The sequence below is a fragment of the Mesoplodon densirostris genome, chromosome 5 (genome assembly GCF_025265405.1).
Source record: "Mesoplodon densirostris isolate mMesDen1 chromosome 5, mMesDen1 primary haplotype, whole genome shotgun sequence".
Lineage (NCBI taxonomy): Eukaryota > Metazoa > Chordata > Mammalia > Artiodactyla > Ziphiidae > Mesoplodon > Mesoplodon densirostris.
Genome location: NC_082665.1, coordinates 9,362,486 through 9,506,664, shown reverse-complemented (window position 1 = coordinate 9,506,664; position 144,179 = coordinate 9,362,486). Strand labels below are relative to the sequence as shown.

The 144,179-nt window shown below is 44.0% G+C and overlaps 1 protein-coding gene and 1 pseudogene across 4 annotated transcripts; one reads left to right on the top strand and one right to left on the bottom strand.

Moving 5' to 3' along the window:
* The first annotated feature begins 32,530 nt into the window (after positions 1 to 32,530).
* On the top strand, positions 32,531 to 32,940 carry LOC132490929 (large ribosomal subunit protein uL14-like; annotated as a pseudogene).
* Positions 32,941 to 58,821: 25,881 nt separating this feature from the next.
* On the bottom strand, positions 58,822 to 143,548 carry SETD4 (SET domain containing 4). Of its 4 annotated transcripts, XM_060099738.1 has the most exons (12): positions 143,127 to 143,548; positions 140,990 to 141,159; positions 137,388 to 137,483; positions 134,680 to 134,717; positions 132,038 to 132,126; positions 129,862 to 130,291; positions 127,302 to 127,476; positions 125,534 to 125,615; positions 124,520 to 124,600; positions 121,903 to 122,026; positions 120,626 to 120,792; positions 58,822 to 58,960 (listed from the first exon to the last, which is right to left on the bottom strand). In XM_060099738.1, the coding sequence occupies exons 2-11, from the start codon at positions 141,060 to 141,062 to the stop codon at positions 120,658 to 120,660; spliced, it is 1,323 nt and encodes a 440-aa protein (XP_059955721.1). In that variant the 5' UTR covers positions 141,063 to 141,159; positions 143,127 to 143,548; the 3' UTR covers positions 58,822 to 58,960; positions 120,626 to 120,657. The 4 variants fall into 4 exon arrangements, with proteins under 4 accessions (XP_059955721.1, XP_059955719.1, XP_059955720.1 ...); XM_060099736.1 differs by lacking the exon at positions 58,822 to 58,960 and having other exon boundaries at positions 120,523 to 120,792; XM_060099737.1 differs by lacking the exon at positions 58,822 to 58,960 and having other exon boundaries at positions 120,523 to 120,792; positions 143,169 to 143,548.
* Between the last annotated feature and the right edge of the window lie 631 nt (positions 143,549 to 144,179).

Sequence of the window (144,179 nt, the reverse complement as noted above, 5' to 3'; positions counted from 1 at the left end):
CAGACAGACACGGCTGACCCAGATGTAGTACTATTCCCTGTCCATAAACAATATGTCCTTACTGCTAAGAGTTTCTGTGAAAGACTCTCCTCCCTGGCTTAAATGCAGTCTTGTCTCCTCCAGCTCAACCTAAGAGGATTGTGCCTGAAAACCATGGAAGCTGGTGACCCAGAAAGCTAGTGGGGACTTGCCAGGGACCAGTGAATCAAAAATATAATCACAGGGACTTCCCTGGTGGCGCAGTGGTTAAGAATCCACCTGCCAATGCAGGGGACATGTGATGGAGCCCTGGTCCGGGAAGATCCCACATACTGCAGAGCAACTAAGCCCACGAGCCACAACTACTGAGCCCGTGAGCCACAACTGCTGAAGCCCACACATCTAGAGCCCGTGCTCCACAACAAGAGGAGCCACCACAATGAGAAGCCCGTGCACCACAACAAAGAGTAGCCCCTGCTCGACACAACTAGAGAAAGCCCGCACGCAGCAACGAACACCCAACACAGCCAAGAATGAATGAACGAACGAATAAATAAATAGGTAAATAAATAAATAAATAAATAAAAAGCCAAGCATTTGAGGCCCTTTAAAAAAAAAAAAACTAAATGAGGCAATTGATAAGCTCACAAGTCTCCCAAGCAATCAGTGGAAAATTTATTTGGAGTTTCCATGATTTGTTTGCCAACTCCCAAGAATACACACACACCACACACACACATGCACTCACACACAGCAGCATCCAGACTTCTACAGCTCCAGATCTTAACCTGGTTAGGTGAGACTTGCTAAGTCCCCTTGCTGAGATGGGACTTGCCTCTAATACGTTTCTTCCCAAGATCCATTTTCTGTGTCACCTCCCTTCCCACATTCTACTCCTCACCACTAAGCTACCAAAAAGTGTGCAGTGGCTACAGCCATGGTGGATAAGCCAGGAGACACATATGTTCCCAGGGGATTTATTTGGCTTCATCAGTGCATTAGAACACACACAAGGGATAAAACTGAGCAAGTGCAAGGGAAAAGTTTCTTTGATCTTCAGTCTGGAAACAAAACATATTGACGTGAAACAATGAAAAGCCAGAAATGGCAAATGAGAAACCACAGCTTGACTCTCAGAATTAAACATCATTATCAAGTTGTTGTAGGTCCCTGATGGCCCCTAAAAGCTCCATTTCAAAACAAACCAAAACTATGGCTGGAGCTGAAGAGGCTCTTATAATAGGTGAGTCCATGGCCTGGGTGCGAGAGTCAATGTCTTACTCAGCTCCCCTCATCCAGAGGCATTAACACCTGCAAGCTTCACCCGAAATAACTCATTGCGGCCACTCTTTTTATCTTGGCAGCCTCTGGGAGACTTTCGCCAAGGTTCTGGGCTCTTTCAGTCAACATGACCAATTCCACATCCTTTTATTAATCACTAACCATTTCCCCTTGTAGTCAGCCCTGAAACCCCTGCTTTGATCTGCCTGACATGTCACATGGTGTGTGCTTCTGAACACGCCTCTCCCATAGCTGACCAAGAACTGGCAGGCCTGGCTGACACACACACAAGCAAGGGAGACATTTCCTGGAGACACTAGAAAAAGGGGAATTCTACCAGGAAATCAATGGCCATAAGCAGAGAATTTATTTTGTTCATTCCTTCTTTATTTATTGATTGACAGCCCTTTGGTATAGGCTGAAAAATCAAATTTCAGTGGCTATCATAAACGCCCTACATCCCATCCAATTAGAGGATCCATAACTTACTTAGTTCAAGAATTGACTGTGATTCTGAAAGTAAATTCTGATGAGCTGAATTAGGTGCTTAACCAAGAAGACTCGCAGACAGGCCTTCTGGCAGCTTCCGTTAACTTTTCCAAAGGCACCAAGGCGTCTGCTGCTCCTAACCAAGTCAGAATGGCTTGTGATGAGATGCCTGTCTTGTAACCAAGACAAAGGACAAGAGCAGATGCCCTTCAGACAGATCCACTTTCTTCCTTGGACCGCTCTCTATATAAACAGCCTTTATGATCTTTCAAATTGGCATAACGATAAACCAGAAGCATTTCCAAAGGCACATGTACAACTCCGTTGTCTCCCTGGAGCCTGACAGCAGATGCTTCCAGGGAAATCTGAGGGTAAGCACTGTACTGAATTTAACAAAAGTAATTGAATTTTTGGAGCCCACCCCAAGGATCAAAAAGAAAATAGCCATTACCAGCAAGCATCCAATCTTACATGAGCTGAAATTAGCCACGTGATTAAAAACATTAAATAACAAATGATTTGCCTTTATTAAATATTTAGATCATTTCTATTTAACAAAAATGTGAACGTTTTTTCTTTGCACAGCTTAAGATGCAGGTAAGCTAAAGCTCATCTTTACTTCCTCTTGGCAACCCCTACACATACAAGCCAGTCTTGCCTATTCCCCTGCAGTAAAAAAATACCAAGTCGACTCTGCTTCTGCTGAAATTGCTGTCTGGTGCAAAGATCAAAGGGGCCTCTTGCCCCTGCAGATTACTTGTCTATAGTTCCCTGGCTTCTCAGTGTGGTCTCAACTGCTCCCACTCATCCGGGGCTGCTCCAGAGTTAGCAGCCACCTAGATCTTCCAGCTATACCACTGGGCTTGTAATGACAGTAATTGCTAGTCTGTCAAGTTACCTCCAACCAAGAAGGAAAATGCCCTCCAGACACACTTCTCAGGCCCACATGAAGAGATAGGAATGAATTCAATAAAAGAAAATTATCCAGTCCTGTTTATACAATGCCACTAAGACCAGGAAGCTTTTTTTTCTTTTTGTTAATAGGGACATTAAACACTGCTGGGCCACAAAGTGGGGCAAAGGTTTTATGTCTGTTGCCTCAAGTGTCCATGTCCTTGACTTGCTTTGACCACCAGAAATCCACCGAGAAGCAATAAGTCCTTGAGCATTTCACATCTCTCCAAGGTATTGTTGGGCTAGGGATGCCTTTGGGAGGATACCTGCGCAGGCGAGGGACCACCTGGGTTCTTATCCAAAGTGGAAGATGTTTCATCTCATTCCTTCTCTACCTTTTCTGTTTAAATTTGATCCTTTTTTGTTATTGTAGAAAGACGGGATTGGCATGGCCAAGACCTAGGATGTAAATGATTGTTTTGGTCTTGTTTCTTACCAATAAAGCCAATTGGATAATTAGTCTGAATAAACATTAACATGAACCTTTCAAATATATTATCCATTAGCATCTATACAACTTCAGAGTTGTATGTATATGCTAGATTATAATGTTATATGATTCCACAGAGACGGGTTTAAAGAAGTGATATCTTAACTAGTAACAAAAAGTATCTCATTCATTAATTTAATCAAGTAATGTGCATCTACTTTAAATTTACGTACGATATGTCCTTGGAAATGGGTGCTGACTAGAGTCTTTTGTCCCTCAGCTCCACTCTCTCCCTTCTTTATTCTCCCATCTGGCCTTGGGGCAGAAAGCCTGAAAACTACATTTCCCAGGTTCCCTGGCCAACCAGCCCCCTGTTGGGTTCTACCAATGGGAGGCACCAGCAGCAAACCGGAAGGTGAGCGGAAGGGAGATGCTATTTTTCCACCTTCTTGCAGTGCTTCTGGCAACGGCGGCGGCAGCAGCAAAGGCAGTGCCGTGGCTTCTGGGTTTCTGCTAAGTCAGCTCAGTTTTAGCAACAACAGTTTCGTGGCCAAGAAAACCAAAGCTGAGAGTCCCGCCATGTTCCTTGTGGCTTCTTCAAGCCTAATACGCTACCATGTGTAAAATAGCTAGCTAGTGGGAACTTGCTGTATAGCACAGGGAGCTCAGCTCGGTGCTCTGTGATGACCTAGATGGATGCGTGGGATGGGGGTGGTGGGTGGGAGGGAGTTCCAAGAGGGAGGGGATACATGTGTATGTATAGCTGACTCACTTCATTGTACAGCAGAAACTAACACAACACTGTAGAGCAACTATACTCCGATAAAAATGATTAATTAATTAATTTCTTTTGAAAAGCCTAAGGGGATACTGGCTTCCCGCAGTTACTAATCTTTAGGTAACCCTGCCTCCTCATTTTTCCTCCTTCATCCCTCTCAAATCATGTACTGCATATTCTCTGTAGGAAGCACACCTCATTTTATTGCACTTTGCAAATATTGCCTGCTTTACAAATTGCAGGTTCACGGCAACCACGTGTTGAGCAAGTCTATCGGTGCCATTTTCCCAATAGCATTTGCTCACTCCACGTCTTTGTGGCACATTTTGGCAGTTCTTGCCATATTTCAAATTTTCCCATTACTATTATATTCGTTATGGTGCTCTGAGATCAGTGATCTTCGATGTTACTCTTATGACTCACTGAAGGCTCAGATGATGATTAGCATTTTTTAGCAATAAAGTATTTTTTAATTAAGGTATATACATTGTTTTGGGGGGTATAATGCTATTGCACACCTAAAAGACTAGAAAATAATGTAAACAAACCTTTTATATATGCACTGGGAAACCAAAAAATTCGTGTGACTCACTTTATTGCAATATTCACTTTATTGCAGTGGTCTGAAACCAAACCCACAATATCTCCAAGATACGCCTGTATCAAATTCCTTCTCTGAGATACCTACAGTGGTTTCTAACAGAAAATTGCACTGATTGGAAACCGATCGGTTCACCTTGTCATACAAAACATTTATCCCCGTAAACTGCATTTGCAATGAAGCAAATTTTAACCAGATGTTTAAAGATGATGCTAAAGTCATTCCATTCAGTCTGCCAAGTCCATGGCAGAATTAGGAATAAAAGTGTAATTATATAAATTCTCCTTCTAAGACTCCATAAAATAGGCAGTGAGTGGTAGAATCCCTTTTCCAAATAGCTTTGGTTTGGATTTTATGCTTGTTGGGTTTGGGTCTGTCCGTGTGGGTCACGTGCTGGCCTGCTGCGGGATCTCAGGATTGTCACTGAGTTTGCATGGCTATTCCCTGACCTAACGAGGCAGATATTGGATGCCAGAGCTTTGATCCACGCACACGCACAGGATATAGACATAAGAGCTCCCCAAACCAGCTGGAAGGAGTCCCCGTGGGAATGCTCCACGACATATTAATCAAAGTCAAATGGCAGAGCAAATTGAACTGGTTCATTAATTATGAAAATTCTCTCACAAAGTGACATCTTGTTAACTATGTGGAAGCTTAGCACATTTTCACAAGGTCCTTGCTGTCTACTCAGATCTAAAATGTCGCATTTAGTAATAAATAGAGGAGGTTTTTTTCCTTGTTGAAGAAAAAAAGCTCTTTTATGCCTAACCCACATCTAAATATATACTTGTGTGTTTCCCTGTGCCCACTATGTTGTGGATAGAGGTAGCGAGCTGATAAAAGAATGTTTACAATACCATAATGTGTTTTACAAAGATGTATAGGAGGAATTAGGAAAATAGATGTTGATTATTTTAAAACCTCTAAATCCATGTCAACTGCCCATACACCTGGGCTTACTGGGAAAATTCAGCTGTCGTACCGAAAGCTGGCCTTATTTCTCTATGAATGCTGGCAAAAATAGTGAGAAGAATCTGTGCCTTCTCTCCACTATCATTCAAAGGAACTTCAGTTCCTTGGGTCTTTCCTCCTTCAATATGTGGGGATGAGCAGTTTAAGTGACTAAATGTTCCCTTTCAATATTCAGACCTTTTACATACATAAACTGAGACAGCCATTAGCCACAGTTTGACTTACCTCCTATAAGTCTCTTACCTCTCTATAAGATGGGTGTCTCATCTACCCAATCTTATGACAAGGCCTGATCACTGGAAATCCTTTCTAGATCAGTTAGGTTACTGATTTGGCTGCTGTAACAATGGCCAAAGTAACAGTGTCTTAAACTGAGAGAAGTTTATTTCTTTCACATAATCGTCTAATCAGAAGTATTTAAAGAGTGCTATGCCACCCCAAATCATCAAAGTCCCATCTCTGACTTCCTCCTCTGTCATTCAAAATACATGGCTTCCATTTTGCCAGTTACTGATACGTGTACACCTAGGCCAGTCCACAGAGGCCAAATAACAACCCCTGTCCACAGCCCCTCAAGGTCAGATCCCATTGGCCAGAACTTAGTTTCGCGGCACTCCTCACGCAAGAGAATATGGGAAAGTCTTTGTCCTGGGCTGCCGATCGCTCCACAGTACTAAAGAAGGAGGGCAGTGACTGGCCACCTCTGCCATGCTCTCCCTTTTGTTAAGGTGCAGTGTGTCCCTAAGTACTGGCACAGGGAAGGCACAAAATAGAAAATTGTTAAATAAACAAATGAGTGGATGAAATCCTTAAGGGAATGCTAATTTAAAAACAGATATGAGGACAGACTGCTAGGATGTCCATGGTTCATTTCTTCATCACTCTCTCAGAAGTGAAATTTAGGTTTAATTAGATAATTAATCCTGCCCAAAATCTTAGCAGAAAAATAGAATTCAACCATTCATCTTCTCAGGTAGGACCTTAAAGAAATCATTCTATACACAGCAAAATATATATATTTTTAAAAGCAACAACACACAGCAAAACTACTCTGTTTGACATCATAATGGTGGATACATGCCATTAAACATTTGCCCAAACCCATAAAATATACAACACCAGGAGTGAACTGTAAGGTAAACTATGGACTTTGGGTGATTTTGATGTGTCAGTGGAGGTTCATTAATTGTAACAAGTGTAGCACTTTGGTGGGAGATGTTGATGGCGGGGGAGTCCATGCATGTGGACGTGAGGGGGTATATGGGAAATCCCTGTACATTCTGCTCAATTTTGCTGTGCAGTAAAACTTCTCTAAAAAAATAAAATCTATTTCTGAAAAAAGCAAAAGAGAAGTCTTTTCAGAGCACACTAATAATGGTTCCATGGTATCTTGCCATGACTGCGAATGACTAGACGGGTTGACCTGCCACCTTACATGACATCCTCTTCTCCCCAGTGATTTCCCAACAATCATGGAAGGTTAGAAATGGCAGGGACCTTCAAATGTCATCGAAGCCATCCATCTGTGTTCAGATCCTGATGTCACCGCAGGACTGGGAGAAAACAACATCAGAACGAAACTTCATGACATGATCTCATTCACATGCAGGGTCTGGATAACATCACTTCCACTTTAAATAAACACTGAAAAGGGAAGATTATCCAGTCAGACGACCTTAGATGCACTATATTTGTGGACTAGGCGACTGTAACCAACAGTCCCAGGAAATCTGGCATTTGTTTGGAAAACACGTCTGGATGTTGAAAGGGCTCTGCATAGCACCTTCAGTGTATGCCCAGAGGTCTTTGAGGAAGCGCACTCATAAAGAGGATGCAACTGTGTGAGGAATTTTGATTGATGCCACTTTCATGCTGCAACTCTTGCTCAAAAGGGAAGTTAGTCCAGTTCCCCTTTGAAACAGCTTCTCAGCAGCAGGTGGCCACCAACCACTCAGAAGGCAGGCATGTGAACGCAGCTGTCTTGAAATTCCACTGTTTTGTAATGATTCTCCCTTAATCCATTAAAAGGGCATGAGAGGGAGGGCAGAGAAGGTCGATTTTTAGTAGACAATAGTCTCTTGGAATTACAAAACTCAATATATCATGGAGACACTGGTTCTTTTCTCCCATTTCAAATAATTGTTATAAAATACTCGAACTAACTAAAAGCTCAGTGTTGGAGACCCCTCTGTAATTAGCATGGTTTGGAGGAGGAGAGTTGAGGAGGAAGTCCATTGAAAATAGTTTGGAGTAATCTATTAGGCAACTCTCTACACTTTTCCACCATAATTTTCATTTTTCCCCTAATGAGTTCTTTTTTTGTCTCAAGTTTTTATATTTAGTCTGGAAACCTTCCAGACTGGAAGTTTTTTTTATAACTTCCTTTTTAATTGAACTATAGTTGATTTATAATATTGTGTTAGTTTCTGGTGTACAGCAAAGTGATTTAGTCATATATATATATATATATATATATATATATATATATATATATATATATATATTCTTTTTCAGATTCTTTTCCATTATAGGTTATTACAAGATACTGAATATAGTTCCCTGTGCTATACAGCAAATCCTTGTTGTTTATTTTATATATAGTGGCATCTGTTAACCCCATACTCCTAACTTACCCCTCCCCCCTTTCCCCTTTGGTAACCATAAGTTTGTTTTCTATGTCCACCAATGAATTCTGAGTCTCCAGAAATTAGAAAGACTATTTCTCAATTTACCTGGGCAGTAATCCATTTTAATGAAACTAAGTCTGGAGACTAAGGGAAACTAGATAATAACAGAAATAACTGTGCTAATTTTAAAAAGAAAAGAAAAAGAGCAAGGTTAATGTTGGTTACGGTAAATATTAATGTAAATATGTGTTATTCAAGGTAGTCACTAAAAGGATGGAAATATTTTCAAATGTGATTCATTCCAATTGAAACAGGAAGGAGAGCAAAAACATCAGCATCTGACAAGGCAGTTAACCTCACTAAGTGCCCCAGTGGGGAGGAAACCGCCCTCCTCCCAGTGGGGGGCTGGACCAGCTCACTCCAACCAGCAGCCTCTGGAGAAAGAGTCATGGAAACACACACACACACACACACACGCACACACACACACGCACACACACACATACACGCACACAGAGAGACTACAGCCAGCCAGAGACTGTGAAAGAGAGAGGGGCTACACCAACCCCTTCAGGACCACAGCAGCCAAAAGATATCCTTCAAGAAGGAAAGGGATCACGAAAAAGAGCTGAAGGTGGAGGTGTTGGGGGCAGTCCTAGGCACTTCTGGTTTTGCGCTGCCCAGCTGGAACAGATTTTTGCTCAAATAAACTTACAATTTTTTAAAAGAAAAAGAAAAATAGTTAATGGATAACTTAGGTCAAAATCTTGTTGGGAGAGGGTTGACCAGTTTTCTGGATTCAGGGGTGCTGAGACAAAAGCCTAAATGTCATCAGCAGGCAATTCAGGTAAGGAAGCCAGAACAGACTTGGAATGAAAGGGAATGGGGCCCCCCAGGAATAACACACTGTAAATGTTCAGGCCTTGGGGATTTGCAACTTGAAGAAAATGGCCAAAAGTTACTTCTGAAAGCTAGGAAAATGTACAGAAAACACAAGCATCTAAAAAAGGAGGGTTATGAAGTGGGAGAAAGGGATGACCTTGGCTTCCATGAGTCTATGCGCCTACTTTTAATTTCCTTCACTAAAAAAAAAAAAGTTTGTGTAATGATACTTTTAAAACCCGTAAGTAGAAAACCTAGCTTGGAAATAATCAGTGTGAGCTGGCAGAGCATAGATACAGTAAGACCCCTACATACGAACCTTCACATTGCAAACTTTCAAAGATGAGAATGTGCGTTCACGTGGCCAATCACGTAAGTCAGTTCACGTGCCTGGCGTACATTGTCACGCATGTGCATCCTCTACAAGCGGTTGTGCTTTTGTGTACTTACTTTTGTAGCTTACTGATGAAGACCTGATGGAATTGGAGGCCCAGAGAAAGGACGAAGAGAGACAAGAGGAAGAAGAAGTAACTGAATAACAGAAGAGATTCACGATGCAGGAAATGGCAAGGGGATTTTCTTTATATGAGGAGGCACTGTTGGGACTTCCCTCGTGGGGCAGTGGTTAAGAATCCACCTGCCAATGTAGGAGACATGGGTTTGATCCCTGGTCTGGGAAGATCCCACATGCTGTGGAGCAACTAAGCCCGTGCGCCACAACTACTGAGCCTGCACTCTAGAGCCTGTGAGCCACAACTACTGAGCCTTTGTGTCACGACTACTGAAGCCTGCGCACCTAGAGCCCGTGCTCCGCAACAAGAGAAGCCACCGCAATGAGAAACCCACTCGCCGCAACTAGAGAAAATCCGCGCACAGCAACAAAGACCCAACGTAGCCAAAAATTAATTAACTAATTAATTAATTTTTTAAAAAGGAGGCACTGTTAGTTGTTGAGGCACAGGACCCAAATGTAGAACGGTACGCAGAGGTTGCAGCAGCCGTTCAGAATGCAATCCAGTGCTACCGTGCCATCTTTGATGAGAAAAAAAGAGCTACTACCCCAACATCACTGGATTGTTTTTTTCAAGAGGGTAGATAGAATTGAATCCAGCAAGGAACCAGAACCTGTGCCATCAACGTCAGGCGAGAGTGAAGTTGCAGCTGGCCCTCCGTCTCCTATTACTGGCAACCCTTCGGCTCTACCGTCTCCCACCTCCTCTCCCTCCTCCAGTCAGTAACTCTTCTTGCCTGTGCACTCGATGCAGCCCCTGGATGCCAGCTGTTGTACTGTACTGCTGTACTTTTCAAGGTACTGTACTGTAAGATTAAAAATGTTTTATTTTTTGTGTTTGTTTTTTATGTATTATTTGTGTGAAAAGTATTATAAACCTATTACAGCGCAGTACTACACAGCCAATTGTGTTAGTTGGGTACCTAGGCTAACTTTGCTGAACTTACAAACAAATTGGACTTAACGAACGTGCTCTCAGAACGGAACTTGTTCGTATGCAGGGGACTTACTGTATTCTCCTATTTATCTAACTTCCCTGTAAGAGAAGCCATGGGCTCCACATTACGGAAGGGTAAACAGGTGCGGTATTTTAATTTTTTCAAGATTTTGATTTAATCTAATCAAGATATTGGGGTTTAGGGGGTGGAGTCAACTACCCTAGGAAGGTGGATCCAGTTACAGACTTGAGGTGCACTCAGATCTAGACTCTTCCTCCTGACTTGACTCAGCTCAGCATCACCATCCGGCCGCACTGGGCACTCCACCAGGAGACCCTGCAGACCCTCAATGAACTCAGTACCTCCCCTTCTCTCACCCTCTTTCCTCTTTCACTTTCATCTCCCTTCTCCTCTCAACCTTCTCTGCCACTGTCTTCTGCATCTCCATTAATGAGGTCACTACCCATCTGATTTCCAATGCTAGGAATATTAAGGCACATCCCTGACTAACTAACTCTGCAACGTCCCTCACCTATAGGATACAATCCAAACTTTCCCATCTCCATTGAGAAGAGCCTTTCATGTCCAGGTCCCCATCTACCTTCCAAACCATCCCTACCCTATGCTCCCAGTTCACCCAGGTGTCCTGCGAGACTCCACGCCTGATCACGTTCCAGTGCCCTTGGACACACTCCCTTCATTGGGGGCGCCCTCCTACTCTCCTTTGCCTCGGGAACTGCTGCTTCACGTCAAGGTTCTGCTGAAGCATCACCTCTTCTGTGAAGACCTCCCTAAGTCCCCAGGCAAAGTCTGTCAGTCTGTCTTTCATCCTCTTGGGTTTATAGAATAGCACATGCCCTGCTGACTGCTAACCATTGTGTTTTTGAGACTCTCTTCCCCAGTGAGCAGTTAGAAGGCATGGAGATCTCTTATTCATCTTTGTGTGTGAGCAGTAAGCACCTTAGTCACCTTACCTAACATTGCAACATACATATACACACATCCTGCTGTGTTTTCACCATAGCACTAATGTATACACACTTTGCCTGTTTATTTATGATCTGGCTCCCTCCACTAGAATAAGAGCTCCATGAAGGCAGGTATTTTGGTCTATTCTGTTCTCCCCTCTACCACCAATTCCCAGAATAATACCTGGCATGTGGTGGATGCTTAAGAAATATTTTGATGAATGTGCATCCAAAATGACTAGAAGAGTGTCTACCCATTCAACGTATTCATTGTTGAATGAATGCAAAAGTCCCACCTGCCTCTTAGAACTTTCCTCGGCTTTCTTCCACCTTTATTCACCTCCTCTGAACTCCTACAATAGCTACAGTGAGGTCCCACTACTCTCAGTACTTTGTTCCATTGATGTATTTTAATCTTGTCTCTCTAAGGAGATTATAAAAATTCCAAGGGCAGGCGCCACATCTTCTAAGAAAGATAATGTTAAATATAACTGGTGCCAGGTGCTTCCAAAGTGATTTATTGTATCACTTAATTGTCTTCCAAACATCTACAAAATTAGTTCACTATTCCAATTTGGCATACAAGGTAACTGAGGTGCCGACGTACCCACATTCTCAAGGCCTTTAAGTAGCAAAATCAGGATTCAAACCAGGTTTGACTCTAACTTCTGTGTTCCTTCCACTAGCCCACATTGCTTCTGAGGTAATGTAGCTCACTGTTCATTTTTCCAAAAATATAGAAAAGCCAAAAACAGAAAAACAATCACCCACAAACTCTTCATCCAAAGACAATCACTATTAACATTTATTCTATGACTTGGTCTTTTTTATTCTACACATTTTTAAATAGTTGTAGTCATACTATATCTAAAAAATGGTTATACCAACTTTCTAATTAAGATTTTAAGTTTGTGTCTCATATTTATAATAAATGTTAGGATATTATCATTATTGTCTGTTTATCCATGAAGCTAAACATTTTTTCAAGGTTTTCTTAATGTGTACTTTTTCCCTTTGTGAATTATTTATTCTTTCCCTACTTACCTAGTCGAGGTCTTAATAATTTTCTTGTACATTTTATAAAGAATACTTTCTGAAAATTGTTGAGACATTAGATTTTTAAAATTTTAACCAAAAAGAATTGTAACTGTGTGAGATGACGGATGTGATGGATATGTGAACAAGCTTATTGTGGTGATTTGTTCACCACATATACATACATCCAATCATTACGCTGTACACCTTAAACTTATACAGTTTATGTAAATCATATCTCAATGAAGCTGGAAAAAAAGAATACTTTCTTACCCATTTTTTCTGAGTTATTTTCTATGCTATTTCTCAATTCTCTTACCCAATAAGTGCCTAGCATTGTTCTGAGTGCAAAATGAACGTGACATAATAGTGCTGATTAATCATTTAAAATTATTCATCCAACCAAGTGATCGTGGTTCACATCATCAGTAATGTCATATTGATATCATGTCTTCCTGATATGAAACAGTAAGAAAAGCACTTCATCTCCATGGTCTTCTTCCCCAAAATCCATAACCCCGGTCTCACCATGAAAAACATCTGACAAACTCAAGTTGAGGGACATTCTAAGAAATACTTGACCAGTTCCTTCAGAAATGTCAAAGTCTTGACAGATGAGGAAAGACTGAGAAATTGCCAGAGACTGGAGAAGATTAAGGAGACACAATGACCAAATGTAACGTGGTATCCTGGATTAGATTCTTTATAGAGAGAGGGCATTAGTGGAAAAGCTAGTGAGATCAGAATACAGCCTGTAGTCTGAGTAACAGTACTGTACCAATGTTAATGTCTTAGTTTTGATAAGATACCTTGTTAGATGAGATGCTGACATTAAGGGAAACAGGGTAGAGAGCATACAGGAAATCTCTGTACTATCTTTCCAACTCTTCTATAAATCTGGTTATTTCAACATAAAAATTTTTTCTTTAAATGATTCACTCTGGATACATAACTAGTATCATTTCACAGAAGAGCATAACTTTACCTGACACAACCTTAGTTCTTTCAACAACCTTAAATGCCAGAATAAAGAACTATTTATTGGCTTCATAATAAATGAGAGGATAGCTGAAACCCAGAAATACAATGTACTGGATGTGAGTTTGCCAAGTTGGAAAAGAGATCAGAAACAAGACTAGCTCAGTTAGACAGGTCAAAAATCACCTTTCTAAGGCGGAAAAAGTGGACCAGACAAACTAAATACAAGGTCCCCTAAAAGCAAAATGGTATATTGGAAACAGCCTGAGCTCTGAAGTTAAATCCTGGCACTGCCATCTCCAGTTGGTTGGGGACCTTAGGAAAGTAAACAACCTTCCAGAGTCTTGGTTTCTTCAAGTTTGAAATTGAAATAGTTATATTTCTTTTATGGGCCTCTAGAGGAGGGATCATCAAACTTTCTTCCTAAGATAAGAAATATGTTAGGTTTTGTGGGTCAGATGGTCTGTGTCACAGCTATTAAACTCTGCCAATGTAGTTTGAAAGTAGCCACAGACAACACTTAAAAGTGTGGCCAGAGCTGTGACAAAGCGAAAGAGAGGCATGGACATATATACACTACCAAACGTAGGGTAGATAGATAGTGGGAAGCAGCCGCAGAGCACAGGGAGATCAGCTCGGTGCTTTGTGACTGCCTGGAGGGGAGGGATGGGGAGGGTGGGAGGGAGGGAGATGCATGAGGGAGGGGATGTGGGAACAGATGTATATGTATGACTGATTCACTTTGTTATAAAGCAGAAACTAATAAAAAAAATAGAAAAAAAAAAAAAAGTGTGGCCAGAGGCTCAAAGAAGAGATTAGCTGGGGAAGAAGAAGAAGACAGAGTAGAAGAGATTGATAACTTCCATATGCCACAGAATTCCCCCATTTCATTGCCAGGATGATGGTGAGGGTAGCATTGTCTACAGAGACCTTCATTTCCAAATGTAAATATTGTTCATGTATTAGCACCCTGGGAATACAGCAGCTATAATGTGTTTGCTGTATTTTTAAATATTCGGTACAATTATAGAGGACAAGAAAAATAAATGGGGTGGCTGAAACCCAAAGGGTACATTACTTAGATGGTAAGTAAGCTAGTGGCTTGTGCAAGGCAGGTGAAATTCATTGATGTGTTCAGTAAACAATGTGTTAGCCATAGGTAGTGAGTAAGCATATAGCATAATCCAGAAGATATGTATATCTTGAAATAGCATAGTCATATAGAATGTATCCAAATATTCCTCTTCTTATAAGCATATCAATCATTTTAGATTAGGGCCCACCCTAGTGACCTCTTTTTTTTTTTTTTTTTGGCCATACCTTGAGGCAAGCGGGATCTTAGCTCCCCAACGAGGGATCGAACCCACACCCCCTGCAGTGGAAGTATGGATGGAGTCTTAACCACTGAACCACCAGGGAAGTCCCGACCTCACTTTAATTTAATTACCTCTGCAAAGGCCCTATCTCCAAACACGGTCACACCATGAGGCACTGATGGTTAGGCTTTCAACATATGAATTCAACTGGGATGGGGGACACAATTCAGTCCATAACACTTGACTTTTCCAACGTCTAGATGCCACCTGCATTCCTTGGCTCATGGTCGCCTCCTTCGTCTTCAAAGCCAGCAGTATAGCATCTTCAAATAGACATCTAGGGCTTCCCTGGTGGCGCAGTGGTTGAGAATCTGCCTGCCAATGAAGGGGACACGGGTTCGAGCCCTGGTCTGGGAAGACCCCACATGCTGCGGAGCAACTAGGCCTGTGAGTCACAACTACTGAGCCTGCGCGTCTGGAGCCCGTGCTCCACAACAAGAGAGGCCGTGACAGTGAGAGGCCCGCGCACCACGATGAAGAGTGACCCCCACTCGCACAACTAGAGAAAGCCCTCGCACAGAAACCAAGACCCAACACAGTAAAAATTAATTAATTAATTAATTAATTATTTTAAGAAATAGACATCTATTCTCTCTGACCTCTGCTTCCATCATCACATCTTCTTCTCTAACTCTGATTCCCCAGCCTCCCACTTTCCTAAAAGGACTCTTGTGATTACATTGGACCCACCAGATAATCCAGGATAACCTCCCCATCGCAAGCCCCTGTATCACATCTGCAAAGTCCCTTTGCCATGTAAAGTTACATATTCACAGCTCTAGGGACTAAGACGTGGGCATCCTTGGGTGCCATTATTCTGCCTAACACAACCAGTCAGCAGGTTGCTTGGGGACCTACAGCTACTGGCTGGACATCTTTCCAATAGAGCAAGGATGTGCTGGTTACAGGCACCTTTCATCTACTGAACACCTTGTTTAACCTCAGCTCTAGTCCTTGTAAGCACACCATGGACAGACAAGGCTGATGCAGCAGACAGTCAGAACGTAGCCCAGGGTTCCAGAATCCTGGAATTATGGTCTTTCCACCCTGCAGGCACTGGATCCTAAGTGCGTTCATCACCCCATCAATTTCTCCTTGCTTTTCACTGCATGTCTTGAATTGGTTGAATAAACCATGTGATTTGAGCATGTTATGTGGTCTGTGAGCCTTTCTGTTCTGTGATAGCCTGCCTGGTAGGGTCTTAGAGGCTGCCACAGCATCAAGGTCATTTTCCATACATCACCAGCTTTCATACAGAAGCAGATTGTTGAGTCAACAGAACACGGTGAAATTTGATGGAGAAGGGTATGTAAGCCTTGGGCTCAGAGAGGGTGGAGTTGGGTGGAATCCAGCAACGAGCAGCCCAGGATCCCACAGAGGCCTCAGCATCAGAGGACTGGGGGTGACCAAGAATCCACCATGGAGGAGGAAGACCCTGACGGCCAACTTCCCCGGGCACGCTGCCCAGACCAGCCCTGTCCAACAGTGCCTGAGGCTCATGCCAGGCCAGATTCCAGGGCATTGTGTCATCTGAGGCAGTTAGACGCTCCAATGGACATTGAATAGTGTGGGAAATCTGACAGTCAGGATACTAACAGGACGGCCAGGAAAGGAACAGCGAACAGAACTCCTGTTTCCTCTTTTGTGTTGTTTCTGAGCCACAACTTCCATAATTTGTGAAATCCAAAGCAGAAAAAGAATGTTAAAAGACTTGTGCATACATAGGTTTAAAACACTTTCTGCCCTTTTCCCAAAATACCAAAATCAGAAGCATTCCAGATTTCAGGAAGGAAATACATATTTAATTTAATTTATTTTTTAAAGGAATGCCATTTGAAAAACATTAAGGGATGCTCTTGTATACCAAAAGCTGACTTTTAGAAATGAATTTATCTTTACTTTAAAAAGGCTTTAAAGAGTAAATATCCTTTTAATTCAATGTCAATCTTTTAAAAATTAAAAAAAAGAGCTCTTCTCAATAGTAATTGCCACATTTCAAACCCCTACATTTTGGATATTTTTGGAAAATGAAAATAAAATGTGTTCTATCTGGTGAAGACACGTGGAGTGTTACAAGGACCAACCCCAAAACTCTGCCCTTTAGACTCCAAATTCTAGATCAGGATGAGCCTTGCGTCTGTCATCTACATTAAGCCGCCACCACAGTGATTGGAATAAAGTGTTTCCTTGAGTGATGGGCATCCTTAATAATTCATAGGTGACCACTCACAGGTCCCTCCAAGTGACAGAAGACCCTCTCAACCCTATAAAGCTGGGTAACTGAGCCCATATAATAGGGTTATGAAAAGCAACCTTTTCTGATAGAAACCTTCAGAGTTAAGTTTGCAGGAAATACATGCTACTGGTGTAAGACCAGGAGAAAAATAGTTTATTTGCAAAACAGGACAATTCAGGTTTCCTACCCCTAATGTTGTCTTATGTGAAGAGATGCTACATGAGAAACACTTTCCAGACTTCAGGTACAATCCTAGTATCAGAATCCCCTGATCCAGTCCCGAGTTTATAACAAAAAAAACTACCAGCATATAACCAATAAAACATATAATGAAAAGGATGGAGAATTCTTCCTGAGAAAGTTTGCATTCTGCTTTCATATCAAGAATACAGGTGTCCTCCCTTTAATTCCAATTACAGATATTTATTCTAAGGAATTAATCAGAGATGTGAAAAATGTATATATAACAATATTTATTTCAGCATCATTTCTGAAGTAAATTTGGAGCAACCTAAGTGTCCACCAATAGGAAAATAATCAAACAAAGTGAAGCACGGGCAAAAGATGGAATAATACATTACCGTTAAAAGTTGGGTTTTTGAAGAGTAATAATACAGGGGTATGTTCATGATATAATGTAATATGAAAAGGAGGATATAAAATTATAAACACCATCTGATTTCAATTGTGTTTCTAAAATGGTAAGGATTATTACTTTCATGATACTTTCCTGTTTTTTCCAAGTTTTCTACACTGGAAATGTATCACTTCCATAATCGGGGGGTTGGGGAGTATATATTATTCAAAGAAATGGATTTATCCCAGAAAACTCTCCCTTTTTAATGCTTCTGGTTTTTTTATTCTACTGTTTAATTCTACTGTTTTTACAATAGCCCAGCACATGGATGTGAAAAGTGGCTACAATGAAGGCTGCAATGACCACAACCCTGTGGGCTGTTTCTCCCCAGGCCTCAGCATCCCCCATCTAAGACTGCGTCTGCACCCCCAGGGGAAACACTACAGACAGTCCGGGGAACCTGCCCAACGATTTCGGTTACCTTGATAATTCAAAGTTTGACCACAAGGCAGCATTAGTAGAGCGGGTCCTGTCTATTCAACAGCAGACCATCCTGCCCCCAATCATCACAGATAAGCAGTTCAACAAATGTACTCTCCTCCTAAACAACACTTACAAGGCTCTAGCACACGTGTGCTGACACAGAAAGTGCCATCAAAGTGTGTGTGTGCGCGCACAGGAGCCTGTGGGCAAGAGAGAAGGCGAGGGAGAGGAGAAGGGGGAGGGAGAAAGAGAGGGGAAGGAGAAGGGGAGGGGAGGGAACAAAGGGAGGGAGTGTTCACACCAATGACTCAAGGCTGTGCCTGGCTAATTTAAAAATTCGCTGACTCTAAAATTTTCCTAACATTTCCAGGATAGGGAAGAACGAAGAACTAAGAACTCTAATCCCTACTCAAGGAGAATAGCCCCTTCTGTTCCTTCTTCCAACAACTTAACACGAACATCACCAGCTTTGTCTGTGTACACAAGTCGTCTAGAGCACTTGAAACTGGTGCCCAGCGAAAAAGGAGAATGGAGCCCTTCTTTCAACAGGATTCCCTAGACCGGACTGCAGGCGTTATCTGCAGGCATTAATGCATATGCAAATTACCGCTGACCTAGCACGGACACCGAGAGACATCTAGTGACAAGTTGGGTGAAAAACAGGACAACATACAGACCACAGAGAGGAAGCAATGTGCCATCCACCTGCAATTGTACTTTATTCAATAAACTGTTATTAAACATCTAATGTGCTAGGCACCAAGCTAAGTTTGTGGGAATCCGAAGAAAAAGACAAACAAAAGAAGAATTTTCCATCATTTGTATCACATTTGTATCAGAATTTTCCATAATTTGTAAACATCTCTCATTAGAAAATGTCTTTCTTCTGCTGTCTCTATTTATGAAACACAAAACAAAGTCCCACATTCAAAACAGGGCATCTCTCAAAGGAAAGCCAAATTATTTGCTTTCCCATGGTAAGACGATGATTTTCCAAAAGCTCTAGGATTAAAAGAATATTCTGTCAGTAATTCCAAATTTGCAATCCTTGCAAAAGGCTGGGTTTTTTCTTTGATGTTTATAACACTTTCCCCATATTCCCTCTCCCAACCCAGAGGGCTGAGCAGAACAGAAATAGTGCTTTTAAAGTGAGTTTATATAAATTTTGTTCTGATAAGTTTAGAAATTAATTTCGTAACATTCTTTACTTTAATCAGTTCAAGCATCAGGCTCACAAACTAACCAAAAGAAAATATAAAACTAACATTCAGGGCTTCCCTGGTGGCGCAGTGGTTGGGAGTCCACCTGCCGATGCAGGGGACACGGGTTCGTGCCCCGGTCCGGGAAGATCCCACATGCCGCAGAGCGGCTGGGCCCGTGAGCCATGGCCACTGAGCCTGCGCATCCAGAGCCTGTGCTCAGCAACGGGAGGGGGCCACAACAGTGAGATGCCCGCGTACAGCAAAAACAAAAAAACTAACATTCTGAATTCAGGTCTCCTTAATACTATCAATAGTTTGTACACGGAAACTTTTCTATACTAGGAGTGGAAAGGTATCTCTGTGTGTGTGTGTGTGTGTGCATGTGTGTGTGTGTGTGTGTGTTTAATCTCTGAATACCTCCCATCACTAAGAAATATCAATATGTGGAAATTCTAAGCTGTATTTTATCTTCAATTGCATCATAATGTATTGCATATATAAAATGGTACATTGCAAATCACTCCATCATACCTTTCTTTTCCTTGTAAGAGAAGGAAAACAGTTCAGTACTCTGTACCTCGAGCACTAGAGAGGTTTGTGAGCAATCATAAGAAATGTTGGCACCTTTTTTCCAGGGAGGGCCAAAGGCAGTCCAAATCACCAGATCTCGTAAGACCCACATAAGTAAAAGCAACTCAACTTAGAGCTTATCCTACTTAGCGGTTTTGATGAATAAGAAATACAGGATATGACATTCATTTTAAAAGCAAAGACCAAGAAACATAAAATTATTCTGTAAATGCAGTAAGTGAAAATAAGCTTCCCTTCTACGTTATGCACATTTCAGGAAAAGACATAATGTTGGGGATGGGGGAGTCTGGAAAAAAGACAGATTATGAGACCAGCCTGGGTCTTACCATTTGCCATGTGCCCTGAAGGCAGGATGGCTTTCTTTGGGAAAAATTTCAACCCCTTAGATTAAAAGGATGAATAAATCTCGCCAAAATTTTTTAATTAAAAATGTGTTTAACTGTTGCCATTTGGTATATTTTTGTCCCTATTCATTTCCTTCCCAAATCACCAGAGTCCCATGGCATGCAGCCCTCCCAAACCCCTGCAGCCTACAACAGGGCATCCTGGATGAGCCTCTGTGATCTGTTTTACAGCCCTGCTTCTCTATCCCAGCAGCCTGTGACATTTCTTTCCAGACCTGCATTGCAGTAAGTGCAGACCCCTTGCACGGTACCTGCCTGCAGAAAAGCCAGGGTGGAGAGCACACTACATTTCCTACCTGTCACAGCTGAACCCCTGCCACCATCTCCTTCTCAACAGGTATCTTCCACCTGGCTTTGAATTCCAGCACCACACCAGGCTGAGCCCGCCTGGGGAGGAACTGAGATAGGGCTTGAGTCACACCTGTTTGACCCCATGAGTGCTGCATATACACAGTGCGCACGCACACACACACACAAACACAATCTTTGATAATGATAATTTTCTGAGATAACTGGTCAACACCGCTAGGTCAGAAGAAAGGACCATGTGCTTCCAAATGAAAAATACCCAGAGAAATTACTGAGAGAAGTATGGTAATTAATCACATTGGCAGATACTTTCAAACAGGCTTTCTCTCGTGCCTCCGTTCACGACAGCACTTACAGGTCCGTATCGGGACTGTCCAGCGGCCCAGCGACACCTGTGTTCAGGCAGCCCTGACTTGTGTTCTTGTTGCAGCCCCTAGTAGGGACCGTCATGCTGCCCCTCCCCCCAGGGCTGCACCCAAGTCTCTCTCAGTCCTGCAGCCTGCTGCAGGGTGGCCATCACCCCGTTAGCCCAGGACAGTCCCAGTTTACACCGGTTAACCTGTCATAATGATTATTAGCACCTTCTTTTATTCTGAAGAGTCCTGGTTTGGATCATAAATTTCATGGTAACTCACCTTGTGGGAACATTCTCCCCACCAACACACCTTTCCTATCTGTGCAACTGTACAGTCGGCTGAAAAATGGGACTTTTGCACTTGTGTATTCCCATGATTATATGCCCTGGGCCCATCCATGGTTCCCCAAGGCTGACGTTGGCCGCTTCTAGACCATCTACTGGTCCAAGATAGACAGATCACACGTGTTCTCTACCTTCCCCTTTCCAACAGGTTGAACTCTAATCACATCAGATACACTTGTGCATGGATATTCATCAGGGACAAACTCTAACATATGGGGTCCTGTTGATTGATCTGTATTAGAAAATAAGATAATGTAAGATAAGGTAAAAATAAGATAAGATAATGTAAGTTAGGGAGGATACTCAGTTGTAAGTCATCATCTGTGAAACCTTTTACAGAGGCTTCATTCAAAATTTAAATAGGATAAAATTCACAAACATCATGATTTGCTCATAATCGTTGGCGACTCCAAAGAAGGTCACAGACCTCCTTCAAGTTACTAATGAGATTTACATTCAAGTGTCTTTAATTTATAAATGTCATCATTATTCTTTCCAACTGTGGACATGTACCTACCACCACTTGGTAGACACCCAAGGAGTACTTGTTGATTCATTTGTTAACAGAAGGGGAACCACTGCTCAGGCCACATTTGCAGGCAGCATTGCAGGGGAGAAGAGCTGGGACAGATGGTCAGACATACCTCTCTCTGCAGCCTGGCTCTACCCTCCTAGTCCTCTTCTACTTTGAAGAGTCTCTGAACCTCTCTGAGGCTGTTTCCTACTCCCTGAAGTAGGGATAAGAGTCACCAACCCCCTAGCATTGTTATACTACAGCACCTAACAAATGAATGGATAAAGAGGATTGTGGTATACAATGGAATACCACTCAGCCATAAAAAAGAACGAAATTTTGCCATTTGCAGCAACATGGATGGACTTGGAGGGCATGACGCTAAGTGAAACAAGTCAGACAGAGAAAGGCAAATACTGTATGATATCACTTATGTGTGTAATCTAAAATGTACAACAAATGAGTGAATATAACAAAAAGCTGCAGACTCACAGAGAACAAACTAGTGGTTACCAGTGGGGAGGGTGGTGGGCAGGGGCAATCTAGGGGTGAGAGAGAACATAGCCAGTATTTTGTAATACATAACTGTAAACAGAAAGTAATGTTTAAAATGTATAAAAATGTTTTTAATTTAAAAAAAATACCGCACTTAAAGTGTTTGATACAGTGCCTGGCATGTAATAAGCTTTCAATCATTATTTTTATCTAACAAATGCACATTGTGCTTATTAAGTGTCACACCCAGTTCTGAGCACTTTGCAAATACGAATTCATTTGATCCTCATAACAACCCCATGATATAGATAGTAAATATTAGTACTATCCCCATTTTACAGATAAAAACTGAGACAGAGAAAGTTTAGGTCCCCTGCCTGGGGTCCCACGGTTGGTTACCACCCAGTCAGACTGGCTCTAGACACTAATCTCTTCACTGGTATGCTAGGCAGCTCTGCTAGTTTTCCACACTGGTTGAGAGCACAGATGGTATCATTAGGATCCACTGAGGCCAGCTCATCAGTGGAGCTGAGGTAGGAGCTCCACAGTAGCGTCTGGTATACAGACTTGGACACAAGGACACTTACTGTCACCATGACACACCAGGATGGTGACCCACTGAGATAATCAGTAGCCAGATAACTCTAGCTTAAACCCAGATGTGTCCTGCATCAACTTCTATTACATTTTTTTAAAAGACTTCTGTTTTCTCCTTGCATTGATCTGAATCAACACAGAATCAACATCCAACAGCACAGGTTCTTCAGGTAAAGAAAAAATGTCAAATTAATCCTTCAAAATGGAAGTGCTTTGAAGGTCTCTGCTGCTTTCATTTTAGAAAAGACATGTAACTCAAACTTTACATCAGAGATACATTCAGTCAAAAAACAGGATTTACTGAGGGCTAGCAGGACCTCCTGAGCTCACCAGTAGGTGAGGGACAGGACCTGTGATGTTGAATTGTGTCCCCCCAAAAAGATACGGTGGAGTCCTAACCCTTAGTACCTCAGAGTGTGACTTGATTTGGAAGCAAGGTCTTTACAGAGGTCATCAAGTTAAAATGAGGTCATTAGGGTGGGCCCCAATGCAGTATGACCGTGTCCTTATAAAAGAAGGGGAAATTTGGACACAGAAACAGGCAAACTCCGAGGGAAGATGATGTGAAGAGAGACAAGGAGAAGACAGCCAGCTACAAGCCAAGGAGAGAGATCTGGTATGGAAGATTTCCTCACAGCACTCAGAAGTAACCAACCCTGCTGATACCTTGATCTTGGACTTCCAGCCTCCAAAAGTAGGAGAGAATACATTTCTATTGTTTAAGCCTCCCAGCTTGTGGCACTTTGTTACAGCAGCCATAGGAAATTAATACAGACTTTGGTATCAGGAGTGGAGTGGCTTAAACTCAGAAACCTAACTGGCAAAGAACAGAAGGGCACCCCTGAGACACACAGTGAGCTGATGTGAGTTAGACAGTGGGCAGACGGGGCACCTGTGCCCCCAGGTGAGACCAGAAGACTCTCTTCCTTGGCCTCGATTGGAGGGGGTAGGGGGTGGTCCACATGCTCTGAACACTGAGGGTCACCTGCCCAGGGGAGCCAGGAGCAGTCTTTACTGTCCCCATCCAGCTCAGTGCCCCTGGCCATTCCAGCCAAGAGCAGACATGTCTAATCTCTCCATGTCTAAGCTCTCCAGGTCAGACCTCTGTCTCCTTCAAGTTGAGAGTCCTCTCGACTGGGCTGTGGGTCTCTTGATGCCTACTTGACTATGAAGAGGGACAGCCTCAGCTCCTAGAAGATGGGGCAGGCATATGTCAATGTGGGTTCCTCTCTACTTAAATTAACCCTTCACCTAGTTGGTACAGAGGTGTAGCCAATGAAGCCAGTTGAAACTGGGAGTGTTACCCCGTAAAAGCAGAAGTCTTTCCCCATATACTCTTACCTCTGTCCTTGACCTCAAGCCTTGCCTAACAAGTAACCTCCTGGCCTGTGTACTCCAACGCCTCTGTGCTGCCTCTGATCACTTGTCTGATGAACACGTCACTCTACCCTTTAAAATCCTAACACCTCCGCACCCTCAGTGATTACAATTCCCGGGGCCGGGGCCGTGGAACGGAGGCACAAGTGTAGCAGGGATGGTTTGATCTCTGTAAAATATTGCATTTACATTCAACATCATCTTGAGCTGAACCTTCCAGATTTGGAGAAATCACTTCTCTTACTGAAATTTAATTACTTCTGTGATTTTGGTCTGCCAGAAAAAAATACAATGTACAGAATATAAATAAGAAACAGAATAGGCAGTGCCAGATATCTGACTGCATTTTTCCTAATATAAATCATATAGGTCCTAATTCCCTTCAAACATCTCTTGCCCTGTAGATGAAATATAGATACCTTTATTTTTAATAAACAAAGGGGAAAAAGATCCTTTATGCAATATTTTCTTGGAAATACCAAATATCTAGCCATGTCAAGGATCAAATAACCTAAAATTAACCAAATAAAGCCTTAACCATTCCTACTGTAGTCAAAGAATATTCAATAACATGGAGGAATTATTTGTACATCAATGTTAAAGGGAAAAAGCAGAATTCAGAATTATATATTTGTAATATATATATATATATATATATATATATATAATCACACAATGATTATATACATGTATAGAAAACAGAAAAAAGGAAAGGCTTCAAATAATGGTAATTATAGCTGAGTGATAGATACCAGGTGCTTTCTGCACCTTTGTGTATTTTCCAGATTTACTAAAATAAGTTTGGATTACTTTTTTTTTTTACTTTTTTTTAAATGTATTTACTTATTTTTGGTTGCGTTGGGTCTTCATTGCTGCGCGCAGGCTTACTCTAGTTGCAGCAAGCAGGGGTTACTCTTCCCTGCAGTGCGCGGGCTTCTCATTGTGGTGGTTTGTTTTGTTGTGGAGCACGGGCTTTAGGTGTGTGGGCTTCAGTAGTTGTGGCACGCAGGCTCAGTAGTTGTGGCTCACGGGCTTAGTTGCTCCGCGGCATGTGGGATCTTCCAGGACCAGGGCTCAAACCTATGTCCCCTGCATTGGCAGGTGGATTCTTAACCACTGTGTCACCAGGGAAGTCCTGGATTACTTTTTAATCAGAGAAAAATGTTATATTTTATTCTGTTTATTAAGAATACACATACTTGGGCCTCCCTGGTGGCGCAGTGGTTGAGAGTCCGCCTGCCGATGCAGGGGATACGGGTTCGTGCCCCGGTCTGGGAGGATCCCATATGCCGCGGAGCGGCTGGGCCCGTGAGCCATGGCCACTGGGCCTGCGCGTCCGGAGCCTGTGCTCCGCAACGGGAGAGGCCACAACAGTGAGAGGCCCGCATACCGCAAAAAGGAAAAAAAAAAAAAAAAAAAGAATACACATACTTTATAAAGTATATGAATACCTGATTACTTTTTGCATGTAAGCAATATTAGCCCATTAGGTAAAATTTTATAGCCAAACACAAAAGTCATTATGAGTTGTGTATCGGACCCCATAGAAGCACACTATACACACCTGTAAATAACAATTAAAGAAAATATATAGTTTGTTATCACTTGAGCAAGTTTAGTTTTTGGTAACTGATTCTGTTTCCACTTGCCACAAGAAATATATCCTCTTTATCTACGTCCTCCCTTGCTTTTTTTAGGTGTATAAAATGACAGCTTATGTGAAAATCAAACTGAGGTCAAATTACCAATATTCTGTGTGTGGCTGGAGGTCAGAATTACCTTTGTAAAGAGCCCTGAGGCCCAGAATGAATTTCTATTTATTCAGCAGTCTACCTCCCAAACTCAGCTAACAAAAGAAGAAGAAAAGGGCAAAAGGTTCCCAAGCTCAGAGTTCAGCTTGTGTTTGCAAATGACCAGGAAAAAGAAAGATGGAAGCAGGCACAACCAGAGAGAATAGGGGCTAGAAGTTCCTTGTATTTGTAAAGGCAAATGCTTGATTGGTTTGATTCAGCTTGAATCATTTCAGTTGCATGGTATTAGAGAGAAAAGAAAACTGTACACTGCCAGATGATGAAGAGACCCTTGATGTGCTATGTGGGCTCCGTGTGTGTGTGTGTGTGTTTGTGTGTGTGTGTATTTCTTTTTAATTTAATGGGCACCTACTATGTGCCCAGCGCGGCACTAGGAGCATAGATGCCATGACAACTAACTGTAGCCCTAAACCCTAGGAAGAGTCTGGCCACTTCTTTCTCACTTGTTGACCATGTTCTCTGACTATTTTGGGTTTTACTACATGTTATAGAGGCTTAACTCCCCTTCCAGACAATACCTGCTAAGTCCCATTGGTTTAATTGTGTATAATGCTTGTTTTGGCTTCAACAAAGAGACATCTGGATTATGGATTTCTGCAGAGATGGAAGTTAAGGCCTGCACGATACAGCCCATGGAGCACTGCCTTTCCCATCATTATCCATCTCCCCTGCTCCTACTTCATGCTGCCTCACTGAGGTCAGTGATTCTAGTCTACTCAGGCTAATAGCACGTCATTCTTAGTGAGCTGCTCCTAACAATGTGTGTTGCTTTTGCACACCCCTGGCTACTTCTATCTCATTTGTGCTTTACAACATCTTTGAAAGATGGATGGGAAAAGAAATATAAGTTGAGACATAGAATGTTCTAAAACGTTGCAACTTAACACCAGATTCCACTTTGATACTACTTAGTTCCATAGGCTGCTAGCCTTCTCCTTGCCTTCTCCAGCCTCGTCCCATTCCCACCCATTCTCTGTTATGGCACCAAAGGGCTTTTTCAGAAATGCAAATCCAATCATGATATTCTCCAATCTAATCCTGCCCAATGGCTCTATGTCACCAACCAAGAACAGTTGGAACTACTCAGTGTGTCTTCCTGGCTGCCCCTTCTGGCTGCTTCCCTCCTGCTGGGGCCAGCGTTTCAGCCCCATCCAAGCCTCTGCATGTGCGTTCTCCCCACCTGGACCACCTTCACCCCACCTCATCGCCAGCAGAGAAATTCCTACTCATCCTCCAAGGGCCAGCACAAGCATTCCATCCTCCATGAAATGTGTTTCTTAGAAACACTCAGCTTTTAATAAGGAAAGACATTTGAGTCAGTACCTTCTTTGGAGGAGACAGGAGAGTGGTCTTGACCTTGGAGAGAAAGTTACACTCAACCTCAGATAACCTGCATCTGTGCTTTTTCTTTCATCCAGTTCCCGTAACTAATGAAGAAGCGGACTCGGTGCACCAGGATGAAAATCACATTGATTTTTACTACTAAAGCCCTAGGAAAACAAACAAGTCATGGAACTACTCAGAGCTGGCAAGATCTCACAGGAAAATGCTCATGGAAACAAAAAATACACTTGGATATTTTCTGCCCTTGCAGGATATTTTTTCCACAGAAGTGTGTCTTTCACTATCATCACTATCCCCAAGAACTTGGGGGAAATAAGATGGTTGGATTGAGGGCCCACCCGAATCCAAGATGATTTCATCTTGAGACACTCAATTTAAGGACATCTGCAAAGAACCTTTTTCCAAATAAGGTCACATTCACTAGTTCCAGGGGAACGCACCTTTTGGGGGACCACCATCCAACCTACTACAGACAGCATGCCTCACTCTGATTGAAACCTTCTAACACCCCAGTTCTGAATCCTGGCTGATCACACTGCTTTCCAATTGTGGTTTCATTCCCAGGGAGCATGACCTCTCTGGAGTTTTTGAGACTTCAGCCTCTCTGCAGTTATATTTCTTGTGGAAAATCAATGGATTGGAATTCTGGTTACACACTTGAGTCTCATAATGGACTCAAGGGCATAATTTCACTTGAGTGAAATAATTGTGTATCTGTGCTAGAGAGAGAAGAGTCCACCTCTTAATGGGTCAGCCCAATACTATTCCTGAGCCTGCAGACCTGGAGCCCAATTGAAGCCTGGGAAATTAAGGTAATTTTCCTAAGGTGAGCCATCTAGGGAGGCCCCTAGAGAGACTGCCCACTGGCCATTCCACAGATGACCTTCCCTTATGCCTGGCCAAGGGAGGACATAGAAGCAGAGAGGACCAGGGCTCCTCAGGGAGCCAGTAGGCCATCCAGGTCTTTCCACCCAGTTTTGTGCTGACCAGTGGTTTGGCCCTTTGAGTCAGTCTTCTGGAAGATAAGGAGTGGGGCCAGTCAAGATGGCAGAAGAGGTGGTGAAGAACCTTGAAGACCATGCTGAGCCCTAATGAACCATCTCAGTGATCAATGCCCACTGTCCAAACACAAGCAGCCAGGAAGCCATGTCTAAGAAGACATACCTCCTGAAGTAGAATTTGACATGCAACCTCGCCTCCTGGAGCAGGTGATGCCATATGCCAGGTTAAATCATACTTCCAAAGCTCTCTCTTAGCTACTATCTAAAAAGTCAGTAGAAACAGATCTACACAGAGCCTTCTTTTTAACCAAAGTATAGTTGATTTACAATGTTTCAGGTGGACAGCAAAGTGATTCAGTTATATATATACTTATACTTTTTCAGATTCTTTTCCATTATGGGTTATTACAAGATATTGAATATAGCTCTCTGTGCTATGCAGTAGGTCCTTGTTGTTTATCTATTTTATCTATAGTAGTACACAGAGACTTCTTAACCTATTGTGTGTTGCTGGTTTTGTTATTGCTGTGGGTATTTCTGCATGATTTCCAACGCATCTGGCTTCTTAGAGAAGCTGGTAGTTTTCCAGTGATTAGAACTATTCTCCATGAGAGGAAAAGGATGATAAACTAAGATCTTAAATGTCACGGTGACACTATGTGTGTGTCCTCAGAAAAATATTTCTGCTGAGAGATAAAAATCTTCTGGATGCTTTTATCTCTGAGCTTCTGGCAACTGTAGAAATTCCCTCATGGAGCACGTGCTCATGACCAGACCACAGACACTGAAACAGGGAAGAAGGACCTGATGTGAAAGGATGGAGGTAAGGGCAGGTTTGGGGGACCTGAGAGACAGAGCTAGCAGCAAGGAGCTTAGTGGCTGTAACTGAAGCGATCCTGGATTATGCCTTCTGAAGTTCATTTAACTTAAATTTACGTTCTTCTTTACGTGTGAGGCACATGGGCCTATACTGAGTGTCCTGCCTGGCTTCCCTCCATTTTCTGTGCCAAAACTCAGCCTAAATGCTGTGCCTTCTTGGTCCCCCATCAATTTTGGCCAACCAAGTGGAAATGCAGAGGCGAGGAGTTCCAGCACATTCCTGCCCAGTTTCCTCCCAGTACCTACCTGTGTCCCCAGACATGGATGAGAGGCTGTCAAAAGGGACAGTGGTTTCCGGAGGCAAGAAAATGGCTTACCAGTATGAAGGGGCCAGGGAGAGGGCTGTGCATGTTTTGAATTTCATTTCAGACCTAACCTTCCCCTCAGTCTCTGCCTAATAGAAAAGAAATAGTGAAAGACTCACAGACTCAGAGAAAGAATTTATGGTTACTGGGTGGGGGGAAGGGTGGGGGGAAGGGATAGTTAGGGAGTTTGGGACTGACATGTACACACTGCTATATTTTAAATGGATAACCAATAAGTCCCTACTGTATAACACAGGGAACTCTGCTCAGTATTATTTGACAACCTAAATGGGAAAAGAATTTGAAAAAGAATAGATACATGTATATGTATAACTGAATCACTTGGCTGTACACCTGAAATTATCACATTGTTAATTATAACACTGTTAATCAACTATACTCCAGTATAAAATAAAAAGTTTAAAAAAGAAAAAAGAAAGAGTGAAACATTCTGGAAAAGATAAGCAGTGGAATCATTAAGTGCTTACTTTTAGGAGCAGTGTTCTAGAGACATACCCTCACAGCTCTTCAGACAGGAAATAGCAATGTAATTTCAGGAAATATCAATGATCTTCATGGCTTAGTATTTCCTGTAAAGGCATAGAGAAAAGGGGGGAAATGACATACTCAGCTTGCAAAAACTGCAGCTTCTAAAAAAAAAAGAAAGAAAAAAAAAACTGCAGCTTCTAACACATGCCAATTCCTACTTATCTAAAGGCTTCAAAAGTCAACCCCAATGTGAATAAAGAAACATCCTTGGTTGAGGACTGTGTTTATATTGGTTATTTACAATATTCTATCACACTGACACTCCAAATGCTAAGTTTCCTACAAGGATTTTGGAATATGTCATGTAAACCAACGACTAGTTTATAGTAGATATTTTTGTTACATTGAAGAGTTTTTCACTCTCAGGTAACGATCAGACAAGAGCCTTAAGTGACAACTTTTTTTAAGCTGTCTGTCTTTTTTTTTTTTTTTTTTTTTTTTTGCGGTATGCGGGCCTCTCACTGTTGTGGCCTCTCCCGTTGCGGAGCACAGGCTCCGGACGCACAGGCCCAGCGGCCATGGCTCACGGGCCCAGCCGCTCCGCGGCATATGGGATCCTCCCAGACCGGGGCACGAACCCGTATCCCCTGCATCGGCAGGCGGACTCTCAACCACTTGCGCCACCAGGGAGGCCCGAGCTGTCTGTCTTTTTAATGGAAGTTTTCTTTTTTGAAGGTGAAGTATGCTGTTCTTTATGACAGCTTTGTTGACACCAACAGAAATTCAAAGTAAAGCTCTGAAAGTGAATCAGGTAGGATTACCTACATGTTCTTGGAATTCAGCTCGGCTTATGGGAAACTTGTCAATTATTTTCATATTCCATTTCCCAGGAAAACATAGTCCATGATCAACAGAAGCTCAGTCAAGGAAGCATACCCTGTCACCAGGTGAGATATGGCTACATCTGGGTCAACATCATGAAGAAATACATTATCAACATGTAAACATGAGCAGTTTCAGGAAGACAGCCTTTGCATTCCTGCCTTGTGTTTCATCGAAACCAGGACACGGAACTCACGCTTCCAAACAAAAGTCAACTCTGCTTTGACCCTTGCTTCCACCAAGTTCACCGACACTTCAGGAAAGCAGAGAGTTGCCTGGATGAAACCAAAGAATCTTCTGGCAACCCCCAAATCCTGCCCCTGACAGCAGCCTATACAAAGTGAGTCTGAGAAATGTAATACATCTTAGGAATGCACCTGAAAAACAGCTATATTATATCCACCAGGGGAAAAGTCTTCCTGGGGATTAGTGTGGGCTCTGAAACTTGATTCTTCCCAAGCTTTCATAATTGTTATCCCAATTAATGGAACTGCAGACACCATTCTTCTATTCCCAGGTACAATCATGTCACGTTCTTCTGAAGCTCACAAAGCCATTTCCTTCAACACTGCCCTCCGGGAGGGAGTCTTGAGGTTAATGACCCTCCACAGAAGACTATCATTTACTTACTGTACAAGTGCATTTTCTTTGCATTTCAGTCATGCCCTGACCTTGGAGAGGATGATGGAAAGGGGGATGCCTGATTGCCTTCCCATTTATAAACCGATTATTTTCCTATTGGCACCTTCATTCTGCAATCACTGACATAAAATCTTTTACCAAACAAAATGTAAGAAATGAGAAATCGATTGGATTTCTAAAGTTTGCTTTGAACTCAGCCATTAATAAGAGGTTCTTTTAAGAAGAGAAGTCTATAGAAGTGACTCCACACCAGAACCCAGCTGTGCTACTTTCCGAGGAGATGCGGCCACATCCAATGGAAGCGTAGAAACTCTTAGTCATTTTTAACTGAATTGACAGAGAAGTACTATTTTTCTACCAAAAAAAAAAAAAAAGGAAGGAAAGAATGCTTTCATGTAGATCTACACGAGCTAAACGTACACCAAAAGCTCATGCAAGGTCAATGAATAACAAAGTTTTCTGTTCCCATCACAGACTCCTTGCCATGACGTGGCCCTCCCAGACAATCCTCCCCAGAGGGCAGCTCAGCTGCTTCCTTTCTCTTCTGCAGGTCTTCATCCAAATGCCACCTTCTAGGCAAGGCCTTCCCTAACCACCTGTTGACAATTGTAAAGCCTCTGCCCTACCATGCCCACCTGATTTCTCCACTCAACTTTCCTTTATAGCGCTTCTATATCTGAGATTCTCTGCATTTTGTCTAGTCCTTTATTCTGCTTATTGCATGTCTCCCCTCACGAGAAGGGATGCTCTGTGAGGACCAGGAGATAACAACAACCCCTAAACAGAAATCATCATAGAGCAGACACTCCGTAAATATACGGATATAAGATGTTTAAAATGGAAAGTCAAAATAAAATCGCCCAGCTTTTTGTCACTCTCCGGCATTCAAGATGTCAAAGCAAGGACATGGTGGGTCCTCTGGTGTGAAATTCCGGATTCCCTTGGGTGTTCTGGTTGGAGCCATGATCAATTGTGCTGACAACACAGGAGCCAAAAGTCTGCATATCATCTCTGTGAAGGGGATCAAGGGACAACTGAATAGACTTCCTGCTGCTGGTGTGGGTGACATGGTGATGGCCGCAGTCAAGAAAGGCAAACCAGAGCTCAGAAAGAAGTGGTAATTAGACAACAAAAGTCCTACTGGAGAAAAGATGGTATGTTTTTTTATTTTGAAGATAGTGCAGGAGTCGTAGAAAATAATAAGGCGAGATGAAAGATTCCGCCTTTCACAGGACCAGCTGCAGAAGAATGTGCAGACTTGTGGCCCAGGATTGCATCCAATGCTTGCAGCATTGCATGATTCTTTGGTGTATTTGTTAAAAAATAAAAATAAAAATTACTTGCTCACCCCCAAAATAAAAATAAAATAAAATCGCCTGCCACGAACAAATAACCACCTTCTCTCCACTAAGGCAGACAGTATGGTGAAGCCATTGCCCAGAGAGCTGAGGATGAAATAGGAGGAGAAACATTGCTCATGCCCTGGCACATTGGATACTAAGCCTTGTGCCTTCCCTTTCACCTTGGAGCCCTGATCCCTGTGCACACCTTCACCTGAGAGACTAGAGGGAAGAGGGGAGATGTTCCCTCTGGTTTCCAGCTTGCTTGTCAACTCACTGGTGAGTTGTATCCAGGACCGACTTCACGGGAATGCAGCCTGCATTATCCCACAAGGCTCCGCTCTCGGAAGGGACCCTATGTTTGGTTTAATGCTCTGCTGTCCATACCTTGAAATTCTTAATAATTTTACCTTCCAATTTGTCTTTTATAAGTGAAATTCAGTGGGACAATGGAAGATGCGTATGAGCAGAGGAGAGTCATGAAATAAAGGAAAAACCTTCATATTTTAGTACCTTTAACGGCACTTTTCCTAACTTTCAACAAGCAGCCCCATTTTCACTTTGCACTGGGTCCCAAAATTATGTAGTCGGTCCTGGTTGTATCCATGTTATTTCTGGAGAGCAACAAAAACTTTCTAAGGTAGAGTTAATCCATTCTGTCCTATGTGGTCTGTTCTGCCAGCTTGAAAGCAACATGGTCATCTTTTTGGCTGGCAATGACCCCCATCACCAAGCTTAGATTCAATTAAAGCAGAAATTAAGGATAGCATTTGAGGCAATGAGTTGACTTTGGAAAGAAAGAAAAAAATAAAGAAAATTCTGTGATAAAAATAATTACTGAAAATGTTAACAACAGTAGCTTGGAAACTCTTTGTTGTCTGAGAACTTTTCAAAAAGTTATTTATTGAAATCATATGACTATATCTACTACAACTACACCATGTATGAAAAGAAAATGGTTTAATCCACCTCTTCCTGGGGAGAGTAGAGATTAGTGACATTACCCAAGGCATCTCAAATACTGGAGAGAATTTGGCCATTCGACAATGACGCAAATTAATAAAAGGCAATGTGCATCTTTATTTTCACAACTTCCTAAGTTTGAGAAAACTCTAGGAACTCACAGGTTAAATTAAAATAAGAAAAAATTTAAACGAGCTGCTAAAAAATAAAAGTTAGATGGGTCGGGGCTTCCCTGGTGGCGCAGTGGTTGAGAGTCCACCTGCCGATGCAGGGGACAAGGGTTCGTGCCCCGGTCCGGGAAGATCCCACATGCCGCAGAGCGGCTGGGCCCGTGAGCCATGGCCGCTGAGCCTGTGCGTCCGGAGACTGTGCTCCGCAACAGGAGGGGCCGCAGCAGTGAGAGGCCAGTGTACCGCAAAAAAAAAAAAAGTTAGATGGGTCATTCATAAATTAAATGATCATGACACCCAAATTTGGTAACTTGCAAGAAATAAAATAGTTTAACCTCATATTCCCAAATGACTAATATTTTTCTAATAGCCAGCCCTTCCCTATGTCTCTATTTCCAGGATGCTGTCAAAGAAGATCCAATACCTAAGCAGTAAAATCAAACACCTGTAGGGGCCAGACACATAACACAAATGTGTGACTCAGATTAGATACAAGATAACAGAGGAGATGGGACAGGAAGAACTTCATGTGTCCCTTATAAAGAGGTGTTTCATTTCGTTTTGTTTTGTTTTGAAGGGGGCCTGTGTTAGTCTGGGTCTTCTGAAAAGCAAAAACCAAGAGAGGATTAAATGTATGAGTAATTTATTAAGAGAAATACCTATGAAAGAACATGGGAAAGGAGCCAGTCTCCAAGAGGTGATGGACCGTGATGCAGGTCTGACGTGAGGGAAGGAGAGAGGGAAGGAAGGGAGTTTGCAATGGATGCCTCCTGGGCTGTCTGGAGCTCTACAGAAAGTTCGCCAAGGCCACTGGGGGAGGCCTAAAGCCACAGTCAGAGGCGTCCCATCTCTCCCAGAAATGGACCTGCTTCGGTTTCCTGCCTCACTCAGCCTTGGAAGGCATGGCCTCAGTACCAACCAGTGATGGATTTCAAAGCTCAGAAGATGGGGCTTCTGAGAACCACTGGAGATATGACATCATTCTCAGGGTCCTCGGGATGCCCACAAAATACATCTGCAGAGCAGCAGTTGAGACTCTTCCTGGGCCCAGATTACAGTTATTTTCTTCATTCTCTCGACATCTCTCCCTTGATGAACCACTGTTGTCTTTCTGTGTCTATACATCTCTTCAGACACAAGGAGAGTTTAGTCATCCAGTTCAGAGACATTGAAAGGATTCATCAGTTGAAAAACAGGACTTGCACTGCTAGGAGAAACATTTTCAAAACCAGCTGTCCTTACAGATCTGTTGGAAGTCAGTCACTGAAGTTGCCTTCAGGCCAGAAAATTTGGATCAGGTGTCAGATTGTTCCATGTCCCCACAGAGGTCACAGTGCCCTTTGCTGAATGTGGTTCCAGAGCCAGATAAGTTATGTAGGAACAAACAGCACTTTTTTAACCAATTAATTTTATACCAGTTTTTGAAACATAAAGGAATCTCTCATCCTCTTCTTTTATACAGAAAAGGGTTCCCCTCGGGCAAGTTCCAATGATCCCACAGTTCCTCCCATGGATACAGAAATAGCATCAGTGTTACATTTAAAAAGTTGAGAAGACAAAACCCTGAGCACTACCAGACCCAGGGCCTGCAAAAATATTAGCAGCAGTGTTGCCACACAGCAGGGCTGAAAGTATCATGGCTGTATTCCCCAAGGGGGCCTCAAGTTAGCAAAATTATTCGGCTGAAGGCTGAAAGAAAATAAAGAAGAAAGCTCCCTGTAAATACAGAACCAGTGAAGAGAACAACAACAAAAGGGCATCCTTTTAAAAACACAAATGAAATATGAAACACGGAGGAAGATTAACAGCTAAGCCTTCACAGGGGGGAACCAGAAAAAAAGGAAACTTGGTTGTTGACATGTCCAAAATGCCACCTTAGAAAGCGGAGTGCAAGGGGCCTATCAGGGGGAAATGATGGTCTTCTTCTTCAAGATCTTTTCTCTAAAGGATCCAATGCCCCTAAAATAACATGGCATGCATTTTGGGGAAGAGATGAGTAGAGAAATACTTTGTCAAGAACTAACATGGGGTGATTACCAGGGAGCAAGCAGACGACTGAATAAAAAGGGGAATGACAGTTATATGAAGGTATAGATTAAAGAAAAATCATCTAAGTGTAAACTTAATACATGTACATTTTATTGATATAAGTTATGCTTCAATGAAGTTGAAAAATCTCAACAGAAAAAAAAACTAACATGGGGTATAGAAGAATAAAAATGTGAGACTTGGGTGTGAGCCACATTTTACTGATATTGTTAACCAAGTGGGTGGTTACACTGTGTGTTCTAAAAATGGAATTGTGACATGATCTGTGTGTTGCCTTTCCAGGTGATGTGTCTTCTACTAGGACATTCAAACATCCTCAAATCCATCCTGACCCCCAACAAACAGCCTGCCCTCATGTTTTCTTTCAGGAAATGGCAGCCCTGTCTATTCTGGAAACCTATCCATGTTGGAAAACTTCTCTTCTCCAGCCTTATACAACCCATCGTCAAGACCTCTCGGTTTCACTTTCTCTTGACTCCATCTGCTTCTTGTAACCGTAACCTCCACCCTGGTCTAAACAAAGGTCACTTTTTTCCTACTCTCCAGAGACAGCCATCCAACTGGTCCCCTTGATTCAACTCTTTCTCCACACCCCGCGTCCTTCTCCAAAGAACAGCCAGTGACCTTCCCAAGACATAAGTGGCTCATATTGTTCCACTGTAGTCTCAACCTCTCTGGTGGCTTCCAATTCTGCTTTAATTACAAAGACCCTCATCCTCAACACGCCTGACAAGATCTTCATGTGTGTGGCCCCCCTTGCTAATACATCCACCCCATCTGCTCAGTCCCTACATAGCATCAACATGTCCTTCTTCCGGTTCTTCAAATACTGTGCTCTTTGTTGCCTCAGAGCCTTTGCAAATACTGTTCTCTCTGCCCCCATCTCCTCACCTCTTCCCTCCTGCATTTCATGGAGTTCAGAAGGATTTTCCTCAAGAAAGCCTCCGCTGCAACATCCTTAACTATCCCGTCCCAGAATAACTGAGGTCCTTTTCACACTTTTTGTAGTATGATTGCCATTTTAGTGTATTTATGGGATGATGTGACTAATCTCTGTCTGTATATCTAGAGTGAGGCCAGGAACCATGTCTGTTTTCTCAATTATTTCCCTTGTGGCTAGCCCAGCACCTGGCACAGAGGTGAATAATTGTGTTGGATGGATGGACGGATAAGTACAAAAATATTATAAATGCATAAACCAAATACATCTTTCCAGGGGTGGAAATAAACTTCCAATGTAGATAAATGCTAATGGGTAAATATACCACATTTTCAATGTTTTAATTGTTTTGAATAGGTAATACATTTACATGCTTCAAATCTACAAGATATCCATTGAGAAGATTTGTTCCTACCCTGTATCCTTCTATTCCATTCTTCACCACCCCTATAAGGCACCTTACTTCTACTCGTATCTTATATCCTTGTATCTTCACGCAGATACAAGCAAATACATGTTCTTAGTTTCACTTTTTCTTACACAAAAGAGAGCATACCATACACACTGTCAGTTTACGGAGAGCTTCTTACTCTTCTGTACAGGTGGGTGGTAGTCTGTTTATTTAACCCTTCCCCTCCTCTCTTTTTTATTTGCTCCTTCAAACAAGACTGCCATGAATAACACTGTGCATGTGTCATTTTGTATGTGTCCAGGTCTGCCTGTAAAGTCAACTCCTACAGAAGTAGGATAGCTGGGTCAAAGTGTAAATACACTGGTAATTTTGCTAGATTTCCATCTATATGCATTTTAAAGTCTCATTTTAGAAACCTATAACTTCGAAAAAAGGTAAGTTAGGAGATAGTGGGGTAAGCCTTAGAGCCAGAAATGTCTGGGTTTGAATCTTCACTCTATTATTTATCAACTGTTAGCATGGGTTAGATAACCTCTCTGAGCCTCAGTTTTGTGGCTTCAAACAATTCCCAAACCTCCATCTGCAGCTGAGACTCTCCTCACTTATCCAGTTGCCAGCTGGATACCTCCTCCTGTATGCCCCACATCCTTAAGTTGCAAATATTTAAAACAAAACTCACGATCTGTCACTTAAACTGGATTCTATTCCTGCATTCTCTAGTCATCCACAGACACAGAGACCTGAGGGTTTTCTTCTGCTCTTTCTCCCTCTACCCACAGTTCCAATCCAGTCACCAAATCCTGGTCATTCTTCTTCCCAAGTCTTTCTGGAATCTGTTTCTTCCTTTATTCTCTTTCCATCTGTCCCATTTTAGCTGTTCATAGCTTCCCACCTGGACTATTACAAAAGGGACCAGGCTAGATTTTCTGACTCTGGTCTCAGGGCCTTTTAGGACAATCTCGCTAACCAGTTGTAAAGTGATCATTCTAGAACACTAACCAGGTCTTGTTTCTCCCTGGATGAAAGCCACTTGTTGTCCTCCACCTTCTGGGGGCAGGTGTCTAAATAAACAGCATGTAAACCGTATGAAACACAGCCTTCTCTCAGCTTCACCTCCAGCCCCTCTCCTGGCCTCTGGCTACAGCAAACTTCTGCCTTCCTCTGGGAACCTATCTCACCCAAACAGATTTCTCTTTGCACAAGGAACTCTTCCTGTATGTTTTTCATTCATTTATTCATTCAGCAAATATTTCTGAGTGGCTAACATGTGACATTTATCCTTTAATTAAAAAAAAAAAAAGAGATGTCTGGCATGCCTCAGACTACTGGACCCCCAGAAGCTTCATTGGTGCAACAGATCCCTGAATTTTCATAGGGTAAATCTCCCAGCTCTGCTACACAGGTGTCTTACTAAGGCAGTATTTCTCAACATGGCACTATTAAAATTCGGGGACAGACAATTCTTTGTCGAAGGGTGAGGGTTGTCTCAAGCCTTGTAGAATGTACAGCCCTGGACTCTACCCACTAAATACTAGTTACTCACCATCCCCCATTTTTAACAACCAAAAATGTCTCCAGACATTCTCAGGTGTACCCTGGGAGTTAAAATCCCTTGATCGAGAACCCCTGTGTTAGGGCATCTATGATACTTGCAGCACCCTCATCAGTAAGTCCAAGTAGCATGATGTCATTAATAGGTGGGCAGAATGATGTTCGGTAGAATGTCAGGATGTGCAAGGCCCCAGCAGACATGTAGACAGCGAATGTATACTGCTGCCCTTGCCATGTGAAGGCCAACCACTCTAGATTCTCCCTGTTGATGGGGATTGAGAAGAAAGCATCTGCTAGATCAGTACTCCCATAACCAACTTTGGAAATGTGTGTTGATCTTCAACATTCAACACGTTCAACACATCTGGTACAGCAGCTTCAAAAGGGATTATCACCTGAATAAGTTTAAGGTGGACTAATAACACCAGCCATAATTCATCTGGTCATTACAGGGATGCAATGGGTAAATTGAATGGAGATATTCTAGGAACCACCACTTTGCATCCCTTAAGTCTTTGATGGCGAATATCTGTAATTCTTCCCTAGGATACAATATTATTTCTGATGACCTATCTTGGATAATGGAGGAAGAACAGCTTCAGATAGTTTTATTTGGCCCTTCCTACAATAATGTCCCACACTCCACAAGTCAGAAAACCTATTGGGAGTTCTGCCAACCATTAAATATATCTATCCTATTTGGGAATCTGAGAGATAACCACAGGGTAGTTTTGTGGACCCAAAGCGCCATTATAAAATGGACTTTGGGGAAGACTTAATTTGTCACCTGGCCTCCTAAAGCTGCTAATCTAACTATGGGACCAGTATGTGGCATTTCAGATACCCTGGTACTATTCTCAGCTTAGACCTTATATACAATAGTTCTCAAAAAGTCTGGCTAGTCCCCATTCCCTAGCACTAGTTACTTGGGGAAATATCTACATATCCCTTGAAGGGGAGGATTAGAGGAATAAACTTTCATGTATACGAGTGAGAAATAGTAATGTTCTTCTTCAAGAGGACCTCAGCCTCCCTTAGAATCTACAGATTCTAGATATGTAAACTGACTTACATTTGAAAACCAAGCAAGAAGCCATAATTTTCCACTGCAGTGACTGATGATAACATCCTGCTCTCCAGCTTTCATTTTTGTTATTATTATACAATTTTAACAACACCCTAGTCAGCTGTCCATCTATCTCCTGTCTAGGAACACCACAATCTGTTAGTCATTGCCACAAATCTCTGAAGGTTAAGGCACCCTAACTGCTACTCTGTGGGGCTTCCGGTTATAATAAGCATGGCTACCTTTGCCTCTGGTGGTTAAGAGCTGCCACCTAGTCTTTTTATTGTGGAATCTCATTACCCCCATTGACATTAAGGAGTCTATGGCAATGTTTATCACCATTAAGCTCAGCCTACAGAAGACAGACACCAACCTCTCAAAGATGTCAGTGAGCCCTTAAGTTGTGACTTTGTATTGCCTTCAGAGGAAGTGTCCTCCAGTCTCTTTCAAGAAACAGAGTTAAGTGGAGGGTTCTTAGGTTTTACATAGTAAATCCATTCTAATATTCCCAACTCTTTGAGCCTTACCCTTTCTTCACACTCCTGCACCTCCACTTTATCAACTGTAGGCCATCATCCTGCCTAAATGTCAAGGAGCCACCCCTACAGACCAGCTCCAGGTGACCATGACAATCTAACACCCTCAAGACCCACTCCTACCCATCTTTGCTGGTGCACATTTGACAGTTCCTGTATGTCCTTTGACACACAGATTGTTTTCCTTGGAGCGGAGAGCTGTGATCAGACCTGACTCTGGCTATTACCCAGGAGACAACAAGGGATGATAGGGACCGACAGTGAGATAAACAATGGTCAGCTGTGAAGCATCTCCTCTGGGAGGTCATGGTGTGATCCCCTGGGAAGGGGAGGCTGATCTCTTCAAGTCATTGGGACAGCTTCTGCCAGCCGGGAAGCTTCAGGCCATTTGGGATCCAATATTCTCAGCCTCAACCAGGCAAATGTCACCATCCAAGGGTCCCACTTTTTCCTCATCAGGGAATTTCCTTTGACATAGAGGAGCCACTAAGGCTGTACATTTATTCTTTACGTTTCGAACATCTTATCATCAGATCCTGCTTTAAAAGTCTTCTGCCTTGCAGCTTGAGGAGATGAGAACCCCCTTTACAGCTACCACAGGAGTACCCTGGCTTTCAAAGAAAGGCTCAAGATAGCATCTATCATTTTTTTGCAAGGCTTCCAGAGCCTTCAAAAGTGATTACCCCACATCACCATCCTAATATTTGTTGCCTCAAAACGGATTGAGTGCCAAAGTGAAATGATATCCCCACACTTCACCTCCACCTCGTCCTCATCCTCTTTAACTTCAGATAAAGGCTTTAGTAATCGTAATGCTACCGTATGTGGAGGGTTGTCACCACGCGCTCACCACTGCCAAAGTGCACCAGAGGGTCTGCTTTCTAGAGCCAACCTAGGTTCCCACTCTCTTGGCCCAGGTTCTCTAGACAATAGACCCTGGGGCATATGTTTATTTGCTAATACTTCATTCAAAGGTGTGATCCTAGAGAACAGGATGGGGGAGCGATAGAGCAGCGAGGCAGGGGAGAGAGAGCCTAAGTGCACGAGGGCAGGGTACTGAGTTGGCCAAAGCTTTGTGACAGCCTGGCTGATTGTGCAGCCTCACGTGATGTCTTCAGGAAGGTTGTAAGAACTGTTGCATCTCAGAACAGTTTCTGAGGATAAAGGAAAAATAACTCATTGACCAGCCCCTTCCTATCTGCCGCCTCCCACTGGGTGAAGTTGGCCCCATGGGGTTTTCATCTCTCCACATTTCCAAGATGTCCCAGCCTCCTCCGGGGCGGTGGCCTCTTCTTGCTGGTCAGGCTGCTTGCCTGGAGAGTGGTAGAGGCAGTAATCTGACGTCGTGACCACAGGAACAGAGCAAGTCATTGCTGGTGCAGCTCCAGCCAGTAGGCAAGAGGGAGGTGCAGATCTGGGCGGGTACAGAAGCTGAGTCTGGCACAAGCCCTGAACACTACCCTTGCATTTGGATTAAATAACGTCAATGAGTTGGATCTAAAGGAGGTCATTTCAGCACAGACACAAGATACAATAACATGCAAAGTCTTTTCTTATCCTTTTCAAATTCATGTCCTTAGATTTTTTTATTTTTTTAAGAAAGAAAGCTGTATAGCAGCTAAGATGTTGACATTTCCTTAATACATTCATTGAACTTGAGAAACAGATTTTCAGGGAATTCTACCTGTTTAACCAAGAAAGTTAATGTAAGAAGCCAGAAGTGTTTTAAATTATAAATTCTATGCCACTGGGCACAGTCTAACAGCTCACTACTGCTATTCTGTCAGATGGATTTTTTCTCTAACTAGTCAAATTGCATAAATTCTCCACTTCTATTTGTACTTTGTAGCCAAAGCTCCTTCAGCTTCTTACAGCTTCACCAACTCTCCAGCTGAAGGACGTCTCTGACTGCAGGGCAACTCTACCTGTGTGCTGGGGGGGAAGGGTTGACTTGTCCAAAACTACAACTTGGTAAAATACAAGACAAAGGGCTAGAGAGAAAGGAAAGGATTTTTTTTTAAGTCTCCCATTTGTACTAACCGTGAGCCAAATTGAATTTGAGGGATTTGTGTATTTTAATTGTAAAATGTACTATATCTGACTTCATTACAGATTCTGCTCTTAAAGTGACATCATATTTTATCTGGATTAGGAAAATTGTTCATTAAAGATACTGCAGTGATGAGGAATATGGGGTTAACAAACTACTATACATAAAATAGATAAGCAACGAGGATTTACTGTATAGCACAGGGAACTATACCCAATATCTTGTAATAACCTATAATGGAATATAATCTGAACAAAAACAAAGAATCACTATGCAGACACCTGAAACTAACACAACATTGTAAATCAATTATACTTCAATTTAAAAAAAGGTACTGCAGCAAATTTTTTATTGCTAAGTGTCATTTTGTGATATGAAGAATCACAACTTATTTTATCTGTTTTTTACATTCAAATCTATCCAAAAATCTTTCAGGACAATATCCCAGTATTTCACATCGAACTTAGGGCATAGTATCCAAAACATGCTTCACTTTTGTATTAAATGAATACTACAATGCAATACAAAGCAATACAGACCAAAATCAGGAGCAAAAACAAAAATGCATTCGATGGCATGAGGGCAAATTTGTCGTGGCTGCAACGTCTCCTGTTACAGCCTACCCAACGTGCTGTCACCATATCATTCTGGTTTTGCGTTCAGTAAACCAGCAGTCACGTGGCATTTGGATGCCGAGACAGGGCAAAGTTTAGAGCATAATCTTTCATTTTAATCTTCCATCCTCATGAGATGTGACGCATATGCAGCTATCTTTGGACTGCTCGACTTCCAAACGTCCACTCCCTCCCTGCATGGACACAGGCCCACAAAGGAACGAAATTGATAGCTCTGAAGTAGAGACAGCCCACACAAAGTTAACCAGCAATAGGAATATGGAGTGGTTTGGGGTTTTTTTCCCCAATAAGAATACCGTCTATCAACATGAATCTTTTAGACAGGATCAGAAAGGGACTCCCTTAAACATCCAAGCAAACAACAGCTACCCTTGGTTCCCAGCCACAGCGCCCTCTGCTGCGTATCGAAGAGGGTCCCCCACAAGCATACTTTGCTTTAGACTCAACTATTTTTCAATTTATTCACTTTCTGGAGTAAAATGAGGATGAAAATTATGCAGTTAAGAGCCATGTAGGAAAAAAGACCTCACACAACAAAGGTATCTACTAAATGCTTGGTGAATGAATGAATGAATGAATGAGTCAATGAACATATCTGAGCATGACATGGCACAACAAACATTTTTTTGAACCTCAGATCCTATGTAACCAGTCAAAGCTTTGGTCAGTTAAACTAAGCAATGTCCTTTTTTTTTTTTTTTTTTTTTTTGGCTGTGTTGGGTCTTCGTTGCTGTGTGCATGCTTTCCCTAGTTGGGGCGAGCGGGGGCTACTCTTCGTTGCAGTGTGCAGGCTTCTCATTGCGGTGGCTTCTCTTGTTGTGGAGCATGTGTTCTAGGTGAGTGGGCTTCAGTAGTTGTGGCACGCAGGCTCAGTAGTTGTGGCGCATGGGCTTAGTTGCTCCACAGCATGTGGGATCTTCCCGGACCAGGACTCGAACCCACGTCCTCTGCATCGGCAGGCGGATTCTTAACCACTGAGCCACCAGGGAAGTCCCAGCAATGTCCTTTTAATCTCTTTCTAAAATACAATAAACAGCTATCACACTTATTTTAAAAGTAATAATACTAAAATATGGAAAATAAGAAATGGAAGTTCCCAAAGTCCTATTCCTTAGAGGATATCTCCCTTAACAGTTTGCTGCATATTCTTCCAGGTTTTTTTCCCATGCATATATAGAATATACGTACTTTTCTTTTTTTTTTTTTTTGCAGTACGCGGGCCTCTCACTGCTGTGGCCTCTCCCGGTGCAGAGCACAGGCTCCGGAAGTGCAGGCTCATCGGCCATGGCTCACGGGCCCAGCTGCTCCGTGGCATGTGGGATCCTCCCGGACCGGGGCACGAACCCGCATCCCCTGCATCGGCAGGCGGACTCCCAACCACTGCGCCACCAGGGAAGCCCTATATGTACATATTTTTAACAAATGGGGTCCTAAACTGCATACTATTCTGTAAGTCACATTTTTTTTTTGGCCACACCACACAGCTTTCAGGATCTTAGTTCACCCACCAGGGATTGAACCCAGGCCATGGCAGTGAAAGCACCAAGTACTAACCACTGGACCCCCAGGGAACTCCCTGTAAGTCACTTTTTAAACCTAAGTCTCTATTACAGACATTTTACATGTCAGAATATATAGTAACTATATCTCATTTCTTTAAATGCTAAATAATATTCCATAAGTCACTTAACTTACCCCCTATCGATGAAGTATAATTGTAAGGTCAAAAATATAGGCACTTTTTAAAAATAGGTATTGTCAAATCTGTCTCTAAAAAATTATACCACCATCATCAATACTGAGTACTATAAGCCTTCCTTTTTTTTTTTTTTTTTTTTGCGGTACGCGGGCCTCTCACTGCTGTGGCCTCTCCCGTTGCGGAGCACAGGCTCCGGACGCACAAGCTCAGCCGCCATGGCTCATGGGCCCAGCCGCTCCGCGGGGCACGAACCCGTGTCCCCTACATCGGCAGGCGGACTCTCAACCACTGCGCCACCAGGGAAGCCCTGTTAGCCTTCTTAATACGTGTAATCTCATGGAGAAAATGCTATTTCGTTGTTTTAATTTGTATTGATTTGATTATCAGTAAAGATAAGCATCTCTTCTGCTTATAAACTATGTATACTTTTTCTTCTATGAATTGCTTTTTCATAACCTTCGTCCATTTTAAATTGGATTGTTAATCGCTTGCTTACTGATTTGTAGGCACTTAGACACTTCTTATATTAACCTTTCTAATTACATATGGTGAATATTTTTCCCAGCTTGATATGCTTTTTTTAAATTGGGTTATATAGCTTTTAGTTATATAGAAGAGTTTTGTTTCACTGTTATCAAATATGTCATTCTAAACCATTTGACTTCTGGGCCATACGTCATTTTTTTAAACTGCTTTGTTCACTCCAACATAATGAAAATATTTCCTATGCTCTTACTAGTATTTTAAAGATTTTTCTTAATGTTTAGATCTATAACTATTTCAGATTCACTTTTGTATGTGATATAAGTTAAAGATATAACTTTCTTTTTAAATGTTTTATTTCTTAAATCTTAGCTTATTTTTTAATTTTACCAAATTACAGCCAGATGTGTAAACATAATTCGTTCAATAATTTATCCTTTCTTCACTGATGTAAAATGCCTCCTTTATCATATACCAATTCTCCATGTACAGTTGAAGGCTTTACGAGCAAAGACTAAGGTTTTCAGGAGAAGAAGCAATTCTGCCCAAGACTGCAACACGGAAACCCTGGCTGAGTCTCCAGCCTGCCTGGTCTGCCCTGCAGAGTCTGGACTCAGGACAGTAACATCAGCTCTCAGTATCCTGTTCATCTCTTGGTCTACTCCTGGGCTAGCATCTCACTCTTTTAATTACTGTAACTTTATAGTTCATTTTCACATCCAGACTCCTTCATGCTTCTTTTTGAAAAGTTTCTTGACTCTTCTAGAACATTTGCTTTTCCAGATTAACTTTACAATCAAATCTGCGATAGTACAATCATATACTTTCTGCCTTGGAAGATTTCCTCTCTTCCTGCATCCAAAGTACACTAACTAGGCCTCTTTTGTGTGTTGGCCATCGTATGTAGGGACCACTCTTGCAATGGTTCCAAGCATCAGAGAGCCTCAATCTAAGATGACATAGACTAATAAATAATACATTTCCACCGCAGTGGGGGAAATAAAGGATGACGTGGATGTCCAAAGAAGGTCACCTAACCCAGATTTCATGTCAGAAAAGTTTCCATAATAGGTGATATCTAAACATTGACATAAATAATATTAGGAGTTGGACAGGAAAAACAGACAGAGGAGAGTATTTCGGGAAGACAGAAGAGCAGGGCAGTGAGGAAGAGAAGGCACATTGAGCCACAAGACCTGAAATGTCCAATGTGACTAGAACATGGCGGCCACGACCAGGGGCCTAACAAGCTCCATGAAGACATCTGTGTTCTTTCCCAAGAGCAGTGAGCTGCCTTAAAAAATGGTTGGACAGAAGAGAGTAAAGGAAATGAGTCAGAGTCATTGAACAGTCACTGAGTGCCCAAGCATCCCCTCTTTTCCCAGTGAACTGCAGCACTGTCACAGGGGGCAGAACCATTGACCAGGTCTGGCCAATGGGCTGTGAGTGGAAGTGATTGACAGCATTTCCATGCCAAAGTATTTAAAAGCTGACCCTCCCACCCTGGTTGCCCCAGCAACCTGGAAGCCACATACAGAGATCTTAGCTTCCTTATATGGAAGTGGCCTGGATCACCAGGTCCCTGAGTGGAGGACAGTGCCCTGAAGACTCACCTGACCCACACCAGAATTTTCATAAGCAAGAAAGAACTCTTTATTGTGTAAGCCATGGAGTTCTAAGGTTTCTTTATTGCTACAGTACAGTCTGGTGCTAACCTGACTAAGAAAGTCTCCAAATACAATCTGATGACAGGGGATCCAGCTTCTCAGAGCTCCCCAACACCACTGCGAGTCCTTGTCTTCAGAAGCTGAGAATACTCCTTCCTCTTTGGGGGAGAAAAGGACTAATATCAGCAAGGCCATCGCTATGCCTTCTCGGGGGTTTATAAGCTACTCCGTTGATGAACACTTTGCTCTACTGAGCAGGCGTGAGATGCTTCCTGCACAGAGAATGTTAAGTGATCTGCAGTTTTCCACTCTCTCTCCCCTGCTTCATGGTTGTACCTTTCTTTCTTATGTCCCCTTGTTCTTTCATCCCTGGCCTTTTTCCTATCTTTCTTCAGCAGTGAGATGGTGCTGGCTGATAAATCAAGGGTGGCCACGTGGCAGCTACAGCCACAAGCAATGTCCTAACCTCCAGCCCCGCCGCACCTCCAAGAGGGGGGACAGCCTCCCTAGCACTGCTGCTGCAGGCACAGAAACCCAAGTTCAAATCCAGCCCAGTCTCTTTCCTCTTTGTATGCAGTTTGAGAGTTTCTTAACCTCTCTTAGATTTCATTTCCTATTCTGCAAAACGAGGATAATGATACTTACTTGAGAGTCTTACGGGGATTATAGGAAAAAACAAATGTAACGTTCCCAGCACAGTGCCTGGCGCAGAATATGAATTTCCTAAAAGTCTGTTTCCTTTGCCCTTTCTCCTAAGGGAGAAACCGACTCCTCTCAGATCTCCATGGCTTAATCCTACATCTATCTATGTCAGCCTTTTGATGGGCAAAACTGCACTCTTAGGTCTGTGGAGGATACAAATGATCAGACAATGTAGCTGAGGAGGCCAGAGGTACTCATAGGGAAAAGTTAACAGGTTAATTATTAATTAGATGTGTAAATACTCGAGGTTTAATATAAGCCATAAGCGCTAAAGAAATCCAGAGAAAGGAGAGACATGCTTAGGCTCCTGGGATTGAGGCTAAGGATTCAACGCAGGGAGACGGTGATAAAGAAGCAGCTCCTGCTTTCCCAAAGGCCGGGTCTCCCATCTCTGGGTCAGCATCCACTCTAGTTCAAGATGGGCTTCAGATTGATAGCTGTCCCAACGATGACAGAGCTGGAGAGACATTTTCACACAGGCTCTGTCCACTCACAGCAGATACACCTCTGGGTACTACCTACTGATTCGGGAGGGTATAACAAATAAACTTTTGAATGGATGTGCCCACCCTACAAAAGATTTTAGAGGGTCCCCTCTGTGTAAGGTACAAGGGTGGTCACTCCAAAGGCTATTCTTTATATCAAAGGCGGGGACTATGCCGGGTACCCTTGCCGCGCCATAACCTAACACCAGCACCAGGCAACCAGAGGTTATTTACAGACTATCACAGGAGGTTCCCATGGCTCTGCAAACATGCCTACAAGTGCCCTCAAACTTCTAGATAGGCGGGGTCAGCTCCTGATTGGAATGACGCTGTCAGCTTACTCAGCTGCACGTGTGCTTTAGCCGGGACGTACAGTTCCTTTCAAAAATCTCACAAAGGGGCTTCCCTGGTGGCACAGTGGTTGAGAGTCTGCCTGCCGATGCAGGGGACACGGGTTCGTGCCCCGGTCCGGGAGGATCCCACATGCCACGGAGCGGCTGGGCCCATGAGCCATGGCCGCTGAGCCTGCGTGTCCGGAGCCTGTACTCCGCAACAGGAGAGGCCACAACAGTGAGAGGCCCGCATACCGCAAAAAAAAAAAAAAACTCACAAAGGTGGGGATCATTTAGTAAATGTATAGAAATCTCAAATCACTACTGTGTGAACCTGGGACCAACATAGCGTTGTAGGTCAATTTTTTAAAGAAAGAGAGAAAAGAAAGGATGTCATCACAGTATTCTAGGTTCTGTCTGCAGTGAACAATATTTACATAATTAGAATGTTGCAAACACTAATTACTGGCATAATTAAAAGTATGTTAATTTTGGGGAAAGAGGGCCTCCCTGGTGGCGCAGTGGTTAAGAGTCCGCCTGCCGATGCAGGGGATACGGGTTCGTGCCCCGGTCTGGGAGGATCCCATATGCCGCGGAGCGGCTGGGCCCGTGAGCCATGGCCGCTGGGCCTGCGCATCCGGAGCCTGTGCTCCGCAACGGGAGAGGCCACAACAGTGAGAGGCCCGCATACCGCAAAAAAAAAAAAAAGAAAAAAAAAAGAAAAAAAAAAAAAATTGGGGGGAAAGAATGAGGAAGGAGAGGTAGAGGTATTAAACTTCATCTCTTATAACACTGGTAAATTTAAAACGTGCTTTTTTCTTTTTTTTATTGTGTCTATACAAGACAATAAATGTTAACTAAACCTACTGTGGTCGTCATTTACAATATATATAAATCAAACCATCACACTGTACACCTTAAACTTATAGAGCAATGTGTGTCAATAGTTTCTCAATAAAACTGGGGGAAAAAAATCTAACAAAACTCCAGCCACCACCCCCAAAGGAAAACATGAATTTTAGTGTGATCCGATCGTATTAAGTATGCAAAAAAATGCAAAGTTGCATTTTACATCCACTAGCTGAAGACTCTCACATCAAATGGCATATTCAAAGGCCAGCGTAAAACCAAAACAAATGAATAGTGACTAGGTTAAAATGTTCACTTCTGCTTCTTTTCAGAGCCCTCTGGGGACATGGAAATGTAAGGGAATAACAGGTTGATTGTTCCTTAGACTTTAAGGTAAACACAGGCCAACAGTGTGACACAGCTACCAAAAAAACAAATGAGATCTCAGGATGGATAAATTAATAGAAGTATAGTGTCATAAGCAAAGGAGGTGACAGATCTCTGTACATGAACAATGTGCGGGGTCTATATTGCTACTGGACAACTCCTGCAGGAGGTGAGAGTGTTCTCCCTTCGCATCAGAGAGCAGTGAGGACATTCAGACAGGAGAGGATAAGGCAACGTAAACACCAGTGTCATCTTGAAACACTACAAGGACCTCAGTATGAAGAGAGCTGGATTTTTTTCATGTAGTTTCAAAGGGCAACTGAGACCAAAAGACAAAATTGAGAGGGAGACAATTTTTAGCCAAATGTGAAGGAGACCTTTCCAACAATGAAGGCTGTTCAAAAACTGGAACAGTCTCAGGAGGTGGTGGGCCTCCTTGCACTGACGCTTTCCTACAAAGGTGTCTTCCCACGTTTTTGGCTGCATGAAAATTTAGAGGAACATGAGATTCTTCAAGTTTCAAGGCAGGTTTTGTAGAAAGCATCTGTTAGGACAGAGAGTTTAGGTTGGGTGGCCTCAAATGACTGCATAGAAGCTAACCAAAAATTCTTGCTTCCTCAGATATTATTTTCCCTTATTACAAAGGTTAAGAATTTCCCGGGTCAGATTTTAAAGGGGCATTTAATCGGGTCATTAAAGTTCAGTCCTTTTCCCAACTGGCAAGTCCTGTGCTCACTGGCCTTTGTGCGGCTCTGCCCTCTCCTCTCCCACCCCAAAGTCACACCCTCACTCTTGCTGAAAGCTGTGGACTCTAAACCTCATCATGTATAATGCAGAAAGGGAATCATTGATTTTGTTCTGATTAGTCATCATAATGCTTTTCTCTTATATGTACTTAATCACTGTGGTTTCTCCAAGAATGGAAAGCTTTCCTTTCTACGGGAGAATCTAAATAGCTCTCTAAACAGACAGCAGCTGAGCAAACAGTGCAGAGAATTTCGGTGCCCTGTGATGAGAGCCACCACACCCTCAGCCAAGGCCAAGCAGCTCCTGGCACGGCAGCCAAATTACAAATAGCTGCGGAGTGATTCCTTTTGATCAACGGTGGATGCTTCCATTTCTTACAAGAATGTTCCATCCAGCTTTGTGGTTAGTCACAAAGCCTGAAAATGATAAATGTACTAGAGAATCAGCCAGTGTTTCCCTTCCAGGACTAGGACCAGACGGAGCCCGGGCAGCACCACTGCAGCAGGAAATAGCCGCACAGCTGGCCCCCTGGCAAGGGGCCGGCATGAAATGCTTCTCCCTGGAGTCCTCATTTCTCCGCAGCCTTCACTGCGCACCCTGCCTGGCCCGCTCTGCCTGTCTGTGCCCAGTGATCAGGCCTTCCATACTTTGCAATCTTAAGCACAGGAAACGCACAAGTCAGCACCCACAAAAGCGCACATTGCCTCTTGCTCCTAAGGAGAATTCCCAGCAGCTGTTTAACAGGGTATATGCCCACTCACATTATCTAATTGCTGAGGCAGGATGAGATGGGGTGGAAAAAAAACAAACAAAAAAAGGAATGAATGACTCCTGTGAGACTGCAGACTGTTGAATAATAACCAGTTGGCATTCTTCCCTTAAGTAATGTTCTAGTGTCGGGGGGGAGATGTAGGTTTGAGAAGTGTTGCAGCCTCCTCGTGTTCTAGGGGAAGAGGGCTGGCCAGGGGCTTTTGCTAAATAGAGAGGCTCCTTGGGGCTGGCTCTGGGAGGACTATTTCCAGCTCAAAGCACCAGGGGATGCTGCAGCAGAAGGAAGGGATAGGAGATTACAGTGTCTTCAAGGCCAAGGCCACCTGAGGTCTGACTCTGGGCATGGTCAGCCTCCCAGAGGAGGCCACAATGAACTTGGAGCCTGTCTCCTTGGGGGCAGGACTGCTTGGCTTCTTGCTTTGTGGGAGAAAGTATGAAGCCTTGTCTTTAATTTGCATTTTCTCATTAAGTGGAGTCAAGCCCTTTTACATCTGTGGATAGTGTGGTTGCCTTGACGGGGTAGTGTCTTTACATTCCAAATTCCAAATTACCAGCTACAAACACACTTTCATTTATTTGCCATCTGTCTTTACACAGCCTGGAACACACTCAAAGGAAGCTGAGCCTCATGCTGTAAAATCATTATTTTTCCCAGGTTGTGCCGAGCTCAGGCTACAGAACCCTGACCGCATTACTAAAGTTGGGTCTACCCGGGCCAGGTCTCACTGCTGAACATTGACCAGAGGCTTTTAAATACAGGACATGGTGAGGGAAGTTTATAGAAGTACAATCCTACCTCAAGAAACAAGAAAAATCTCAAATAAACAATCTAACCTTACACCTAAAGCAATCAGGCAAAGAAAAACAAAAAACCGCCAAAGTTAGCAGAAGGAAAGAAATCATAAAGATCAGATCAGAAATAAATGAAAAAGAAATGAAGGAAACAATAGCAAAGATCAATAAAACTAAAAGCTGGTTCTTTCAGAAGGTAAACATATTGATAAACCACTAGCCAGACTCATCAAGAAAAAAATGGAGAAGACTCAAATCAATAGAATTAGAAATGAAAAAGGAGAAGTAACAACTGACACTGCAGAAATACAAAGGATCATGAGAGATTACTACAAGCAACTTTATGCCAATAAAACGGACAACCTGGAAAAAACAGACAAATTCTTATAAAAGCACAACCTTCCCAGACTGAACCAGGAAGAAACAGAAAATACAAACAGACCAATCACAAGCACTGAAATTGAAACTGTGGTAAAAAATCTTCCAACAAACAAAAGCCCAGAACCAGGTGGCTCCACAGGCAAACTCTACCAAACATTTAGATAAGAGCTAACACCTATCCTTCTCAAACTCTTCCAAAATATAGCAGAGGAAGGAACACTCCCAAACTCATTCTACGAGGCCACCTGGACACCCGGACACCAAAACCAGACTCACATGACACAAAAAAAGAAAACTACAGGCCAATATGACTGCTGAACATAGACGCAAAAATCCTTAATAAAATACTAGCAAACAGAATCCAACAGCACATTAAAAGGATAATTCACCATGATCAAGTGGGGTTTATTCCAGGAATGCAACGATTCTTCAATATACGCAAATCAATCAATGTTATACACCATATTAATAAATTGCAGGATAAAAACCATATGATCATCTCAATAGATGCAGAAAAAGCTTTCGACAAAATTCAACAACATTTATGATAAAAACTCTCCAGAAAGTAGGCATAGAGGGAACTTACTGAACATAATAAAGGCCATATATGACAAACCCACAGCCAACATCATTCTCAATGGTGAAAACCTGAAACCATTTCCTCTAAAATCAGGAACAAGACAAGGTTGCCCACTCTCACCACTGTTATTCAACATAGTTTTGGAAGTTTTAGCCATGCAACCAGAGAAGGAAAAGAAATAAAAGGAATCCAAATCAGAAAAGAAAAAGTAAAACTGTCACTGTTTGCAGATGGCATGATACTACATGTAGAGAATCCTAAAGATTCTACCAGAAAACTACTAGAGCTAATCAATGGATCTGGTAAAGTAGCAGGATACAAAATTAATGCACAGAAATCTCCTGCATTCCTACACACTAATGATGAATAATCTGAAAGAGAAATTAAGGAAACACTCTTATTTACCACTGCAACAAAAAGAATAAAATACCTAGGAATAAACCTACCTAAGGAGACAAAAGACCTGTATGCAGAAAACTGTAAGACACTGATGAAAGAAATTAAAGAGGATACAAACAGATAGAGAGATATACCATGTTCCTGGAATGGAAGAATCAACATTGTGAAAATGACTATACTACCCAAAGCAATCTGTAGATTCAATATAATCCCTATCAAACCACCAATGGCATTTTTCACAGAACTAGAACAAAAAATCTCACAATTTGCATGGAAACACAAAAGACCCCAAATAGCCAAAGCAATCTTGAGTAAGAAAAATGAAGCTGGAGGAATCAGGCTCCCAGAGTTCAGACTATACTACAAAGCTACAGTAATTAAGACAGTATGGTACAGGCACAAAAACAGAAATATAGAGCAATGGAACAGGATAGAAAGCCCAGAGATGAACCCACGCACATATGGTCACTTTATTTTTGATAAAGGAGGCAAAAATGTACAATGGAGAAAAGACAGCCTCTTCAATAAGTGATGCTGGGAAAACTGGACAGCTACATGTAAAAGAATGAAATTAGAACACTTCCTAACACCATACATAAAAATAAACTCAAAATGGATTAAAGACCTAAAGGTAAAGCCAGACACTATAAAACTCTTAGAGGAAAACATAGGAAGAACACTCTTTGACATAAATCACAGCAAGATCTTTTTTGATCCACCTCCTAGAGTAATGGAAATAAAAACAAAAATAAACAAATGAGACCTAATGAAACTTCAACGCTTTTGCACAGCAAAGGAAACCATAAATAAGATGAAAAGACAACCCTCAGAATGGGAGAAAATATTTGCAAACAAAGCAACTGACAAAGGATTAATCTCCAAAATATACAAGTAGCTCATGTAGCTCAATATCAAAAAACAAACAACCCAATCCAAAAATGGGCAGAAGACCTAAACAGACATTTCTCCAAAGAAGATATACAGATTGCCAACAAACACATGAAAGGATGCTCAACATCACTAATCATTAGAGAAATGCAAATCAGAACTACAATGAGGTATCACCTCACCCCGGTCAGAATGGCCATCATCAAAAAATCTACAAACAATAAATGATGGAGAGGGTGTGGAGAAAAGAGAACCCTATTGCACTGTTGGTGGGAATGTAAATTGATACAGCCACTATGGAGAACAGTATGGAGGTTCCTTAAAAACTAAAAATAGAACTACCATATGACCCAGCAATCCCACTACTGGACATATACCCTGAGAAAACCATAATTCAAAAAGGCTCATGTACCACAATGTTCACTGCAGCACTTTTTACAATAAACAGGACATGGAAGCAACCTAAGTGTCCATCAATAGATGAATGGATAAAGAAGATGTGGCACATATACACAATGGAATAGTACTCAGCCATAAAAAGGAACGGAATTGAGTTATTTGTAGTGAAGTGGATGGACCTAGAGTCTGTCATACAGAGTAAAGTAAGTCATAAAGAGAAAAACAAATACCGTATGCTAACACATATATATGGAATCTAAAAAAAAAATGGTTCTGAAGAACCTAGGGGCAGGACAGGAATAAAGACAAAGATGTAGACAATGGACTTGAGGACACGGGGTAGGGGGGAGAAGGGTAAGCTGGGACGAAGTGAGAGAGTGGCATGGACATGTATACACTACCAAATGTAAAATAGATGGATAGTGGGAAGCAGCTGCATAGCACAGGGAGATCAGCTCGGTGCTTTGTGACCACCTAGAAGGATGGGATAGGGAGGGTGGGAGGGAGGCTTAAGAGGGAGGAGATATGGGGATATATGTATATATATGTATATGTATAGCTGACTCACTTTGTTATACAGCAGAAACTAACGCAATTATACTCCAATAAAGATGTTAAAAAAGAAAAAGATATTAATAAAAAAAAAAGTCCCCCCATGGGGGCTTCCCTGGTGGCACAGTGGTTGAGAGTCCGCCTGCCAATGCAGGGGACGCGGGTTCATGTCCCGGTCTGGGAAGATCCCACATGCCATGGAGCGGCTGGGAGCCATGGACGCTGAGCCTGCGCGTCCGGAGCCTGTGCTCCACAACGGGAGAGGCCCGCGTATCGCAAAAAAAAAAAAAAAAAAAAGTCCCCCCAAATAAATAAATACAGGACTTGATAAAAATAGCAGAGCTAGTAAACCCTCCGTGTGAACAGAAAGCTAAATTCTGTGTATATTGATTCTCTTGGGAGGTGACTTAGGCATTAGTGATTTCCACAACTAAGACTCGTGTTTAGCAAGATACTGATACCAACAAGGGGTGAGGCCGGAGCGATAAGGAACTCCCTCCTGTCTCCTCTGATGTCTCCTCTGAAGAGAGGAGAGGAGTCGGCCTAAGCAGGGCAGAATCTGGAGAGACTGGAGGGGGAGGAAGAGAGGGAGGCAGACGGGGGCTTTGTTCATGGCACAGAAAAGCACAGCCCAGCAGAGAGGGCGCCTGCCTTGGGCACAGGTGATGAACATCCTACGGACACAGATGCTGAAGGCAGCAGAGGAGAAGCAGCAGTCAGTTCCCGCAGAGACCCCTTCCCAGCTTCTCTCCACGCTCGGCCCTCCTTCCTTCCTCCTCCAGAGCTTCACTGGGAAGCAGCTGCATCGTGGAGAGGTGGTGAAGCTCCTGGTGCCTGTGTGCTGTCTCTGGACACAGCAGGGAGGCCTCTGGCCGGGGTCAGGGCACCGCGCCGGCGACACTGGCTCAGCCCCACCTCCGTGCCAGACTACACTTGCTCCACCTGGAGAGCAGCCCCATCCTCTGGTCTGGATCTGTCCCCGTGGACCCTGCGCATCCTCTTCTGTGTACCCTGCATCCCAGGACTGACACTGGGCTGTCACTTTCTTCTTCGCAGGGACCTGACTCTTGGTCTCTCCTTATGAGCTGCTCCAAGTCTTCTTTCTGTATCGATTATAGACCTTCACCAATTGTTTTGGCAGAGGTTGGCTTCCCGTAGATTGATCAATGCCCACAGCAACTTGGCTGAAAACCTGAGTAAAACCCAAAGCTCTGGCTCACTCTCCATCCTCTGTCTTCTGTCGGACAACTATAACCTCCACTGCAGTCAGTGCCCTGTGTGTTCTAGGAGAGGAATCAGTGGGAAGAGGCATTTCTCAACTGGGTTCCAAGCTGGAAACGGTTCCCTTCAGGTGGAACCATAAATACCATGACATGTTGGGAAGGAAAAAACAATAGCTGGCAATGAGATGTGAAGGGGGTGGGAGGATTCCTGCACGACTCCCCAACTTTGAACTTGGAGGACTGGGTAGATGGCAAACGAGGGCAGGAAGACAAAACAGAAGGGGGTGTGAGTGGATATCCACGTGGGATCTCTCCCAAAGGTAACAGCTACCTGGAATGCTGTTAATCATCCCCTTGCTTCATCATATATATGCAGTGATGTGATGGTAAATGTTTAAAAATCAGCTCTCCAAAAATTAAATATGTGCGTATATCCTAATAAGTTTGTTATAAATTGTTTGATAGAAAGGATATATAGCACACAGTTTACAAATAATAAAATACATAATATCCTTATTATAAACCTCTAACATTCAATTGATTCTCACAGAATATTTTTTATTTTTGCCGAACTTTCATAATTGTGACCAACCTATGGTTGCAACAGATGAAGCAATGTAGTTTCAGTATGAAGGTTGGTTGATATTTTTGTTTACATTAACAAGTAATAAGAAAGCAAAATGACAAAGACAAATGGTAGAAAATCACTTTTTTATCAATTATGTGAGCAACTTCTTTGTGGAATCGGATAACAGTTTTCAAATACTGGAAGGCTATTTCCTCAATTTCTGTGCTATTCACAATGTAACAGCCGCAGACATGACAAACATTTCAGTTTAATCTGTTAATCATTATTAACATTTAGTGCGTCATTTTGTTATATCCAGACAATCAACAAAGCAATTACACCCTGATTTGTAGCACTGGCCAATTTCTTTCATATAAATAGTGGCTCATTTCAAGCTACCAAGGTGATGTCACTGAACACTGAATTGGAAAGAGATCATGGTAGCATGCCAGTTTATAGGATTTTTACCATACAGATGCAATAGATATAATAACCTCAAAAGCATAGATAATAATAAAATAAGTAAGATAATTAGGAGATGATGAGTTAGAGTATTTATTACCATTCTCTTTGCTGTAATTATTTTATTGTAAGCTTATATAATTTAATTTTTAATAGCAGCTATGTTTAACAACTGCCTTGCTAAATTCCTGAAAATTTAACTATTGGATCTCACAAGTCAGTTCAAGCCGGCTCTGGCATACCATTGCGTGAATGGCCCAACAATATGTTGTTTAATTTTGTGCTTTATAAAAATGGTACCATGTTGAGATTCCCTAGCGATCCAGTGGTTAGGACTCCATGCTTTTACTGCCAAGGGCCCAGGTTCAACCCCTGGTTGGGGAATTAAGATCCCTCAAGCTGCATGGTGCAGCCAAAAACAAACAAAAAAAAATGTTACCATGTTGTAGGTAATCTTCTGGGAGTTGCTTTGTCACTCACCATCATGTTACTCTTATCTAGGGACACTCAGCACTATCCTGTCCCCTTGTTCTCAGCTCTGTCACAGGAAGTAGAAGCCTGAGGACCACAACCCCCAGAATCTCTTGCCAACGGGGTTTCTGTTCTATGACCAATGACAGGTGGACGGTGGTACAAGGTGGATTTCACTCTTCCTCAGGCAGCGATGGTGTCTGTGGTAGCCATAGTGGCTTCCTGCAATGCTTCGGTTTCCAAGGAGCACCCCCATCTCTGGATTTCATCCCCTCCCATCCCTTCCAACAATTTTGTAGGACCTGAATTCCTGTACTAAACCCTTCCGACTGGAAATATATAGAATGGTTTCTGGGCTTAAGATTAAAAGACTGGGATTTATCCACGTTGATGCATGTAACCTAGGACCATCTTTTCCACTGTGGTATAACAGGCCACGCTGTGACGGTATCACATAGGATTCTCCACAGTTAGGCTGCATTTTATATCCTGCCTGCCCATCTTTGATACTTTCAATGCAGCCAGTGTGCCCAGAGGATACTACCACAGGCAACAAGAGACACGCCCCGGTGTTGACCCACACAGTTCTCAGGCTCACTCACTGGACTCCACATTGCTGCGCTTACCTCCTTCTCCATCTCCTTCTGTAGGTGATCCACTGGATCCTGCTTTCCAGCCCGTCAACCTTGGCCAAACATGCTATCATGTATTGAAGGAGGGTCTATTGGTGATAAAGAAGTCCGGTTCCCGTGGGCCAGAACAGGCTCCCAGCTACAGCATGGGAAAAAAAAAATCACATAAGAAAAATGTAGCTTGGGTTAGCACATGTAAGCTTTTATATATGGAATGGACAAATAACAAGGCCCTACTGTATAGCACAGGGAACTATATTCAATAACCTATGATATGGGCTTCCCTGGTGGCGCAGTGGTTGAGAGTCCACCTGCCGATGCAGGGGACATGGGTTCGTGCCCCGGTCTGGGAAGATCCCATATGCCGCAGAGCGGCTGGGCCCGTGAGCCACGGCCGCTGAGCCTGCGCGTCCGGAGCCTGTGCTCCACAACGGGAGAGGCCACAACAGTGAGAGGCCCGCATACGGCAAAAAAAATAAAAATAAATAAAAATAAAATAGCCTATGATAAACCATAAGGGAAAAGAATATAAAAAAAAAGAATGTATATGTATAACTGAGTCACTCTGCTGTATAGCAGAAATTAACACAACACTGTAAACCAAATATACTTCAATTAAAAAATATTGAAAAAAACATAGCCTATCTGCTCATAGTAAATTACCTTGAGACATAAGTTGACAATAGCATGACAAAACTGGCAACAGCCCGCCCAGATTCACTAGTTAATCAAACCCAGCCAGGACTTTTCCAGAGTGTCCTCCCTGTTCCCATACAACCTGTGCTGAGCTGCTCAGGAGATAAGTTAATTTATTTCTGGGAAGAAGAGAGAAATATTCTCTCCCCTTGCCTGTGGGTTGAAACCCTATCCACCCTTCAAAACCCAGTTCAGATATCTCCTCCTCCGTGAAGCCTTCTCAAACGCTACCCATCTGAAATATCCTGCTCTGTATCCTCTGCACCTTGTATATAATTCTTTACACCCTTGAGGGATGGGATAATGTCTTCCCCCCAGACAAAACACGGGCTTGCTTATCACTTACTATAAGAACAGTGGATTCCCCAAGCTCGGCATTCCTCGGCTATGATACAAACCCACTGCACACCGAACATCCACCTGGACCCCTCATATTGCCCCTGTGGGGCTTGGAGGACAAGGGGAACCCAGGTCATCATGATACTCATTCAGTTTGCTCTGCCATGAATAATGAAGTCCCTTGTCTCTGACCCAGGACTCTGTCTTCTGCCAGCATCCAGTGAACCAGTAAGAGGCTAACTCATTAGCTTGTGAGTAAAATCCCAGACCCTTCCCAGATCCAAGACTGAGTCTGTGTCTTATCATCCTTGGGGCTCCAGAGTCTACTACAGGCCTGATCAGTACAATATATGTTTGGAATTTCATCAAGTTGAATGGACTAGACCAAATACCGGGAACTTCTCTTCTACTGAGTGCCAGTGAGCCCTGAGTCTCTCAACCTGGGCACTATTAACATTTGGGGCTGGATCATTCTTTGCTGGGTGGAGGGTGGGAGGCGCTGCAGGATGTGCACTACAGGATGTTTAGCAGTATCCCTAGCCTCTACCCACTCTCCAACTGTGGCAACCAAAACTGTCTCCGGACATTGCCAGCTGTGCCCTGAGGAGGCAATACCACTCCCCTTTCTACAGCAAAGAGAACCACTGGTGCAGCCTACCCAGAGGGGAGCGGTGAGAATGGGAAGAGCAAGCAAAGGGGCCGTCGCTAAGTTATAATGTAGCATCCGGACAGAGATATAAAATATTACACAGAGGGGGCTTCCCTGGTGGCGCAGTGGTTGAAAGTCCGCCGGCCGATGCAGGGGACATGGGTTCGTGCCCTGGTCCGGGAAGATCCCACATGCCGCGGAATGGCTGGGCCCGTGAGCCGTGGCCGCGGAACCTGCGCGTCTGGAGCCTGTGCTCCGCAACGGGAGAGGCCACAGCAGTGAGAAGCCCGCGTACTGCAAAATATATATATCTATATATCTATATATCTATATATATAGATATATAGATATATATATGTATGTATGTATGTATATATTACACAGAGATACAAAATATTGCACTGCCTTTTCACAGCTAGCAGTAAACACAACCATGTGAGCACCATAGGTGCCCCAGGGGCATCAGCTAGATCACCTCATTCACACCCTCCAGCATTTCACTCTGTAGGAACCTCAGGCATGGATGGGGTAAGCGGCTCACCCAAGTGGAATAGTTTAGACTTGAATCCAGAGCTGAGCGTTTCCAACACTCTTGTTCTTAATTCTTAGCCTCGTTATCATCCCACAAAGAAAGCGGGGAGACAGACTGGGGCTTAGAAATAAGGAGATGGGAAATCAAAGTTGACCTTAAGAAAAAAATAATAATAATCAAAATTACATGTCAACACCAGTCTCTTAAGGGTTAAAAATACATAACCCTTCAGATAATTTAAGTGGGCAAATAAGTGCCAGAATCTGTATTAACATGTACTTTAATTCCTACATTAAATGTTTAAGTACAAGCCCTCATGAGCTGCTCTCTTTTCTGCATCCAGAAAAATGCTAACCATCCAGTCCAGAAAGGAGAAAAGTGCCAAAAACTGTTTTAACGCAGCAAAACGCAGCCCTGGTGAACTTCAGTGGAGTACCTCTGCCACCTGGTGGCGAGTTGAAGAACTGTCCTTAAAACACGCAAAGCCACTTGGTACTTTGCAATGGGTGTTTGAATGAATGCCTACCTCATTCCCAACTGAGTCAGACAAGAATTGATGCTCCAAACTGGCTACAGGTTGATACCAGATTTTGGTAATCTGGAGAGCAGAAAAAATACTGATTACCTATGGAATTACAAAGCTTGAGTAACTCCTAAGGAAAAACACTATTTTGACTTTATTTTAAACTTTCCCTGAGAAGCTAACATTCCCCTCATCCTTAATTCTCAGAAATGTTTTCAATGCACGATAGCGTTGTGTTTTGGAGGCAGAGAAAGACAGCCAGAAAGAAGGAGTGGGAAAGAGAAGAAATGAAAGAAAGGGGACATCACTGCCATATTTGGTGCCAAAAACCATAATTCTATTAAAAACATGCATATTAGTCGAAGATTTTTCAACATCTAAGTCAGTTTCTCTCAGGAATCCTAAAAACATCATTAATGTTTTTATTAAGAAATTAATGATGACTTTATTAAGAAATTAATGATGACTTCTTAGTTAAAATAATAAATTTACTTAAAAGTGGGATTAATGCCCAATACTAAGATACATCTACATAACTCATGTTGGTAAAAATAATTTCCTCCCATTATTTTATGTTTCAAATAGAATTGTCTCATGTCTTCATTCCTCAGATCTTTAAACTGTTCTCTTTCTCTACTCAGTAATATCATAGAAAAATCTATAATACATTTTTGTTAATCTAATGAGTATTTTCTTGAGCATCTACTATGTACCAGGCATTGGGATATAGCAGTGAATGAGACATATCCTTACCCCATGGGGCTTTCAATCTAACAGGGAGAAAGGCGATCCACAGGCTCTATGTAACAGGTTAAGCACCATCTCATTTAATTTTCACAACTCTATGTGGTGTTCTTATTATCCCCATTTTACATATGAGGAAACTGAGGCTCAGGGAGGTTAAGTGGTTCGTCCAAGGACTCAGAAGACTAAGTGGCAGAAGCAGGATTCAAAATCAGATACCACTTCTCCAAAGCCCAGCTCTTAACACCTGTACGATCCAGTTACACGTTTTCAACAGCGAAGCAGGCACGATGCCAGGCCCTGTGGGGTATAGAGGAGGTGCCTCCAAGAGTTAGAACAGCATCTGCCTGCAAAGATTAGTACATGAGGCTTCCAGGCCCAAGAGCACACCTCCCCATTCACCAGCAGTCATTAAAAATAACTATCGGGGCTTCCCTGGTGGCGCAGTGGTTGAGAGTCCGCCTGCCAATGCAGGGGACACGGGTTCATGCCCCGGTCCAGGAAGATTCCACATGCCACGGAGCAGCTGGGCCCGTGAGCCATGGCCGCTAAGCCTGCGCATCCGGAGCCTGTGCTCCGCAACGGGAGAGGCCACAACAGTGAGAGGCCCACGTACCGCAAAAAAAAAAAAAAAAAAAAAAAGAACGATCTGAAACTCCACTCTAACATTCTGGGGGGAAAAAATCATTCTTAAAATTATAATTTTAAATGTATAATATGAATTGGTACAGCCACTATGGATAACAGTATGGAGGTTCCTTAAAAAACTAAAAATAGAACTACCATATGACCCAGCAATCCCACTACTAGGCATATACCCTGAGAAAACCATAATTCAAAAAGAGACATGTACCAAAATGTTCATTGCAGTTCTATTCACAATAGCCCGGAGATGGAAACAACCTAAGTGTCCATCATCGGATGAATGGATAAAGAAGATGTGGCACATATATACAATGGAATATTACTCAGCCATAAAAAGAAACAAAACTGAGCTATTTGTAATGAGGTGGATAGACCTAGAGTCTGTCATACAGAGTGAAGTAAGTCAGAAAGAGAAAAACAAATACCGTATGCTAACACATATATATGGAATTTTTTTTTAAATGTCATGAAGAACCTAGGGGTAAAACAGGAATAAAGACACAGACCTACTTGAGAATGGACTTGAGGATATGGGGAGGGGGAAGGGTAAGCTGTGACAAAGCGAAAGAGAGGCATGGACATATATACACTACCAAACGTAAGGTAGATAGATAGTGGGAAGCAGCCGCAGAGCACAGGGAGATCAGCTCGGTGCTTTGTGACCGCCTGGAGGGGTGGGATGGGGAGGGTGGGAGGGAGGGAGATGCATGAGGGAAGGGATGTGGGAACAGATGTATATGTATAACTGATTCACTTTGTTATAAAGCAGAAACTAATATAAATAAATAAATACATACATACATACATAAAATAAAATAAAATAAAATAAAATAAAGAATTTGGAGATATGGTCAGGAAAGGGTTACCCTCAGAATAAATTTTGTAAGAATTAGTAAATAATAAAGTTCTCTGCAGATGTATGCTAAGCTGAAAAAATAAATAAATAAATAAAATGTATAATAAAAGTGAAATTCAACAAAAAGATTCCCATTAAGAGGATCATCAACAGATCCAGCAATTTCCCCACAGAGGGAAGAAAAGTCAGGTTTTGGGCAACGGATATCGTGGGGGACTTCTGCTCCCCCACCCCACGAACTTAAAGTCATGATGAAGGACAAGGACTGGAATTTTCAGGTGGCCAAATACAGCACCTGAAGTGGAGATCTTACTTCTGTACCAACAGTGCATTTTGAAAGGCTCCGTGATGTAGAATGTAAAAGGAGGAGTGAGAAATTACAAAAGACACTCCTCTTGAACAGACGGAAAGTCAGCACTTCTGGATATCACGTGCCCATTGGGCAGGTATCCTAAGTCTAGGCTGCATCTCACAAAGACCCGAAGTTGACCTCGGAAGAGAAGCTCCGCTGCTTACACCGCTGTTAAAGCCCATTCCCCCCCGTCCATTTCTGGCAAACCTCTGACTTCCACTTCTTGTCTGAAACACACTGTTTGCTTGGCCAAAGCCAAAAGACCTGAGAACCTCCCAGGGCAAATGTTGATCTAAAGAAAATGTCCTAAGTGATCGGTGGTATTTATCCAGGTATTATTTCCGCCACCTGCGCTAAGTTTACCAAGCAGGTGGGGAGAGCTGCTCTCTCCCGTACGTTCCACTTGAGTTGCCTGGATACCACGTGTTGTGTTCAACAGGGAACATACATGTAATTGTTCCTCTCTTCACTTAAACCATAAGGATTCCAAATTAGATCATATCGCTGAACCACAAGAAGGAACCCTGTGCACATGAACTCTGCGTGGCTGGCCGGAGCTGCCCTCTGAAACCAGAGGCAGCAAGCTTTGTAATCGAGAAGATGTTTCAGGGTCTCGCCAAACCAACCAACATTCAAGAATCCCTCCTCTTGGCAGGCGTCAGTTTCGATGTGATCACTCCTAATTGCTGGTGATATTAAGGAATGGACCTCTGAGGTCTGATTCCCTTTCTGCAGCCAAATTGCTAACGTACATTAAAAACACCCTCATAAACTGTCATTTGTGGGCAGAACCATCAGTGCCCATTCCAAGACATACTTGGCTTTCACAGACTGGAAAAAAAAAAGAAATCGGAAAAAAATAAGCCCAGAAAGGGCGTAATTATAATAAATGTAATACAAGGAGTAAACTCCAAAGTTGCAGCTACCATAGAATCTTTGGCAAATCTTAAAATAAGATTATGAAACATCATGGAAACGTTTTAAGGTATCTTTTCACGAAATCAACTTTTTTTCTTTTGGTTCTATTTTCATTTCATAGCACTTATCACAACTGTGATTCATGAATTATGCACATAATTTTTTTATTTGATGTCAGACTCCCTGGTTATTCTGTAACTCCCTCAGTGGAGGGCCCAAGACTGATTTGTTTACACTCCCTATGCCCCATATATGGATGGGCACATAGTAGGGGCTCAAAAAATATTGATGCTATCTTTGCAATAGCACTGTGATTTCATCATCCTGATGTGTCACCTAGCTGTTTCAAAAGCACTCTGCATCATTTCATAGTTTTGTTATTATAGTTAAGCAAGACGTTGCAGGGGTAAAGGGTACATGGTACCTCCCTGTATATTTTTTTTCTTGCAACTTCCTGTGAAGCTGTGATTATTCAAAGTCTTGGATTTCACCTAAATAGTGGAATTTCCATTTCGATCTCTCACATGCATGATGTCACAATGCTCTTGGCTTCCTGGATTTCACCAGTGTTTTCTGGGTTTCCCCAACTCTACTTCCAACAATCGGACATCCTGAGCAGCCGAGTGAAGCTCATCTTTTTTTCCCTCCAACCCTTGACAGAGCACATCCCTCTGTACAGCAGCCACCCCTCTGAGACAGCCAGCCAAAACGCCAAGTCTGATGCCAATTTTCATACCATTTATCCTTCTCTGTCTTCTCCACACAGAGACCACCAAAAAGTTATCACATGGCAGTAATTTTCAAGAAGAACTAGCTGGAATACCAAGGTTCAGGGAGAGATGTTATGTTGCTAAGCCAGCCATTCCCTCAAGATTGTTAGTTGGCAATAAAATCCAGAACGTGTGCGTCCGGATTCCAAGTTGGTGAACCACACACTCCTAACTCTTCTTTTGCTGCATCCATGGCAGCCTCGTGTTACACAAAGAATCAGGCCACCACAGAGCTGCCAAGAGCCTTGGAAAACTGTACAAAGTACATTAAAATCAACAGAAAGTCTTCCCATGTCACAGAATTTGGATAACTTCTCACCCCTACAAGCTCCCCCAAAAGCCACTGGCTGAAGTCTGACACACAGGCTTGAATCACACAATCAGATTCAAACTTTTAAACAAAGCACTGTGCAGATATTCACTTGCCCGTGAGCCTGGGAACATAGTCCAGACCCACTGGACGGGAGGACAGATGCCATATCCAGGGGCAGAGACGAGTCAGGACTGCAGAGCGCTCTCAGAAGCTGAGTATATCAGCAGCCTCCACCAGCCCTGAGCTGAGCCCACTCTGGTTCTTCAGCCTCCTAATGAATGACCTTCTCCGGGAGAAAACAAAAATTCCTGCCTTTAACATTCACATCAGTCTCTGTGAGTCAGAAGACACAGGCTGTCTGGCTTTCCAACACCTTCACAGGCTCAGAGCATCGTCCTCTATCGACCCTTGTAAAAGCGGATGGCAACAGCAGAAGTTCAAGGAGAAATAGCTTTGAAAGCTACTCCAACAGTGAGACCGGGCTACCAGGAAAGACAAAAAGAAGTGAATGCCAGTTTTCATTGCCTCCTGGACCAAAGTGGGAGAAGAGGGAGAGAGGGCCAGGGGGAGGAGAGAGAAATGGTCTTCATTATTAAAATGCTTTAATAAGGTAGCATATACACTACCAAACGTAAAATAGATAGCTAGTGGGAAGCAGCCGTATAGCACAGGGAGATCAGCTCGGTGCTTTGTGACCACCTAGAGGGGTGGGATAGGGAAAGTGGGAGGGAGACGCAAGAGGGAAGAGATATGGGAACATATGTATATGTATAACTGATTCACTTTGTTATAAAGCAGAAACTAACACACCATTGTAAAGCAATTATACTCCAATAAAGATGTAAAAAAAAAAAAAAGACTGATATTCTCACTGCCAGGCAGTGAGTCCAGAGAAAGACAAATGCCCTATCTTCTCATGGTTTTTGTTTAGCAGAAAAGTAATGTCCATTGGTATAGCATTTTTAAATCAATAAAGTACTTTCACATACAGAAACTCACAAACTCTCAGCAGCCTTGAGCTATTATACCCACTTTGCAGATGAGGAATCTGAGACTCATAGCAACACAGAGTAAGTGGAGAACCAGGATAACAGTGGGACGGTCAGCAGTCAGCAGGGAGATGAAAGAAGCAGGTGAGAACTCCCTTGCTACCCTTTGGAGGTAAAATAGAAGAAAACATAGTCCCCAGATCAGGGTGCAGGGGATTCATCTCCATCTTTGTGGTGGGCCTAGGACTCCAGAAAGGACTTCAGAGTTAGTTTATTCTTATTCTGACAATTCAAACAGAAGAGCCCCTAAGCTGATAATTTCTCATTTCAGAGGTGATTCATAGAACATTGTCTCCAAAAAGAAATCCACTGAGAAATGTGAGATGAGAGAGTTATAAACAAAGGGCCCCAGCTGCTACTTGAATCGGTTACATGCCTCAGATGGGACAGGAGCTTAGGCCAAAATATTAAAGGGCTTTACAGCGGGGCAGCTCACCTTGGAGTGACTCTGGAACACAACCTGGTCATGGATGGAGACGCAGAAGCTCAAGCCAGGGCCTCGGTGACAACAGGAGGTCAAGTTCACGACTCAAACCTCTGACCTCAGATAATGAAAGGCAGGTGGGCCACACCCTCTGGCGCTGATGAAGCCCCCCTGCTCCAGGTTTCATAGAGCACCCACTTTCTAAACACAGAGACACGCACCTCTGATTTCCACGTGCAAACAGATGTGGCCTTGGGGGATGGAGAAGTAGGGAGGAGAGAGAAACGGTGCTGCAGGAGAAACTGGGCCCTGCGTGCTGACCTAAGCTCTGCCCCCAGGGTCCTGTCCGAACATCTCACCTTAACCCTAACCCTAACCTGATAGATGCAAGGCCAAGCTTGGCCGGGGCCCCTTGAATATATCAAAGTAAAGCTTGGTTCCATTGCCTTGGGGAAATGAGTTTTCTGTCAAGCTCAGCCTACAATTGCCTTTAGGAAACCTTTGACAAGGGTTTCCTTTGCCACGTCCGGCTGTGCTCTCTGCAACCATACCGGTGTCCCCACAGGCCCTCGAGGAGGTGGGTACCTGCTCATTTCAAATGTACTGAATCCGGTTGACCTGTCCCAGGTTGGGCCACTTGGACTGCCTTTCCCCCTTCTGGTAGAGAATTTGGGGGCACACTGCCCTGGGCGGACACTGAGAGCAAAGAGTGCACTCCCCAAGTGTAAGCGCCCAACTCGACCTGGAGGCTGGGAGAAGGGATGGAGCAGTAACACTGAAGCAGGCCCAGCCCCCCCTGCCTGGTCCCAGGGGGACCCCATGGAGCAGCGACCACCGAGCGGCCCCCCTACTGCTCTGGGACAGAGAAATAAACGTCTGTGTCACTGACGGCGCTCAAAACACACACAAACAGGATGGAAGGGAGGGGCAGCCCAGGAGAGAACTTTCTTTTGATGAGACTTTGGATTCTATGTCATGTTTTAATCCACAAGAAATTGGGTCTCACTTCATGCCCTGTGAAATAACAGAGCCTCCCTCCATTTTCCCAGCCTACTCTTCTGAAGTTTTATTCCAGATTTCTCTTTTCGTTCTAAAAGTTATAAGGAGGACTTCCCCAGCGATCCAGTGGTTAGGACGCTGTGCTTCCACTGCAGGGGGCTCGGTTCCACCCCTGGTCAGGGAACTAAGATCCCGCAAGCCATGTGGCGTGGCCATGAATAAATAAATACATAAATAAATAAAATTTTTAAAATAAAATAAAACTTATAACAAATTAGGCCCATTGTGTTGTCCTTTCATTTATTTTTTTAATTGTGGTAAAATACACATAACATAAAATTTACCATCTTCACCATTTTTAAGTGTGCAATTCAGTGGTATTCACATTGCTATACAGCCATCACCACCATCCATCTCTGGAACTTTTTCATCACCTCAAACAGAAACCCTGTTCCCATTAAACAATAACTCCCCACCCCACCCCCAGGCCCTGGCAACAACCATTCTGCTTTCTGTCTCTATGGATTTGATTCCTCCAGATACACCTCATGTAAGTGGAATCATACAGTATTTGCCCTTTGATGGCTGACTTCCTTCACTCAGCATAATGAAAAGTAACCTTGTGTTTCATGCATGTTGTGGCAGGGGTCAGGATTTCCTTCCTTTTTAAGGCTGGATAATATTCCATTGTATGGATTTACCACACTTTGCTTATCCAGTCATCCATCAATGGATGCTTGGACTGCTTCCCCCTTTTGGCGGGTGTGAACAATGTTGCTATAAACATGGGCCTACAAAGTCTGTTGGAGTTTGCTGCTCTTCCTTACAGCCGCCCAAACTGAGATAATCAGAAATGAACAGGGCATCACAGAACACCGTCGGTTTACTATTGCGATGTCCCTGCCCAAGCCCATCTGAAGCTTGGGCCCAGGGGTCTGTCTCAGCAGCTTCCAAGGCCCCAGTTCCTTTTCAGTGCCCCACACACACATGACAACCAACCCCACAGGCCCAGCCATTGAAAAACACAGACCCATAGTGAAACGGTTGGGGCTTCTTTTTGAGGTGTTGAAAATGCTCTAAAATTAAGTATGATGATGGTTACATGCATTTGTGAATATACTAAAAACCAGTGTGTTGTACATTCAAATGGGTGAATTGTATGATATGTGAATTATATTTCAACAACTATACATTTTTGTTTAAATAAACAAAAAAAATTAAAAAAAATTAAAAAAAAGAAAAACATAGACCCCCAACCTTCACATAACCCAACCCTCACACACATCCAACCCTCTCACGGCCCTGATACAGCAGAGGTCCTGTTGTCTCTGGGGGCGTCATGCAGCAACCTCCCGCCTGCACTCCAGGACTGCAGCACTTCCCAGCCTCAGGGCCTCATCCCCGGGGCCCCAGCATTTCCAACCCTGTCCCCAGCCCTCTCGAAACAGAGTACTTTTGAAAACCAGACGCACCCTGCCTCTGTTGCGTGGACAAGGGCGGCTCCAGGTCTCCTGGACAGAAAGCCCTGCTCTCGCCTCGGACATCAGAAGTAGAGAAAATATATCCCAGTAAATCATCCTGCACCATGAAGGGTTTTGTGTCCTCTCTGACTCTGGCCTCTTTGGTTCTATTTTTATTACATTAGTTCACTTTGCCTCCAAAGGGAGGAATCGATTAGAAAAACACATTTTAAATATCCTCATAAGATGCCCCCGCTGTCCTTGGGATACAGATGCTATAGGAAGAATATGGAGAGAACTTTTAAGGAAGGAAAATGTGTCTAGAAGCTATTCTGTGGGTTGGATAGAAACGGGCTGTGCAAGTCTCATTCACAACCATAGCCACAGTGAAGACAGCTGGTATATAGTTGGTGCTCAATAAATAACGGCTGGATGAGTAAATGAATGAATGTTGGAAGTCAGTGGAAGGATGAAGGGAGAGAATGGGTACCCCCTTATGCATCTGCCTTCACCTTCAATCAGCCAGGGCAAAGTGCTGCTCAGGATGGGGAGCTTCAGGGAAAACAGGGATCAGGCCGATGGCTCTTGCCTCCTGGCCCATCACAAGAGCATGGGCCAAGGTGAAATTCACAGGTAGGGGACCCCATGTGCACCTGCCTGGCTCACGGACCTTACCCAGCCTTCCTCTACACCGTGGCCATGTGAAATGTAAGGACAAGTGCCATGAGAATCACACAGATTAGTCAGGAAGAGCAGTGAGTCTTCCTGGATCCTCTTGACAGTGGGATGGATACCTGCGGTGACAAGAACAGGAGGGGGCGGCAGATGTCAACCTGGACTTCACACAGCCCCCTAGGGAGGCAGACTCTTCCCACCGTGCAATAGACAACCCACCCTTCACACTTCCACCTGGGTAGGTAAGCATCAGACGGTCCAACGGGGAGAAGGATGCTTTCCCACCCTTTTTAGGAAGATTAGGGAAGAAAAGTCCTTCTGCCTCCAGTATCTGTACATTGACTGGCTTTGCCAAGCCTGTGCATGGTGATGACCACAGATTCAGACAAGATGCACAAGACAAGATGACCCAGACATCAGAAACCAGGCCTGTTTCTCAGCAAGGTACTGAGGAAGGAGATCAAGAGACCAATCAAGTTTTTGTGAAGAAACGTGATCAGAAACAACAGGAAAAACACCTTCTGTGCCATCTGCTTTAGATGGGCCTTTTTCTGCAACAGGCCTGCAGTTTTTGTCATCTGAACCAGTGCATTTAGTTGTAACTCTAAAGACCCCTGGCTCTGGATCCAGCAGACTTGAACTTGATCCAGGAAGACTGGAAACTGTCCTACCAGGAACCAGGAAGACAGGAAATCTACACAGAGTACAAAACTGTTGCCATCTCTTTTTTTTTTTTTTTTTTTTTGTGGTATGCGGGCCTCTCACTGTTGTGGCCTCTCCCGTTGTGGAGCACAGGCTCCGGATGCGCAGGCCCAGCGGCCATGGCTCACGGGCCCAGCCGCTCCGCGGCATATGGGATCCTCCCAGACCGGGGCACGAACCCGTATCCCCTGCATCGGCAGGCGGACTCTCAACCACTGCGCCACCAGGGAGGCCCTGTTGCCATCTCTTAAAGAAAGGGTCGCTCTCACTTTCTTTAAAACACTAGGGCAACTGCAGAAATAATTACATGCAGTAAAAATACTACTCCCCACTTCAACACAGCAACTGAGACCCAGGAAAGTCTGTCATTAAGGCCCATGTGTATCAACATGGAGGTTTTGTGGTGAGCGGAGATGAAGCCTCCCTAGAGTTTGCTCGTTCTGTCTCACCCGGCTACTTTATCCCAACATGGTTGTGGTTTGGTCTTCAAACAACTTGAAAGATAAGCAAATACCCTTCCTCCCAGGTTACATTGGACTGCCCTCAGCATCCAGTGTGTTTCATGAATGCCAGCGGTATAGTATAAAGCCACAGTTCACCCACACTCAACCACAGAACCCCACCTAGAATAAACCATAACTGGGGCATAAGATCCCACCCAAACAACAAAATCAAATTTGATTAAAAGGTGATACAGCCAGCCTCTTTCAGCTACTGATCTTTTTGATGTGGGAAATATGAGAGTTAGGGAAATCAGATGGGTAATTCAAACCACTATAAAACACAAGCAGGCATCACAAATGATGTCTTACCATCAGAAACAAACACTCTGAAATGGATTGATAGACTAAATGTGTACTGTCCAATAGGGTATCCCTAGACACATGTAACTATTTAATTTTTAGTTAATTAAAATGAAATAAATTTAAAATTCAACTCCTTAGTCATGCTAACCACCCATGTCAAGTGCTCAATGGCTACCTATGGTTAGTGGCCGCCATATTCAATGGCACAGGTATAAAACACTTACCAGGAAGTGTTATTGGACAGCACGGAACTAATTACTAAGAAAGGGAGAAGGAAAGGAGTTTTAAAAAGAAATAAAAGGGTTTGTTTTGTTTTGTTTTTAATCAGAAACTTAACTATCTACTGGGTACCTCTCTCAGAGATTCCTGAAGGCGTACTCAAACACAACAAACACATGGATGACTTGACATGCAACTCTAGGACTACACAAGCCAATGTTGTTCTATAAAAAAAGTAGTAATAGTAGAAGTGCCATGGGTAATTATTTTTGTAATTTTCATAGCTTTTTAAATAGACTGAGAACAATGCTTTCAACAAAAGGTTAGTTGGAGTTCTCATGCTCATTTTGGTAATGTGTTCTGCATATTATCATCTTTATATTTTTGCTGTGAAAAACTAAAACAATGAAAGCTTCCAGGTTACTCACTGTAGCTCATTCTTTTGGCAAACATTAATACTGTATTTCAATTTTTTAATTTTTTAATGCCATTTACCCAAATTTTTCATACTAAAAATTCATTTCAAGGAATACTTTTCCCTTGTATTGAAAAAAAGAATTTGTTTCCATTTGGATCTTTTCACTAGGTACATTTTCTCTCCCTGGAGTTCCCAGAATAAAATAAAGATCAAGTCATTTAAAATGAAACTGAGTCTGCTTTATTCATTTGGCCCAGAATGGCCAAGGAAGTAGGTGACAAGCTGAACTCTGTTTATCCCGTTGGCTTTTCATGTCTTGTGGTCCAAACTCTCAAGATTTCCAGCAATCCACCCAATTTTCCCTCTGTTCATGGTTAATGGGATAACAGGAAAAACACAGGTTTTAAAATCAAATACCATCGATAAACTCTATGATTTTGAGCAAATTACTTATTCACACAGCGCCTGTTTATTTACTTACCTGAAAATGAGGTTAATAACAGAAACATCACAGGCTTATTGTAAACATCGAGTCAACGTGTGTAAATCACCTAACCTAGTCCTCAGCACACAATAATTAATCTGTATTAGTATTATAATTATTATTGTTGTTGTCTTTCTTTCTATGGCATTGCTTTTTTTTTTTTTTTTTGCGGTACACGGGCCTCTCACTGCTGTGGCCTCTCCCCTTGCAGAGCACAGGCGCCAGACGCACAGGCTCAGCGGCCATGGCTCATGGGCCCAGCCGCTCTGTGGCATGTGGGATCTTCCCAGACCGGGGCACGAACCTGTGTCCCCTGCATCAGCAGGCGGACTCTCAACCGCTGCACCACCAGGGAAGCCCGGCATTGCTTTTAATATGTACTGTATTCCTGAAAGTGACCGTCTTTAGCTTGGTCTTGAAAATCCCTCCTCTGATCTGCCCGAGGAGCATCCTAGCTAGGCACATCATCTAATGGTCCAAGGTCCCTCCCAAACTCAGTTCCAGCCCTGGGGTGCACCTCAGTCCAGACATTAAAACAAAGGAACATCAAGAGAAAAGTAGATTCTTTGAAATAGGTAGTAAATATTGATAAACTTCTGTTAGTCTGATTAAAGAAAAGAGAGAAGGCATAAATAAAAAAGATTAGGAATGAAAAACAGAAATATAGATGTACAAATTTAAAAGACAGAAAATTATGAACAATTTTTGCCAATAATTTGAGAACTTAATTAAAATAGATAAATATCCAGAAAAACACTAATTGTCAAAAATGAGTATAGAAGAAATAGAAAACCTGAATGGTCCTATAAATATTTACAAAATTTAATCACTGATTTAAATTCTTTCCTATCTGGATGATAAATACATGGGGTTTATGATTCTATTCTCTCCACTTTTTACGATCAAAAATTTCAAATATATGCAAACGTAAAATTAGTAGTAATAACAATTTCCCACATAGAAATGTTTCTGCAGGTAAATTCTATCAAACACTCAAGGAAGAGGAATTCTACTCTCCCATAAAATTTTTCAGATACTAGGAAAAGAGGAAACAGCACAACTCATTTTTTACACTGACAAAATCTTGAAGTCAAAAGCAGACGAGGATGAGATGAGAAAGGAAATTTTAGGCCAGAGGAGCTACCCTGGGAACTGGCATGTGTCCATGCAGAGGTTGAACTCCATGGTGAACTTGCCCTTCAATTAAAAGAAAGCCATATTTTACACAGTGGTTGAGAGTCCACCTGCCAATGCAGGGGACACGGGTTCGATCCCTGGTCCGGGAAGATCCCACATGCCGCGGAGCGGCTGGGCCCGTAAGCCATGGCTGCTGAGCCTGCGCGTCCAGAGCCTGTGCTCCGCAATGGGAGAGGCCACAACAGTGAGAGGCCCACGTACCACAAAAAAAAAAGAAAGCCACATTTTACATTAAAAGCTTTATCATCCTTCACCTTTTACATTGTGATTTATTGTAATTAAACTCCAATCCTTCCATTAACACCTGATAAATCCACACACTTGAGGGTTGTGTTGTGGACGAAGTGAAGAATAAAGCCTGTGCCGCACCCACCGCCCTGGCTCCCAGAGACCCAGAGAACACATGAGGGGCCTCTAGCCTGTGTGTTCCAGGTGGAAATCATAAGCAGAGTGAGGGGTGAGGATGTAGGTGACTCCTATTGGCTTTGCCGTTGCTCAGGTCCCATCTCCAGGTGACTACTCAATGAAATGATCTGATGTGGACAAATCTTATGAATCAGCCAGGGACACCCCACAGCAGCCTCATGGCCATAGCTCAGGACAGGCGGATGCCTTTCCCCTCCCACTCTCATCAGACGTGAAACCCACTCCTCACTGCCCCGAAGGTGTTACATAAGAAACATCAGAGGTTTGAGCTATCAACTACTTCACTCCTCTGTCTCTCCTGCTGGCATTGGGACCTCATTCGTATCATCAGCCCAACTATACAGTGTCTTGCTAAGTGAGACCAATTTTAGTAACTTCAGGAACTAACATTTTCTTGTAGTCAGTAATTTCCCATTTTCCAAGGCCAGATCATTTTGAACAGAACCAGGTAAGCGCAGATGGGCATGAGGTATTTAAGGGACTGTGAGATTATCAGGCTGATTGAGGTAGAGAGTAATTTGGGGAGTACTGAAAGGTAAGTCTAGTTATACCAAGCTAGACCAAGATGAGGGTGATTTTCATTGTTTGAATAAGCAAGGGGTTTTCCAGCTTCTTTTTAGCAACAGTGCAGTTTTTATAGATTCTTTGTTTTTTAGAAGAGATAATGAGGGTTCTTTTGTGGTTTTTTTAATTAATTTACTTACTTTTTTGTCTGCGTTGGGTCTTGGTTGCTGTGCGCAGGCTTTCTCTAGTGGCGGCGAGCGGGGGCTACCCTTCATTGCAGCGCGCAGCCTTCTCATTGTAGTGGCTTCTCTTGTTGCGAAGCACGGACTCTAGGTGCACGGGCTTCAGTAGTTGTGGCACATGGGCTCAGTAGTTGTGGCACATGGGCTGAGTTGCTCCGCGGCATGTGGGATCTTCCCGGACCAGGGATCGAACCCGTGTCCCCTGCATTGGCAGGCGGATTCTTAACCACTGCGCCACCAGGGAAGTCCAGCAACAGTGCAATTTTGATGAATGAAATTTTATGTAGGTCTTCAATATATAAAATCGATCAAATCAGAGCTGGTCTTCTTATAGTAGGAGGATGGAGATTCAGGGATTCACCCACTGGACCTTCTCGTATCCTCTGAGTCAGCCCCACCCCCAGACCCTAGACCCCAGCCCTCAGCGCTCTGGGCTCTGAGCACACGGCTCAAAATCCACTGCCATGGGCCCTAAATGTCAACTTAAAATCTTCGCCATAAGGTAACACATAATTTAGAGGCAGGAGGTTTATGTAAACCAAACCCTTCATTTTACCAATGAGAAAACAGTGGGAAGAAGGGTCTTCCTGACTTGTCTGAAGTTCACAGCTATTCAGTGGCAGAGGCAAACATAGTGTATATGCACCCTGATCCCTACCTCCTCCTATTTCTACCACATCCCACTGACGCAATTAAATAGAATTGAAATTTTTTTTTTCTGGCTGCATTGGGTCTTCGTTGCTACGCGTGGGCTTTCTCTAGTTGCGGTGAGCAGGGGCTTCTCTTCGTTGCAGTGTGCAGGCTTCTCATTGCGGTGGCTTCTCTTGTTGTGGAGCACGGGCTCTAGGCGTGCAGGCTTCAGTAGTTGTGGCTCACGGGCTCTAGAGCGCAGGCTCAGTAGTTGTGGTGCAGGGGCTTAGTTGCTCCGAGGCATGTAGGATCTTCCTAGACCAGGGCTGCAATCCGTGTCCCCTGCATTGGCAGGCGGATTCTTAACCGCTGCGCCACCAGGGAAGTCCCAGAATTGAAATTTTTGTACTTGCATCCACTAATGACTCCTATATTATTTCTATCCCGATATCTGAATGATATGTGTACATACTTCTGCACAGTTCTAAGGATATGTGTAGCAGAAGTCCTTGCTAGGCTGTAGATGAAGCTTGTGGAGATGGCTGGACCACCCAGACAGGTGTCATCCACTAAGTATCATGGGGGCCCAAAGCCTCCCAGAAATTACTTTAATATCTGTTGAAACTGGGGGCAGGAAGAAAAGGGTCAAATAAGGAGAATCAGTAGAAGGTAGGAATAGGAGAGAGTGTGAGGTTCCCTAGGAAAGAGCAACCATGCTGGATAAAGGGATGGATCTTAGGGGCCAATTTCACCAACAGGACCTAAGGGATAGAGGGGAACGGCGATTCCAGGTGTGACAAATGTGTCTCCCTAGATGCTGCCCCAAACTCAGCCACGATGACAGTGTGTACATGACTTGGGAAAGAAAAAGGGGTATGGAATACAAACGCTTAAGAAAACTGTAAGTCCTAAAAGAGCCAGCACCCAGCATCTCCGCAGAAGGACCCCCTCCAGGAAACAGAGGTTGGAAAGGTGTTCATTACCAGTAAGAGGGGAGTGAGCCTCAGGACACGACAAGACCCAGAGGCAACAGACACTGCCTTCTTCCCTCACTCCTACTCGCCACTCCACCCGCAAGCAAGCATCAGCACCCTGAAGGAATCTTAGAGCAGACTTGGAGATCCAAACAGCAAGCTCTCTCTGCAAGTCCAATGTATAAATCTACAGAAGACAACACTAATAGGCCCTGCTTGTGTCCTATGACAATGCCTGGGACCAATCACCGTGGTGGGAAGGACAAGGTACCATGAGTGGCACACACCTGAGTCAGATGCCCATACGCCAGCCAGCAACACATGATGGGGGAGGAATGGCAGGACCTCAAAGGTGAAGAGAAGTGCTGTTGTTGAAGCGATGGGTGCAAAACAGACCAGAACAGCAGATATCTACCAAGACTCTTAGCTTGAGAAATTTCTAGACCATTACCTCAAGATCAAGAATTAAAGGTTGGAATAAGCTGAAGTCATTTTAGAGAGGAGTATCTGAAAAAGAAGACGCAAAGATGAAAACTGGGACTTCCCTGGTGGTACAGTGATTAAGAATCTGCTGGCCAATGCACGGGACAAATGTTTGATCCCTGGTTCGGGAAGATCCCATGTGCTGAGGAGCAACTAATCCCTTGAGCCACAACTACTGAGTCCACGTGCCACAACTACTGAAGCCCGCGCACCTAGAGCCCATGCTCTGCAACAAGAGAAACCACTGGCAATGAGAAGTCTGTGCACCAAAATAAAGAGTAACCCCTGCTCGATGCAACTAGAGAAAGCCCACGTGCAGCAACGAAGACCCAACACAGCCAAAAATAAATAAATAAACAATTTTATTTTTTAAAAAAGATGAGAATTTAAGAAGGTAACTGTCACATCTGAGGGGATAACAAAGAAAAAGATAAGGAGCTGAGTCAACCAAAGACAAAAGTGCAGGAATGAAGATAAAAGGAATAAACTAAAGAATAATCAAAGTTACCATGTGGTCTCACCTCCTGGCGCTACATGCATTGTTTCATTTTATCCTCCTAACAGCCCTGCACTGTAGAGTATCTCCCCGGTTCCTGCCCGTCCCCACCACCCTGTGAGAGCTGAGAAATCTGGCTTTCATAAGGTCAAATATACCAAGGTAATTCAGCTGGTTATGCAGCAGAATTCTTCATCAAACCGAGGTCTGAAGACCCAAAACCTCTCCCACCACCTTTCACGATTCTCTGCCCCCTCATGCCCACCCCCAGCACCCTCCTACACCACACTGTCTCCCTGTAGAGCCTGGGTGGGCTCTTCAGGGGATACCGGGCAGGAGGGAGGACTCCCCTACGGGGGCATGGGCATCATCTGGGCACCGATGGCTTGGCCATTAAATGGAGGCATGAAGGCCAAGAACAAAAAACAAAAAAAAAATTGGGGAGCTGGTGCAAACATTTTTGAAAATACAATAATAGTCATATTAGAGGCTAGTGAATCAATCACTACTTAGGGTGTCACCGGAAGGAAGAGAAGAGAATTGGAAAAGCAGGAAGTGAGTCTCAGACATTAATGCTGAAAGCACCTCTGGGTCCTTGTTACACTGCACCTTCTGGGTCCTCATCCAGAGATTTGGGTTCTTTAGGCCTGGGGTGAAGCCCAAGAATGGCAGCTTCAACAAGCACCAGGGATTCTGAGGCAGAACAGCGTTCGGAAACACCAGTGAGAGACGAGGGAGAACTAAGGATAGCAAAGTGTAGTAAAAATGGGAGAAAGATGTACGTGTTTTAATACTGTAAGAACTGGAAAAGGGGAAAAAGAAACATGTCCAGGGCCACCGCTAAACCCACTGACCTGCATTTGAAGATGGATGTAGTCTTTGTCCCAGAAACGGAATATTCTGGAAGAGCCAGGCAACTGATAAAGGGAGGGGGGAGGGGGAGGTACCTCCTGCATCACTACGTGGCAAAGGACCAAACCTAAGCTAAGGCTTAAAATAATTATTAATACTGGATCTAAGGTTATAAAAGAGTAAGGAAAGAAAATAAGAGGAAAGAATGCACTAAGTCAACGTTATTGATTTACACTCTGAAAGAAATGCCAGAACTATTATTTAGATGTCAAAATAACTCCAAGAAGAGTACAAGGCTGTTTTGATCATTTGAAACCAAATACCTGCCTTCTTTGAGATGGGGCTTTCAGACAGAGAGCCTCCTTAAATACCACTGCGATGTTCTGAACAGATCGCATTTCCCCTTCAAAGGTTATACCACTTTAAATTATATGCCATTTCAGAAAGAACAAGTCGTTGTCCTACTTTGAGTCCCCTTCTCTTAAAAGCATGTTTTGACTAAGATTCATTTATAGCCCAAGGAGATTTGGGGAAAGGAAAAAGCCTTGAAATTGCAAGTAAAAATAACTAAGCATTCCGGTCGCTGCTTAATTATTGAGTGACGTCGTTTTGGGAATAGGACCAGAACTGCACAGAGCTACAGGTAAATGGGCCGACTGTGGGATCTGCGGTATCCAGTAGACACTTGAAGGGGGAAATTCTAGCTGGATGGCATGGTCAGGGAGTACTACGACGTGAGAAAGACAAATACTGTATGATATCACTTATATGTGGAATCTCAATTTAAAAAAGCATACAAATGAACTTATTTACAAAACAGACCCACCGACATAGAAAACAAACTAGAGGTTAGCCAAATGGAAAAGAGGGGAGGAAAAAATTAGGAATTTGGGATTAACATATACACACTACTGTATGTAAAATAGATAATCAATAAGGACCTACTGTCTAGCACAGGAAACTATACTCAATATTTTGTAATAACCTATAAGGGAAAAGAATCTGAAAAAGAATCTATATATCTGAATCACTTTGCTGTACACCTGAAACAGACACGACATTGTAAATCAACTATACTTCAATTTCAAAAAGTAAAAAAGCATCTCTTTGTGCTTTTTTTCTGTGTTTTCTTTGTGCATGTGAACAATCTCTTCATCTTTCACTTCCATAACACTTGCTCTACCAAATCAATAAAACTCATTATTAAGTGAAGGGACCCCAGAAGAGCCTACACAGCTGAAAGAACTAGGGTTCATTCACCCACCAAAGGAAGAAAAACTTCTTATATTTCTCATCTTTTGCACATAGTCACTTTGGTAATTCCATTTTCCATCATTTTTTTATTCTTCAGATGCAAATTACTGAAGGGAAAAGATGTTTTCAGTGGGATAAGGGATTAAGTACTTGCATTGTGGCTTTGATCTGTTGGAGCATTTCCTGAGTCCTGGCCCAACACTTATTTCCTTAATAAGAGGATTTATTAGCCTGCCTGGGCTACCATAACAAAATCCCACAGCTAAATGGCTTAAACAACAGGCATTTATCTTCTCACAGTTCTGGAGCCTGGAAGTCCAAGATCACAGTGTCAGTAGGGTTGGTTTTTCCTGAGGCCTCTCTCCTTGGCTTGCAGACTGACGTCTTCTCGCTGTGTCCTCACATGGCCTTTCCCTGTGCATACATCCCTGGTGTCTTTACCTCTTCTTAGGAAACCAGTCCCATTGGAATAGGGCCCACCCTCATGACTTTATTGTATTAGTGGAGTTTTCCAGAGAAACAGAACCAATAGGATAGAAGAAGAGACTTATTATAGTAATTGGCTCCCATGGTTAAGGAGGCCAGGAAGTCCCACAATCTGCTGCCTGCAAGCTAGAGACCCAGGAGAGCCAGTGGTGTAATTCTGTTGAGTTCAAAGGCCTGATAATCAAGGGGCTGGTGACGTACGTCCCGATCGGAGTCCAAAACCAAGAGAACCACGAGTGCCAATATCTGAGGTCAGGAGAAGATGAATGTCTCAGCTCAAGCAGAAAGTGAATCCACTCTTCCTCTGTCTTTTAGTTCTATTTAGGCACTCAGTGAATTGGATGATGCCCACCCACACTGGGGAGGGCAGGCTGCTTTACAGAGTTCACCAATTCAAATGCTAGTCTCCTCTAGAACACTCTCAGACACATCCAGAAAGAATGTTTTACCAACCGCCTCAGCATCCCTTCTCCGAGTCAAACTGACATATAAAATTAACCACCACGCTCACTTAGCCTTAATTATCTCCTTAAAGATCCTATCTCCAAATACAGTCACATTGAGGGTTAGAGCTTCAACATATGAATTTATGGGAACACAGTGCAGACCTAACAGAGGATATACCAGAAATATTAACAGAACCAACTGTTAAAATGCTGTAGAATGGGGACTTCCCTGGTGGCAGTGGTTAAGAATCCACCTGCCAATGCAGGGGACACAGGTTTGAGCCCTGGTCCAGGAAGATCCCACATGCCACAGAGCAACTAAGCCCGTGCACCACAACTACTGAGCCTGCGCTCTAGAGCCTGTGCTCTAGAGCCAGCAAGCCACAACTACTGAGCCTGTGTGCTGCAACTACTGAAGCCCGCAAGCCTAGAGCCCATGCTCCGCAACAAGAGAAGACACTGCAGTGAGAAGCCACGATGAAGAGTAGCCCCCGCTCACCACAACTAGAGAAAGCCCGCGTGCAGCAACGAAGACCCAATGCAGCCAAAAATAAAATTAATTAATTATTTTTTTAATGCTGTAGAATGATGGAGAAGTTTAAGGTATTACTCTCTTTTAACTTGACCCATAAAACCATCAATGTACAAATACCATGGGTTAAACCATACCCCTGAAATAAATCAACTATCTACCTATCTACCTACCTATCGATCAATCGATAGACAGGTAGACAGATATAATAAAAGCACTACATTTATGGAAAGTAAATTCTCTTCCTAACCTCTATCTTTTAATATAATTTAAAGCGGCTTCACCTCCACCAGAAACCCTTGGACATTCATTTCATATGCAAATGATAAAGTAAGTCAAAATATATATCTTAGAAACCATCTGTATTTAGCTTCTGATAGGGAAAAAATGCAGACACAGCATTTAATAAATAAAAGACAAGGGCTTTTCACACAATGTCCTTATGATCTGAAAAACTGCTGTTGTTAAATTTAATAGCCGTTATTATTTTAATAAGCAATGAGACAATCCAGAAGGCACTTAGTCCAAGATCATAAGATCTATGTAAATCATCAAATGTGACTAGCCAATGAGGGAATTACAGCTTATGGCACTGAATCACTATTGGCCCATGGTACTTATTATTTTTCTTCATCAAGATGCATGATTCTACAACTCCCTGAGGACTGACAAATATCTGTTCTGCAAATGAGATAACACAGCCAAGGGGCAGGTTAGAACATGGGATCATTGAAAGGAGGGATAAAGTCCAGGAAACAGTCTTAGGTTGTACTAAACAGCATCTTAAAACACATTTAACCAAAACCTACAGACAGATTTTTTCTGAACCTCAGAGTAACCAACCTTTTTTGCAGCTCATGACATTTCTATCAGCTGCCCCACACCTGACATCATCAAAGTAACACAGTGCCAGAGTCTTCTTAACCAATACTGTTAGCTTAAATTTCCCATATATCTTTTCATTCTTTATCATTTTCTCCCTGTTTCCAGCATTGTGTTACTTTCTTTTAAGTCCCCAAGCCATGCTACTTTGTATGACTAAATCTTCATGCCATATGTCTGAACTTCCATGGGAGTTTTCTTTCAACTTCTCTGCTGCTGGAGTGTTATGGTGATGAATATCTACTAATAATTATTAGCAAAATGGGATGGCAGGGGGAAAGGTACAGTTGTGAGGGAAACACAAGCAGGAATAACCCATAGAACAGATTTCTTTGTAGTAAAGATATCTGTAGATTTATGATATATTTTACCATAAGATATTTGATTCAACATAAATACGACTGGTAGCAGCATCATAATTGGGGAAACCCTCACTTAACACTTCTTCTAAACTGCGAAGAATCATGGCCAAGTTCTTTCTGTCAACGACATCCAAGCTCTGAAGCACTTCCACAGATAGGTCCTACTCTGTCCAATTTCTTTCCTGATTGCTGTTCCCAAAATATTAACCAAAACAGCATACCATAGGTCAGGACCTACATTCTCCTATTGCTTAAAATAGTAAACTGTATTTTACTTCAGTAAGAAATATTTAAGGTGAGCAGTACAAAACATTATATTACATTAAATTGTCCAGAAGAAACCATCCGATCACTTGGTTGAGAGTGAAGATGGCCTTAATGGTTCCCTCAGGTTGACTTAAGTTTAGACAACCTTATTCCTCACTCTAGGGTCTGGCCTCCTATTACTTAGAGCATTTTTTCTAGAAAACTTGTCATTGTAAATTCTTTCTCTGCCACTTTGAGAGATATATAATCTTTTTTAAAGCCTGTTGCTAGTTTTACAACCCAGGGATGTCTTTCTCAAGGACCTGGGAGCCATTCCCTTAAAATGTAATCATCAAGGAAGAGAGTGTCCTATCTCCCAGTCTCTGTTGGGAGGGTGGGAGCCTAATTTGATGGTCTTAATCACAGAGAAAAACATTTGCCAACTCAGGAAATAACTCAGTGTGCTGGACACATCCCATTGATCAACCTCCCTGCTAACTTCCTCCAGTATATTTCCACTAGCTCATCCCAGCCCTTGAAACACCCTCTGCCCTTTATTGCAGTAGAGTTGAAGTCAGACTTAGTTCTAGTCTCTCTCCCCTATTGCAATAGCCTTGAATAAAATCTCCCTAGCCTGTTTAACTTTGTATACTGTAATTTTTGCTTTGACAAGGGTTTATCATTTCTATAACTCTGCTCATCATGGAAAAAAGGTAAACGTTACTTATTTCACAATTAACAAAGGATCCATAATTTCTTCAGGGTATAATGTCTATAAGACATCTATTGCAAATTGCTGGCAAGCTGTTTGAGAAGTACATATATATTTGTTTATAGGGACCTCTACTGATATTCTTCATCATCATCATTATTCAACAAATAGTTATTGGAAATTATGCCTGGTCCTAGGGCTGCACTGGGAAGCATGCAGACACAATCCCAGCCTGCAGGAAACTTCATTCCAGCAACACTGTTACAAGGGTGGTAGTTTGGAAAGCATTAATATGCTTTTCTCTTTTGCTTTTCTCTTTGCTCTGATCTTTGGAGACATCCCTCTGCTTGGGAGGGGAAATGAGAAGTATATAAGGAAAGCAAAGAGATAGGCCAAGGTAACGTTCACCTTCATGCATTAAAAATGATGATTTCGCAGCAAGAGATAACCTTTCAGGCTGGGCTGCTGACCAGAGAAAGGATGCCCAGCTTTCCTTGTCTCCCCATTAGTGTATCAAGAGCCAGGCCTGGAGGACTAAACCATGGAGTGTTTATAAAGGAGACCTAGATAGGACCTGCCCCTTCTGGCCCTGGGAGAAATGTGGTGAGGAGAAGGGAACCAAGAGGCAGGAGGTCAAAACAACTGCCTTGGTCCATTCTTGCTGCTATAACAAAAATACCATAGATTGGGTGGCTTAGATGACAAACATTCAATGCTCACAGCTGTAGAGGCTGGGAAGTCTGAGATAAGGGTGCCAGCACAGTCAGTTTCTGGTGAGAGCTCTCCTCCTGGTTTGCATCCATCCATTTTCTCGTTGTGTCCTCACATAGCAGAGGGAGAGTGAGGAAGCTCCGGTCTCTTCCTCTTACAAGGGCACCAATCCCATTATAGGGGCTCCACTCTCAGGAGCTCATCTAAACCTAACCACTCCTCAAAGGCACAAAACCATCAGGCTGGAGGGTAAGGTTTCAACATAGGAATTTGCAGAGGGGCACAAACACGCAGTCCAAACCTACAAGCCAACAGGTGTGCTATCATTCAAGTGAGGATATACCCAAGACAGGGAGTTCTGGCTTTACTACGTGTGTCAGGCTATGAAGGAGCCACCTTACAGGCTGCCCCGTATTCCAATCCAGGGCCCAGACACACCCTAGAAATTCTGGCAGCACAAAAAGCAGGGTCATCCTGAAGGACGCCTTGAAGACCAGCTGTACTGGGCCACACGGATCCCTGGCCTGAGGCCAGCTAGAGAGTTAGGCTCAGGGGTCTGCAGACAGCAAAAGCCAACAAGGGAGAAATAGCAGATGTGTCCCAGAGATACTGCCAGGGCCCAAAGAACAGACTGCAAGTTCACCAGTTCCAGGCAGGAGAACCACCACAGAGGGCAGAACACTAACACAACACCCCTCCCACCCAAAGCCATTTTAGGCAAAAGACTATTTATTTATTTAGGCAAGAGACTATTGGAGCAAATTTCACTTTCGGCTCTTGCCTAAAGGAGCTCTTTAAACTCAACTGTGGCCTTTTTAATTAGATTGGATGAGATGATATAAACTGGATGGGACTAAAAGCAAAATTTTACCCAATAACCCGTCGGGTGGGCTCACAGAGGATCTGGTCATGCAGCCAAAACAAAGGCATCACATTTTCTCTGCAGCGAAATTGATGCCCCTGCACAACAGCCAGGCCTGGCTGCACACGGAGGTACACTTCATCCTTCCAGCAGCCCTCGGACATCAGTGCTCTGCTTGTCCACATTTACAGAGGAGGAAAGGGAGGCACGGGATGGATATAAACTTTCCATGGCCACAGAACTAGTGAGTGGTGCATCAAGACCCAAACCCAGGTCAAGGCTGGGGGCAGAACCCATGCTTATAATCCATACCCCACACGGCCCCTGATCAGAGTACAGTTAAGCAAGAAGCTTGGGTCATTAAAGTAAAAGGAAGATACCATACAAAGCTTTCATAACAAAGCATCAAGCAAAAGTGGTCTACCAGCCAGCGAAGCTACGTGACTTCAAAGTGCCTCGTGTCAGGTGACACAATCCGCCCTCAAAACTAAAAAACAAAAAACCAAAGCAAACAAAAAACACAGCAGCAGCAATAATTAAAGATGAGATGAGAACAGTTAAAGAGAAAAGGCAAGCTGGAAGAGGTTTCCTGTGAGAGCTGTAGTTTTAGGGAAAGAAAGGGAGAAGAATGATTTGTCTTTCCAGGACCGGATCAAACTCTGAGGTCTGAGTAAAGAAATGACCTTGAGCCACAGCAGAGAATAATAAAAGACAATTTCCGGTAAGCATGCTAGCTCAAATTAATGATTTACTTTTTATTTTTAAACTCAATTCAGTAGAGATTTACATGCATTAGGTTACAGTGATTAACATTTGAAACTTGACCGTGAAATAATCTTTACATTGTAAATTCTTAATGATCAAAACAATGTTCTCAGTGATTAAAACATATTAGTAATTAATGATTAAAGGAGAAAAATTGCAAATATACACTCCTAAAATCTCAAGGCTTTTAAACCATTTGTACAAATGACTGGACATTTTTTACATTTACAAAAAAAAAAAACCCTCCATCTGATTCTCATTTTCATCATCAATCCAACAACAACAAAAATGGTACTTCTCTGCCTCTTCTGTTGTCTTGCAAACTAGAAATGTACACAACTACCTTTGATCCCATCAAAGCCAAAGAAAAAAAATTGTCCCATAATAATCTGTAACATTAAGAAATAATCCCAAGAAATTTCTTAAGTAAGGTTAATAAAATGTCAGTGGTTTTGATGATCATTTGTCTTTTAAAAAAATCACTTTGTAAAACAGTTTAATAACATATAGTCAGGACACTGTCTTCGAGCTCCACCTAACAACCACAAGTGATGCTCAAACTGCTAACAGGACAAGTGGAACTTACCTAGCCAACCGGATTTGCCTGAACAATTTTTCCTGAGTAATAAGGTTTCAAGAAATAATTATATCTCATTACATACAGAAAAAAATTCAACCAGGTATCAGTCCCGTGTATTTTAAGCAATCTTTCCCAATGCTGCGGCTTTCCTTAACTTGGATGCTCTTCCCTGGAATAGATTTCCTCCCTATAGAAGGAACCCGCAAATGTGTACAAGTCAGCGCTAACTGTGGCTTCCACTGGCCAAGGACCAGGACAAGGGCCTCTCAATACACTGGCCTCCCAAGGGCTGATCACACCTAGCCAACTCTCTTGGAGAAGATGAAAAAGTATCCCCTACACTCTCCTTGTCTGTGACGTCCCATCAGAAGTGACGGTGTTTAATGGGAAAAAAAAGAAAGAAAGAAAGAGAGAAAGAAAGGGGGGGAAGAAAGAAAGAGAGAGAGAGAGAGAGAGAGAGAGAGAGAGAGAGAGAGAAGGAAAGAAAGAAAGAAAGAAAAAGAAAGAAAGAAAGAAAGAAAAAGAAAAGGCAATTTGCTGGGGCATCTGATCTATGTAATTTCCTGAGTTGCCAAACATTACTTTTAGTAATTTACTTTATGTTGATCACTGAAATATTCTTTCAATATAAAGGAGCGATATTTGAAATGTTACCTATGCTAATTTTCTACTGCTGAATAACAAATTACAACAAACTTAGTGGCTTAAAGTAACACAAATGTATTATTTCACAGTTTCTGTAGTCCAAGATCCAGTACACTTTAACAAGGTTCTTTGCTCAGGGTTTCTGCTATGGACTAATGTTTGTGTCACCCCAAAATTCATATGTTGAAGCTCTAATCATCAATGTGATGGGACCTCTGGAAGGTAATTAAGATTAGATGAGGTCATGAGGGTGAGGCCCCCATGAAAGGATTAGAGCCTTGTAAGAAAAAGAAGAGACCAGAGCTCTCTCTTTCTCTGCCGTGTGATCATATAGCAAGAAGGCAGTCCCATGCAAACCAGGAAGAGGGTCTTCACCACACACAGAACCCACCAGCACACTGATCTTGGACTTCCAAGATCTTGAACAGTGAGAAGTAAATGTTTGTTGTTTAAGCTACCCAGTCTACGGTATTTTTGTTATAGCAGCCTGAGCTGACCAAGACAGTCTCACAAGGCTGAAATCAACTTGTTAGCCAGGTGCATCCTCATGTGGAGGTTCAATGAGGGAAAGATCCACTTCTAAGCAGCCTCGGGTTGGTGGCAGAATGCACTGCCTTAGAGCTATAGGACTGAGGTCCTCATTTTCTTGCTAGCTTCCAACTGGGGACCACTCTCAGCGACTTGAGGCTATACTCTAACCCTTGCCCCGTGGCCTCCTCCACAGGTCCCCTCACACTTCAAATCTACCTCTTCAAGAAGGACTTGGTCCCTTTGGAGGGCTTGCCTGATTAAGTCAGGCCCACTTAAGATAATCTCTTTGGATTAACTCAAAGATAACTGATTTGGAGTCTTCATTATATATTGCAAAATCCCTTCACTTTTATCATAGAGCATAACCTACTCATGGTATTCATAGTCCTGTCCACACCTAAGAAGGAAGGGGGGATTACACAGAGTATGTACACCAGGCAGCAGGAATCTGGGGCCATCTCACAATTCTATTTGTTTGGTTTGTCTGGAGAACCTAATATACCTGTTCATTCTGTGAGTTACAATTCGGGCTCCACAGTATGTCTCTCCAAATTCAATCTGTCCTTTATATTACCCGCGTTCATACAAGGGGCAAAAACGGTAACCCCTTGAGGGTTTTTTTTAATGGTCATGACATCCTAAAGAGCCCTGGCAGAGCTATAGTCTACATAACCTTGAGACTGTACTTGGTTTATTTTAAACAGAATCCAGTGACTGTCTAGTCCCTCTGATGATACCTTTCTGCAGGCACAATATGTCTTAACCCGATGACATAGAAAGTGGAAGAAAATTTAAAAAACAAGGAATGCTCCTATTGCAGAGGATATAGATATTTTTAGCTGGAAATAACCGAAAACCTAACCAAAAGGGGCTTAAACAATAATAAAGACATGTTACTTCACATAACAAGAGACCTGGAGACAGGAGGTCTCCACACTCATAAGGAGTGTGTATTCTTTCCTTCTTTATACTCTGCCATCCTCAGGGTGTTGACTTGGGATGACTCCCTTCATAGTCCCAAGGAGGCTACATAGATCCAGGCATCATGCAGAGATGACAACATCTAGAAGCACAAAGGGGCTATTCCTTCTCACTTGCCTCTTTCAACATTTTAGAATGGAGGCTGAGGAGATCTATATTCTGCTGTAAAATACAGTGAAAAACACCAATACTTCACAAAGTCTTCCAAAGAAAAGAAGAGGAAACACTTCCAAACTCATTCCACAAGGTCAGTATCATTCTGATACCAAAATCAGACAAAGATATTACAAGAAAAGAAAACTATAGACCAATATCCCATAGGAATACAGATACAAAAATCCTCAACAAAACATTAGCAACATATAAAAAGGATTATGCTCCATGACAAAGTGGGATTTATCCCAGGAATGTAAGGTTAGTTGATATGAAAATCAATCAATGTAATACACCTCATTAAGAGAATAATGGACAAAAAACATATGATTAGACATGGAAAAGGCAGTTGGCAAACCCCAATACCCTTTCATGATAAAAACACTCAATAAAGTAGGAATAGAAGGGAACTTTCTCAACCTGATAAAGGGTATCTCAAAAACCCATAGTTAACATCATGCTTAATGGTAAAAGACTGAAAACTTTGCCACTAATAGCAGGAACAACACAAGAAGGCCCCTCTCACCACTTCTGTTCAATATTGTACTGGAGGTTCTAGCCAGGGCAATTAGACAAGAAAAAGAAATAAAAGGCATCCACATTAGAAAGAAGTAAAACTTTCTCTCTTTGCAGATCACATATATATAAAATCTTAAGAAATCCAAAAAATAAACTATTAGAGTTAATAAAGAGTTCAGCAAGGCTGTAGGATACAAGATCAATATACAAAAATCAACTGTAGAGCTTCCCTGGTGGCACAGTGGTTAAGAATCCGCCTGCCAATGCAGGGGACACTGGTTCGAGCCCTGGTCCGGAAAGATCCCACATGCCGCGGAGCAACTAAGCCCATGTACCACAACTACTGAGCCTGCACTCTAGAGCCCGCGAGCCACAACTACTGAGCCCACGTGCCACAACTACTGAAGCCCGTGTGTCTAGAGCCCATACTCCGCAACAAGAGAAGCCACCACAATGAGAAGCCTGCACACCGCAACAAAGAGTAGCCCCTGCTTGACACAACTAGAGAAAGCCCGCACACAGCAATGAAGGCCCAATATGGCCAAAAATAAATAAATAAAATAAATAAATTTATAAATAATAATTTTTTTTAAAAAATCAACTGTATTTCTATACAGGGCAATGAACAATCCAAAAATGAAAATAAGAAAACAATTCCATTTACAATAACATCAAAAAGAACAAAATAGGTAGGAGTAAATTTAACAAAAGAAGTGCAAGACATATACAATGGAAACTACAAAGCATCCTTGCAATAAATTTTTAAAGATCTAAGCAAGTAGAAAGATATTTCATGTTCATGGATTGGGAGACTTAATATAGTCAAGGTAGCAGTGATAGTTTTATGTGTCAGCTTGACCAGGCTATAGTCCCCAGTTATTCAATCAAACACTAATCAAGGTGCTGCTATGAAGGTATTTTGTAGATGTGGTTATCCTGTATAAACAGCTGACTTTCAGTAAACGAGATTATCTTAAATAATTCGGGCGGGCCTGATTCAATCAGTTGAAAGTTGTAAGCATAGAACTGAGGTTTCCAAGTAGAAGATATTCCACCTGTGGACTTCAATTTCTCCTCATGTCCCAGAGTGCCAGCCTGCTCTTTAGACACCCTGCCCTGCAGACTTCAGACTTGCCTAGCAGGCCCCACAACTGCAGGAGCCAATTTCTGCTGTGTGTGTGTGAGTACATGTGCGCCTCCTACCAGTCCTGTTTGACTGATAGAACCCTAACTGATACAATGGTTACAGTCCTCAGATTATCTACAGATTCACACAATCCCTCTAAAAATCCTTGCTGGCTTTTTTGTAGGAACTGACAAACTGATCCTAAAAATCATATGGAAATTCAAGGGACTCAGAATATCCAAAAAAAATAATAAAATCTTAAAAAGAAAAACAAATTTGGAAGGCTCAACTTTTCCAATTTCAAAATGTACTGCAAAGGTACAGTAATCAAGATAGTATGATATTAGCATAAGGATAGACATCTAGATCAATGGAAAAGAATTGAGAGTCCAGAAGTAGACCCGTACACTTACGAGCAACTGACTTCCAGCAGAGTACCATGACAATTCAATGGGGAAATGACAGTCTTTTCAACAAATGGTGCTGAGACAATGAGATATTCATACACAGAAGCATGAAGTTGGGGGACCTCTCTGGCGGTCCAGTGGTTACGACTCCATGCTTCCACTGCAGGGGGTACGGGTTCGATCCCTGGTCGGGGAACTAAGATATCACATGCTGCGTGGCATGGCAATATAAACAAATAAATAAACAGAATGAAGTTGGACCTTTGCTTCACACCATCTACGAAAATGAGTTCAAAATGAATCAAAGACCTAAATGTAAGAGCTAAAACTATAAAACTCTCAGAAGAAAACAGGTGTAAATTTTTGTGACTTTCAATTAGACAAGTTTCTTGGATATGACACCAATAGCACAAGCAATTAAAGAAAAAACAATAGATTTTGGACTTAATCAAAATCACAAACTTCTGTGTTCCAAAAGACACTATCAGGAAAGGGAAAAGATACCCCACAGAATGGGAGAAGATATTTGCAAATCATATGTCTGCTGAGGGTCTAGGATACAGAATATATAAAGAAGGCTTACAACTCAACCATAAAAAGCAAATAATCCAATTTAAAAAGGGGCAAATGACTTGAATAGACGTTTCTCCAAAGAAGATACACCATGGTCAATGAGAAACCTGAAAATCTGCTCAACATCATAGTCGCCAAGGAAATGCTAACAAAAAGCACCATTAGATACTATTTCATATTCACTAGGATAGCTATAATCAAAAAGATAGACAAAACAAGTGTGGGTGAGGATGCAGAGAAACTGCAACCCTCATACATCGCTGGTGGGAATTAAAATGACGCAGCCACTTTTGAAAACAGTTTGGCAATTCTTCAAAATTCCATTCCTACATATATACCCAAGAGAATTGAAAACACGTTCACATAAAACCTCATATAGAAATGTTCAGAGCAGCAATGTTTGAAGAGCCCCAAAATGAAAATAACTCAAATGTCCAACTGATGAATGAATAAACAAAATATGATATATCCTTATAATGGAATATTCTTCCACATAAAAATTAATGAAGTACTGATATATGCTAAAACATGGATGAACTTTGAAAACATTATGCTAAATCAAAGAAGCCACTCACAAAAGGCCACCTGTTCTATGATTCCTATTACATGAAATGTCCAGAATAGGCAAATCCATAGAAACAGAGTAGATTAGTGGTTACCAGGGGCTGAAGGGAGGGGAAGTGGGGAGTGACTGCTAATAGACCAGGTGTTTCTTGTGAGGGTGATGAAAATGTTCGGGGATTACATAGTAGTGATAGTTACACAGCTTTGTGAATATACTAAAAACGACTGAATTGGATACTTTTCAAAGGTGAATTTTATCCATAAATTATATCTCAATTTTTAAAAGGACAGTGAGAATTTGAAGTTCCTAAGAGTGTTCCCCAAAGGATGTGAAGAGAAAGAGGAAGGAAAAGGAGGAGGATGGGGGTGACATGATGAGAAGCATGGGTTTCTCTGGGGGTGGGGTGCAGTGGGTGAAAAAAGTTTGTTTTGCAGGAGAACTTATGGAAAGGAATCAGGAATCAAAGACAGAGGTCCAGGAGAAATCAGGAAGGGGCCTCAGGGAAGGAAGGGGGTGTGGGGGGGTTTAAGAGGAACTAAGAAGGCAGAGCAAGGCACTCCACAGAAGGGAGAGGAACCCGGGGAGGGATTTGGTGCCCAAGAGACTCAGCTTGGACAGAAAAACACGTTTGAGGAAGAGAGTTCTTCTGGGCAAAAGAATGAGAGAAAGAGAATTTTCTTAGGAGCCACCATGAAGTATATTCTTGGATCCATTTAAGATTCTTCCAAAAACTCTAGTAAAATGGAAACTCCTATTGGGATTGTGCTTCATTAAACAGCACATCTCAGGCCACAGATGTGAAAACAAAACTTGTCAGGGATATATTATATCTAAACTATTACGAGTCCAAATTGATGGAATTTTACAGCAAAAATCATTTAGAAACAGATTCTTTACGCACTGCTCTTCCGAAAGGTGAGCAAATCAATCTCACTTCCTAGATGTGTCAGATGGGCAAAATTACACAACAAGAAATACAGATGAACTGACTCCCTGACAGGCCTGAATGGAAATTCAATCCACTGCTTCTCCATCCTTTCATTGTGTTTCAATCCACTATTTCTTTAAAGTTGCTCAGTACAATGTTGGACATGATTCCTCAAAGTCTCAAAGCCCTGCACATTCAACATCAATTTTAAAAAGATGTAAGACATTGGCTTTTTTCTTTTTCTGTATTTGAAATATAGAATGTATGCTCCTGTAATCAGAGAATGTAAAAAACTGCTGTTTTGTAGTCATGGCATCAGGCATGAGAATTCACAATTTTGTGTGCAAGGATTTCTCATATTTGATAAATGACTTCATTATTGTGGACTACTGGTTATTTGCTTTTCAGATACATTACAATTGTTGGAAACATCCATTAGCCAGTATTTATCCACATTTTAGGGATTGATTAAAGTGAATCAGTGTTTGGGGAACATAGAGGAACCACTTGTGCTCTGAATACAATGAAGACATCCAGTAGATCCTGTGGGAAGAGAACAATAAACAAGAATCTGGGGCCACCTATTACTGTCATTTGTTTTCTACAGGTTTACCAGTAAGCTCTTCACTTTTACCTGAAGGTAGCTCAGAAAGCAAAACAAGTCAAGGGGAGAGTACAGACACAATCTAATGTTATAATACAAGACCACCACTTAGATCGTGTCTGTAGTTCATCTTTGCTTTTGGTTTCCATCTTAATTTTTTAATTGGGGTCAGCAAACTTTTTCTATTTATTCATAGTAAATATTTCAGCTTTGCAGGCCTGAGGGTCTTTGTTGCAACAATTCAATCAGCCTTTGTAAGAACAAAGCAGCCACAGACGTTGTGTAAATGGATGGGTTTAGCTGTGTTCTCATAAAACATTTACCAAAAAACGAGCATCAGGCCAGATTTGGTCCATGGGCCATATTTTGTCAACCATTGGTTTACACTATACTAGAATCAGAAGTCATGATTTATGCTTTACAATTGATATAACTGTTGTGAATGATATATTTCATATTTCTCCTACTTCAGGCAAATCGTGTATTTTTTTTTCTCTTTGCACATTGCCAAATTACATGGCAATGTTATGTCACAGATTTGGAGGTGCCACATTGTAATGGGAAGGGAACATGGTGATATGGAGACAGATACACATCACTCCAAGTCTCCCCAACTCTATACTACGGCCTTTCTCCATCCCTCCTAGCTGTAGACACACAGTTGAGCTCCCAAGAATACAAGATGATTGGCAGGAGTAGAACAACTCTTGGGTAGAAGCTGCGAAGTGATTATAAAAACCCTCTGCTTCTCTCCCACAGTCCTTAACTTCCTTCCCTCTTCTCCTTTTGGAGTAGGATTTTGCATGGTAAGATTTGAGGAGGCGTGTTCTGAAATTAGGTGTGCTTTTGACTGGGAACCCAGGCAGGGCCCCAGGGGTGTGAAGTGGCGCACTGGCTTCCTCGGTGTGATAGCAGGTCACAGGTCCCTCCCCGTCTGCAATGCCCTTTGGTGTGTGCTCACCCCGCCTCTCCCTGATTATAGATGCTGGAGAGGCTGCTTGTTTCCTTGAAGTCTTCTTATCCTAATTCTAACACGTTCTCTGTTTCTCCATGATCCACTCCAAAAATCTCACCTCAAAGGATCAGTCCAGCAGAGTGGGGACTGCATTGCCCTGGCCACTCCCGTTCCAACCCGTGCAGCTCTAGACAGCCCCAGAACTCCTAGCGCCTGCTCTGCAAGCTTTCATATAAAAGGCAGCCCCTGCTTTGTCCTGATCTTTGATCTCTCTCCAGAAAACGTAGCTGTGACTCCCGTTTCCGCGGCTGTGTATCACTGTGGTGCTCTGGCTGGAGAAGCCCCTAATTTTTCAACAGGGAAACCACCTTGCATATTAAGTTCAACCTTCACATTATCCCAGGCAGCCCAAGGTGTGCACAAATAACTTGTTATTAATCAAAATTTAACAGCTCTGATATAAAATTATTCTTTCAATAATTTAGAGCAGATTTAATGTTACTCCTGAAATAATGTCACTTTTTTAAATCAAGAAATAATGATGCACTTTCCCAATTAAAAAAAAAGTTGGCTTAAAATGAAGGAAAATAGTTACCTACTGTCCCACCACTCACAACCCAAAAGCCCATGATACAGTGGACAGCTGTGGGAACTACAATTCATACTGCTCATGAGGTATGGTTTTATAGTTTCTGTTGTTCCCTTTTGAATTTCACTCAGGGATATATTTTCAGTAAGAAAGATACCAAGGACAAGCAACGAATGTGTCAGCAGCCTCTGCATCACCAGGGAACAGAATGCTACCACGCCCCTCCTAAGAGCAAGTCAGCATGCTAGAGAAATCTGCAAGCTGGCTGTATTCATTATTCTTTACTTTTTTCCAATACGATTATTTCAAATTTACTTTCAAGCATGTGTCACCCAAAAAAAAAATCAGGGCTTCCCTGGTGGCGCAGTGGTTGAGAGTCCGCCTGCCGATGCAGGGGACACGGGTTCGCGCCCCAGTCTGGGAAGATCCCACATGCCGCGGAGCAGCTGGGCCCGTGAGCCATGGCCACTGGGCCTGCGCGTCCGGAGCCTGTGCTCCGCAACAGGAGAGGCCGCAGCGGTGAGAGGCCCACGTACCACAAAAAAAAAAAAAAAAAAAAAAATCAGACAGCTTGAATATGACTGTGTCCCTTAAGCAGGGAAAGCCACCTGCACATCAAGGTCATCACGTGACCTCTCCCTACTAATAGCATTCAAATACCTGTGAATTCCATTTATCATGATTTTTAACAAAATGGTCTTTATTTAAACGTATTTATTGTAGCACATGCCTACTGAATTATCTGAGGAATCCAGAAGGAGAACAAAATCAATACTCATTTTTTTTAAATCTGTACCATAAAATACATTTTTTAAATAATTTTCAATAATCACATTGACAATTTTTTGCCTGCAAAGTGAATAGTTTTTGAGATCAGCACATGGCTGCCTTATTTAACATGTGGATAAATGTATTTATAAAAGTCACCCAAAAAAAAAAAAAAAAAGTCACCCAAAAAAGCAGTGTCATTTGCCTTATTTCCCTGCAAGACTTTTTTGTATTTTCCAAAAATCTGAGTCCACTCATGGGATGTATCATTATATCAGATGTATATATATCTATATAGCCTGGATGTGAATGTCATCCATTATATGTGTGGTGGGTTGAAGGGTGTTGAAAGGGATCAGGATATGCCACCCAAAAATACGCCATTTTGGCATAAGGACTCTTTTGCGCTGAAGGCAACTGAGACACAGCAGATGCAGGAGGAACTCTCTGCCCTCCTCCCTTTTGCCTAAAATCAGGGCATAAACCTTCATTTGTAAAGGTGTCCTCCCCCATCCCCATACCAGGAAGAGAATAACTCTTAATCCCCAGAGATTCCTATCACTGGAGATTGCCAACTTGGTCTGCATAACAAACCTTACTAAATAGCCCTTATCTTCCATTAGTTTCCCCAAACATTCACCTTCTCACAATTTACCCTCCCCCCAGAAGTACAAACCCCTTTTCCTTTGTCTAGTCTTTTCTCTACAGTATATCACCTTTTTAAAAAAATGACATATAAGCTCTGAAACCTAACTACATTTTGGAGTTTTCATTTGTTTTCTGTGTGGCCCTTATGTTAGGGAAAACACTGACTGAAACCGCCCGCCCTGGCCAGGCAAAGACAGCAACAATTTGCATGAGTTATTTTATGACAGGAGATCCTAGTGAGGAACACGGAACTAGCAAGCCAACACAAACGGGAAGAATACGGGCAAGGTCAAAAGAAGAGAGGAGACGCCAGTCCCTATGTCCTACCAAACTCCCAGAATCCTTCTCACTGGAATCCATCTTGGCTGAGCGGTTGTGTGTGCCACCAGAAAGGACCCTGAGTCAGAATGATTGGCCAGAGACAGCCCAGAAACTAATCCCATCACCACAAAAGCTGAGACTTCGAGCCACGCGGCAGAGCAATCCTCCTAGGTCCCCTTACCCCGCTGCTCTCCTCCTGGGGACCCCCTTCCCAATAAAGTCTCTTGCTTCATCAGCACGTGTGTCTCCTCAGACAATTCGTTTCTGAGTGTTAGACAAAAGCCCGTTCTCGGGCCCTGGAAGGGGTCCCCCTTCCTGCAACACTTATATGCACGTGAAGTAAATCTTTCTCCTCTTGGTCTGTCTATTGCCAGTTAATTTGCAAGCCTCAGCCACTGAACCTAAGAGAGTCAATGTTTTTCCCTCCTCTACTGTGTCCTCACCGCCCCCTCATAAGAAAGGTCCAAGTCCTAAGCACCAGTACCCATGAATATGACCTTATAGGGTTTTTAGAGATGTAATTATGTGAAGGATCTCAAGATGAGATCACCCTAGATTAACCAGGTGTACCCTCAATCCAATGCCAAGTCCTTTTAATGGAAAAGAAGCAGAAGCAGATACACAGAGAGACACGGGGAGGTGCTGTTGGCACTAGCGGCAGAGATTTAGGGGATGCTGCTACAAGCCAGGGAACCCCAGTGATTGCCAGCAACCGCAGAAGCAAGGAGAGAGACCTGGAACAGATTCTGCCCTAGAGCCTCCAGAAGAAACCAACTCTACTGACACCTTGATTTCAGATTTCCAGCCTCCAGGACTCCTTCCTTCCTTCCTCCAGGACTTCCGACTGCCAGCCTCCAATATTCTTTATTGAGAGAATAAAATTCTATTGTTTTTAAGCCACCAAGCTTGTGGTAATTTGTTACAGCAGCCACGGGAAACTAAAACATATGTGTTGGGGCAAGAAAAAAAAAAAGTGTTGCCACAGCACAGATCATACTTGCTCTAGGTTTTAAGGGAGGGAAAGAACAGGACCTCATTATTGTCAGTCCAGGCCCTGGGAGGACAACAGATGTATTAGGGCCAAAAGAGCTTGTCTGCGGTTGGAGCATGTCCAGTGTGATACCGAATACCAGGTACCAAATACCTGGTAAACTGAGTGCAAGATACCAGGTAAAGAACTAAGCCTTGTTCAAAACCAGTTACCAGGAGACGGAACTCTCCAACAGAACCACCAAAGAAAGTACATTTTTGGGGGGGGGGTGGTTACACGGGTCTCTCACTGCTGTGGCCTCTCCCGTTGCGGAGCACAGGCTCCAGACTCACAGGCTCAGCGGCCATGGCTCACGGCCCCAGCCGCTCCGCGGCATGTGGGATCTTCCCAGACCGAGGCACGAACCCGTGTCCCCTGCATCGGCAGGCGGACTCTCAACCAGTGCGCCACCAGGGAAGACCGAAAGTACATATTTGATTAGATCTAGAGCAGGAGTCAGCAAACTTTTTCTGTAAAGGGCCAGATAGTAAATATTTTCAGCTTTGTGAGCCATCTGGTCTCTGTCACAACTACTCAACTCCGCTGTTGTAAACTTTGCCATAGACAATCGGTAAACAAAGAGATCCAGCTGTGATACAATAAAACTTCTTTAACATACTCCCGGGTATATACCCAAAGAAAGTGAAAGGAGATGTTCAAACAGATACTTTCATATCCAAGTTCATAGCAGTATTACTCACAGGAGCCAAGAGGTAGAAACAGCCCAAGTGTCCATCAACTGATTAACAGATAAACAAAATATGGTACATACAGACAGCAGAATATTATTCAGCCATAAAAAAGAAGGAAATCCTGTCACATCCTGCAACATGGAGGAACCTTAAGGACACGATGCTGAGTGAAATAAGCCAGACACAAAAGGACAAATACTGCTTGATTCTACTTACATGAGGTATCTAAAGGAGTCGAACTCTTAGAAACAAAAGTAGCATGGCAGTTCCAGAGGCAGAGGGGAGAGGGTAAAGGGGAGGTGTTAGTCAATGGATACAGAGTTTCAGGTCTGCAAGATGAAACATTCTAGAAATCTGTTGCACAACACTAAATATAGGTAACAGTACTGACCGTACATTTTAAAATGGTTAAGATGGTAAATTTTATGTTATGTTTTTACCACAATAAAAAAAAGCAATGATGCAAGGTGAGTTAAGTTCTGAAGATCAAACGTGTAACACTGTGACCACAGCTAACAATACTGTATGTGTTCTTCAAATTTGCTAAGAGGGGGCTTTCCTGGTGGTGCAGTGATTGAGAGTCCACCTGCCGATGCAGGGGACACGGGTTCGTGCCCCGGCCCGGGAAGATTCCACATGCCACAGAGCGGCTGGGCCCGTGAGCCATGGCCGCTGAGCCTGCGCGTCCGGAGCCTGTGCTCCACAACAGGAGAGGCCACAACAGTGAGAAGCCCACGTACAGCCAAAAAAAAAAAAAAAAAAAAATTGCTAAGAGGGTAGACCTTAAGTGTCCTCACCACTAAAAAAAAAAACATAATAATTTTAATTTTAATTTTAAAAAAGATGGTAACTACATGAGGCGATGGATATGTTAAATAGCTTGATTGTGGTGATTCTTTCATAATGTATATCAAATCATCAAGTTGTACACCTTAAACACATACAATGTTTAATTGTCAATTATACCTCAATTAAGCAAGGGGGGAGCAATGAAGTACTGACACACGCTGTAACAGATGAACCTCAAAAACATTATGCCGACTGAAGCAAACCAGACACAAAAAGACAAATGTTATATGATTCCACTTCTAGGAAATATCTAGAATAGAAAATTACAGAGACATAAAGTAGATGAAAGGTTACCAGGTGCGGGGGGTGGGGGGCGGGAGGGAATGGGGACTTATTGTTTAATGGGTACAGAATTTCTGTTGGGGTGATAGAAAAAGTTTGGAAATAGATAATGGTGATGGTCACACAACGCTGTACTCAATGTCATTGAATTATACACTTAAAAATGGTTAAATGGCAAATTTTATTATGTTACACCTATTTTACCACAATTTTTTAGAAGTCTGCATTTAGAAAAAAATTTTTATTTACAAAAATAGGGGCTGGCTGACCCCTGATCCAGAGTTTTCTGTAAAATGTGTTCTTCAATCTAACACTCTCCCAGCTGTAACATGTGTTCTATAACATGTGTGTGTTGTGACTCCAGAATTATCCCCATGTCACAGATTCGAGGTGGGAAGCTCTGTGGTCCTCGTCATTGGTCTGTGCCATGTCCTCATAGGTGCACACTTATACGCATGTGGAACATGGAGAAAGGCAAATTTATGTTGAGTTGTGTGACCTTAAAAAGCCTCCGAACTATGTCATTTACACTCCTCTGTGTACCTAAGAGGGACTGTCTGATACAGTATGAAGACTTGTGGGTTGGGAGACCTGTCACCATTCACTTCCTGGCCCTCAGATGCATCATTTCTGCTCTCTGGGACTCAGTTTGAGCAGACGATTCTCCTTTGCTCGTTACATGATGTCCTGCACCAGAGAAGCACGTAGCCTCCAATGGAGCCCACGTGAGAGGGCATCCCAGCATCCCAAGGATGGCCACCACCATCCTTAGGAATATTTTTATCCAGAAGAATAAACATCCTAGTAGAAGGAGACATGAAATGCGAAGCTTGAAGTCATAATTCAATGTATAAGAACCCGCAAACCAGTGCAGGTTTATTAGATGGCTAATAAAAATAAATCATGGTCATGTTTTTAAAATGACTTCTCATGTGTTGTGGTTACTTCTCGGCATACTGTAAATTAGCTGTGAAGGGATACTTCCTGCCGGGATTTTTTTTGTCCCTCAAATATAAAGGGTTATAAGGCTAAAGAATGCAGACACGCATCATGTCTGCAGAAATCGTAAAAAAAGATCAAATGTAATATTTTCTTTCAACATGGACAACGGCTTTGAGATTTTCCACTCAGGCAGCCTTGAACACAGCCTCCAGCACTTGCCAATTCCTCCTGACAAATACCATTTGGGCCTGAGTGATGTTGTAAGTGAAATAAAACAGTGGGAGGAAACAAACCAGAGCATGATAAAAGGCATTTTTTTTGGTCTGCTGAGAACTTACTGTAAGTTATACATTCACAGGGGAAGGCCTCACTTCCTGCCAGTGACAGGCCCCATGTGATCGAGAGTTCTAAGGTGACTTTTGTTTGACAGTAATAGGAAGAGAAGACAAAACTCAGTTTTCATGTCCTTTAAAAGGGAGTCAGCTCTTTTTTTCCCCCTCACAAAGAAAAATATGTCTATAAACAAAGGAAAGGACACCAGGCACTGCCCCCACCCCATTCTGCATAATATGAGCTAATGGGTGAGAACAATGCCGTGAAACCAACCTGGCCAGAATGCCCTGGGCTGCCAGCACCTCCGACGGGCTGGGATCTGAGCTTGGAGCATGTCAGAACCTGCAGGAAACCCAGGCCACAAGAAAGAAAAGGCACAGCCAGCACTCAGAGTGAAGCTGTCTGATCCTTCCCACGCCCCATCGCTCCCGAAATCTCCTCCGCTTCTGAGGTCTTTCTGTCCCAGAACCCACGGGTGGCCTCAGATAAGCGAAGACCGAATCCATCCCCACCACCACCACTACCTCATGCTTCAAGGCTCCAAGGAAACTCATCCCAACACTCAACCTTAGTGCTGTAGGGAATCAGAAAGCAGCTCATGGAAGAAGCAGCCAGAAAGAAGCTGTAGGTGTGTGAAGGCTCCTTTCCCCTCCTAAGTTAACACCATGGCCAGGTCTGAAAGCCCCTGGACTCTTCCACTCGAGGCCCACCAGCCCCCATGCATTTGCAGTGGCTCAGTGAATTCAGAACCGCACCGCTGCATGCGGATCTATGTTTTCCCCGTGAATGTGAACCTCAGAAATGGACGTTAGGGAGACTGGGGTTCCACAGCCGACTGCCCAGCAGCTGCAGCAAGGGGTGGGGGTAAGGAGCTGGGTGGCTTCCGTCGGGCCACCTCCCCTGGCACTTCCGAGGAATTTGGGAACAGCCGTCCCCCAAAGTCAAAGGGGCAAAACTATGATAATCGCCAAGGATCTGGCCTCGTGGATCCTCCCAGCAGAGCCCCAGGGCCCCGCAAACAGCGCCCTCGTGTCAAGGATGGGCGTCCCCCAACTGTGCCAGATGGCTTGCCGATGGTCCGAATGACTGGTCCAGGAGACTGGGAATTCTCTGCCACAATGGCTTGGACCCCAGAGCCAGTCACACTTCTGCGGCACTGCTTCTCTAGCTCCCAGTAGGTTCAGGGCAGGGCCTGAGACTCTGCATTTCTCACAAGCTCCTGGTACTGTTGATTCTGTTGGTCTCCAGACCAGCTTTTGAGAAGCAGGGTTCTAGGGCAAGCCACCCCAATAAAAGATGCTGACAGTGCTTCGTTAGCTTCCTGAGGGACATTTTCAGTGGCAGTGGCCCCCCCCAGAGACTCCTGCCACTCGCAAACTATAAAAGAAAGTTGATGAATTCGAAGAGTTGCTCACTACCAATATTTTGCTCCTACTGGTATCAGAAACGCTGCCTTGTAAATACAGAGAGAGAATATTTCCTTTTTCATACAATTTCTGCTGATGGCTGTGTCCATGTGCGCCACGGCTCCCAACCTGGGCTACGGTGTGGTCCCTTGGCCTGAATATTGAACCACAACAATTACAAAGAGCTCATTATCCCCACATGAATACTCTGAAGCAGGATGTGTTTCCCAAACAGCCGGCCACCACCAGTACGGCAACTCCAATCAGAGAAACTGTCATCTGTAGTTTACTCTTCCAAATAAGGGGAAAAACTTCAATACCGTAGTAAGGGCCTCATCCAGGTCTTGGTAGCACGCTCTCGATGAAATGCCCAAGAGAAAACAAACACCCACTCAAGACAAGGCTGGGATGTGTATAAACAGCAAGAGGGGTGGAAGGAGAAGAGAGTGAGAAGGGAGAAACCGTGATCAGAGCTCCCCTGATCTGCAAGTTGAATTCATCTTGATAGAAGCACAGATCACAGAGGCACTGGGGAAGTCCAGCGGACCAAAGAGATCGTTTCAAATGAGCCCCCGCCCCCGACTGTGCAGTCACTAGGTGGTGTGTGCTGGGTCACGTCACTGCCCCAGCCATGTGGGATCTGGAGCCTGTCAGTCACCTGTAGACAGAGCAGTCCAAGGACACCCTGGTGTCGTTTTCACTCTACTTTGAAGCTCTGTCCTCAGATCGAACGCACGCCTCTAACAACAGACCGGCAGCCCTCCCGCTGGTTGGGAAGAAGTGGCTCCTTTCCAGGTCTCCACCAAATGGACCACTTTCTAATTCTAGAAGCATCTGGCAGAAGAGGGGTCACAAGAGTAGCCCCCCTTTCTTTGTGTGGGTGGTCAGTTTAAACGCCAAAGCGACCCTTGCTCTTTTTGCCTGTAAGTCGGGACCTGTCTCCCTGCTCCCAGTGATAGAAATTAAATAGAATAGAAATTAAAACCTGCTAGCCGGTGTGAAAAATTAATTAAAACCTGCTACCTGGTGTGAAAAATTCTGGCCAGGTCCCTTCTCTGTCAGCCATCACCTTGGACTATGGTTGATCTGTCTGCGTTTCTCACCCAAGGAGATCCAACGGCCCACAAGAGAATATGAAGTCTGCATTTTATCCCAGTAGCAACAGATAGAGTTCTTTTTTGCCTTGTCTGGATCCTAACATCTGAAAAAAAAAAATGACACTCCCTGTTGCCTGATTTTGACGGTCGCCTCAAGGACCTGAGTCAGCATCCTCAGCCCAGCGGTCTTCTTGTGCCATCCAGTGTTCAAAGATGGAAGTGTCTCAAGCTCACTGCAAAGTCCCACAGATTCAGAGATCCATTTCATATTTTTCAGGCATCAACCATAACACTTGGGACACTCACAGGTATAGCTTGTTTTTAAAGGAGACTTGTGAAAAGAACTAAAAAGTACTGAGCACCTGTTGTGGTCTGGCCACTCGTATTTCACTGTCCTGAATGTTAAAGCATTTATGCTTTGGATTAATCTGTACTCAGCATGGACTGGTACTATTTTAGAAATTATTTAGGCAGCATAAACTTGTTCAGTGGTACAGCAACTGGCATTCTCTCTCCTGCCTCCCAAAACTATTGTGATTGTAGGCTTGAAAATCCAGAATGTTCCAGCTGGGAGAAGTTAAAGGAGCTTGTTCCTAGAGCCCAGAGACTCAGAAAGGAAACTCCGGTGAAGAGCAAAGTCACCTGGGAGCTTTAGGACCCCCAGGATGTTGGCACACCCCAGACCAATTAAATCAGACCCTCGGGATGGGACTCCGGCCTCTGCAGTTTTTAAAGCACTGCATGTGAGAGGGAGGTGACATCAGCAAGGTGGAGGGCTAGGAGGTCCCAATGTTCATCTCCTCACAGAAACAATAAACAACTGCAAACCAACAAAAATAGCTCAGGGAGGGCTTCCCTGGTGGCGCAGTGGTTGAGAATCTGCCTGCCAATGCGGGGGACACGGGTTCGAGCCCTGGTCTGGGAAGATCCCACATGCCGCGGAACAACTGGCCCCGTGAGCCACAACTACTGAGCCTGCGCGTCTGGAGCCTGTGCTCCGCAACAAGAGAGGCCGCGATGGTGAGAGGCCCGCGCACCGCGATGAGAAGTGGCCCCCGCTTGCCGCAACTAGAGAAAGCCCTCGCACAGAACCGAAGACCCAACACAGCCAAAAATAAATAAACAAATAAATAAATAAATAAAAATTTAAAAAATAGCTCAGGGAAAGCTCTGGAATACAATGAAGAAGCATCAAAGATCCTGCATGGCTCAAAAACCGAGGATGGCCGTGTAAAAAAGTACAGGAAGCATTTCACCTGGGTTACCCCAGCCTCAAGTCAAGAGCGCCTGAGTGCCAGGGAGACCACCCCCAGAGGAATTCCACCTCCTGGAGAAAAGGAAAGCAGAAGCCCAGCAAGCCTCACCCCTGGGTACGTCTGCAGCCTTTGCTACTGAGGTCTCCCCCCGTCTACACCAACGCTGATCCCAGCTGACGGAGCTGCCCGGAGGGCCCCCAACCGTGTCCCCTCCCTAGGGCTGGAGCTGTCTCTGTCCTCAGAGGCCCCGGGCACCGCTGTGCCCCACCCTCTGGGACCAGGACCTTGCAGTGCACCATCGTGTACATGATGGGAGCCACGGCGGCCCCGAGCCCTGCTCTCAGTCTCAGGTCACAGCTGTGTGCCACCATTTCCAGGGCAGCCTCTGCTGCCCTGAGCGCCACCCTCTGGGTCCCAGGTCACACTCTGACCATTACCAGCACCACCCTGTTACTGCCCTGAGCCTCACACCCAGCTCCCAGGTCTTGGCTCCGAAGCATCACTGATGGGGCTGCCCTGAGCCCCAACCCCATGACTCAGGCCACCACTCTGAACCATCATGGCCAAAACACACTATCAGTGCTCCCAGCCCTGCCCCTCGGTCCCAGGTCAAAGCTCTGAACTGTCATTGCCAGAGGTACTGCCACTGCCCTGAGCCCTGCTCCCTGGATCCTAACACAAGGTTTTAACAAGCCACCACCAGGTAGGTGCTACTACCGTCCTACAATTGCCCCCTGGGGTCAAAGGTGGGACTTCAACCCACCATCTTCAGGCTGTGCTGCTACTGTCCCCTGCCCCCTGGGGCTGAGGACCAAGCCCTTGCTGCACCTTGTCACCCCAGGGTCTGTGCCACTGCTGCATCACCACCCCCCGCCAGCCAGAGTCACTGTGGTGAGACCCAGAGACCCAGGCCTTGGTTCCACAGGCCACCTGTACATGCCCACACCTTAGACACAAGCGATGCTGCCGCAGCAAGTGGTCCCAGGACTCCAGCTCCACTGCTACTGTCTGCCAGCACAACAGACCACAGCCAAGAGGGATCCCATTGGCTAGAACTTCCTCCCACGGGAAAAGCAGAAGACCCCAGCAACCTTCACCTCCGAACTTCCCAAAAGCCTTTGTTGCCACTCCTACCCATAGGACCTTGGCAGTCTTGGCCACAGAATATTCCAGCAGTCTGCACCTACGATGACCTCAGCTGACAGAGCTGCGTGGAGACTATGCTGCTGTGCCTTCCAAGAATGAAAGACATTGTATCCCACCAGGCTAGCACCCTTGCAACCACATTTAGGTGAAAGTCTTTTCCCACTGAAGCCAGTCCAAAAAGTGAATGCATCCTCAAATGCACAGACATCAATGCAAAGCCATCAGAAATATGAAAAGGCAAGGAAACATGACACCACCAAAGGGACATAATGATTTTCCAGTAACCAATCCCAAAGAAATGGAGATCTGCGAGTTACCAAAAAAAGAATTCAGGGCTTCCCTGGTGGCACGGTGGTTGGGAGTCCGCCTGCCGATACAGGGGACACGGGCTCATGCCCCGGTCTGGGAAGATCCCACATGCCGTGGAGTGGCAGGGCGCGTGAGCAATGGCCGCTGACCCTGCGCGTCCAGAGCCTGTGATCCGCAACGGGAGAGGCCACAGCAGTGAGAGGCCCACGTACCGCAAAAAAAAAAAAAAAAAAAAGAATTCAAAATAATTATTTTAGGGCTTCCTTGGTGGCGCAGTGGTTGAGAGTCCGCCTGCCGATGCAAGGGACACAGGATCGTGCCCTGGTCCAGGAAGATCCCACATGCCGCGGAGCGGCTGGGCCCGTGAGCCATGGCTGCTGAGCCTGCGCATCCGGAGCCTGTGATCCGCAACGGGAGAGGCCACAACAGTGAGAGGCCCGCATACCACAAAAAATAAATAAATAAATAAATATTATTTTAGGAAGTTCAGCAAGATTTAGGAGAAGACAACTTAACAAATTCAGGAAAACAATAAATGAACAAAGTTCAACAGACAGAAGTCATTTTTAAAAAGAACCGAACAAACTCTGGACCTGAAGACCACAATGAAAGGAATGAAAAAATGCAATACAGAGCTGTTGAAGCTCTCAGGCAGGATAAAGAATCTGTGAACTCGGACTTCCCTGGTGGCGCAGTGGTTAAGAATCTGCCTGCCAATGCAGGGGACACGGGTTCGATCCCTGGTCCAGGAAGACCCCACATGGCACGGAGCAACTAAGCCCATGCGCCACAACTACTGAGCCTGCACTCTAGAGCCCACGAGCCACAACTACTGAGCCTGCGTGCTGCAACTACTGAAGCCCGTGAGCCTAGAGCCCCTGCTCCGCAACAAGAGAAGCCACCGCAGTGAGAAGCCCGTGCACCACAACGAAGAGTAGCCCCCGCTCTCCGCAACCAGAGAAGGCCCACGTGCAGCAACAAAGACCCAATGCAGCCAAAAATAAAATTTTAAAAACTAAAAAAAAAAAGATTCTGTGAACTCCAAGATAGATTTCTTGATATTATCCAGACAGAGGAGAAAAAAATCAGATTGAAAAAGACTGAAGAAAACTTATGTGAATTATGGGACACTATCAAACAAAACAAAACAAAAGAAGAGAGAAAGAAAAGGACAGAAACATATTTAAAGAAATCATAGTTGAAAAATTCCTAAATCTGGAGAGAGACATGGCCATCCAGGTACATAAAACCCAAAGGTCCCCAAATAGATATAACCCAAAGAGATATTCACCAAGATACATTATAATTAACCTCTCAAAGATCAAAGACAAAGAGAGAAATTTTAAAACAGAAAGAGAAGAGACTCATCACATACAAGAGAATCCCAATAAGGCTATCAGCAAATTTCTCAGCAGAAACCTTGCAGGCCAGAAGAGGGGATGACACACTCAAAATGCTCAAGGAAAAAAACTATTCACCAAGAATACTTTATCTAGCATAACTGTACTTCATTATTGAAGGAGAAATAAAGACTTTCCCAGAAAAACAAAAGCTGAGGGAATTTATCAGCACTAGACCTGCCTTACAAGAAATGCTAATGGGAGTTCTTCAAGCTGAAACAAAAAGACACTAATTAGTAACATGAAAACATGGAAGTATCATCTTTACTGGTGAAGGTATAGTAGAATTCAAAATACCCTAATACTGTACTGGTGGTGTGTAAGTCACTTTGAACTCTAGCATATAGGCTAAGAGACAAAAGTCTTAAAAATAATTATAGCTACAATATTTTGTTAATGGATACATAATATAAAAAGTTGTAGGGCTCCCCTGGTGACGCAGTGCTTGGGGGTCCGCCTGCCGATGCAGGGGATACGGGTTCGTGCCCCGGTGCGGGAGGATCCCGCATGCCGCAGGGCGGCTGGGCCCGTGAGCCATGGATGCTGAGCCTGTGCGTCCGGAGCCTGTGCTCCGCAATGGGAGGGGCCGCAGCACTGAGAGGCCCGCGTATCGCAAAAAAAAAAAAAAAAAAAAAAAAAAGTTGTAAATTGGGACAACAACAATATAAGTTGAGGGTGGGAGCAAGTAAATGTGGAGAACACTTTTATGCAACTGAAGTTAAGTTATAAGTTTAACAGTTATAATAACAAGGTGTATTATGAAAGCCTCATGGTAACCACAAAGCAAAAAGTATCTACTGTATAGATACATAAATGATAAAGAAAAAAAGAATCAAAGCATACCACTATAAAAAAAATCAACTCGGGCTTCCCTGGTGGCACAGTGGTTGAGAGTCCACCTGCCGATGCAGGGGACACGGGTTCGTGCCCTGGTCCGGGAGGATGCCACATGCCGCGCAGCAGCTGGGCCCGTGAGCCTTGGCCACTGAGCCTGCACGTCTGGAGCCTGTGCTCCACAACGGGAGAGGCCACGACAGTGAGAGGCCCGCGTACCGCAAAAAAAAAAAAAAAAAAAATCAACTCACAAAGAAAGACAACAAGAAAGGAAGAGAGGAACAAAGAAACTACAAAACAATTAGAAAGAAATTAATGAAATAGCAATAGTAAGTCTTTGCCTATCAATAACTACTCTAAATGTAAATGGTTTAAATTTTCTATTTAAAAGGCAAAAAGTAACTGAATGGATAAAAAAACAAAACCCAACTATATATACTGCTTAGAAGAGAGTCATGTAAGCTTTAAAGACACAGGCTGAAAGTGAAGATATTTTATGTAAATGGAAACCAAGAGAGCTGAGACAGCTATACTTATATCACACAATATAGACTTTAAGTCAAACATTGTAACAAAAGACAAAGAAGGTCATTATATTGTTATAATGATAAAGGGGTTAATTAATCAAGAGGATATAACAATTGTAAACATATATGCACCCAGTATTGAAGCATCTAAATATATTAAACAATTATTAATAAAGCTGAAGGCAAAAAATAGATAGCAGTGCAATAATCGTGGGTGATTTCAATCCCTCACCTTAAACAATGGGTAGATCATCCAGAGAGAATCAATTTTAAAAATGGACTTGAAAGATACTTTCAGTCAAATAGACCTAATAGACATGTAAAGAACAGTCCATCCAACATTCATCTCTAGCACACATGAAACATTCTCCAGGGTAAATCATGTTAGGTCACAAAACAAGTCTTAATAAATTTAAGCAGACTGAAATCATATTGAGTATCTTTTCCAACCGCAATGGTATGACACTAGAAATCAGTAACGAGGAAAGCTGGAAACTTCACAAATACGTGGAAATTAAACAACACACTTCTGAACAACCAACAGGTCAAAGAAGGAATAAAAAAATATCTAGAGACAAACAATAATAGAAACACAACATACAAAAACTTATGCGATGCAGCAAAAGTGGTTCTAAGAGGGAAGTTTATAGCAATGAATGCCTATATTAAGAAAAAAGATCTCAAATAAACAACCTAACCTCACTTCTGAAGGAACTAGAAAAGGAAAAATAAACTAAGCCCAAAGTTAGCATAAGGAATGAAATAAAAATTAGAATATAAATAAAGGAAATAGAGATGAGAAAGACAATAGGAAAAGATCAACAAAACTAAGAGTTGGTTTTTTGGAAAGATAAACAAAATTGACAAGCCTTTAGCTAGACTAAGAAAAAAAAGAGACTACTCAAATTAATAAAATTATAAATGAAAGAAGAGACATTATAACTGATACCACAGAAATTCAAAGGATCATAAGAGACTACCATGAACAACTATATGCTAATGAATTAATTTAGAAGAAATGGATAATTTCCTAGAAACACACAACTTACCAAGAATGAATCATGAATTAATAGAAAGTATGAACAGACCAATAATGAGTAAGGAGATTAAATGGGTAATCAAAAATCTCCAACAAATAAAAGCCCAGATGACTTCACAGGTGAATTCTACCAAACATTTAAAGAAAAATTAATGCCAATCCTTTTCAAACTCTTCTAAAAAACTGAAGGGGAAGGAAAACTTCCAAACTCATTTTACAAGATCAGCATTACCCAGATACCAAAGCCAGACAAGGACACTACAAGAAAAGAAAATTATAGGTCAATCATCAGAGGTTGAACACAGATGCAAAAATCCTCACCAAGATACTAGCAAACTGAATTCAAGAACACATTGAGGGCTTCCCTGGTGGCGCAGTGGTTGAGAGTCCGCCTGCCGATGCAGGGGACACGGGTTCATGCTCCAGTCTAGGAAGATCCCACATGCCGCAAAGTGGTTGGGCCCGTGAGCCATGGCTGCTGAGCCTGTGCGTCCAGAGCCTGTGCTCCGCAACGGGAGAGGCCACAACAGTGAGAGGCCCGCGTACCACAAAAAAAAAAAAAAAAAAAAAAAAAACTATAAAATACTTAGGAATTAACCAAGGATGTGAAAGACCTGTACTTAAAACTATAAGACAGTGTTGAAACAGACTGAAGAAGACACAAATAAATGTAAATCTATTCCATGTTCATGGATTGGAAGAATTAATATTATGAAAATGTCCATACTACCCAAAGTGTTCTAGAGATTCAGTGCAATCCCTATCAAAATTCTAGTGGCATTTTTCACAGAAACAGAAAAAAAACTACCCTAAAATTTGTATGGAACCACAAAAGACCCTGAAGAGCCACAGTAATCATGAGAAAGAAGAACAAAGTTGTAGGTATCATATGTCCTGATTTCAGACTATATTACAAAGCTACAATAATCAAAAAAGTATGGTACTGGCATAAAAACAGTCACATAGACCAGTGGAACAGAACAGAGAGCCCAGGAATAAACCCACACATATACGGTCAACTAATTTTTGAAAGGGTACCAAAAATCCACATTGGAGAAAGAATAATCTCTTCTAACAAATGGTGCGGAGAAAACCAGATATCTACATGCAAAAGAATGGACTGCTATCTTACACCACACAAAAAAATTATCTCAAAATGGATCAAAGACTTAAATGTAAGACCTGAAACTGTAAAACTCCTGGAGGAAAACATAGGGGAAAAGATTTTTGACAGTGGTCTTGGCAATCACTTCTTAGATAAGATATCAAAAGTACAGGCAACAGAAGCTAAAATAAACAAGTGGAACTGTATCAAACTAAAGAGTTTCTACACAGCAAAGCAAACAAGCAATAATTTTAAAAGTCAGCCTACAGGATGGGAGAAAATATTCACAAATTGTGTACCTGAAAATATGCAAAGAACTCATACAACTCAATAGCAAAAAAGCAAATAATCCAATTTAAAAACAGGCAAAGGACCTGAATAGACATTTTTCCAAAGAAGGCATACAAAAGTTATACGAGAAGGTGCTCAACATCACTAATCATCAGGGAAATGCAAATCAAAACCACCTCACACCTGCTAGGATGGCTATTATCAAAAAGACAAAAGATAACAAGTGTCGGTGTGGATGTGGAGAAAAGGGAACCCTTATACACTACTGATGGAAATGTAAACTGATACAGCCATTATGGAAAACAGTATGGCGGTTCCTCAAAAAGGTAAAAATTTAACTACCCTGTAACCCAGCAATCCCATTCCTGGGTTATATCTGAAGGAACTGAAATCAGTATCTCAAAGAAACATCCATACACCCATGTTCATTGCAGCATTATTCACAATAGCCAAGATATGGAAACAACTTAAAATGTCCTTCAACAGATGAATGAATAAAGAAAATGGGGCACATATATACAATGGAATATTACTCAAACATAAGAATGAAATCCTGTCATTTGCGACAACGTGGATGAATTTGGAGATAACCCAGATCAAGAAAGACAAATACTTATGATATCACTTATTTGTGGAATTTTTTAAAAAATCCAATTTCATAGAAACAGAAAATAGAATGGTGGTTATCATGGGTTGGAAGGAGGGGGAAATGTCAAAGGGTATAAATTTCAATTATCAGAAGAATAAGTTCTGCGGATCTAATGCACAACGTGGTGACTAGTTAATAATATGGTATTGTGGACTTGAAGTTGCTGAAAGTAAATCTTAAGCATTCCCACCACACACACACACATACACATGCACGCGCACGTACCTGCAGACACACAATGAGTTAACTGTGTGAGATAATAGATGCGTTAATTATCTTGATCTTGGTAATCATTCTATAATGAGTATGTATCCATATATCAAATCATCATGTTGTACATTTTAAATATATGCAATTATATTTGTCAATTATTCCTCAATAAAGTTTTTTAAAAAGGCTCCACATGTGATTCCCTTGAATGGTTAAAGCTGCGAACCGCTGGTCCCACCTTCACTATCTGAGGCTCAGAGGCTAGTCACCCAGGACACTGAGTCCCAGAGATGACCTGAGAATCGAAGGTCTGTGCTGCCCATCTCCAACATGCTCTATACGTGACCTGCTTCCTCAATGACCTCCTGAAACTCCCTCTCCTCTTAATCAGTTTAGTCTCCCTTTGTGAAAAGGGCAAAGTTAGAACTGCAATTACTTACTGCCCTAATAACTGCTTACTAGATGCTTTGCAGTCAGTCCTGGGTTTTGCCTCACCTTCTGATTCTAGGCACCAGAAGGCGTCCGAATGCTTGTGGCCAGAGCTGCAGAGCTGGACAGGGACCCTTGATATCAACAGGGATCCCCAGCCCAGGACAAATTCCTCCGGAATGGGAGAAGCCTGCCTGGCGGGACCACTCTCCCCTTTCTTGCCCCTCTAATAAGACCTGCTGTCCTTTATGGGATGTGGGTCTTCACGGTGAGTGGGAGAGGCTGGAAAACTGCAATTCCACCACAAAAAGTCAGGCTGCAGGGAGAGGGCTTGGCCCGCAGGGACTTCCAGACAGGCCTTCTTTCTCCTCAAAGCTCGGTGCTGCTGGTTCCTTGTGGCCAATGAGGCCGCCCATTGTAACACAAAAATGAGACACAACAAAAACTGCTCTCAGGTGGCCCATCCCTATACCCTGCACCCTAGGTTGCCCATCTTTGGAGGCAGAAACAGGGGTGGCTGACAGGTGATAGACTTGAACTCAGACACTCCTGGGGTCAAACCCCAAGTGTATGATGTAGGATAAGTCCCCTGACCCCACTATGCCTCAGTTTCTTCACATCTAATAAAGACATAATACGTGCATCCCAGAGCCACCGTGAGACCAGAGGAGGGGCTGAAATGAGGACAGTGGCCAAACCCAGGAAGGACTCAGCTCCAGTGCGTCCCTTCTCAAACCCTTCTCAGGCTGACGCTATGGCTTCCCCTTCTCCTCCAACAGCCCCGCTCCCACTTTCTGATTCTTCCCTGGAAGAATACAGTTTGGGGAGTTCATTTGGGACAGTATCTGGATCTTACACTCTGGAAGGAGGATGCAGGAAAGCAGAAAGTCTGCTAGAAACAGCAAGCAAATGTGGGTTCTGATGCTAAGTCCATGGCCCAGAGCAAGCTTCTCACTGTCTGGGAGCTTCACCCACAAGATAAGGGGTCAGAGTGGATCACCCCAAGGACGTCTCTCACTGCCACCCTCTGATGCTACACATATTCAGAGGCCCAGGGTCGGAGTCACATGATCGAGGGTCAGGCCTGTCTAACACTTCACCTCAAGAACCTGTGAAATGACAGCTGAAGCCCTGGGACCAGGGACCAGGGCGCAGCCCCTCCTCTGGCTTCTCTAGGTCAGTGGTTTGCAGACAGCGTGCCCTGAAATCACCTGGGGCCTCAACAAGTACACATTCCCAGACCTACCTCCCAGAGACTGACTCAGTGGGTCTGGACTGGGCTCGTGTCCCCTGGCTGTCTCTGATGCCAGGGTCAGGGGACCCCACCGTGACAAACGTACTCCTAATAAAGGCTCCTCCTGCCTGCGATGGAGAGCAGCCTCACTGCCACCCTCACGTCACTCCGCATTCCTTCTCTCCTCGGAGACTGTTTCCTTTTCTCTAAAACGTGGCTAATAACACGCCCTCTCAGGGTCAACGTGAAGTCAGGTTCCCTGGGCCCTGAGTCTGCTCTTCCATGTACTAAGGCGTCTCTGCTTGTCAAGAGAAGGCCAGTGATCAAGCCAGGAGGGAACGTGCTTCAACAGCAGGACCACAGATCCCAGCCCTCCAAATGCTCATCCAAGGGCGACCACTCCAGCTCCACTGAGTCCACGTGGTCCTCATCAGGTGAGGGCAGGTGCCCACCTAAGCCCGCCTGTGCTTCAAACAGTCACAGAAGCATCAACTTTAGGAAAGTGGGGTATGGAGGTTGACCAAGGTTTGAATCCTATAACTGTGTGACCTCAGCAATAACTCTACCTTTCTGAACCTTTGTCTCCACATTTACAAAATCAGGAAAGTTATGACCGCACAGATCATTGTAAGAATTAAATGAGGTGCTAAATGTCACGCGTGGGGCAGGGGACCTAACGCTGCCAGGCCTCTACCATCATCATCAGACTGACAAACTCTAGCCCTGCCTGTGAAAAAGTGTTAGCTGAGCATGAGAAGAGGGACAGAATTGAACTCCCTGGCGGTCCAGTGGTTAGGACCCCGCATTTTCACTGCCGAGGGCACAGGTTCAATCCCCTCGCCAGGGAACTAAGATCCCACAAGCGCACGGTGGCGTGGCCAAAAACCAATTTAAAAAATTAAAAAAGAAGAGGGATAGAATTCTCCAATAGGTACTAACCCTACTTTTTTTAAAAGAATAGCTTTATTGAAATATAACTCACATGCCATACCATTCACCCATTTAAAGTATATAATTCAATGGGTTTTAGTATATTCAGAGTTGTGCAACTATCACCACAATTTTAGAACATTTTCATCAACCCAGAAAGAAATCCCCTACTCTTTGGCTGTCACCCTCCAATCCCTCGAGCACCCTGCCCCACGCCACAGCACCTGCTAATCTACCTTCGATCTCTATTCTGGAAATTTCATGCAAATAAAATTCTATGTGGCCTTTTGTGACCGGATTCTTTCACTTAGCGTAACGTTTTTAAGGTCCATCCATGTGGCATGTGTTGGGACTTCATTCCTTTCTATGGCTGAATGATATTCCATTTTACGGGAAGACCACATTTTGTTTATCTATCCATTCATCCACTGATGGGACATCTGGGTTTGGGGCTGTTATGAATAATGCTGCTATGAATATTCATGCTCATGTTTTTGTGTGGATATATGTTTTCAATTCTCTTGGGTCTGTACCTAAAGGGGGAATTGCTGGGTCATAAAATAACTCTATGCTTATCAACCTCTTGAGCCACTGCCAAACTATTTTCCAAAGTAGCTACACCATCTTCCTTTCCCACCAGCAGTGTGTGGGGTTCCGATTTCTCCATATCCTCAACAACACGGGTTATTATCCACTTTTCTTATGATTGCTGTGCAAGTGGGTGTGAAGCGGTAACCTTACATGTTTCTTAAATCTTACTATATTTCTGTGAGCAGTTTTTTTTTTAATTTTACTCATAGCCTGATGTTAAAACTACATGGAACAGAAGGAAATTAAACAAGAAAATATCCCCTCAAGGAAAGGTTACAACAAAATGATGAAGACAGAAAAATGCCCTTTGCAAGGTGAGCGGGAACAGCCCTGGAGAGATAGCAGATGGCACTGCTGTACATGACGCATTGTATCGTTGTATGTGGTACAATGACACCCGTTGTGTGTGGTACACCGCATTGCTGTAGGTGGTATGACGTTGTGGCCTGTGGTACAATGACCCTGGTGTATGTGATACAATGGCACTGGTGTGTGTGGTACATTGGCAGGGATGTAGAAAAGTGCATCAAGCCTTCCTCCTAATCTTCCTTTCCCTTTAATTCACATATGACTTCCTGGACCTGTAAAAACAAAGCTCTTTTCCAAGTAAACCAACATGGTGGCATTCCTGACAAAGCTCTCTATTCACATGTCAGCTGACAACCCAACAGGTTTTGTTATACTCTCCTCCTCGGGACAAAACTTACTGCTGCCCAACACTAATCTATCACAGAATATAGCTGCAGTTTACCAACTAAAGGAGGAGCTAAACTAAGTCCCCCATTTCTGTGCCCGGACTCCCCTCCAAGGGGGCGTCCAGGTGTTTCAGGGAAAGCCATTTTCACAGCATTACAGCGCTGATTTCCTGAAAGGTCAGTAACAGTCTCCACCTTCAGGCAGAAGCACTTAAAGTGCCCCAGTCCGAGGAGAGTCTCCTCTGTTTTTAGCTTGAAAGATTTCAGGCATGCCTCGAACCATCCTTCACTTCTTGGTGTCTGCCCCCTCAGGCCAAGGCAGCCCTGGGAGGTTTACCACCCACACACTCCGGAACCAGATACCAGCAAGGGTGGGTGTACTACGAACCTCAGGCCTGCCCAAGGCCTAGGAGAGAGAAAACAGAAAAGGGGGAAGGAGAACAATGGTAGTGAGGGGGAGAGGTGGTACATGGGAGAAGGGAGCAAACAGTTCTGCTGGTAAGGGACAGTGCAGGCTGCCCCACTGTGTGGCAGACGCGGGGTGCTGGCCCTCACAGGGACGGGCAAGGAGGAGCCTAGGGAGGCGGTGTGTGACCTCCCTGGGGTTCGCCCTGAGGGCCAGACTGTCCACAGGAGCCACGCGTTTCTTGCAAAGAGTCTGAATGCATTTATACACCAAGCGTCATCTGCAAACTGAAAGTCTTATACTTTTGTTTTCTTTTTTTTTTTAATTAATTTTTATTGGAGTATAGTTAATTTACAATGTTCTGCTAGTTATACATGTACATATATCCACTCTTTTTTAGATTCTTTTCCCATATAGGTCATTACAGAGCATTAAGTAGAGTCCCCCGTGCTATACAGTAGGCCCTTATTATACTGCTGTTTACAAATAAGGGTAGATCTGTCATGGATGATGAAACAGCTCTCATGTGTCAATGTCTCTGAGTACTTGCTTCTTGTCATTGTTCATTTTTTCTAACCACGGACAACTAAAGCACAAGTCCACATGGGTCTGAGAAGTTTTTCCCGTTGGGGGGCGAGGGGCTTTAATTTCTAAAGGTATAAAGCACTCTCAAGTGAGAATTAATATATTTAGGTCGTAAATGTCCACAAATAGGGGACAGGAAAAATAAATGATGCTGTAGTAGTGCAGGGTCAGCATCCCACGGCCCGTGGCCTGTCTTGGTAAATCAAGCTTTACTGAAACACAGTCATGCATGTCTATACATTGTCTATAGCTGCTGTGTACTACAGTCGGGACAAAGACCATATGGCCCAGAAAGCTTAAAATATTTACTATTTGGTCCTTTACAGAAAAAGTTGGTGAACCCCTGGTATAGTGTATCATGAAACACACTACAGCTATTAAAAAGCAGAGTCAGCGGGGGACTTCCCTGGCAGTCCAGTGGTTAAGACTTCGCCTTCCAATGCAGGGGGTGAGGGTTCGGGTTCGATCCCTGGTCGGGGAGCTAAGATCCCACATGCCTCGCGGCCAAAAAACGGAAACATAAAACAGAAGCAAAAATTGTAACAAATTCAATAAAGACTTTTAAAAAAATGGTCCACATCAAAAAAATCTTTAAAAAAACAACAACAACAAAGTCAACTTCAACTGCATCTATGAACAGGGAGAGATGCTCAAGATACAATAATGATGTTTTATTTCTAACTCTGACCCCTGAGGTGAGTGGGCCCCGTTCACTTGTTTTTTGTTGAGCTTCACGAGAGGAATTCGCTTCTGGGGAAGGCTGAAAACAGGGCAGGGAAGACAGGACTCTGGGCAACAAAAACGCCGGGGCTGGGGCAGCCCCGCCCCCCATGACCCATCCAGGGATCCCCGAGGCCTGAGGAGCGTATACACCCGCTTCCCACACTAGTTCTGAAAAGGATAAAAATACTCCTAGGTAAGGACAGAGGTCAAAACATAACCATGGCCTTAGGTCGGTTTCCCTACACAGAGGCCCAGAATCAGGCAGACGTCCCCATTGAGGCACGGCTGCGCTGGACGGAGCTGGATTCCCCCAGGGGCGAAGCTGAAAGAGCTGCGCAGGGCGCCCAGCCCTTCTTCCCAAACTGGCAGTCAGGTAAGCCCTGCCCAGCGAGGTGCGGGGACCCGCCCCGTCCTCCTGGAAACCCCCAGAAGCCTCCTGCAACGGCCAGCTCGCCAGCTCGATGCGTCCACGCCGGGAAGGCACGCAGGCCGAGCCGCTGGGTCCCCGGAGCACAGAGGCCAGCCCCTCGCTCCCCGGGCAGGACCCGCTTCCGCCCCGGGACCAGCCACGCTGCACCTGTGCGCCCGCGCCTTCCCGGGGAGGGGCTGGCGGTGGGACGGGGCGCGGCCACGTCAGCCGGAAGAGGGACCGGCTCCCGGGATGTTTCTCATCCCCGCTCTCACATCGCAGGGCGGCGACAGCGAGGCCGACCCCGTCGCGGACTCCCCAACAAACCTGCAGTGAAGCCGCGCGCCCAGCAAGGCCTGTGGGCGAGGAGCGCGGCCGTCGGTGAGGATGGGGGAGAGGCACGTACCCGAGTCAGGAGAGCGCGGAATTCCGGACACAGGCGCCCCCCGAGCTGTGACCCATGTCCCCGGGAGGGTCGGCTGAGGGGCACCGCCGCTCTGCCATACGCTAGGTGTGGGATCTCAGGCCGTTTCTTCCCGTCTTTGTTTGTAAAACTGGGCGGCTGTGAGGCTTCCGTAAAACTCCGCGCACCAAGGCCAGAGCACAGGGCCTCGACCCAGCGACGCTAACGTTTAATAAACGTTACTACCGTATGTTTCAACAACGTCCAGTTTTTATAATAACCACGTATTTGCTTCTGGGATATATGATGACACCCGCTCTGACCCCCTCACAGTTGTTAATTGACCGGCATGAAAACGCTGTGAGAAGTTTAAATCCAGAGCCAAGATCTAAAAAGCACTAATTAGAGCACACTATATAAAAACCATACCCAGAGTGCCGTCAACAGCCTAAAGTGCTTGTATTGTCTTTTTAAAAAAAAAAAGAAAAAAAAGGAAAGCAAAGCCTGAATTCAAAATGACCAAGTGAGCACAAAACTTTATCTCCTATTCCTCCCAATACCCCCATTAAAATGAAGAAAAGGAGCAGAATAAAAGGGTTAAACACCCACCACAAAGCATGGGAAAGGCACACGGGCTGACCAGAGATCTGAACACATTCTGGGAAACTGTAAACAGAGGGAGGGCTGGTGAGGCCCCACTGGTGAGGCTCCTCTCGACAAGGACGAACTCGCTTTCTGCGCACAGAAATCACAGGTAGTCAGGGCTGGAGGGGCCTCCCCGTGAGCTGATCCCTGGTCCTCAGCGGACCGGGGAGGCGCAGCACCACCGGGGCCTGTGCCGCAGGCCCTGCTGCTAGGTGGGAGCACAGGGGACCCCCGTAACAAGCTCGTTTCCAGATGGGCAGTCAAGGACGGAAGATTCGAAGTGAGTTGCTCTAGTTCAGAGCGGCGTGGGCGGAGCCCGGCTGGGAGCCCAGACTGCTGGGCACCGCCCCACACTGCCCCCTCCAAAGCCACCCAGCCACTCACCGCCACATGCCACATGCCCCTCAACCCTAACCCGCTGGCATCAGAGCACAGAGCAGCACGACGTCTTGTGCTTTTATGGCCACTGAGTCAGGTAAGAAGCAGGACACCCAGAGGAAGACCACAAACGGGGCCACGGGCTGACCCGGGCTCCCTCCCAGCCTCGCCCTCCCGTGACAATTCATACGTTCCTGGGACGTCTTCCTCCAGGACTGCTATTTGCTTTGACAGCAACAGAAATGCCCATGGGACAGAGTCCCCAGGACCTGCTCTGCCCCTAGAGATGCCCTTCGACGTCCCCAAGCAGCCACCACTCCACCCCACAGACAGACAGAAGCAGGGGAGTAGGATTAGGCAGATAACTGTTTAATAGAAACCGCTCGTTGACTGTAAATGATTCTGTATAAAATAAACCTTAGTTTAAAAATGTTTAAGAAGTCACACCCACCATTGGAGGTGATCACCTGCACTTCGGTGAAGTTACGGAAAAGCTGTTTGCAAACTGGTTAGGGTCTCAGCAGAGGCCTGGAGAATCTTCAGCTCTTCTGTCCACAGTGTTTCTACCAAAGTTAGTTGGTTTATCAAAGCCACTTCTTCATCTTTCATATGAGAAACCTGGTAAGTTATTTTTAAATGATTTTCTTTAGTGTAGTAAAATATACATAAACATAAAATTTAACGTTCTGACCATTTTTAAATGTACAATTCAGTGGCACTAAGTACATTCACAGTGTTATATAACCACAGCCACCATCCATCTCTAGAACTTTTTCATCATCCCAGACAGAAACTCTGTACCCATCAAACATTAACTCCCCATTTCCCCCTCCCCAAATCCCTGGTAACCTCTACTCTACTTTCTGTCTCTATTTATTTGCCTATTCCAGGTATCTCATTTAAGTGGAATCATACAGTACAGGGTATTTGTCTTTTTGGGTCGTGGTTTATTTCACTCAACACAATGTCTTCAAGTTTCAACAAAATTATTTTTTTTAATCCTAGTAATGTTTTCATTCAAATAAGCTAACTCCTCATTTAATTAAAACATTCATTAAATAAAAGGGAAAGACGGGACTTCCCTTGTGGCACAGTGGTTAAGAATCAGCCTGCCAATGCAGGCGACACGGGTTTGATCCCTGGTCAGGGAAGATCCCACATGCCGCGGGGCAACTAAGCCCATACGCCGCAACTACACAGCCTGCGGTCTAGAGTCCGTGGGCCGCAACTACTGAGCCCACGCACTGCAACTACAGAAGCCTGCGCACTCTAGGGCCCGCGTGCCACAACTACTGAGCCCGCGTGCCACAACTACTGAAGCCCACGCGCCTAGAGCACATGCTCCACAACAAAAGAAGCCACCACAATGAGAAGCCCGCGCACCGCGACGAAGAGCAGCCCCTGCTCGCTGCAACTAGAGAAAGCCCGCGCACAGCAACGAAGACCGAACCCGGCCAAAAAAAATTTTTTTTAACTAAAAGAAACTTAAAAATAAAAGGGAAAGAGTACCTTAAAAATCTATTACCTAGAATTCATGCAATAATTTTACCCATTAAAAGGTGTAGACACATTAACAGTGAAAACACGGATTACATCAGTGTTCATTTATTAAGGCATTAACAACACCCTAAGAAGGTGGACTATCCCTATCCAACAAGTATCAGTACAAAACAACTTCTTCATCAAAACACTTCTTTAAGAAAAGAACGCAATATTCTAGAAACATACCTTTTGAAGCACAGCCTTACTCTCCTTGATGAAATAATGGCATATTTTCTGGGCTATGTCCAAACTTGCCTTCTCATTTGTATCTGAAATTATTTCCCCAATAAGTACTTTTTTCCAGCATGTCCTAGAACCAAAATATTCAAGAGGTCATTTCAGCAGGTTTTCAAAAACAAAGGCGGCTTTTCCACTTGAACACTTCTCCTATTTTCCCGGAAACATAATAAAACGCATTCCATCAGCACGTTCCCTCAAACCTCCCACCACATGCAGGTCCTGTGTTGGAGCAGACAAGGTATACAGGACAGAAGAAGGAACGCTGAGGATGAGAAGCGAGGGAACTGGCGCTCTCTGCAGGCAGGGCCTGAGTTTTATTAGCACCACAATCCTGTGTCTGGCACATGAGTAAGAGTCACGTCCACCAGCCACAGGAAGAGAACAAGGGGCAGACAGGAAGGTGAGTCCACAGTCAAAGTACTACCGACTAAGGAGCAAAGGCAGAGGTTTTCCTTTTCTTCAAATCACAGCCTCTCCTAAAAAAAATGGCAAACGGAACAGGACATGCTTCACAAAGTAAAATGCTCTACAGATGGAAAGAGGAATCTACAGTGAAGCCTTTCTCTACACGCAGGTCCTTCCAATTTTACACTAAGGAAGTCCATAGGAAATGGGGCTCAGTGGGCCGGTGGGGCCAGCTTTCCGCAGGGGAGGCAAGAGGGGGCTGCAGCCAAGGTGCCGAGCAGGAGGGGCTGAGTCAAGCCTACAGGCCGGCGAGGAGCACTAACCAGGGAGGAAGGGGGCGAGGGACAGATGCTGGATGCACAGAACGCGAAAGTGCACGTGGCTGAGGAGGGAAAGGCCACGGTGACGGCTCTACCATCCCAGTGGAGGGCACAGAAGTCGCTGAGAAATTCAGAAGAGCCCAGAAGCCATACAGAAAATGAAGTCTTAGATGTCGTCAGCTTCAGGGATCATGGTGGCAACCCCAAGAGCAGATGAGTTCTCGGGAAAGAAAGGAAGTCAAGACATAACATTTGGGACTTCCCTGGCGGTCCAGTGGTTTAGACTCCGTGCTTCCACTGCAGGGGGCACGGGTTCAATCCCTGGTTGGGGAACTAAGATACTGCATGCGCGTGGCACGGCCAAAAAAAAAGAAAAAAAAGGAAGAAGGAACGCCATTACTGTGTGCCAGGAACAGTGCTTTATATGCAGCCATTATCTGTTTTAATCTTCACAACCGCCTAGCAAAGGAAGCATTATAATCCCCACGTCAGACACAAAGAAACTGAGAATCCAGAGCAGTAAAGCACTCACCCTAAGTGACGGAGCTAATGAGAGGCAGATGCGTGCAAATGCCCGTCAGGAGAATAACAAACACATGCTCCCTCTGCCACACCACTCAGGTAGTCAGAAGGCACCCAAAGGGAAGAACAGAGGCCGCAGGAGGACCTCTGGGAAACATCCAGTTGCTTTATTTGAGGTTGACGTGTCTCCAAGAACAACTTAAAGAAACGTATGTGGGTACGCACGAGATAAAATAAAACACAAGATGAATGGATAGGGAAAACAAGATGAAGGAAAGATGAGAAGAAGATAAGATACAGCCAGGAATGAGTCAGTGATACATTGCATGCCTTAGAGTCCTGCACACGTGGATGGACCACAAATTTGCCTCTGAGTTTTCTGGCGAGCAATAAAGAGAAGGAAACATGTCAGATACAGAATTCAGTGTCTGTACGACAAAAACACACCATCTGCTGAGAAGAGACACAACTGCTTCTGGTGTTGAGACCAGGGGATAGTTTTTCTCCCCAAGTCCCTAAAGAAAAGGAAGTAAGCAACATCGTAAACAGCAACATCACGGGCATGACGGAAGGAGTACAAACTACTTCTAGGCACTGTGCTGAGGGCTACTTCTAGGCGTCATCTCACCTAATCCTCCCAACTGCTCGAGGATGGGGTTCGCCATCTTCGGGAAGTCCTCCCTGTGGTGTCTCTCACCTAAGATTTGCTAAGTAGCAGGCATTACTCCCCGAGTCCCTTGCAAGGAGCTCCAGGGCTGGGCAGCGCACGGCCACGCATATGACTATCCTTTCCACGCTAAGGGAAGGACCCACAGCCTCTCAGGAATAGTGAGGACTTGACCAGGATGCGTGTCTACACCGGGGGCTCCTCCACCTGCCTCCTCTATGGAAATATCCAGGCCTCTCCTTGAGCAGGGGTCTGGATCTGCCCCCAGGACAGATGGTCAGGAGCTCGGTCTGTTCCCAGGAAAAACCCACCTGCTCAGCGGCTCTCCTCTGACCAGGGCCAACATGCACGCTTTTCAAAGTGTTTACCCTGAACGACGAGCTGCAGGTCACCAGGGGGATACATGTGAGGAGAGACCAGTTCTCAGGCCCGTGTACGCTATGACTCTAAAACCAGAATTCCAGAAATGGTGCAAACCTAGAAGTGAACCACTCCCCACACGGGCAAGTTACACAGAGAATAAGCAACCCCAATATACAAGGGCATTCCCTTCTCCTCTGAGGTTGGGCCTTTGAATGTAAGCCCCAAAAAAGCCAAAGGTATGTCCAAATTGTAACTATAGCTCATGACCAACACACAGGGAACTTACAATTCTTCAGCTTCCAGACATAACAACTTAAGAGCTGTGAGTAACCGCCAAGACGGTCCATCCCATCCAAACGTCAAATTTCTAAAGTAGAAAAAGAATAGATATATGTATATGTATAACTAAATCACTTTGTTGTACACCTGAAACTGACACAAGATTGTAAACCGACTACACTCCAACATAAAATAAAAATTAAATTAAAAAAAAAATTACCAATCTGTCATTTCGGTACTTCATTACATCACGGTAAATGACTGAAAAGCCAAACATTTTTTTAAAGGGGCCACTAAACATAGCACAACCCATGGTCTTAGTCACAAAGAGAAAAGTAAGTCTGCAAATACTTAAGAATAAAGCCTGAGTAACAGAAAATTCTTTGTGTTAAAAAAAGAAAAAAAAAGTAAAAAGCTATTTTTATTTGGTAAGAAGCTGAACTTGGATGAGGGGGCCACAGTGAGATGAATGATGAAGAATGTGGATGATCCTCAGGATCAAACAAATGGCAGCCACCAGAGCTAGTGTCCCTCACAGTGTCACTGGATTATTTAGAACTTAATTTCACCTATAGAAGAAAATCTGAAAGGGAGGGTCTCAAACCCAGTTTATCCCATTTGGCGTGGAATCACCTAGGCTCCCCCCGTCCCAAAAGCCTGCATCCTGTTGCCGGGTAACTGACGGCCAGTCTGGCCTGCAGTAGCCGATGTCACCCCACCTGACCACATGTTCACCACAAACACACTGGGCCACCAACCAGTACATACGGGGCTCTCCCGGTACAGAACTTGAGACTTCAAGCTTGTATCTTAGGTCCCCAAACAAGTCTCCTGACCAGCATCTTCCCCTCCTGTGTGTCATGCAACATGAAGCACGATGTGCCGCACATAGTAAATGCTCAGTAAGCAGCTACCTGTCACCGGACACAAGTCAGGAGGCGGCTCACACATGTAAAAACCCCAGCTCTCAACTTTTCGTCCAGATTTCCTGAAAGAATGATTTCTGGAGAGAAACACTTACTCTATGAAGTCGTGATCCTCTAAAATGGAAATCTTTTGGTTTATCCGTTTATCTGTTGATGGAAGATATTTAACAAGTATATCTGCATTAAAAAAAAAAATCAGGCTGAGATTTAGGGTATAATTCAGGTGGAAGGGAGGGGGACCCTTTCTTCTCAGCTTACTTTCCTTCCCGTCAGCAATCAAGACGTGTAAACAATTTTACCTATTTCACATCAAAAACATCTAGTCTTCAAGCCCAACTCGATGAGAGTATGATTCAGCCCTTTGAAAAGCTACAAGAATTCCAAGGCAGGAGGCAAAACGTCTGCTACCTCAGCTGCTGCTCTCACTAAGCAAATCAACCCGCGAAATCGGGTCATGAAGACATTAGCAGGACTGCTGAGAAATTACACCCACCAGAAGTACAGACTCCGTACAAACATGAGGAGATGTTTCCAAGACTCAGTTTTTAAAAGCCAGAATTCAAAACTGTCTGGATATTAGTGACCGTAATCATAAACAACTGAAAATGAACATGCAAAACTTAACAAAGCTTTTTGGGGTCATAGGATAATGAGGGATTTTTCTATTTTTAAAATTCCTTTTTACATTTCTCTACCTTTTTTTTTTTTTTTGCGGTATGCGGGCCTCTCACTGTTGTGGCCTCTCCCATTGCAGAGCACAGGCTCTGGACGCGCAGGCTCAGTGGCCATGGCTCATGGGCCCAGCTGCTCCGCGGCATGTGGGATCTTCCCGGACCAGGGCACGAACCCATGTCCCCTGCATCGGCAGGCGGACTCTCAACCACTGCGCCACCAGGGAAGCCCCTCTACTTTTATTTTTTAAATGCAGAAATAATGAAAGTGTGAATTTTGTTCAAATTATTTAACAAATCAATACTTCATGGTCATCGATATTAAAGTTATTCTGATAATATAAGGCTAATTTCAAAGCTAGCTTTCTAAGAGACCCAGCAAGGCCCAGTTTTTGCTTTCCCATTTCATTTTGAGAAATAACATTCTTACTTTGGCTACTCATAGGATGGAGTAGTATCACCTTGACCAAGTCTCTATTTCCATTAGAACTTATATTAAAACCACCTCAAATTATACACTCAGTAAATCTCTAGCCATTTCTTCAATGCCTAGAAAACTATTTCTCTGCTGCTTCAAGGAAGGGGGAAAAAATCAGCCCCCATGTACTATTTTTAATACTATATGTGAAATTTTCACAGCATAAATTTAATAGGTAAATCATTATTTTAAAAAGAGTAATACCAATGATGATGCTAGGTAACAAAAGAACATAAATGGAATGTGTATTATATCATGCCATTAAACCGCCCAAAGAAGGACTGTGTAACATAGTTACCCTGTGATTGGTACAGCACCTTACACACAGTGGGTGCTTCATAAATATGTTTTACTTGTCGCTCTCTAATCCTATTTTATCTTTAGTGACAACGTGTCAGTACAAAAAGTTCCATTTCTTGCCATCTATTAATACTCTATTTATTTCCCCAGCGGTTTCTCTTTTCTTCCATTCTACTGTCTGACCTAATGCAATAAAAATCTCAGTTCTTCTTATCCTCAATATCGATCAAAGCTTTGCTGGTTTTACTTCAACACTGAAATGACGTGGTCAATAAGAATTAGGCCAGCCCTGCCTAGGAGAAAAAAAATGATATACGCTTTAAGGTTTTGCCATTGTTACAAAAAAACATAACCACAGATTGGGGGGTGGGGGATTCTATCATCTTAGTGATCAGAACCAAAGTTAATTCCAACCTTTTGAGACATAAACACAAGCATGAGGATTGCGGATGGAAACAAATCCGTACTCGAGGAGCAGGCGGTGGTTATCGTGAGGGCCATAGCAGATGAGCACCTCTTTGTACTTCCCACAGCTCACAGCTGTTCTAATTTCATAACAGCGAGTTTCCTCATTAAATGCTGCTTTTACCTAGAAAAAAGAATTGTAAAAGATGTTTTTAAAGCAAAGCAGAAAACTAAAAAGATTAAGTGATCGTATTAATTTAAGCAGGATGCCGCTTTCAAGCACTCATCACGGAATTTATCCACGTGGAGAAAAAATGCCACGTCTGCACTTTGGCCTCTTTGGTTCTCCTCGACTTCACCCCATCGGGGTGGGAGGGAGTCCCGCCTGGGGGCTCTGAGGATGGCCGAACACACGACACCTGACATCGGACAGATGACTAGCGGCAGTTTATTGTAAGTCACCCATACGGCCCGGGGGGAGGACACAGCACGCCACACAGGGCCATACAGGGGCTGCGCCTGAGAGCGGAGTGACAGCAGAGGCCATGGGAAGCAGGCCTGCAGGACCAAGGGGTGACACCCTGGTTCCCCGGGCGATGTGATTTGCCTGTTTGAATAATTTTGAGGGCTGGCAGGGAGGTGACACGCATTCGGTTGAGGACCAGGTGGGCTAAAGCCAGTCCAGCTGAGGGCAACTTCCCGCTGGGTGGGAAGCCTTGCCCGCTGGGTGGGAAATATCCTGAGAGGGCAGAGGAACTCACGGTCAGGGCCTCAGGGCCCCGCGAGGCCCAGACGTCAAGGCCGAGCATGAAATTTCAGGTACGACGATACACACACAGCCTTTTGTGAGCAGCATGATGTTGGTTGAGACTGTCGTATGGATTTTGTGACAGCTTTGTTAGGTAATAGGCAGAGAGGAAAAGACCAAGGAGACCGGACTGCTCCCACAACAAGCGGCGGGTACAAGCACCGAGGCCTTCTCACTAAGCAGCAAATTGCAGTGAGACGAGGATAAGGAACAGGCTGAAATTCTACCTTGTGGCATCAACAAGAGATCAGGGCCAAGGCTCGCGGTGTCATGTCACAAGTTGGCTGCAGAGCACTTTCGACCAGGGGCTGGCAATCTTTTTCCATGAAGGGCCAGAGAGTAAGTATTTTAGGCTTTGCCAGGGTCCTGGGACCACGTGCCCTAGACTGTAGTTTGCGACGCCCTGACGCTCAACTGTAAAATCCCTGGTTTGGAACATAAATGCACTAACAGCCCAATAAAAATAAAGTCACGCCTATGGGGACTGACCGAGTGAGTCCCTGTGGCCAGTACCCTACTGTCCTGTACCCCCTTGACTTTATTTCAGCAATATCAGCCATAGAAACACCCATCTACCCTCAGTCTCCTTTGCTTAATTTTGTTAGAAATGCATCTTTCTGGGCTTCCCTGGTGGCACAGTGGTTGAGAGTCTGCCTGGCGATGCAGGGGACACGGGTTCATGCCCCGGTCCGGGAAGATCCCACATGCCGCGGAGCAGCTGGGCCCGTGAGCCATGGCCGCTGAGCCTGCGTGTCCGGAGCCTGTGCTCCGCACCAGGAGAGGCCACAACAGTGAGAGGCCCACGTACCGCAAAAAAAGAAAAAAAAAAAGAAAAAAAAAGAAATGCATCTTTCTACAAAAGCAAGGAGCAGACAGGCACGGCGATCGCTACGGCCTAAGAAAGCACAGGGAGGGTCTCCCCTCCGTCCCCACACTGTCCTCTCGTGGGCACCTCAGGGTGGCGTGGATCACAAGGACAGCGTGAGTGCAGGTGCCGCCAGTGCGCCTGCAAGCGCACCCTGAACAGCCAACAGGTTAGCTGACACACAGACATCCTTTGCCCCCATGCCAGGCCTTCAGCCCCGTGTGCCCCGTGTGCAGATATAATCATCTCCTTTATGTGCTGGAGCAGAGAAGCCTGGGGAAGAAGAGATCTCCGACTGACTCCCAAAGTGGGACCCCTTAAAGATTTCCCACAAATAGCCATCCAGCCAGAAACTGCTGATTGAACATTTGATTGAACAGTTGATTGAAACTGTTGATGGAACAGGCCTACTACGTGCCAGGCCCTGTGCTGAGCACTGGCGTTACAAAAAGTACAAGGCAAAGTCCCTGTCCTCTAAGACTGCAGAGCTCCAAGGGGGGAAGGAGCAAGTCCCTCAGAGATCACGGCAAAATGCCTCAGCGATGCCACCAAGGGTGAAAGGGAAAGAGACCGGAAAGCAAGCGAGACTTCAGCCCCAGGTCTGAAAGGAGGAAGAAGGAGGCTGCACCATGGGGAGGTGGGGGAGGGCTAGGGTCCGGGCCACACAGGGGCTAGAGCACCTGCAGGCCTGGAGAGCAGAGCGGGGAAAGTGGCAAAGGAAAAGGATGCGGAGGGGAAAGAGGGTCGGGGAGAAAGAGAGGAGCCCGCCTGATGGCAGGTGGGTTTACCAGCTGCACCTCTCCCTGCGGCTCTGCTGGCTCTTCCGAGCCACAGGTTCTACACGTTAGAGTCCTTCCTACTGAGAGCAAACACGGGTCTCCCGGTTAACGTCTCACCTGGGCGTCAGGGCTGTGGTTCAGCAGATCGAGGAACGGGGCGAGCACGCAGGTGTCCGGCTCTGCGGAGAAGCACTGCCTCGGCGCGCGCTTCATGTACACAGCCCTGGTGTTGACGGTGCACCAAGCCCACAGGAGGGCGCTGTAGCTGAAGATGCGCTCAACGGCCTCCGAAAACAGAGGTTGCAGGGAAGAGAAAAAGGCTCTGGAGGAAGAAACGAACTCCCGCACGTGGGTTCTCTGCTCTCTGGCCTTTGCTCTCAAAGGTTGGGGAAGAAGATTCACCACTTCTGGCGCCAAACAAACAGGGCAGGTGTAGGCCTTGGGCAAAACCTCCAGGTAAGGCTTCCAGGGAGACCGGTCCCCAGCATGCTTTTCTGAAACTAAAAAGGTGCAAAGAGCCAGCACAGGAGATGGAGGAGGCTGCCACCTTTTAAAATGAAAAGCAGATTACAGGAATTACTTTCATTCAAAATATGGCGTAAGCAAGAGGTACAGACATCCTAGGGCTTAGGTCTGCTCCCAGAGGGACTGTGGCCAAGTTCACCTAATGCACCCAAGAGAGGTCTCCCTTCCTCAAGGCTTTCCTCCCCGGATTGCAGCCCAGTACAAATGCAGTGAACCAGTCACTCTGATAAAAGAACTGGCTCACTAACCCGAGTTCCAGCTTTGTTTGCCAGAGATTCTTTCTTGCAGAAACCTCTCTGCTTCCAACTTGGTTCTCCAGTTTTGTTTTGTTTTGTTTTATTTTATTTTTTTTGCGGTACACGGGCCTCTCACTGTTGTGGCCTCTCCCGTTGCGGAGCACAGGCTCCGGACGCGCAGGCTCAGCGGCCATGGCTCACGGGCCTAGCCGCTCCGCGGCATGTGGGATCTTCCCGGACCGGGGCACAAACCCGTGTCCCCTGCATCGGCAGGCGGACTCTCAACCACTGCACCACCAGGGAAGCCCGGTTCTCCAGTTTTAAAGCTTTTGCTGGAATTTCACTTGTTTCACTTGGTTTAGGATATAAATCTTGGGGGGTAGAGGGCAATTGGTGGGAAGAACCTAGACGTGCCCCATCCAACACAGTAACCGCTGGGGACATATAGCTATTTCAATTTTTTTTTAATTAAATAATATTGAAAATTCAATCCCCCAGTCATACAAGCCACATTTCAAGTGCTCTTGAGCCATATGTGGCTGGTGGCTACCATACCAGACAACACAAGGTAAAACAATGCTATCACTGCAGAAAGTTCTATTATGATACTAACCCAGGCAGAAAACTGAAGAGGCTCATTATACACCTGATCTAAAGCTTTTGTCTTAAATTTACCCATTCTATTGCAAATTATACATGGCAGTGTTTTTATTTGTTACCAATAAAAAGATCACGTTGCATGAATGTATTTAGGAAAGTTTTCATTAATCCTTCCAAGTCCAGATTCCTAAATTACCATGCATTCTACTCAAAATTTCAGAAAATGTTAAGACTAAGAGCATCCTTGTCTCTACTCAGGCCAATGAAAATACACCAGCCCTCTTACAAAAGTAAGCCAGGGGAAAAAAGTCCAGAACTTACTTTGGGTTGAGAAACAATACAATCTTTCAACCTTTATAATTTGGAAGCCCCTTATGCTGAGGATCCCCCTCACACTGTCCTCAGAAACCCACCCAAAACACAGACCCCCTATAACATAAGCCAGAAAACAGTTCTCAGCCCCCATGTTGGCCTCCTCTCTTCTATGCCAAACAAAACCAACTCTCTCATACCGTCGACAGCTCTTCATAGCTGAAGGGGAATTCAAGCAAGTACAATAAGGGTAAAAACAAAAGAGTAAATAGAATTTGTCAAGACCTACTACAACGGAGGAGAGTGGACCGTCATGAGACAAGGCGCTCAGCCGTGATTTACATCTATTACCCCATTTAATCCTTATTTTCTAGTAAGGTTAGATCAGGATTCAAACCCACATCCCAAGCAGCCTATTAAAACCTTAAAAATGCAGTTTACAATGAATTAATAACCAACTTCATAAAACAGAGTAAACCTTTCAAATCATTTCAGATATTTGTTAGCTACATGAAAGGGCTGGGTCCTAATGAGCTATGTCTTGGACGACACACTCTCCAACGATATAAACTTTAAAGGAGAAGCACTTGCCCCAGACAAGCAGGGGAGCGGTCACTTACTTAGCAATATACGCCCCTAAGTAGCTTCTAAGCACGGTGTCCGTGGTGAGCAGGCAACTCTCAGGCAATGAGATGATCATCCGTCCCTCCTTGCCAAAAAGAAAGTAAAGTTTAGGACATCCGTGCTTTGGGAAGGACCTGAATGAGTCTTGAAAGTCCTTGATTCCACAATCATCTAATAAGAACCCAGCAGAGCCCAACCACAGATGACCGAAGAGCCCTCGGGGGATGGGCTCCCCAGTTTAAGTCAGCAGATGCAGGCAAGGCTGCTCCCACGCCAGGGATAGACACTACATCCCCAGCAAGAATTAAAGGTTAATTGTGTGACTGACACCCACCACCAGTCAACCTTCCACCAGAAAGGAATGTGGAAACACTCTGACAACTCGAATCATATTATCCCTTCATTTTCTGACACCAGGAAATAGTGCTACCTATAGGCAACAGACAGAAACCACTCCAAAAAATTCTTCCAGTGAAATCCATGTGTCCCGTGACTATTCCCAGCAATGGCCTACTTGCCCTATAATCTGCACCAAGTGGCTGAAGAAAGAAGGGCGACCCAGCACAAGGGTCTCATGTGACCACCTGCCAAAGTACAGTTTTCAGTTTCTCCCACGGAGACAGAAACGTAGAAAGAAAAATCAAGATGTCGAGGAAGAGACATCAGAAAGAAAGCACTAAGAAGCCAGATATAAGATCCTGCTTTCATCATAACTGGCATCTAAGTTGGTTAAACATCACAGCCAAAAATCTCCTGGGTTCAATTTCTGGTCTCCTCATCTGTGATTCGAGATTGAGTTGGGATGGTCACTACAGTCCCTTCCTGCTTTGACATCCCACGACTTTTCTGATTTAAAAAAAGGCACTTAATAAAATGCTCTATGTCTTTTTTTTTTTTTTTTTTTTTGCAGTACGCGGGCCTCTCACTGCTGTGGCCTCTCCCGTTGTGGAGCACAGGCTCTGGACGCACAGGCTCAGCGCCCATGGCTCACGGGCCCAGCCGCTCCGCGGCATGTGGGATCTTCCCAGACCGGGGAACGTACCCGTGTCCCCTGCATTGGCAGGTGGACTCTCAACCACTGCGCCACCAGGGAAGCCCCAAACGCTCTATGTCTTGACTGGGGTAAATGTCTTCATCAACAAAACTGGACACTTTAAATCTGTGCATTTCACTATGTGTAAAATACATCTCAATTTTCAAAAAGTTTTCACAAAAAAGCCACATTTGAAAGCACATGTAAAGCAACTGCCAATTATCATTTCATGATCTAAACAAAAACTACCCATAGTCACTGCTATATTCATGAGACGTATATTTCTCCCCCCAAATTCTGCCACAGAATGAAGTCATATACGTCTCCTCAAAAAGAAAAATATTGCACAACAATGTTAATGTACTTAATACTATTGAACTGCACACTTAAAAAGGGTTAAGATAGTAAATTTTATGTTGTGTAAATTTTATAATTTTAAATGTTTAATAAAAAAATTAAGATAGCATAATAGAACTACAACATTAAAACCTACCATTCTTTAGGCTAAAGATATATACACAGCTGGGTTTTTTTATAAATTAAATTAAGGAAGTAAAAATAAATTAAAACAATTTTGAAATAGAAAATTAAGATCATTACAAACAAATTAAGGAATTAATTTCTAGCTTTACAGAAAACTGTGCATTAGATACCATTTAAGTAGCACAGAAGAACTAAAACAGACCTTGGAGAGCATCCGCATCACTTACCTCACACCTTCCAGGTGAGGAGACAGAAGCCAGGAGGGTTAGCAGCCTGCTGGGCTGCCGGGCTGCACTTACTATGGATGCTCAGATTCCAGCAGCTCCCTTCCACCCCCAGCCCATCCCCAGCGCATTTAAAATATGATCCGGGGGCTTCCCTGGTGGCGCAGTGGTTGAGAGTCCGCCTGCCGATGCCGGGGACACAGGTTCGTGCCCCGGTCCGGGAAGATCCCACGTGCCGCAGAGCGGCTGGGCCCGTGAGCCATGGCCGCTGAGGCTGCGCGTCCGGAGCCTGTGCTCCGCAACAGGAGAGGCTGCAACAGTGAGAGGCCCGCGTACCACACACACCAAAAATATATATATATATATGATCCGATTTACAAAACCTGCTGCGGCAGAGACTGCTGGCTGCCCCCCCAGCACGCGCTCCCTTCTCCTCCTCCCCATGCAGTCCCACCTGAAGGGTGCGGGGTCGCGGCAGCTGGGAGCTGGAATTTCCGGGGTGAGGGGAAGCCTGCCCTTCCTCACCCCTTGCGCCGTCCTGCTGCTCGAGCTCCTGGAGCTGCACCCTGGAGCTCAGGGTGTGGGGCTCCCTCTCAGAACGTGGATAAGAGCTGGACGGAGCCCGAGAGACCAGCACACAAGCCCAGGTCTGCCCGTCCACGCTTGTTTACATGACGGCACGAGACACCTGCGCTCTGTTACCTTGGGTTTGTCTCTTATACGCTGCAAACTTAATTCTAACTGACAGAACTGTATTCAAAACTATCCATTAAGTAAAAAAGTAATAAAAAAAAATCTGTATGTCTAAAATATTTTTAATTCACTTGATGGAACCACAAAAACAAAAACAAAGCAGCAAAATCTACTTTGGGTTTCAAGATAAGAGAGAAATTCTCACCCGTAGGGATGTTTTGCTCATCAGCCCTCTTCCTGTACCTAGGAATGCAAAGACAGAAAAGGGTAAATCCTACTCTTTCTTCAAGGTCTTAGAGATACTATTTTGCATAAAAGATATGGATGAACTTCAAAATTACACAAAGCTGAAGCTGAGTGTCTCGCATCCTCTAACTCCCAGGGGAACCAAAGGATCAAGAAGCTATTCTGGGGCTTCCCTGGTGGCGCAGTGGTTAAGAATCCGCCTGCCAATGCAGGGGACACGGGTTCAAGCCCTGGTCCGGGAAGATCCCACATGCCGCGGAGCAACTAAGCCCGTGCGCCACAACTACTGAGCCTGTGATCTAGAGCCCACGAGCCACAACTACTGAGCCCACGTGCCACAACTACTGAAGCCCGCGTGCCTAGAGCCCGTGCTCCGCAACAAGAGAAGCCACCACGATGAGAAGCCCATGCACTGCAACGAAGAGTAGCCCCCACTCACCGCAACTAGAGAAAGGCCGTGCTCAGCAACAAAGACCCAATGCAGCCAAAAATAAATAAATTTTTTTTAAAAAAGAAGCTATTCTGGAAAATGGCCCGACCTCCTTTTGGGTTTATAATCTTGAAGGGCAAAGTCAGCTTCGGAGTCAACACCTAAAGATCATCACCTTTAGGCAGATCTGCTGTTGGGTCTCTTACAGGAAACTTGAGGCTAGACTCTCTCCCCTGGGGCTCACCAGCCGGGGTGGAACCTAACCCTAACGCCCACCCAACCTCAGAGGCTGGACCCGCAGGCCACTTTTACCCACTGCCAGACCCGGCCTTCCCCAGTAATGATCTCGAGTCTTCGACCGAATGACCAGTAAAGCTCACTCAGGTCCCACAAAGCCCGAGGCCTACCCCCTCCCCACCCCAGCCAGGCAAGCCATTAGCCACGCCCTCCTTGACCGGAGGAGCTCAGCAGGGTAGATCCAGGGCCAGCTGCTCCCCGTGAGCCAAGGCCTCGGCCAGAGCACACTCACGACACTAACCTCCGCAGCAGCTCTGTCAACTAACCTCTGTCAGCAGCTCTGTCAATCCTTCACTGCTCCAAACCACAGACAGATTACTTATTTTCAGGCATTCGATTGAAACCAGATGCCAATTCCTGCTTGACAATTTTAAAACTACCCTTCTTAAGGCAAAGTGACACCCGAGGAGTAGGCAGGCCTTAGGCACAGCAAGTCCACTCCTGACACTACTTTCCCTTGATCATCTCATAAAGAACTCCATCCAGTAAAATCTAAGAGTATGGTTTTTACTGACCGTTCCTTGACACACAAAAACAGAAAGTTAAACATTCTGTGAGAGGCTGATACATATGGTTCACCATCATAAAGAAGGAGCAATCCTAATAGAAGTTGGTTCAAATCAAGTATTTTAGACCAAAGTCATCATGTACAACTGACACATAGGGAACAACTTTCCACACATCGCCTCACTGGACCAGGGGCACACATGGTAAACCATTTATCTTGGGTGATATATAAGGAAGTTCGTTTGCTCAAAGTTAAATTACCTAATGGGTACTTGAATGATCATTTTAATCGCCAAGGGAAGCATTCAGAGGCATATGATCTAAATATTCTACAAGGTGAAATGTCTGCACCTGCCCTGTGATCCAGAACTTCAAGGCCCTCAGCACATAATTGTCTCTGTGCTACAGCAGATCTGAGGCACAGAGACAGGTGGTCCTCTCTGTGGTTACCGCAAGCCCACTTGTGGACAGCGCTGGGTCGCCTTGTATGCAGGCACAAGCCCGTAACAAGCTACCCAACTTCTGTGAGAGAATGTTCCGGAAGAGAATGCTAACCCAAACTCCAGGACAAGCTCGTCAATTTTCAGAAAACAATGTCAATCCAACCTTCACAGCAAGCTCCTCACCTTCCAGAAGAGAATGTTCACCCACCCCTGTTCAGGTGACTGTGGACGCCAGGGCCACACAGGGGCTCCTCCTCCAACACTCGGGGGGCAATACCGCTGAGGCCTCCCTAAGGGCTCCTCTCCTGGAGCCACCCCCAGGGACCAAGCACCTCTGCTGGTTCTCTGGAACCCCTCCCCTTAGAAAACTACGGTGATGCTCCTGAGCTAAGGGATAATCCCATCAGCCTGCATGGCTTGAAATCACCATAAGCAGGTTGAGGGGGACACCAGTCCCCACATTACACAACGTCCTCCCAGAAAAGCCCAGTGAAGATGTTTCCCTCAGGTCTAAGTTCCAGAAATACCTGTACTTCTGATGAGTAAACAGTTTAGCTGTGTTTACAGAACACTAAGATTCAGCTAATTGATCATATACATTGGGCTGCTGGAAAGATGAGTCAAATTTGTAGCTCACCTCTGACAGGGGTACAAAATTTCATAATCATGGCTTTTATGTGTTATCCTTATCCCTGCCTTCGTCTTATTTTTCTATTCTCATTTCCCTTTTCTAACTTTTAATTTTATTTCACCATTTTGGAATTTCTCTCCACAAGCCACTTAAACTCATTTTTAGAATAAGGTCAAGTAAATATTACACCTACAAGGCAGGAAGGCTGCCACACAACAGAAGATGTTAGATATTTTTTTTCGGGTTGAGGAGATGATATGCCCCCAGAAAGAATGCAGCCCACCTGCAAGAATCACCCCTGCTTTCCTACCACCTGGGCCCACATGTCTCTCATGTGAGAGTTGAATGCCAGACCTTACCTGGAAAATGAGCAGGTATTAAGTTTGTATCTTCAAACTTCCTATCTTTCAGCCACTTCTTAAGCTCTATAAATTCAGGCTTGTAGCTCTCATTCACTAATGAAGAGAGGAAAGAAAAACTGGTGATTAAAATCACTATATAATCAGATCACCATTTAAAAAGTAAATCTCTGATGAACTGTCTCAGACAGTCATATCATAAAAGGGAATAAATTTTAAAACATGCACAAATAATGTAAGCTAAAATAGAAAAACCACAAGATCATCTGAAAGATGCAGGAAAAGCACTGGATAAAATCTGGCACTCATTCCTGATAAATACTCCCAGCAAACAAGGATAGAAGGGAACCTCCTCAACACGACAAAAAATATCTAACAAAAAACCTACAGCTGACTTACTTAAAGATGAAGAACTACGTGCTTTCCCCCTAAGATCAGGAACAGAAGAAGGATGTCTCTTCTCCCCACTACTATTCAACACTACACTGGTTCTAGCCAGTGCAAAAGGCAAAGAAAAATAAATAAAAGGCATCTACTATGGGTTGAATTGTGTACCCCAAAATTCATATGTTGAAATCCTAACCCTCAGTACCTCAGGATTTGACCTTATTTAGAGATAGGGTCTTTACAGAGGTAACCAAGTTAAAATGAGGTCATCAGGGTGGACCTGGATCCAGTATGACTGGTGTCCTTATAATAAGGGAAATTTTGGACACAAGAACAGAGGCAAGATGATAGAAGAAACACAGGGAGAAGACAGCCAACGACAAAGCCAAAAAAAGAGGCCTAGAACAGACCCTTCTCTCACAGCTCTCAGAAGGAACCAATCCTGCTGACACATGCTTTATAGATGAATCCTCAGGGCATTATTGAAAGTGAAATAAGCCATTCACAAAAAGACAAATACTGTATGATTCCACTTACATGAGGTATCTAGAATAGCCAAGTTCATGGAAACAAAAAGTAGAGTGGTAGCTGCCAGGGGCTGGGGGAGAGGGGAATGAAGAGTTATTATTTAATGGGTATAGAGTTCCAGTTTTGCAGGATGAAGAGAATTCTGGAGACTGGTTGTACAACAATGTGAATGTACTGAACACTACTGAAGTATACTTAAAAACTGTTAAAATGGTAAATTTTATGTTACATGTAATTTTACTACAATTAAAAATTTTTTTAAAATTTTTAAGATCTCAAATCAATAATCTGAACAAATGGAGAGATACATCTTGTTTATGGGTTGGAAGATTCAACACTGTTAAGAAGTCAAGTTCTCCCCAAATTGATCTATAGATTCAATACAATCCAAATCAAAATGTAAGCAGGCTTTTTTGTAGAAATTGACAAGATGATTCTAAAATTCATATGGAAATGCAAAGAACCTAGAAGAGCCAAAACCACTTTGAAATACTGATTTCAAAACTTTTTATTACTATAAAGCTACAGTAACTAAGACTGTGTGATACTGTCATCAAGACAGACAAAGAAATCGATGGAACAGAAAAGAAAGTCTAAAACAGACCCACACATATGTGGATAACTGGTTTTTCACAAAATGCAAAGGCAATTCCATAGAGAAAGGATAGTTTTTTCAATAAATATTGCTGGAACAACTGAAGTAAACAAATCATGTAATATGATCAGCAATAAAAACGAATGATCTATTGATACACACAACAGAGAATTATCTCAAAATAATTATGCTGAGTAAAAGAAGGCAGATAAGAAAGAATGCATACTATATGATTAAATAAAACTATAAAACAAACACATCAGTAGTGAAAGAAAGCAGATCAGTGGTTGTCTGAAGATGGAGGCAGGGAGGGTTCAAAGAGGGCAAGGTGAAAGGATTACAAAGCGAAACAAGGAAACCTCTTGGGGTGATGAATATGTTCATATCTTGATTTCGATAATGGCTTCCTGTGCGTATACATATGTCAAAGTCTATCAAAGTACACACTTCAAATATGTGACATTCATTATATGTCAATTATACTTCAATGAAAGTGTTTTCTAAAAAAATACATGATCCAAAATCTAAGGCTCCTAAAATACATTATCACAACCTAGAGAACAGAGTTTACAGCAAGAACATTTAATAAGCAACTACTACACTCCCAGCACTATTAACCACTGTGGAGAGCCTTCAACATGTTCCTCACCCTCAAAAAGTTAACATTTTAGTTGGGGAAACAAGACTTCCATGAAAAACAACTGGAAAACCATAGCTCTTAAAGAATAATACCCAATAAGCATGATAACCCAGTGACATTAGTGAGAATTGGAAATGGCATTACCAAAAACATAGGATCTCAACTCAGCCTCGAAGGTTAGAGAGAAACTGAACAAGCAGGGAAAAGGGAAGAAAGATGTTTTGGCTGAAGAAAGACTGAGGAATGGCAGAGGTGGAAATGTGGGAGGTGTGCTCAGGAAATGGTGAGCAGAGAACATACTGCCAACACAGGGAGTGGGGCGGGGGAGCCACTTAGAAAGGCAGTTGATGTAAAGCAGAAGTTCAGAGAGCACACGCAAGAGAATGAGGGGGACGTCCCTGGCGGTCCAGTAGTTAAGACTCTGTGCTCCCAATGCAGGGGGCACGGGTTCAATCCCTGGTTGGGGAAGATCCTGCATGCCGTGTGGCAAGGCCAAAAAGAAAAAAAAGAGAGAGAGAGAATGAGGATCCTGGAGGCTCCTAAACCTAAAAGGCTACATCCCTTAAGAAAGTTAGACTGACAGTGACAAATGGAACAACCAGCAGGGAAGAAAACAAGAATGTAGTGAATCAGCCAAGAGCTGGCTAAAGTCATCTCTGGGTAGAACAGAGAGGGGGAAGTTAACCTAAGAAAGGCCAGGTGAGAGTTAGGACATGGGCTCCAGAGAACAAAGGATACATAGTCAAAGATTACCTCCATGGTGCTGACATGCTGGGGGTCAGCTAGGAGGAGTATTATTAATTTTCATGAAAAATAACAATTCCATTTATGCAGTACTCTCCAGTGGGCCAAGCACTTTCACAGACTGGGTTACACTGAACTTGAAATGATAAATTTACATCCAAACATTGATATCCTATAGGTAGCTAGAGGTCAGCAGAGAGGTCAGGACCAGAAACAGAAACCTGGGAGTCATCCCCAAAGAAGACATAGTTGAAGCAATATATCTGTATTTCTACAAGGGTTTAAAAGAATATAATGGCACTATTTAAAAGAATATTCTTTAAGAAGTATTCTCTATGAACATTGCTCATGGGCTTCCCTGGTGGCGTGCTGGTTAAGAATCCGCCTGCCAATGCCGGGGACACGGGTTTGAGCCCTGGCCCAGGAAGATGCCACATGCCGCGGAGCAACTAAGCCCGTGCACCACAACTATTGAGCCTGCACTCTAAGCCCGTGCTCCGCAACAAGAGAAGCCACTGCAGTGAGAAGCCGCGCTCCGCCGCAACTAGCCCATGCGGCAACAAAGACCCAACGCAGCCAAAAATAAATAAATAAATGAATAATAAATTTAACATTGCTCATGTGCCTCTGAGAAAAGCTATGTGTTAATACCAATCAACAAAGGATTCCTTTTTTTCATCACTGGCACCACAACAATCAAAACTGTACCTCCTCTTGATTCAGAACTTGTGAAGAGTTTTCGTCTTCTGATTCGGCTTGTTCTTCCACCTCCGTTCTTCATACTAAAACTGCAGTTTCCGCTTAACTGCCCAATCTAAAATAAAAAGCATTTTCTTTGCCTTTCTTTCCAGCTGTATGATAATCACTGTTGTTTGTACCTATAAGGATTTAAATATACACATGTAACTATTTAGTAAACCATTTCTCTAAAGTGTTTTTGTATATAAATTGTTTATACTCTGAGCTAAATCATGTGCAGTAATGGAATGCCCATTATATTGGTCCCTCTAAAACAGTTTTATCTTGAGGTCCTACTAAATGCTGATTAATCATAGAAATCCTCATAACTGATTTCATAATTGTGTGCTTTGGTGACGTGTACATAAACGATAATCAACACTTACTAAGCACCAACCTATCTGTACTTTGAAGAAACCGTAGTCCTGAAGCCCCCATCTGCTAGGAAGTCTTAGAGAAAAAAACCAAATCCTCTTTCAGTGTGAAGTAAACAATGATTTGTCCTTAAAACCAGCATCCTGGGCCTCCCTGGTGGCGCAGTGGTTGAGAGTCCGCCTGCCGATGCAGGGGATACGGGTTCGTGCCCCGGTCTGGGAGGATCCCATATGCCGCGGAGCGGCTGGGCCCGTGAGCCATGGCCGCTGGGCCTGCGCGTCCGGAGCCTGTGCTCCGCAACGGGAGAGGCCACAACAGTGAGAGGCCCGCATACCGCAAAAAAAAAAAAAAAAACCAGCATCCTGAAATAAATATAAACTAAGCGGGGGTTTTCCACAGATTAGGGAGAAAATGAGAGCCAAGAGAGCAGACAAAACAAAGAGATGATAAGAAAATCTAAAATGACTACAGTTTCTATACACTACTTCCTCGGAAATATAAAAATGAAATCTATTAAACACACCAGTATGATCAGATAATGGAGTGGCCTACTATATGAAGCCATTAAAATAGTAAGTATGCGCTAAGATGTAAAAATGTCCAAGATATATTACATGAAAAAATAAAGTTGCAGAACAAATTCAATGATCCCTTATGAGTTTGATACTGTGCACATTTTATGTTTATAAAAAAAGAGGCTTTAAGGAAGGATATTTAAAGATATGCACGGGGAGGGGCCTTTTCCTATTACTTCTGTATCCTCCTAGTCTGTGCCTTATGTATGTATGAGTACATAAGTGACATAATATGAATATTACTTACGTGCATATATATGTGCATTTTAACCATACCACTGTTTTTTAAAAACTAAAAGCTACCGAACTGAAATTAATAACAAGACACGAACTCCAAGCCCTATTACTATCCCACCCCAGCACTGGAAGGTTCACTATTTGATCGACCCAAAGTTGGCAAGTCCGGTCCCAGGGCCACCGGCGGCTCGTCCCCTCCGGGTCCCCAGCGCCCCGCCCGCGAACGGGCCGAGACGCGTCCACAATGACCCCCGGCCCGGCCGCGCGCGGGTCCCGGAGTCCGGCGAGCGAGCTGTGCACGTGGCGCCAGGGCGACAGCACGGCTGGCCGCACTGTCTTCGCCCCCCAGTCCTCAGCCCCTAGACGTGAGGCCACCCCACAGCTGCGACAACACCCCGCCCTCCCCCGCCCCCTCCGTTTTCCGGCCGCCGGGTTGGCTGGGCAGGGGGCGAGCTCAGACCCCGACCAGTTACAGACTCCCGACCTTAGGGTCCTTCGCGCCTGTACAGCGGCTTCTCGAGTCGACATTCGCTAAATGAACGATTCCCAGATAACGGGGGGTGGGGGGGGTACTGTAATGAGCAGCATCATGCCAGGCCTGGCGGGGGTAGGCCATCCGAACTCAGTTTTTTGTTTTTTGTTTTGTTTTGTTTTGTTTTTTGCGGTACGCGGGCCCTCTCACTGTTGTGGCCTCTCCCGTTGCGGAGCACAGGTTCCGGACGCGCAGGCTCAGCGGCCATGGCTCACGGGCCCAGCCGCTCCGCGGCATGTGGGACCTTCCCAGACCGGGGCACGAACCCGTGTCCCCTGCATTGGCAGGCGCACTCTCAGCCACTGCGCCACCAGGGAAGCCCTCAGTTCTCTTTGACCCCCCAAAATTAAAAATATGGAAAGCTCCAGCAGGAGCAGGTTCCAGTTACCTGGGCAATGGCAGGCCCAGCCCCGGAAGTCGACCCGCTCACCTTGGCACAGCTTCAAGATGGCGGTGGGCGGGCCCACGTAGAAACCCAGAACAGCGCGCCAGATGCTCGCGAGTTAAAGAAGCGAGCCGCAGCAGCAGGGGGAGGGACAGAGCGCCTCCAGGCCCGCCTCGAGTCCCCACTGACCCACGCCCTCAGTCGCCAGGCGGAGCCCTCTTTCCGCCGCGGGCTTCCGCCTCTCGGTGTGCGCATGCGCATTGTGTTCTGGAGGCGCCACAGCCAAAATCGGCTGGGGTCAGAACGCCCCAAAGCTGGACCGGGGCGCCGAGGGGAAGGAAACCCTGTTGTCCGCGGACCGGGAACTGCGCTCTGAAAAGCCGACCTACGGAGTCCTTCCGTACTACCAGGGGAGGAGCAGCCAAGTGCGCGCATCCCAGAGCGGATCCCACCCCGAGCCTTGGCCCGCCAGCTTCCGCCTCGCCCCGGGGCCTTGCAATCCCGGACCTTCCCCCACTTCCTGGCCGAAGTTGCTCGACCCCGCCCTGCCACGGGCCGAAGTCCGGCCTTAACCCGTTGCAGGGCAGCCCAGCCCCACTTCACCCTGCTGTCCCTGTTGGTGTACGTGTCCCAGGATCAGCCTAACAGGAAAATTCCAGTCGTTTATGTAAATACGCCTCGCTACAGGAGATGGGGCTCAATCTCTGCCCTACCCACCCCACCTTGATTATCTCTTGCTTCCAAGACAGCCCAGCATGGAAGGGAGGGGAAAATAACTTTAAAGTGGAGAAACTTGGCCGACACTGCCTTGGCCAAGAGATAAGGGTTAGCATATCAGTCATAAGTTATGTTGATTGCGGAGTTCCCAGCTATAGGAAGGGTACTTCACCTAACATTTGGAGATGTTACTCTCCAAAACCCATAACCCTAGTTCTGTAACCCAGAAGAACAACCTGGCTCTCTATTGGATCTATTCCTTTAACTCTAACGGTTGTGTTGTTGCCTGTGCTTAGTCATGCTGCCTGTGCACCTTTGTGTTAGCAAACAGAGAAAGAA

Bases quoted from the DNA above. Each gene is read 5' to 3' on its own strand.
- SETD4 (XM_060099738.1), bottom strand. From the start codon at position 141,062: ATGAAGAACGGAGGTGGAAGAACAAGCCGAATCAGAAGACGAAAACTC. The intron at 127,477-129,861 runs GTGAGACGTTAA...TCTTTTTTCTAG, and splicing joins ACCACAGCCCTGACGCCCAG to GTAAAAGCAGCATTTAATGA. The intron at 122,027-124,519 runs GTAAGTTCCCTG...TTTTGGTTCTAG, and splicing joins TGTCTGGAAGCTGAAGAATT to GACATGCTGGAAAAAAGTAC.